This window comes from Neodiprion virginianus, chromosome 1 (assembly GCF_021901495.1).
Source record: "Neodiprion virginianus isolate iyNeoVirg1 chromosome 1, iyNeoVirg1.1, whole genome shotgun sequence".
NCBI lineage: Eukaryota > Metazoa > Arthropoda > Insecta > Hymenoptera > Diprionidae > Neodiprion > Neodiprion virginianus.
In genome coordinates, this window is record NC_060877.1 from 21,913,738 (window position 1) to 22,056,578 (window position 142,841).

The 142,841-nt window shown below is 38.3% G+C and overlaps 14 protein-coding genes across 34 annotated transcripts in view; 9 read left to right on the plus strand and 5 right to left on the minus strand.

Moving 5' to 3' along the window:
* Positions 1-6,622, plus strand: part of LOC124304520 (homeobox protein Hmx) — a 15,053-nt gene extending 8,431 nt beyond the window's left edge. Inside the window, exons 2-3 of the mRNA XM_046762882.1 lie at positions 3,233-3,540; positions 5,292-6,622. Coding sequence (XP_046618838.1) covers positions 3,233-3,540; positions 5,292-6,013 — 1,030 coding nt within the window. The 3' untranslated portion in view covers positions 6,014-6,622. The remainder of the gene's footprint in view (positions 1-3,232; positions 3,541-5,291) is intronic.
* A 19,154-nt stretch (positions 6,623-25,776) lies between these two features.
* Positions 25,777-27,801, minus strand: LOC124298764 (peroxiredoxin-like). The gene is made up of 3 exons (XM_046751263.1): positions 27,423-27,801; positions 26,868-27,076; positions 25,777-26,662 (listed from the first exon to the last, which is right to left on the minus strand). The coding sequence occupies exons 1-3, from the start codon at positions 27,468-27,470 to the stop codon at positions 26,206-26,208; spliced, it is 714 nt and encodes a 237-aa protein (XP_046607219.1). The 5' UTR covers positions 27,471-27,801; the 3' UTR covers positions 25,777-26,205.
* Positions 27,802-28,084: 283 nt separating this feature from the next.
* Positions 28,085-30,624, plus strand: LOC124298638 (non-structural maintenance of chromosomes element 3 homolog). Of its 3 annotated transcripts, XM_046751044.1 has the most exons (7): positions 28,087-28,232; positions 28,813-28,857; positions 28,938-29,317; positions 29,412-29,580; positions 29,700-29,794; positions 30,031-30,162; positions 30,338-30,624. In XM_046751044.1, exons 3-7 carry the CDS (start codon positions 28,940-28,942, stop codon positions 30,431-30,433), a joined length of 870 nt encoding a protein of 289 aa, XP_046607000.1. In that variant the 5' UTR covers positions 28,087-28,232; positions 28,813-28,857; positions 28,938-28,939; the 3' UTR covers positions 30,434-30,624. The 3 variants fall into 3 exon arrangements, with proteins under 3 accessions (XP_046606907.1, XP_046607086.1, XP_046607000.1); XM_046750951.1 differs by lacking the exon at positions 28,813-28,857 and having other exon boundaries at positions 28,085-28,232; XM_046751130.1 differs by lacking the exon at positions 28,813-28,857 and having other exon boundaries at positions 28,085-28,232; positions 29,745-29,794.
* A 967-nt stretch (positions 30,625-31,591) lies between these two features.
* LOC124298010 (slowpoke-binding protein) lies at positions 31,592-45,945 on the plus strand. 14 transcript variants are annotated; one of them, XM_046750249.1, is made up of 10 exons: positions 31,592-31,842; positions 36,317-36,681; positions 42,220-42,392; positions 42,477-42,742; positions 43,304-43,598; positions 43,715-43,806; positions 43,966-44,091; positions 44,307-44,380; positions 44,660-44,713; positions 44,778-44,913. In XM_046750249.1, coding segments are annotated over exons 1-10 (1,479 nt in total). In that variant the 5' UTR covers positions 31,592-31,809; the 3' UTR covers positions 44,779-44,913. The 14 variants fall into 14 exon arrangements, with proteins under 14 accessions (XP_046606205.1, XP_046606384.1, XP_046606559.1 ...); XM_046750428.1 differs by having other exon boundaries at positions 44,663-44,713; XM_046750603.1 differs by having other exon boundaries at positions 31,593-31,842; positions 43,966-44,085; positions 44,663-44,713.
* LOC124298585 (chromatin assembly factor 1 p55 subunit) lies at positions 45,398-51,676 on the minus strand. The gene is made up of 5 exons (XM_046750812.1): positions 51,538-51,676; positions 48,070-48,568; positions 47,735-47,992; positions 46,746-47,073; positions 45,398-46,514 (listed from the first exon to the last, which is right to left on the minus strand). Exons 1-5 carry the CDS (start codon positions 51,554-51,556, stop codon positions 46,335-46,337), a joined length of 1,284 nt encoding a protein of 427 aa, XP_046606768.1. The 5' UTR covers positions 51,557-51,676; the 3' UTR covers positions 45,398-46,334.
* Positions 51,677-64,240: 12,564 nt separating this feature from the next.
* On the minus strand, positions 64,241-69,495 carry LOC124305068 (DNA repair and recombination protein RAD54-like). 2 transcript variants are annotated; one of them, XM_046764073.1, is made up of 11 exons: positions 69,360-69,495; positions 68,492-68,674; positions 68,149-68,339; positions 67,606-67,808; positions 67,341-67,524; positions 66,875-67,133; positions 66,423-66,684; positions 66,102-66,267; positions 65,604-66,009; positions 65,352-65,515; positions 64,241-65,221 (listed from the first exon to the last, which is right to left on the minus strand). In XM_046764073.1, exons 1-11 carry the CDS (start codon positions 69,360-69,362, stop codon positions 65,020-65,022), a joined length of 2,223 nt encoding a protein of 740 aa, XP_046620029.1. In that variant the 5' UTR covers positions 69,363-69,495; the 3' UTR covers positions 64,241-65,019. The 2 variants fall into 2 exon arrangements, with proteins under 2 accessions (XP_046620029.1, XP_046620038.1); XM_046764082.1 differs by lacking the exon at positions 69,360-69,495 and adding an exon at positions 68,969-68,991.
* A 4,157-nt stretch (positions 69,496-73,652) lies between these two features.
* On the plus strand, positions 73,653-74,777 carry LOC124310187 (E3 ubiquitin-protein ligase complex slx8-rfp subunit slx8). The gene is made up of 2 exons (XM_046773976.1): positions 73,653-74,037; positions 74,235-74,777. Exons 1-2 carry the CDS (start codon positions 73,860-73,862, stop codon positions 74,582-74,584), a joined length of 528 nt encoding a protein of 175 aa, XP_046629932.1. The 5' UTR covers positions 73,653-73,859; the 3' UTR covers positions 74,585-74,777.
* Positions 74,778-75,406: 629 nt separating this feature from the next.
* Positions 75,407-77,935, plus strand: LOC124305659 (uncharacterized). The gene is made up of 2 exons (XM_046765283.1): positions 75,407-75,953; positions 76,039-77,935. The coding sequence occupies exons 1-2, from the start codon at positions 75,638-75,640 to the stop codon at positions 76,668-76,670; spliced, it is 948 nt and encodes a 315-aa protein (XP_046621239.1). The 5' UTR covers positions 75,407-75,637; the 3' UTR covers positions 76,671-77,935.
* Positions 77,936-78,285: 350 nt separating this feature from the next.
* LOC124305682 (uncharacterized) lies at positions 78,286-80,492 on the plus strand. 2 transcript variants are annotated; one of them, XM_046765339.1, is made up of 2 exons: positions 78,286-78,559; positions 79,217-80,492. In XM_046765339.1, the coding sequence occupies exons 1-2, from the start codon at positions 78,497-78,499 to the stop codon at positions 80,336-80,338; spliced, it is 1,185 nt and encodes a 394-aa protein (XP_046621295.1). In that variant the 5' UTR covers positions 78,286-78,496; the 3' UTR covers positions 80,339-80,492. The 2 variants fall into 2 exon arrangements, with proteins under 2 accessions (XP_046621295.1, XP_046621287.1); XM_046765331.1 differs by having other exon boundaries at positions 78,288-78,559; positions 79,139-80,492.
* A 2,676-nt stretch (positions 80,493-83,168) lies between these two features.
* Positions 83,169-85,168, plus strand: LOC124304566 (uncharacterized). The gene is made up of 2 exons (XM_046763003.1): positions 83,169-83,235; positions 83,815-85,168. The coding sequence occupies exons 1-2, from the start codon at positions 83,173-83,175 to the stop codon at positions 85,012-85,014; spliced, it is 1,263 nt and encodes a 420-aa protein (XP_046618959.1). The 5' UTR covers positions 83,169-83,172; the 3' UTR covers positions 85,015-85,168.
* Positions 85,169-89,009: 3,841 nt separating this feature from the next.
* Positions 89,010-92,151, plus strand: LOC124298325 (bone morphogenetic protein receptor type-1B-like). Its single transcript, XM_046750181.1, has 4 exons — positions 89,010-89,261; positions 89,692-90,697; positions 91,279-91,603; positions 91,768-92,151. Exons 1-4 carry the CDS (start codon positions 89,219-89,221, stop codon positions 91,900-91,902), a joined length of 1,509 nt encoding a protein of 502 aa, XP_046606137.1. The 5' UTR covers positions 89,010-89,218; the 3' UTR covers positions 91,903-92,151.
* A 243-nt stretch (positions 92,152-92,394) lies between these two features.
* On the minus strand, positions 92,395-98,628 carry LOC124298333 (uncharacterized). Of its 2 annotated transcripts, none has more exons than XM_046750201.1 (5): positions 98,389-98,628; positions 96,495-96,833; positions 95,143-95,706; positions 93,954-94,278; positions 92,395-93,726 (listed from the first exon to the last, which is right to left on the minus strand). In XM_046750201.1, the coding sequence occupies exons 2-5, from the start codon at positions 96,693-96,695 to the stop codon at positions 93,602-93,604; spliced, it is 1,215 nt and encodes a 404-aa protein (XP_046606157.1). In that variant the 5' UTR covers positions 96,696-96,833; positions 98,389-98,628; the 3' UTR covers positions 92,395-93,601. The 2 variants fall into 2 exon arrangements, with proteins under 2 accessions (XP_046606157.1, XP_046606148.1); XM_046750192.1 differs by having other exon boundaries at positions 98,252-98,628.
* Positions 98,629-100,597: 1,969 nt separating this feature from the next.
* LOC124298307 (protocadherin Fat 3-like) lies at positions 100,598-109,328 on the minus strand. Of its 3 annotated transcripts, XM_046750151.1 has the most exons (18): positions 109,188-109,328; positions 107,797-108,050; positions 107,638-107,697; positions 107,238-107,552; positions 106,874-107,008; positions 106,595-106,691; positions 106,213-106,328; positions 105,969-106,137; positions 105,626-105,826; positions 105,226-105,555; positions 104,843-105,139; positions 104,312-104,661; positions 103,474-103,940; positions 103,198-103,392; positions 103,025-103,102; positions 102,443-102,490; positions 101,876-102,031; positions 100,598-100,850 (listed from the first exon to the last, which is right to left on the minus strand). In XM_046750151.1, the coding sequence occupies exons 1-18, from the start codon at positions 109,258-109,260 to the stop codon at positions 100,772-100,774; spliced, it is 3,420 nt and encodes a 1,139-aa protein (XP_046606107.1). In that variant the 5' UTR covers positions 109,261-109,328; the 3' UTR covers positions 100,598-100,771. The 3 variants fall into 3 exon arrangements, with proteins under 3 accessions (XP_046606107.1, XP_046606115.1, XP_046606125.1); XM_046750159.1 differs by lacking the exon at positions 101,876-102,031; XM_046750169.1 differs by lacking the exons at positions 101,876-102,031; positions 102,443-102,490.
* Positions 109,329-114,408: 5,080 nt separating this feature from the next.
* On the plus strand, positions 114,409-119,907 carry LOC124298497 (sperm-tail PG-rich repeat-containing protein 2-like). The gene is made up of 8 exons (XM_046750591.1): positions 114,409-114,559; positions 114,639-114,863; positions 114,996-115,112; positions 115,338-115,482; positions 115,548-115,786; positions 118,873-119,026; positions 119,431-119,552; positions 119,688-119,907. The coding sequence occupies exons 1-8, from the start codon at positions 114,431-114,433 to the stop codon at positions 119,880-119,882; spliced, it is 1,326 nt and encodes a 441-aa protein (XP_046606547.1). The 5' UTR covers positions 114,409-114,430; the 3' UTR covers positions 119,883-119,907.
* The last annotated feature ends 22,934 nt before the right edge of the window (positions 119,908-142,841 follow it).

Consider the following 142,841-nt stretch of genomic DNA (forward strand, 5'->3'; position numbering starts at 1 on the left):
TGAAACTCTGTGAGATAAAAACCAGAAATGAATCAAGCTTTTCTTAAATATCAATGTCGTGAATTGAGACTTTTACTCGACTAAAAAATGACATTTCCAAGATCTTGATCGTAGGTAAATCATGTATATAAGTGTAGAACGTTGATAATGTGGCACAATTTTGTCCTTTTAATACCCAAATCGAACTGTTTTCTTCCGTTCCATTCCGGATTTTTTTCCTGGAAGACCTCTTATACCATTATAGAATCGGAGCTCTAAATTGTCCTGTGATAATGTTAACGTTTGAATCTTAACAAATCTATATACCATTTCTTGATATCTTAACTAATACAAAACAATTTGAACCATTACTAGTTAATAATGTTATACACAGTTGGATCATGTGCAGTTAAGAATTTGGTACTAACTGTCGAGACTGAAACCATAAAAAAATTAGAACGTACTGATCTAATTCAAAATTGGTGAATTTTGAATTAGTTGACAGAACGTCATAATGGTATCGCTTATTGAGTCGAGAAAATAGTTGTCACTCGATAAAAAATAATAAAATTGATAGAGTCAAAAGATGCAAAAGTTGAACAATGTTCTTAATGTAAACATTAGTAAATCTCATTATACTTGTAATGTATCACGAAACAGACATTGTACGTGACTTATATTAGTTTCTCTATACTAGCATAGCGTATAACCTTCAGCGAAGTAGATCCTTCCAGCCTCCCTAAATTAGACAATGCAGAAACGAGCTCCCGGCCCTTCACCTCCACCCAAAACCCACGAAAATGATACACAACTTCGTAAAAACAGACCCAAAAGCAATAGGAAGAATAAATATCTAATCCAATGTTTCGCATCGACTTGTAAAGTTATGAAATCTAAACATTTTCCTTCGTATGACCAACCTTTTTTCCAAGTTGTCCAAATAGCAGGGTAATAATCAAATATAACGGCCACCTATAATGGCTTTGGAGAAGAAGCTGAAAGAGTGTAATATTTGTTAACAACTGGGCAAGCTATGAGGACGGTTGTGGTAACGTATCTATGTGTGCAGGTACCTACCTTATATCGATCGTGAATGGCCCGCCCACCTTGGGAGCTATCAGGGCCAGCTTTGCTAATGTGCAAAGAGGTAATTGCCTGCAGGGGTGCCAACTCTCCCGAGACCCTTTGTGCGCAGGGTCTACACGAATGAATTTCAGAATTACAAATGATAAAATACGCGTTATTAAACCTGCACCCGCGAACCTACGCCAATCGATGTGCTTGCGGCTGTAACATGTTACATGCACGGAGACAGAGCTCGCAATCGCTAGGACTTTGCAATTATCGTCGTATGAGGAAAGCATCTATTATACTTCGGATTTACGTATACCTAACAAACGCCGACATTCCTTACGACTCGATTTTCAAACTGCAACCTTTGAAGTGTCCCCGCGGGGGATGGAGTCTGCAAAAACGGAAGTATTAATCCGAGCTTTTTCCCCGCCAACGGCATAAGCCGCCCCCCGAATTCGAAACTCGGCTAAGAGGTTGAGAGAGGGAGTATTATGAGCCTGACCAAACCTGCGTCTCCAATTTCCCTCTTGAGACTCGCACTCCAGAATCCGAGTTTCAAAGAACCCAGTTTTCGCATGGCGAAGCTGCCGAAACGAGGACGCAACGGCCATTTGAACGATTAAAGAAACTTTATGTAATACGCGCAAGGCAAACGACCTGGCTACCCTAATGGACATGATTGAATTAATTACTTACCCTTCTGTGCTCGGCGTACAAAAGTTTCCAAATTGTACGGTGTAGACTCCGAGTTTATATACGTACCTACATACCTGTGCAAAACGGTCGAAATCATCACCCCGCATCGTTTGCTCTTTGATGTCTTTCGTTATAACTCCGCGATTCCTCAGGCGTGAAATTAGACGCCGTCTACCGCCCAAAATGGCCGCCGCTACAGACGGTTGGCAACTCTGAATTCGGAATGAGACGCGAAAAAGACAAGACAGCTCTCGCCTGCGTAGCTGCTGACACCTAAATTGGAACCCATAGACGTGCAGAAGCTAAGCATGTCGCTTTCAGAATTTTTTGTCACCCGACGTGAGGGTCCTAGAAACCCAGGCATATTTCATACGCCAACCACAATAGACTCCCGAAATGTTACAAAATAAGAAAACTTGACTTTCAACAAACACCAATGAATTTATCGTTGTGATTACGAATTCATTTTACAGCCATTTAGGATGGATGCGTACTGCAGTGATCTATGTTTTAAAATTTAATGTCTAGTTGAGCAATTAACATGGTAAACCGATTGAGAACTTGGACTAAACTTCCGATAGTCCTTTCGTAATGACACTTGGGCATCGCGTCGCTTAATATTTTATTTCAGTTTTACCATTCAACTTTAGTTATAGCTAGTACCTTAAAAAAGATAATACTGCAAAGCTGCAGAATGTGATGAAAAAGTCCAATCGAGTTAACTGACGGAAAATAAGTATTATGTTTTGTTTCTTCCCTCCTTTTGTTTCCTCATTGATTGTTGTGTCTTTTTTGTCTGTTCTTTTCCATCTTTTCTAATAACCAAGTTCCTTCCTTAGAAAATCCGCTCTGATCCGGTTACCGTCACCATTCTCGAAACGCTGCCAATTTAAGGCTTTTATAAACCAATTAGCAGCTCGTTGATAGGTTTTCAAATAGTAATTCGGAAGCATTCAAAAAATCTGTGACTAGGATTAAAAAATTCACATCATGATGCATTGATAATCGAAACAACACTCAAGTAGTTCTGTCGAAACTAAACACGCCGTTCCAAGTACACCTTGACGTAATTTAAGGCCACCAACAAAGACCCTATACACTCAACAATTCTCATCCAATATGTAAGGTATTTTGTCTGGGTGGTAAATATCTCTAATACCTATAATCCGAAATTTACCATACCTGTGTACTTTTGCTCTGGGTATAAACCAGTCTAAAAGATCGGATAGAATTTTCTGTCTTCTCAGACGTCGTCGCGCTCTGTTAGAAGCAATAAATCAGGATGTGATACATTACACTTCCATATTTCAATTGTGCTCTTACCTCCTTGAGTAAACCCTTCTCGCGGAACCGAAACTTGAATACGCATCTCCGATTAGAGAAAAGTTGTGAGCAGCTGGATCAGCGCTGGTTGCCTGAAATACAAGCATCGTGGAAATAATTGGCATCAAGGCTTGCTATAATTAAACCGTTATCGTTTCAGACTGGGGATAATGTCTTCGTTGATAGCTGGCCGCTACCCCGTTGGAATCGGGAGTATTTTCTTCCCGTCGCCTCTCCAGCACCTCCATCAGCATCAGCATCACCCACGTTTAACCACGACGGGAACAAACGTGACTAGTAGTGGCCAGGAAGCCGCGGATGCTGAAAACATTCAAAGAATGCTACCCGCCAGCGGGGGTTGGCCTTTTCACTGGAGACCAAGCCACACGCTACAAACCCTCAACCACCACTCATCGAACGATGGAAATTCCCATCGGCAAAGTCCTTCGGCGACCTTTTTGCAGAGAGGTGAGCCCCTCCAAATACGCAGTCTCGATTAGATTTATCGCACCCCGACATCACCACGCCTCGCTGAGGAACGACCTCCGATATTTCAGAGCTGCACGCGGAGCTTTTATCGCACTTCGTGAGCCCCAAACCTGAGGACTGTTGGAAGCTAGTGAATAAATATTTGCAGTCGAGTTGACAAACCGCTTCTGGGTTTAGAAGGAAATTGAAGTAACGGTAGTCGTCGCATGTTGAAAGTTGACGGCGAAAGTAACTGCAAGGGACAATCAGCCAACCGGGCACTCGAGGATGACCCCTACCATTCCCCGAAGCTATGGCTTCCATGGCTTCCGCAGTGACAAGCCAGCGCCGATCGACTTAGCTATCAATCGCTTACCTATATACCCGCGTGTATACCGTACCCCGTTGTCTACTTAAGTTGAGAACAAGTTACCCCGAGCCCTGTTGTTTGCTCTCATCGGCCATGCCACTTTATTCAAGGGACTCGGACTCCGCACTACGACATCGAGCATACTTGCGTCACAATTGGCCGTTACGCCGCTCGCGGTTTTACCTGCGCCTGTGTGTGAAACTTTAGACGTGTACACTGAAACGTGTTACGTATCGATTCTGAGACTCGCTTATTGTTAACTATGCAACTGGGTACCCAGACCGAGTAGTCTCGAACTTCTAAGCTTGTATTCATTTCTTTATTCTGCAAAGTTTTTTTGCATTTCCCGAAAGAGACCTCAACCCGATAGTTTCTTCTTACGATTAGATTTTGGTTAGATCCTGTTTCTTTACTTTTCTCTCTGAATATCTACTGAAATATCCGTAATATGAACAATTTTGACATATCGGTAGTGTTTGAGCTAATTTTTCGATAACATGAATTGTGAACTACCTTAACATACATCCTTTCAAGTTCGCATCCTTTACATTAATTTTATGGTTCGTAATTCTTATTCGATTTTAATCTTACGCATCATTTGTACAACGGGATCACTGATTGAAAAAATAATTTCTGTGTACATGTCAATGATTTCATCAAGACCTCGCAAAAAGATACCCCATTCCTTAAATTTATACACGGTGTATTTCGAATTTTCAATTTTGAAATATGATGAAACTGCGAAGTGATTATTCATTTCCTACGCACACAAATTTGTTTTCAAACATAATAGTGGAAGAGTTTGAGAAAATTTACAATCTTGATTTCATCGACATAAACAGCAACTGTTGTAAATCGTATAGAAATCACATCGACAATATGCGTATTCTATCTTTGGTGTACATTCAAAATCCCATATAAATCGTCAGGAGCTGATAATTAAACTAAAACCAAAACAAATAATATAAAGATTTTCTAGAAGAATCAAATATTTCTCTGACTAGTAATTAATTTTATGTTTGTACAATTCAACAGTTTCCACGAGATCTCGAGAGACAGGATCGTTAAATCTCAACGGCTTTACAACGCCATGCCTCGATACTTTGTCAACTACACGTCGAGTTAATTTGAAATAACTAGTAGCACATAATGAAAGGAAACTGTCGACAATTCCAGTTAATTATATAAAATAATATATTTTTTAACCAAAACAACGCGCAAGCCTTTGAGATTAAATACTGTTGGCTCGAATCGTTTTATACCATTTTATACCGATTTGACACTTTACACATGGTAGGGTCCCAACTTGAGAGACATTTACTGATCTCGCATATTGAACTTTCCCGCATTGTTTCATTATCTCGGATTTATTGGTTGACAGACGATGAGGAGGAAGACCACGGAGTGACCATGGCTCGAGAACGGAGTCCATCCTCTGGTGACGACGGTCATGACGATCCGGTTGACGGGGACGGCGATGGCGACGGTGACGGTGACGGTAATTCCACGTTACACTCGTCAGGTAGCGGTCAAATGGGGGTCGGCGTCGACGGGAGGGATTCCGGGAGTATGAAGAGGAAGAAAAAGACACGGACCGTTTTCTCCCGATCGCAAGTTTTTCAGCTGGAAAGTACCTTTGACATGAAACGCTACCTATCGTCCTCGGAAAGAGCCAGCCTAGCAGCGTCTCTACGTTTGACTGAAACGCAGGTGAAAATATGGTTCCAAAATCGAAGAAACAAGTGGAAAAGACAGCTTGCCGCTGAGCTCGAGGCTGCAAACATGGCGCACGCTGCACAGAGGCTCGTCCGCGTGCCAATTCTCTATCACGAAGCCTCCGCAAGCTCGTCCGTGGCTTCTTCGTCGTCGTCAGCACATCCGTCGGGACAACCATCCCTCTCCCACTCTGTGGCGGCTTCCTGCAACCCGCCGCATCCCCAAAATCAGGCCATATTCTATGCCCATCACCACCACCATCATCATCCTGCTCATGTTCAGCACGCTTTGCTGCCGCACCAGGTGCACCCCCAACCCCCACCGCCGCCACCGCCCCCGCCGAATCCTCATCCGCCACCACCGCCACCGCAACCCTCTACGCAATAATACCTTGAATATAGCAAGGAGAGATATTACGATGAAGCATCCTTTTCCTTATCCCCGTCCCGAAAAAGCGAGAGAGAAAGAAAGAACGGAAGAACGAACGAACGAGCAGGAATGAAAAAGAAAACACCATCCCCTCTCTGTAGGTATCACTTACTCACAAAAACGTTCATTGTCTATCGCATACAAAAATTACTATTAACGAATAAAAAAAAATCTAATATATCTATATTACATTGTAAATGCTACATATAACGGAGGCTTTTTATTCCTTACCGCATATTCATATGAGCAAAGATGCCCAGCGTGGATGATACACTCCATCTTTACCCTTATACATACCGGGTCTGTGGCGTGATCCACCCACGCTGGTACCTGAGCCCTGAAGTGAGATACGTATGCTATATGCATGTGAATTGCATACATCTAGATCGGAATGGAACTGCTCGCTATGAACACGAGGCCACGTGGGACTCGACTCTTGGTGACAATGCGATGCAGTCGGGACACGCGATGCACTTCAATCATCTCACTCGACCCTCTGATCTCTCAACCTTCCATTTAAGTATTGCTCTTGTCTTCTCAGCCTCTGCATATCACACTTTCGACACACATACAGGCGTGTGCGCGACGTAAACTGTGTGATCTCTGAACTCCACCACTCCATTCGTCTTCGCGGTTCATCTCTCACACCGTATGCGGAGTACATCTTTGCGCCGCCCTTTTCCTGGATGCTCACTCTCGACGAATGTGCGTATTATTGTTAGTGCTTTATTTTCGTACATATATATATATATATATATATACACATATATTTTTCTCTCCATCGCCTGCTCTTTTCCCTACTTTATATTACGTATGCCATACCGTATATTTTCTACGTGTATAAATCTGGGTATTCGTGACACCGAGTAAACCAACATCTCAACTTTGCACTCCCATTTTGAGCTGCTAGAAGTTTTAGTCACAAATTTCAAATTCCTTACTTGACTGGTTAAACACGTAAAGGTTGTCCCCTGTGACTGTGGAAACCGAAAATACACTTTCTTTTCCCAGCGCGTCTTTCGGGCTATTCTTTGTCGTTCAAGTTCATCATTTAACAAATGTTTATGAATCTCTCCACATTCTCCTAATATTCTACTTATAATTAGTTTGCTGAAGTATTTTTTCTTTTCGAATATTCAAACTGAATTACTTGGTTCAAAACCAACCCCATTCCCTAACCCTTTATACAAAGAGGCATTTATACGAACATCCGCGGAGATGCGATCTTGATAGAATATAACTTCTACCCATAATGTGACTACAAGTTCAAAATCATTATGTAGCATACAACATACAAGATCCTGTGGAAGGCTTGTTTTGGCCAAAAAAATGCGCACTGAAACGAAAGTCAATAAAATTGATCAACCGCATGTGAATTCGCTTTTCACATGCCGGTATAATAACGGCATCAGGGATTTAATGTGTTGGATGTTTACTGTTCGGTATATAAAAACGTGGGTGTATATCACCGAAGTCCCACGTGACGTTGCATGAATGGGCTGCAACCACTCCGCTGATGACATCTCAAGTCGGGTGAACAACAGGTGTTCTCCTGTTTTACTTCAGTCATCATCGATCGTTTCGCCCCTGCATTCCGTTTTTTTTTTTTCTACTTTATTTCCCTTATGCCTTTGCTATTAAAAAAAGATCTTGTCAAAGGGTGTCATTATGAAGATACTCTAACCGCGACTGTGTGATACCTACAGCCATCTTACGCTTGATGTCCTCTGTGAACTCGATGGCTAACGCCTATCTGTATTCATCATCTACACCGCATTTAAAAGAGATCTATTCACGTGCCAAAATATTTTGTGTACATGTATAAAGGAATTTCCTGATCAGATCGGTAGTGGATCGAATTTCAACACCAGTTTGATCAACTCCAATAAGCGTGACAAATTCAAAAAAGCTAATTATTTTTGTGCTCTACTCGGGTTGCAGGAGTTGTTGGTACTCGGAATCATAAATATCCCGTAACTTGAAACATCGTCATTGATCAATGCTGGCTCATTTCAAGATCGTATACACAGGCGGAGCCACAAGATACTATCATAGTCAAATCAGAGCTACAATTCGTATTGCAGCCAACAACAGTTACGTCTTGACTTGTATTGGTGATGAAGTTACATATTACGTCAAGTCATTTACGAGCGATTAAAAAATGCCCCCCCCCCCCCCCCATGGCGCAGAATTCAAACCTACGAGTTAAAAATCATATCTAAGTACATTTTTTGCTGGTCTTATCAAACGAATGCAGTGGTAGAAAAATCAATTTTAATAATTAAATATTCACGATCGGCTAAACATTTCCAATCTTTACGAGCTTCTAACAATCAAGTTGCGGAAATTTTTTTTCCATAGAACAAAGATTTCCTCATCGAAGAAGCTTTCACAAGACACTTTGTTCATGATTGTCGGTAGGCAATGGATGCACAGCGATGAAAAATCGAAACCAATTTTAAACCCAGCTTAAACGGCGAAGCCCGAAGCATCCAGTTTCAAGTTCTCGCCTTACGCTGTAGTAGAGCTGAAAAGCCTCTTCGTTGTCGCGTGTTACAATACACACACGTACGCAGACATGCGCATTGTTGAAACGCACGCACGAAAAATGTACTTCGTACATTTGTGGACTAGATGTATTCGCGTGCCCCGCCGAGGGGGTGAAGGGACGGGGGCAGTGCCCCGTTAAAAAGATTTAGTCGATTTGTAAGGGCGCGGCAGGTATTGAATTGACGACAGATTGAAAGTTTGTCGGTGTATTGTGCCGCGACACTCGGCGTCGAATTGCAGTCACCGCCTCCATGTTATTTTCTGCTTAACACCCCGCCCGGGGAAAAACCTACGGTACGAATGAGTGAATGCATCCAGTAATTTAACGCGCCTCCAACGAGGTAATGCCTCGCTGCGATTATTATAATAACAGACCCTGCCATAATACACCGTCTAAAAAATAGGTCCTACCTTAGTACGTACCAACCTTCACCGTATACCTATGTATATATATACATACATATATTACTATACGCCTATGGACATGTTTATCCGTATCCGTAGATACGAGCTGGTGTGACCACATGAACACACACACGCATACGTGCAGAGGAGCCGCTGTGAAACTCGACAGCTTCAACGGACTTCGCAGGGATATGCTTGCTGTATTGTAGATGCGCCTAAAGTTTATGAGGCGACTCACGGTACGGGACCATTGAGACGAGACGACCCTTACGACCCCAACAATTCGACCGCCCAACGAACGGTGCAACCAGAAACCATACATTCTTCTGATGCCCGCGTAGGGAACTCAGTTCTCTATTTCGCGGAGGAAATTACAAGGCATCGTGCTGTGCATCACTTTTCTTTTAGGCAGTACATCAGTACAGGTCAGAGTACCGTAGATCATATCTGTAATATGTATATTCATTAGGGTGGTCCTTGTTTAGGGTGTTGACGAATTTTTACCGCCCCATCACTGAAATCAATTTTTAATCATTTAAGAAGAGTCGCCAAATTTTTTCAGATTCTTACAGCAAGTCTGAGATAGCCCGCATTGTGATCGAAGTTTGTTATGGAAATGAGATGAGAAAAACTTTTTTTCGCACTATATATTTTATCGTGAAAGTAATAATGTTCCAAAAAATCTGTAACTGCGAGGTTTTAGTCGGCATTAGTGATAATATATGAAAAAAAAAAATACACATCATCGTACGAGGCAATCTAGACGAATTGCACTTTCTCTAAACAAAAAAAAAGTCAGGTTTCGAGGTTGTGCAATTCGTCTAGATTGCCTGGTACGATGGTGTGTATTTTTTCCCAGATAGTAGCACTAATTCTCACCAAAACCTCGCGGTTACAGATTATTTGGAACATTATTACTCTTGCAACAAAATATATACTGAGAAAAAGTTTTACCCATGTTAATTTCTATAAGAAACTTCGATCACAATGCGGACTATGTTAGATTCGATGTAAAAATCTGAAAAAATTAGACGGTTGTTTTCGAATTATTTGAAGCTGATTTGGGGGATGGTCTGGCAACAATTCGTGAACACCCTGAATAAGGAACACCCTAATATTCATGTACCTACTTGAAGTTTCGATCGATCAAGCTTGATTGAAAATCAGCCGAATAACAAATGAATAGCTCGATACCATATTTCGATATAATCTCACCACTTCGTGTCCTTGGATAACTGGAATAATCAGGTTTTTTATCAGTTTTCCAAAATTTTTATCGTCGACACTTAATGATTATTAGTGACCAGAAGAACTTCGGGTACGCGTGAATATTCAGATTTTATTTTGATTTCTCATTCCACGCACTTTTTTCTGGCCTCTCGTATAAAATAAACGAAAAGTATTACTGATTAATACGATACCTCTAGCTTTGCCTGCAAGAGACCAAAAAGCTTACTGGTTCTTTGAATCTGAATTAGAATTATGAAAATTCTTAATCGAAATTTATACTGTAAACATCCAGAGAATAAATTCTTTTTTCTTGACATACATACGTTCCAAGATCTCATAATATTAATACAACAATTGTGAAAAACTGCCCGAAAAAGTATGGGTATTTTATTAAAAACTTGGAGTTTGTCATATTTTGAAAAATGAATTAACTAAATGCCCTACTTTATTCATACGTTTATTCAGGGTTAATTACGAATTTTCTCGATCGATCCATAAACAAGAAACTATCAAAAACCAGCTTGTGAAATTGTGAAATTAAAATTTATTGTACCAGGTGATTTTGAAAAAGCACGAAAAGAGTGAACCTTTGAACGTAAACATTTTCCACATTCCAATTTTATTTTACCGTTCAGTTATTTATTTGCGCTACAATCGCCAGGAGAATCGATCATTTCAATCCAGCGCAATCGCAAAGCTTGAGTAACTTAGGTAGATGATTTTTCACCTTGCCGAAAGGATCTATTGACTTGGTACTTCAGTCGAGTATTCGTATGGTGGATAAAATGAATCAGCAATGTTCAAAATAGTCGACAAGAAACCGACCTTGTTAAATAGAAAACCAGTTAACAGAGAATTTTTAAACTTCAAGAGCACCCTAATTTCTCAATTCCACTGACAATACATATCTAGTGTGCACCCCAACCGCATGCGAGCCATAAGTACGTACGAGACAAGATCTCGCCACACGCTAGAAATTTGTTGAAACAATTTGGTCGGTAGAGAGCCCATGGGAAGTAAAGAACACCATTTGGTTTAGTCACGATTAAATTTCAGAGCCGGACGAGCGAGGGGTTTTCGGTGAAATAGTATATTATAGGATATTTACACGCAATGGAGAAAAAGTCACGGGGTTGAGATACGAAGAGAGAGTATAATCGTTGCGTTGGGTAAAATAAATACCTAATCAAATTATACCGAGTTAATTGTACCAGCTGGCGCCGTTTGTGCTTGGGTATAAAATGACTGTTCGTCTACTTGAACGCGGGTAAAAATAGGCGTCTCGACGCCGCAGATGACGCTGGGGCTGCTTAATTTATCGGAGTCGTTATCGGTGAACAGGATCGTGCCGATTATTACCTGCAAGTCGGTCCTCTTAATTAAATAATTACCTTAATGGAAAGCATCGTTGAATCTATCATGCACGGATGACAGAGCCACGCCCAGCAAATCCGCTCGTATTTCGAAGTGCGTATATACCGCACGAATCGTCAGGTTATAAGGGAAGCACCCAGGCACCAGGGACCAAAGCGGCAAGCACCGAGAACCATGCATCGCACGCTGTGGAGCCTAGGAATCGAGCATTTCTCTGACAAAGGGAACCATGGGGTAGCGAATCATCGGTAGATTAAAAAGAGGCTCCCTTTCGCTTGCTCTTTTGTATATTTTGCACCCCCCATATGCCCCATATATTCAACCACCCGCCGCAGCTATATCAACCCAACGATTGAGTGAGTGCCAACTTTAATCCGGCCATCACTCTCCGCTTGTGCCTGCCATGCACACTGTGGCTTTTCGGCTACGATCATGTCGATGACCACCGATAGCCAGTCCGAAAAGTTTGCAATAACTGATGCAGATATGCATTTGAATTTGTTCGCACTATTGGCTCCTGTGCTGATGACTAGGTAAGAATATTTGCCAAAATCTCAGATTCGAAATAATCGTTATCAGAGGATTAAAGATCAAGAGGGGAAAGTCAAAAGTATAGCATATAGTATACATGCGTAAGATAGGTATACAACGTGGAGTATACATATGTATAGAAAACCTTAAGTAAACACGAAAGTGAATTTCAAGGGAAATGTTATTAAGGTTTCAAGAAGATCAAGGCGAGGGTGAGGCTGGGGCTAAAGTCCGTTTAAGAGCTAATTCGCGTGATGAAAGGTAAATGGTCGTTGCATGGTTTTTACGTTGGAATTTTGTTAATTCTGAAACCTCGAGAATATCATCTCACGCTTGAGGTAATTGCGCCTCGAGGAAAATAATCGTGATAAAATTCGTGAGGTATAAAAAATGAGTCTTATTATATAACTCCAAAGGTGTAGTACGAAGAAATGTTTAAATTCGGTTTTTCCTCAATCTTAAACGCAGTTATTTCATGTTCGTTACCTAAATACCTATTTCATGTCAATTCCTATACTTCATTTTGGAAATAGTATGACATAATTTTTATCACAATACATTACTCTTGCCATTGTAAAGTTTGTTCATTTCAAACCCAACCCGTATAGCGTAGACCAAGTTAATACGGAATCGATCGTTATTAATCAGCCTCATTAAATTCAATATCCTCGAATGATGCACCGATGCCGTTAATTTTTCAGGTCATAGGCTACGTAGAACCGCGAGTAATTCCATACCCTAAACGCGCAAGCTTGTACAGAGCGCCATCACAGACTGATAAATGGAGGGTTTCAGGCATTCGCGCTTTGCCGTTGTATCGATACAAGCATCGCACATTACTCGGTGTGAGAAAAAGAATCTAGCACAGCCATCCAGAGGACGTAACTTCCAACTAACCGAGAACAAAGAGGAGAAAAAACGAGAACAACATCGCGGCACTCGATCAATTATTCAGGAGGACAGCAGCCCCTTCCCCCTTCACTGGGTTCACTTTTTCTCTAATTGAACGAGTTTGGGTGTTGCGAAATTATCCGTAATAGGTGCTCGGCCCTGTTTGCGCGAATTTGTCCCCCACATGCGCGTGCATGGCGTTTACACAGGCGTACGTACACATTCGCGTAACTGCGTATAATACAGATACATATCGGCACACGGTATGGTGGACGTGAGGTAAAAAGGGTGTTCGAGTTGGCTCATAGCTGTCAGATTAATTAACACAGTGCACGCCTGGGGGCTGCGAGAATGGCAAGGATTTGCGACTCCACAGTAATCCATATACTGTACAGCAATACCTGTGAATTTGATTTAGCCCACGTGGGATGTACACCTACGACATACGCATACCCTCTGGGTAACGCAACGCGAACCACCCTGCCTCGCTAAAAAGCGACAAATTATTCCTCACCAAAAGTTTCCCGTGCTCTTGAATTAGGCAGCTATCCCGAATTCTAAAATACAATTTGCAAGCTCCTTGCTACGAAGTCGGATCGGTTGAAAATTTTTCGATAACTTGCTTCAACGTGCGGTAAACAATCGCTTGATGCCTAGCAGATGGAATTTTATTTCTCATTTTCGTATGGAGACGACTTTTGTGGCAGCAATTTGGCAAGCTTTGACTTTGACTTGAACAGAAGCTGGGCGAACGGTGAAGATCCTCGAAGCATCAGGGGTCGTCGGTCTTTGCCTGATTTCTCGAATACCTTGACTTGACTTTTAACGTTCAAGCATGTGAAAAAGTACAATTGAAAAAGACGCGACTGAGTTTTCCCCGTAATTCACGCAACAAAGGAATATTAAAACGGAAAATGAAAGTCAGAGGATTATCCGAAGGTATGGAGACGCGTATTCTTATTCTTTCTTACATGTATTTTTAGGTACATAGACGTATTTACGTATGAAAATCTGCTCGTATCGGTGATCGCAAACAATGAATGAAAGAAAACCATCCACCCTCTTTTTGACATCTGCATACAATTTATTGTTAGTTGTTTCAAGAGAATGCTGTTTCTTTGTGTGCTCTTAAACATTACAGTTTCCTCGAGATGCATTTTACCATGAGTTGATGAAATCATTTACAAATCTAATTTATACATCACCATTCATTGGTTACAAGCCTTGTAATGGTCCAAATAGTAATAATGAGACAACGTAAATCTAATTAGGGGACCTTTTTACATCATGTTATGTAATCTGAAATCAATCGCTAAATGTTTTCTACTCAAGCTTTGTGTTAAATCAATGTTGACTAACAATAAGAGAATCGTCTGCCTTATCATTATTTCATCCATATTCTCAATTTTACCACAACTTTCCCTACTAGCCTATAACTTTTTACGAACACGTATAATACCAAAGTATCGATATTAATTTCAGAGTGATCATAGAGTGTAAAATATTTTACAGAATTTTAAGATTTTGTTTTGAAAGATTGCGGCTTACGTTGGGAGAACTAGCTCATCAGAATAAACTTCAGTTCAAAAACCTGTATGAAATCAAAGTATCGTGAATTCGTCCTAATACTGTAACATCGTCAATTCGAACCATTATATCAAATCCAGGTATACGAATTAATCTTGGATAAAGATCCGAGAACCCTGAAAATGAGGTTCTACATCAATGCTAAGATTCGCATCCTCTTTTACGCCAACTGAGTTAAGTTGACATAAATTCAGAAGCAAGTAGGGTTCAGCTCCCTCAGTGAGAGAAATTTCATTTGTTACAATCGTTAAAAGATTTTAGTCAAATCGGTATCGTTACAACAATTTTTTAAATATTGTTGGGATTAAAAGAAAACGAGGTACAAGTAACTATTTTGTACCTCATTACATTTTCTGGCAGTTGCAACGCAAAATCAGTTGGTTTTTTCGTTTTCTATACTTTTCTTAGTTAAATAAGGTTTTAACATCAATTTATTGTGGACAAACATCAAATTTTCAATACAATCACAAGAAAAAGAACAGAAACAAATACCAGATTTTCTTGTAACAGCTACAAAACTAATTTTTGTTTTGTAATCATCGTAAAAAAATGTCAATAATTAAGAACTGTGTAGTAACCGAAACTGAAAATTTCCCTCGGCGCTGCCACAGGTGTTGCTAAGAACAAATTGAAGAGAAAATAACATTTCAAGGTTCTGAATGGCTTTTGAAACTTTTGAAATGACTTGCGTATCGGGGACCATCTGAAACATTGATTTCCTCGACCCTTTCAGTCACGTAACTAAAAGGGTTAATTATTAATATCAAACAAGATTGATGAATATCCGCAAAATCCTATTGCATGCATCAAATACCTTATTGCCCAAACTGAACGGTAAACGAAATCTCGAAAAATGGGTTAGACCCCTCTTGACTGTGGCGGCATTCAGTGGGGGAAATAAATGGACTGCAAAACCCCGAAAGAGAAAGAGACAGAGAGAGAAAGAGAGAGAGAGAGAGAGAGAGAGAGAGAGAGAGAGAGAGAGAGAGAATTAAATAGCTGAGAGGAAGAGGGTAAGGGAGTAAGTAAGCGCGAGAGACGATCCTAGGCTACGGGCATGGAGGACCATGGGGAGTCGTAACTCGTAAGCGTGATTGATAGATACACGGGTAGATGCTGATGCCTGTGTAAGCCACGAAAAAGTACGAGATGGGGATGGAGGGTGTGACCCAGGCGACGTTTGGCCGAGCACCAGACTGACTCCTAATAGACTCGCGTCCTGCCCGTATAGACATATGAACTCCGCTCTAAACCCACTCCGCCTAAGCTGTGGGGGGTTCCCCTTGCAATCCCTGGCATGATAATTGACCGAAAATAACCCCTAGAGACAATTCGCGGACTCCCCCGACGCCCCTGCATCTGTTCGCCCATTCGTTTGTTCGCTTTACGTTCCCCCACCCCATCCCCTGGCCGCCCGAGGAAAGTCGTCATACGCCGCTTGCGTCCGCTGAGACCTCGTTTCCGAACCGCTGTCAATCGTTTCTAGTCAAAACAAGTGAACCGCGCAATCATTGAGTCATTATCGCCGCCACTCACTACAGCCTATAAATTTTACATACAACGGCGAGAGGAGACGTTTTAATTGAGAAGATTGCGCATGCGTGAGCTTCGTCGTCATTTCACGCAGGCTGACCACCTGAAGCTTCAACTGTCAACCACGGTTTATTGAGGTTGTGTAAGTGATGCGAATTGTTTTAGGTTAAGCACATCTCAAATACTTCACGTAGTAATTCGAAAAAGTTTGGCTAACTTTTATTGTTAATTTAGTGATGACTGACTGTTGGTGAACTGACTACTGCTAGAAATTAGAATCACACCAACTTCATTTCAATTCGCCACTTGACCGCGGTGGGGAGTTCGACATCTCGTACCTTATTTTGAGTAAGTTGGCAAAATGTTGCCGCGGTACGTTCTTCGTTACTCGGCCGTCTAACAATAAGTTTAGTATTTCTTCTCGGTAGACAAGAATTTATGAATAAAGCGAGAAAACATTAGACAATCGGTATACATATTAGGTGTAAGTAAACGGAATGCCGGTGATGTCATGTTTACCGTTAAAAACAATTATAGTGTATGTACGAAAGTTTTGTACAGGCTAATGAAGGTTTATTGAACCATAAGTTTAACAAAAACTCGTCAATTATTAATTACACAGTTGAAGTATCAACACATGTATAATTTTGCAAAATAAAACACTTATTACTGACAGTGAGTTTTCCTTGATAATAAGAATAGTGTATCTTTCAACACCGGCTTGGAAAGTTCGATTTTCAAAGCCTGTGAAAAGTGCGCAAAATGCCCCATGTCCGAACAGTGCGGGAAAACAACGTTGGCGCATGCGCATAATTGAAAGGCTATATTTTACACCCTAGGGCTTTCTTTGGCGCATCTGCACTTTCGAATAACTCGATTTTACGCACTATGTCATTGAGCGTAAATTATGTAACCTCGATTTTAAGCGCTGTCAGTGGCATGGCACTATAGAGCTTACAAATCAAACTCTCTTTCACAGGTATTGCAGAAAAATAGCGTATCTCATACGAGTGGATGAGCGATATCTGACTCGGTTGATTACCGAACTCCACACTCGTCAGAAATCGCCTACTTTTCGCACTTGTAACCCAATGGTGTTGGCCGTGTGTTATCATTTTAGTACACAATAAAGCTACATGATATATTTTTTACATGTTATAATAATAATTCATGTGTGCCACAGAGCCCTAACCGAACCTTTTGTGTTTCATTGAGCAAGGAGTCGAAATATTAACTCTACGTGCCATTTTCTCCATGCGTCAAATTACCGTAAGCCACTGTTCTATGCTGATACAACGCTGTGTGCCATTGTTCGCGCCTGGTGTGCTCTCTATAGCTTTCAAGGCCAAGCGCTATTTGATTAGTTTTTAATTATAGCACTCGCCGCGAGAGGGCAGGTCTGAAACCTTTTAATAACGACGAGCGCATACGATTAGATCAGATAAGTTTCGGCAGCGCGCGAGCCCGGACTGGTTCGTCATTAGTTCGCGGTCCATAATTCGCCACATCGTCCCTCGGATGATCCCTTCATTTGAGCCGCTCTCTATTAAGGTAATTCCTTTTATTTTGGCCTCTCTCTATTCTACTAAAATTAATAACTCTCCGACATTTCTAAACAAATAAAATTGTATAATATGAAACGGCGTAAAATCAACGTTTCCATTTCACCCTTTTCGTCCTTCAACAATAACCCGAATGAAAGGAATGGAAGTTAAATTAATCGCTGACCATGTTACATGTAATTTAATTAATGAATGAGGTTAAGGATTTTAGCGGAATGCCACGTAATTAAGGGCACCGCGGTGTCATTAATAACCGTAACCGTATACAAAACGATCGATGGAAGAGATAAAAGCGAGTGACTCTTACAAAGAGCATAAAAAATATAGCATATCCACGTAGCTGTTATTATACATCCACGCGTTACGTTTTACCGCACGAGTTTGAAATTTAAACTTTTCCAACCCCCCGACGATTCGTCGGGTCATCTTTAAACACAAATGTCGCGGCCCCATTAAATCAAACATATTTAACCATTTCGGGGCGCCGCGGGGATGCAAATGAACATATTATGCATATTGCATGACGACGGCCCAACGCTCCTCCTCTCTCCGCTCCGCTCATCTCTTCTTACCCCTGACCTCGTCGCCCTCCCGCGTTTGAGAATTACAGCCCCACAATGGCGTGTCGCGAATCTTCTCATCAATCTAATGACCTCTGTCCACTCGAACTCGCGTTTTACCACCCCTACGAAGAGGTGGAGAGGCTTTCTGCTCGACGGTGTGCTTGTCGTGTACACATACACGCATCGTGCAGATACGAATTTCCAGGTGTTTGTGACTTGCATGTATACGTGGACGTGGATTTGTACTCACATAAGAGATATAGATAAGTACTACAACACGATAGGATAGATAGTCACTCTCACTAATTTCTCTGACGAATAACTATTGGGTACACTTAACAACGAGTACGTGTGTAAGTACGAGCCAGACTCGCAGATCAAAGGAAGATAATAAATTATCCCTCTCCACAAACTTATCTCAATGTACGTAGCGTGAAACCTTCATCAAGAGTTTCTTGCTGTGGTTTCTATACAGACCTTATACCTATTTTCATTTTTGACCATTTTCAACATTTTTGTAACTGTTGTGAAATTTCACTGATAAATTTAGCATTTGTAAGCTATGGAAAATGTCCATTTCTCTAAAAGGTGGAAGGAGTCATTCGCATCTATCTTGATACAAAAGACATGAAATTTGGTAATGAAGTCACTTTTTTGACGCCACCTCCAAGTAATGGTAATATTACCCAAAAAATTGCAACAGTGTAATAACTGCAATGTGCAATGCGCGTAAATCATTAAGAGAAACTTATACATTCGATTCTCGTCCGAAATAGAAAACATTTTCAAGTTTTGTCAAACTTTGAAGTTTTTTCCTACCAGTCTTGCCTTGCATCGCAATAAATTCTGTTTGGATGGTAGCACTAATTGAGAATCAACGATATGGAACAAGTTTTTCAACCGACCCTTGATTCTTTTAGGCGGACTGAAATATAGCTGGATAGCTCAAAAGTTATGAAAATAATCATGCATGCGAAGTAAGATTCCAGGCGTGTAAACAGCAGCCAGATTATGTTTTGAACCCGTTAAAGATGTTACTTCATAATCTGTCAATATTAACATTTAGTCAAGTGTAGTTGTATATTTGAATCTAAGAAATTATTATTGCGTGACAAATTTGAACTAACTTTCAAGAAATCAATTTACCCGACATAGAATGTAAAGTGACAATCTGAATTGGTATTTGCAGCTTTTAACGTTAGTCTCCCAAAAACGTAGAAACCTTAAGAAATGACAATATTAGCACTCAATCTATGTAATCCTACTAAACATTGTCCCGAGAAGAATATCGGCAACATCTCGTCGCTCATCATTTCGTAAATTTAATGCACTACATTATCAGATTTTGATTGTGCATGCTGACAAGTGTTAATACCACGTACCACATAAGTGAAGTGCTGGGCTAAATTTGTGCAAGGTTGTTTAAACTAGCAAATAGAAAAGTAATAGAAACCACTACTAACGGCGCATTGACTGCGAAGGGGTGGCCTGCAATTACAGATTTTGAGGGACAGATGCTCGCCCGGCAGTCAGAAGATTAAAACAAGTAATCAAAGCTCCGGTACGTCCCGTTTCCCCCTTTTCCCCATCGTCGGGAATCCCCACTCTCGGCACGTCAGTCCCTCCTCGTAGATTATACGACGTCGTTTTCGCTGCTTTCCAGCTACCCCGGCGAAGGATGAACCACCTCGAGAATCGGTCGAGGACGCGCCGCCAACCCTCGGAGAGGGGAAACGGGAACTCGATCAGTCAGTGGCCTTATCGTCTAAGCAGCTATCGCCTGGCCAATAATTAGACGGTTACTTCAGTGGAGCACTAAATTTTACTGTAGAATATTTTTAACGAAAATTCTCAATTGATGTGGTATTTAAAATGGGTTGGTTGAGACGTCATACTATCAGGTGTAGAAACTACTTTCCTGCTCTTTGCTTCCTCGGTCTGGAAAACCATTTTAAATGAGAACATCTACCGATTTCTTTGTAATTTTCAAGTTGTCACATTTATCTTTTCAAAGCACTATATGAATTAATGGAGCGAGTAACATAAGCTTCATATGCACGATGGCCATTAGAAGTATACTCGGCATTGCAAAATACTGCATTTTCTGCGCGTACCAGCTAAAACAGATGGCCCCTAAATTCGGCGAAATGGTTCGCTCTGCTTTTCGTAAAAGTTCAGGGATCGACTCATACGAGTTGGAAAAAAAGCATTGTTTTTTAGCTGGAATAACATGAAAGGAATGCAATGCTAAATATGCTCGTCATCAGGGGCTATCATGCATACACCTGTTTTGGAGGTTACGTTACTCGCTGCTCACACAGTGTTTTGAAACCTATCCATCGGCATTTGAAAATCAGAAAAGGATCCGTTGGTTGTAATCCATAATGGTTTTCAAGATCGGCGAAAAAAAGGTAAACATTGATTCATACGTCTACATAATATATTGTCAAATAGCTATTGGAATGGTTAGGATCTGGATCTATAAGTATCACCGTTGCGGTGATCGAATTGTTATAGCTGATTGGATGAATCTGGGAGGAAGTAACCGTAGATACTCCTACTTTACTTTCGTGAATCTTGGGGTCGGGTGAACGTAGAACGCCTGAGAAAGTCGCATCTTCGCGACCCCACGTAAAAAGTCGAATAAGACGTGAAATAGCTGAGACGCGAGGGGGGCTACAAGGATAAGGATATAAGGATAAGATGAGCCGTTTATCCCTGGTGTCGCTTTTCCGTCCTCGCCTCATCCCCCGGCCATCAAACCAAGACTACCACCGGAGAACGAAAACCGCCTCTCTATTTAGCTCAAGCAAGCCGCCAACCCCATTTCAACTACCCTCGTTTTCTTCGATGTGTATACCTGTGTATCCGTATATAGGCTTTGTTTTTTAAGTTTATTATACGGATCTCGCGTTTAAGGTATGGCCCCAAACTGTCTACACATTCGTTCGTGTATATATAGGTAAGTGACAACGCCTGCAGGCAATGACTGGAAAGTCACATGTCGTATTGATCTTGTGGTTACAGAATCAACGCTGATAACTTTATGCACTTCGTGTATATCGCGAGGATAAAATTTATATCCATTTCTTGTGAAAATATGGAGCCAGAATTTGGAAAATTTCACAAAATGCAGGCTTCGCATTTCGACAGCGATGACGCGAAATGGTTTTAACGTTAAATTACGATCGGTCAATTTGCTAGAGCAGCAGTATATCTCTAGATCTATAAGGTCAAACTCGAGTACAGGAAACTGCTTGTATATTCTCGGCAAGCTTGGCGAAAGTATCGACGTGGGGCAATTTATTACGTAGCTTAAGGCGAAATTCCGTTCGACGTAAATCTCGAGAGCATTAAAAGCGCACCTTCTACCAACTAATTTGAAATAACGTTGGAGCCAATATCCTTCTTTTTTTCACGCTTACGTAGAATTGAAGACGACCCCACGTGGTATACATCTTACCCTAGGAATAACAACAATCATGTAAAATTATAATTAGTTTTCACATACAAAACTCCGTGAAACAAAACTCAATCTATTTAGTCTATGGACGAGTTTAAAATCGGTAATTTATGAAGTACGATGCTGACTTTGTGTTTCATAAGTGTTCGTGTAACAGTTACATTGTCACTCCAAAGACTCGGTATTATGTAAACTCGCACAAATTTCGATTTAAATAAATGAGTAAAAACTATCGTAATAAAATCTATAAGTGACGGAAAGTACTATTCGAAACGCAGATAGAAACAATTCAAGTTCATATTTAATATTTGAGAAAGGGACTTTCTATTTACGGGAACGGCTCAGAATATTATCAGGATAAACAGCAGATGGAATTTTCGAAGAAGCACATATAATAATAAGTTCCAGTAACGGTAAAGATAAACAGTTCGGAGTTGGCTGTAAATTTGCATCGGTGTAAAAAAAAAGCTTGGCGTATCTGAGCATCATCGCCCTTCGGACCACATAAAAGGTATGAAAGTAGCTGGGCGTATAAAAGATTGGGTCATTCGTTGTACTTTACGGGCAAGTAGTCCCTTATGTCGAAAATTTTGAAAATTTGTCTTTGTTAGTTTGAAGTTCTTGCGGCGTTCATCTCGCTCGAAGGGGAGATACTGTTCAGGATATACATCTCGGAAGTCGATGGATCAAATCTAAAATTATTACTGATGTTCATAAGTAATAAATTCTGTTCTACCTACGCAAAGTAAATCGCGAGATACGACCACCTTGCTCGCCCTGCGTGTCTCTCGGTTAAATAATCGACCCTGCATACACGCGTACGCGATGCCGACGTACGTGAAGAAATGGGCTAGCAAATGCTGCGAAGCCAAAAAATGCCAAGCATCAAAAATGAAGTCCTGCAAATGCCAAATCCTCGGAAGTACGTACGTATGTACATGTATCCAATCCATCCGTGCATTCATCTATCGTATCCATAGGACGACTCACAAACCCGTTGTCTTGTTGAAGCTGCTGCACAACGTCAGCCGAGAAAAGGACGAGACTGCAGTTCAAATAAATCTGGATAGAGACATTAAATTGAGACTGGGCGTTTAAACTCTTCGAATTTCTTCAGCTTTCGATGTCCTTGTAACTTATCAAGCGCTGTACAATCAAGATAATAAATGACGGTTAGATAATAAGTATACATAAGATGGTTTTGGATAACTGCAATTTTTTTTTCTTACTGAAACAAGGTCTAACCGTTATTTGTTACCAAATTGAAAATTCTCCCGCAGTATGGGATTTTTAACTCAAGTCTAAGACATGCCTCGTACCATATATGACTCTTTCCCATATGAATTTCGTGTGAAAAAATATAATCCTTCCATTTTTATTTACGCTTTTTTATAGGTATAATCCTGTAGGTAATTAATTTATCTTGAAAAATAGTTTTCTTTTACATTGGAGTTACCGGAAACTAGATATTAACAAAATCAAGTCACTTTTATCTTTTGTTGTTTGAAAATGGTGAACTGAAGCCGATTTAAATGTTATTTGACTAGGAGAAATTTACATGCTGTGATGCATGTCTTGCACTTGAACTGAAAATCCTAATATGCTTCGTAAGGTTTTTGTACGTTAAAAATTAACGTTCAGGCCTTGTTCCAGCAAAGTAAAAAATTTTTCCCCAATTTGAAAGAGTTGTATATACGGCCGGCAGGTAGCGTATATCATATAGACATGTTACATGTAATTACGAAGTGGAAAGAGTGCAGATAATCCAGTCCGGACTCCAGTGACTAAATCCTCTATCGCTCCCATCACCATTCACCACAAAGAATCAAATCAACCGGCGAGAGATTGCTCTCTATTCAACCCATACTTCCCCGCCCTCCATCCCCATCCCCTTGCCCCCCCTGCGCCTGATTGAACCAAACGGGTCGCCCACCCCGCATCCTTCCCCTCATCCCTGCCCCTTTTTCTTCCACCCCCGCAAACCCGCTAGGTGGTCCCAACACGGCGGAACCCCTAAGCTAAGCATGCGTACGTAGGTCTGTACACTCTGTATGGACCTGCAGACATCCCGGGGATTCCGGACGTAATGGGAAGTTAAGCGACTCAAATCTCTGCTAATATGCGGTTGGTTAATGGAGAGCGGCGATCGTTTGAAGTGTCAATTGGAGAAACGATGATCCGCCGACTTATCGAAGCAAGCTTCATTCGTTTTATATTATTTCAATTACAATTATAAAACATTAATGTTGACCATTGACCATAATGTGTTTGATGTTTAAAAATTGATCAGCACATTTCTCCGGAACCGTAAGACCTAGAGGTCTGAAACTTGTAGGATTTTTGCATCTTATCGTTAGTAGGTATACGCTACAAGATATTATAGTTTATACATGAAAATTTTAATTCTGGCTTAGAATCATGTCAATAATTGGTGAATATACCCATTTATACTTTTTGCATAGCAAATGAAAACTTCGAAGCGCCGGCGTTTCAAAATGATTTGTAAACAGTAACTTCCAGAATTTGGATTTCCGAATCGTCAGGACCGTTGACCGAACGGGAAATGAGTGTGCCCAAAGCATTGAATTGTGTCAGCCAATACATGCTTTAATAACTTCTTCATCTTCGAATAAATTCAATTCTTCAATTCTCCGATGTTATTTTCCGACTTTTTATATCCGTTAGATAACAATAACGGTTCATGCTGAGCCGCTTACTGGGAGAAGTTGACGCGCCTTCACGTTCAACAACCATTTCTTTTAATCCTAAATGAAAAAATACTCTCTATAACCTTTTTCTAGTGTTAACTTCAGAACATATTCTATGTAATAAAATGTAATCGGGAAACCAGGGGTCTTAAAAATGAATTTGAAACATTCAAATTTAGATAAAACAGAACCATTTTCGGGAAAAATTTTTTTTGCCGATTTTCGATACACTAGTTTTAAGATTATTGGCCAAACACATTTGGCAGTTCAATTTAAACCATACATGTTAGCAATAAACCGAAATATTTCCCGTGGAATCCATTGAATTTGCTAATTTCTATCGAACTTCATCGTTTCTTGTACGCAAATATTCGATCAACGCGATTCGAACCAATAAGAGTTGAGATCCGATTAGATAAAAGAATTTCTACATTGATTTTCAATAGGAAACTTACAATTAAACCCTTCTTTAACACTTTGCGGCACAGCGTCTCACATATGAGACACCTTTTTTGAATCGGTTATTCAAGATATACGTTCAATTTTTGAGATATCGCTGTCATTTCTTTGCATACTTGGACTTCTGAGACGTCAATGTTGATGGTTTAATAATATATAATATATATAAATTAACGAATTGTTGGAAACGCCTGTTTTTACAGACTAAATCTAATTGTGGAAAGGCTATGGGGACTATAAAAGTGGAACGCGGTATTCTAGGTTTTTTGGGGTTGCTAAAAACGAATCGGACGTTAAAATTACAAACTTCGAAATAGCGGATGTAATATGGAGGACTGAAAATGTAAAACTTGATCCAATTTGCTCGTTTTAGATCCACCGTTCGGAATTTTGTAAATTTCCCAGATCTAACCCCATTTTTTAAATCAGCGACCACGAGAAACCTCATATACCCAGTTTCAAAGAATTTGACTGAGGAAAAATGTATGCTTCAAAGATTTGAGGAGCTTAATAATGCCAGAAGTGAGAACATTGAATATCTGGTATGTGTAGATCTCTTAATATTTATAACTTAAATTCGAAAGACGATTACAAAACGACATACTTACGTGAAATTCAAATAACGGTTGATGAGGTCTAACTTACTTGTTATCAAACCACAAATAAAATAGGCGAATGTTGAGGATACAGCAAATTTTGTGGTAGGTACCTACATGATTAAAAAGTGTTCCGTGTTTTTTATCACGAAAGTATTATCTTGACTTAAACAGAAGCCGTGGAAGTCATTCAAAATTTGCCTAACTAATATCATCAACCTTGAAAACAGAAAAAAGGGAAATATGTTGACAAAAAAGAAGTACTGAAATGCTGTGCTATGCTTGTACTTTATTCATACTTCACAAGTGAGTATAAGAAAACCCAGAGCTCCGATTACCCAGCCATTAAAGTACCAAATGATATAGAAAAATAAATTGAAAATATTTTAAACATGGGGGTATCTCTTACATTTTATATCAATTACCATCATTCTCATTTCAATTTAATTTTTTATACATAAATATTGTTTCTTACAGTTCCAATGTCTCAGAAAACATATTGTGTGTAAATGCATCAGTTTTGCATTCTTACATGTTGCAAACAGTAATTTATCTGAAACGTAGGATCATCACTTACAACGAAAAAATTCTGTCCTTCGGGGAAAAATGGACAAAGAAAAAAACAACCGAAGCCACTACGCAGTATTTCTTGCCATATTAGTCTGTTTCTGTAGTCTGCGTAAGTATGACGGAGTTGATTAATTAACGGATTCAAAGTACTGCTTGCTGTCTTTAGGATTAGGCTTAATTGTTTTCGAATCCGGTTGCCAATTGGCAGGGCAAACTTCTCCGTGTTTTTCAACAAACTGAAATGCTTTTATTAACCGCAGTGTTTCATCAACACTTCTGCCAACAGGTAAATCATTTATACTCAGTTGACGCAATACGCCTTCTTTGTCGATGATGAAGAGTCCTCGCAGGGCAACCCCAGCATCTTCGATGAGAACGTTATATTTTGCTGAAATTTGCTTGCTGAAATCGCTCAACAACGGATAACGAAGTCCGCCGAGCCCCCCCTGCTTTCTAGGAGTATTAATCCAGGCCAAATGACTAAAGTGGGAGTCAGTTGACACGCCGATAACTTCTGTATTGAGCGCTTCAAATTCACTCATTCGGTCGCTGAACGCAACTATTTCCGTTGGGCAAACAAATGTGCTGAAACATTGTGGTCGTACTTTCAGGTAAAAGATATTCTGTCTATATGTAAATACAAATACCGCACAGCGCGATAAAACTAATTTCTAGAGAAACAATGTAACAAATATTTGCATTATGAAAATTAGTTGCCATTAATATCAGCTAAATGCTAGCAAAAATGCCAATACATTATCTTTCTACTTGTAAATTATAAACTACTTACAAGTCCAATGGGTAAAAAAACAAGACGACGTATTTTCCTCGATAATCCTCTAGTTTTATGTCCTTGAAGTCTCCATTGATTACTGCGGTGCCAGTAAATGATGGGGCTGGCTTCTGGATCTGAGGTCCCAACGCATTTAGCAGCCTGGGGCCAACAGTAAAGTTACGGATATTTGCGTTTACTGCGGATTGTGCCAGTCCTTGTTTTACCTGCCAGAGAAAACGTTAGTTTTGACGACACCTTTTAATCACTGATGACTTAGAATAAAATCATTAAACTATACAACAGTATAAATCTAGGTAATTGTTTTCAATTTAACAGCGACTAAAGGATGTTAATATTGTGCAAATTTGGGAATTTGCACAAATCCACATAACATTTCTCTGAAGTATGACCAACAATTACCAGAAATTAGTTAGCGGTAAGAAATTGAGGCTCCAAAATAAGATGGGACTCTCTAGATGCTTGAAGCAACAATAACGTTTGAAAATTAAAAAAATTTGAAACAAGTGTTAATAGTAGTACAATAAATAGTTGAGCCATTGTCCTTCTTACCAAGTGCTTAGCTTGAAGTGAAAGATTTCTGATTAGTCCAGACATCATGAGATTGTTCTTTGATTTACGCTAACGACGACGTCGATACCGCACGGCAGATTGAAAAGTAACGCATAGGCTGATTGACTAATTTCACTGATCGCACGACCGTCGAAATGAGTTAGCGGTTACCGAAGAGGTTATGTAACCAAATTCATACACATTTTAAGATCGGTCTTACTTCCTTAGGCTGACGTCCTATCCATACAGTAGAAAATGACTGAATTTCTTACAGGCTAGTCATAAATTTGCTCGTATGGTGAGCACGGCACCTCTCATACTTTTTTACATTCTTAACTTATAATCTGGTTTTGTTGCGTTTCATATTCTAATGCCGCGCCGGCCGAGTCATGGTTAGTAGAGGTGTGCCTTACCAGACGGACGGTACTCAATGAATATCACAATGTCACCAAAGAATTTATACTTTGTCGATAGGGAAGGAAACTAGGGTAGCCACTGTGTTATTTGTTATCGACATCCCAGCAGTGTTCACTATGCTACCGACGGTATTACGTAAATCAAAGATTCGACGTGTAAATACCGTGGTAAATACCTAAATCTGATTCTTCAAAAACTAAGCAAGTACATGCTTTTGGCGTCAACATAAGGTAGCGCTGCAGAAGCATCAGTGTTATTGTTTCCCAACATCATTACGACAAACCTGACATAGACAGCAGAACTTAAGGAATAAATCATTCCTCTACGTTTGGAATTGATCGTTATTAAGTGCTCACGACTTTTATATCCATTAAGTATTTCACGTTTATGAGGGTACGTAAAGAATTTTGCTTTTTGAAAATAATGCTCGCCCACTGTTCCCGAGTAATTCAGTGTTGATGTTCATAGTCCAAACAATTTATAACCTTACATTCGGGACGGTGATTTGCTGCAATGCCATAGGGCTGGATTTAATTTATTGCACAAAATAGTGAGACAGTAAATAACTTTACAATTTTGTTTGTCAATATGGAATTTATGTGGAGTAATGCCATAACTGTGGTCTGATTTACAAATCATTGTATTAAAGTTTGCAACGTCAACATTAGCTAAAAAATTTGAGGAAATGGAGCAAACAATTTATAATTAACATAAGTTTGATATTTGTGATTAAAAGTTATCAGTATTAAAATGTAATTATGCCTGCCTTCGTCTTGTGATTGAAGTCATCAAAATCTCACCCTACCTTTTATAAACTCTTATTCTATACATAAACTCAGTATTTCACACAAAGTATATTAACGTATACTATACAACTATTTTTCAACAATGCAGCTATTCTCAAAATGTTATTAAAAAATATGCAATGTTAATATAATGGTTGCTGATTCGTTTCCCCTTTTGCTCCGCACAGGCATTTGCGCCTTCTGGAGACATACCCTATCGGCGGGTGCTGGCAGTAATTATTATTATATTAAGCAGAATTTGGGTTAGTTCCTAGTTTATCTAATGTCGAATAAAAATATCAATACCTTTTAGCCATGTCTCAAAGAAACCATAATACACGCAGTACCGCACAAAGCACTCAGAGTTCTACTAGAAATACCTCATCAGTTAAACGATCTACTAGAAACGCCTCGCAAGCCAGTAAAACAAATACCAAAAACACTTCACCAACCAGCCAGAGAACCCAGCAAAATGATGACGATGAATACATGACACAGTCTCAAGCAACTCAAAGCAAAGATCTGACTGCTGAAGAAGAAAATCAGCTAGTTGGAAGCGTGATAAGATATTTATTAGCAGTTGACAGAACTAAGCATGTCATACAAAGACCACAATTGGTTAAAAATGTTTTTGGAACATATAATAAACATTATCGCAAGATTATGACCAAAGTTAAAGCCACTTTGACTCAAGTAAGAATGGAAAGAAAAATTCAACAAGTAATTCAATACAGAATTTAGGTATGTTTTGGTGAACATTTTTTTATTCTTGTTCTCATTTTTCTAGGTGTTTGGTTTTAATCTGGTAGAATTTGAAACTGGCAAATACATTTTGACAAATGCTATTACAATGAATCCTCCACATCTTTCGTGTCCGGAGAGCGAAAAACCCCGTCGAATTTTGCTGATTTTGGTTCTTGCTCATATTTTTATGTTGGATGGTATATGCAAGGAAGGTTTGTTTTTACTTGCTTGTTAACGTTACTTTCATTGAGCAATTTAATATAGTCAAATGTGGCTCAGTCTGTGTGATAATCATACGCGATCTGTGTATTTACTGTAATTGATGTTTCAGAATTGTTATGGGACTTTTTAAGAAAATTGACAATAATTCCTGGAGACGGTTTTAAGACTCAGATGTTTGGTGATGTACACAAAATAATCACTGTTGTAAGTATAAGTAATAAAAATAATGAAAAAAAATTTTATTCAACTTCTTATACCAATACCAAAGATTCATTTGAAAGGTGTATAATATGTTTATGCATATCCTCAGAAAGTTTTATCTTATTAGCGGTAATGATATACATTATCTCCATCTAAAGATTATAGTATTTTAAACATTTTTTCCGTCAACTAACTTTTATTCTTCTTCTTTATCTAATGTAAATATTATTTCTATTCAGGAATTTGTGAAACAACAGTATTTAAAAATGCCCAAGATAGGATCATCGGATCCACCTGCATATGAGTTTCATTGGGGTGTGCGTGCCGAGGAAGAGGTTTCGAAACGTCATTTGTTGGAATTCGTTTCGAAGGTAAATTTAAATACGCCAAAACACAAAAATATATCGATTTATTTCTAATATTTGTAAAAAGTCTAATGAAGCTTTATGAATATTTAATATTTATATAACATTAGAAATATTTATTCTAACATTAGACTACGTTTAGTAATGTGAAGATGATTTCATATTTAATTTCGATTTCTAGATGTATAACGATCGCCCGATCAAAAGCTGGCCTAAACAATTCAATGCCTTGAATGAGTCCGAATGCCAAAGCATAGAGAGTGAAGACGATAACTAAGGTGAACCTATTGCAAAGAGTTTAATAAACTGATATGAAAATTAGGAAATAATGAAGCACTGTACTATTTTTGTAACAAGACTTTTAACCGTGTCCGTCTAATTATTTCTGTATTTTATACTACATACATTCGTGTGCTAAATTTTATGTATTATGGACTTTTTTTTTATTAAACATCTATTGAAACTTTTTGTAACAATAATTTCATGCATCATTATATTCACAATCTTAAATATTGGGTAAAAGATTCAACATAGATGAAAATTATTATCGGCCAATGCATGTTTCCAATATAAAGTATTTCACTTTCAGAACTCAATCTCAGACAACAGAACATATTTAAAGTTTTTAGACGAATACATGCAGCTGATTCTAACACGTGAGAAAAAAGTGGTTGAGATACAATTCTAATACTTGTATGGAATACTTTGTGCCTTAAAATGTTCATCGCGAGACAGAAACAAAATTTGTGTTTTAGAGAACTTAACCACTCATATTTAACATTTTACAGCACGTTTTTTGGTGTATAAAGCAGTGTTGATTATTTTCTGAATATTTGAAAACTAGCTTTATAATTTACCATAAATAAATATCGGTTTGCGGCTGAAACGGATGAACACACTACGTATTCATTATATCTGCAAAAAAATATTTTCTCATTACTATATGCAATTATAATAGATTCGATGGTCTTGCATCGAAATATAGTAATAAAAAGTATGTACCACGTATACTTTTCATATAATGTTTTTTTTAGTAAAACGCTATTTTTGCTTACTCGTTATAATCAAACACTAATGATAGCAACAATATTTACAAAAGTTATAGATTTTAAAAGTTTAAACATTAAAATCGTTAAAGAATCTATCTTCTAGTATGATTCTCGTTATTTTTTAGTATTCTTTCTTTTTATATCATAGATTGGAGTTTCACAGCGAACGTCTTCTCTTAATTTCTCTTTTCTAACTTCTTTTAATTCACTTTCTATCAGTTCGAACTGGTTTTGTATGTACAGATACTATTTAAATAGATTAAAGTAGTGCAATTGCAAAAACAAAACACAAATTCTGAATTAAAAAAAAAAAAAAAATATGAAATATATATGTGACAGCAAAATGTAGAAAGCAGATATATATTCGGCATATTTTTTTAAAGGAGGATTTCGTTGCAGACCTGTGTTACTGAAGTAACAAACAAAAAAGCCTACCACATTTTATCGCATCCAAAGTTCTTGAATATCTAATACGCTGCTCTTTCGTAATACTTTGATACCGATGAGGATATTATTAAAAATTCCCAGCTACCTCACTAGAAGTCAATATCAAATCAAAAATCATCGCAAATTCCAATTTCCGTTGGATAGTTACAGGAATTAAATGAATCTGGGAATTCAGAAGGAGATTCTTATGGTACGTATTTCGAAATTTTTATGTATATTTATGAAAAAACTGTACTAATTTAATTTCAAACAGCATATAGGTACATTATATGAAAAAATACTTGATATATATTGAAACATTAGTGCATGCAATTGTTCATTTCATTAATCACCACAGAAATAATTATATTTGAAGTCCGATCAACACGGTGCTGAGAAAATGATCGAAAAACGCAAGAAATTAACAGCCGTTAGAGGTCCGAAAAATACTCGTCACCCCAATTGATGTTTCTTTTTTGGCAAAATCCTTTGTGCTTTTTCGTATCTCCGAAAAGAAAACAACGTGACTCGCAGAAGCCGTGGGATTAGGCATCCGTGCATGCAGGTGAGATTACCTACGGGACGAAGTTGTATGGTCAAATTTCACGCAGAGGTCATACGGAACGGGTACGACTAGGAGAGAAGTCTACGGCGACGCGGATGACCCAGTTATATTATTAATGCGTCGACTCCAATCTCCCGTCTCAACCGACGTACATTGTGCATACATATGCCGTGAATGATACATAACATTGAGTCTACGGTAGTCGTAGACATACTAACATGTGTACTTCTGTACTCGAATCGAAGTGCAAGCTCGCGACAGTAACAAAATGGGAGTGAAATAAGGTATTCTAGGTTTAATTCCGCAGGTAAGCTTGATGCACGAAAAAAATGTCTGTGCATTATTTGACTGCAGCACAAATTACTGTTACATACCCAAATTTGAAACCTAGAGTGGATTTATTACGTAATTCATGTGAACTACAAAGAAACTGACATGATTATCTGAAATTCTTATATTTTAATTTGAAATATGTCGTTTCTTCTTCAAGGTGACTTATTGTCCTTTGAATCCAGAATTTCAGAAGTAGATGAATAATGAATTCATTTTCGGTTCCAGAGATGTGTATCATGAACGTCATTCAGGTTCAAACAACACAAATCTGTAGCAGCTAATTGTGGCATAAATTTACGTAGGATTCTCCGCTTATTGTCAGAGTGATCAAAAAATCGAAAATTGTTTCGGTCGTAGAGCCGTAATCGCTATGAAAACCTGAGGAGTGTTATAAATTCGAAAAATGAAATATGAACGTAAACTGAACGGATATTCCATTTTGTTAGTACATACACGCTATTGAAAACTCAAAAATTACCCAGTGACGGCATTTTGCAACTACATATCATTATTTTCAAATCTGTTCGTGTATGATCTGCTTTGATATATTAAGTCTCTCCGAAGAGATCCGAAATTATAGGTATTTTTCTTCTCAAGTAGCTTTGGAACAAAAAACATGTTCTCTTTAAAGTACGTAAATGCATTTTTTTTAAAATTATTTCTCAAAAGGATATATTCAACACTGTTGAACCAAACTTGTATAATTTCGCGACAATCAAGCGGCAAGACATTCAAACTATTGAACTGCGGTAGAAACTGGAAAATTGCCTCAGGAAATTTTTTTTTTTTTTCATTCCTCCCTAAACATATACGGGAAAATTTGTCGATCAGTGCATGCGGCATGCTAAAACTTCTTCAGTTCAGCACTTTGTGGCAGCATAATTTCCTTTAAAACTATCATCATCATCACCACCTGCGACGATTCACCAAAGGTTTTCATGTAGATTTCAAAATAAGTTTGGTACAGTTTAAAAATCTTCACACAACTTTTCGAAAAAGTTATCGATAGGGATTCCAGAGCTTATTAACAATCCTATTCAAGAATACCAAATAATTACCCATCCGCGTAATGAAACTTGAAAAAATTAACAATTTCAACACTGGTACACGCAACTCTACACCGATCATACTCGTACGTGCATGTAAACGATTTGGGTGGAGTTAAAAAACCAGAATAGCTGATCGACAGACGGACCAAAATATCGAATTTGCAAAGACGCGAAAATCTAATTCGTAGAATTATCATAATGTAGAAAGTTCAAGTACAGAAAATTGAAAATACAGAAATGAGAAGCACAGAAAGACAAAATATAGAAAGTTTAAAACATGGAACGGCAGAATCTAAAATCTGTATACGGTTCTATATTATCGAAACGAATTCTGACGACTCTACATTTGACATTCTTTATTCTGACCTTTCTATTTTTTCACTATTCCATACCACGAGTTTCCATATCTCTAAATTACACTGAATAACATTTTCGCTTCTTGAAAAATTCGCTATCGCGGCCCTTCCAATTCTCGATCTACCTACATTTTAAACCCCACCCAGCTATTTTCTTTGTCTCTAAACCGCGTGAGGTCAAAGGTCTGCAGCCCCTCGCGTATTTAAGCCGCCAGCGTTACCTTACTTTCAGGCGGGATCGTATAGAAAGGACCTAACACGGCTTCGGAAAGTCCCTTAATCCCGACAAGGAGACAGCTAGCCGCTAGTCCGGTGCAGCCAAGCTGCTCACTGTTCCACTTTGCAATTGTCGTTTAACGAGCCTGCATGCTGCACCACTCGTAACCCATCTACTTGTCTCCGCAACGGACAGCTTTGAGCTTTTGGTTTGATTCAGATTGGTCCCGGATACCGCGCTGCGGGCCGCAACCACCGGCTGGTAACGCGCCGCCCGCATCCCCCATTCCACCCCCAGCCTCGCCCAGCTCTGCCCTCTGCCCCCGGGGCAGCGAGCCCCTCGCCGAGTGAATCTATGTCACAGTCAGTGCATCCCTCGCGCTCGCTCTGCAAGCTCTGCAAGCTCTGCAGGCTCTGCAAGCTTTGCAGTCCGCCGCCGCCGCCGCCGCCGCCGCCGCCCTCCCGGCCTTCCGCTCATTACTTCCGAGCATCTTGTCCCGCCAAGATTTGTCCTCGAGGGCTCCGAGTCGCGTCAGCGATGAAAGTTAACGCTAGTGCAGATAAATCACGAACCTGCACCTTTGCCGAGAATCGTTACTTTGCAAAGTAGAATTTTTTTCATCTCTCGTCAATCATTTCTACCATTTTTAGTAAACAAGTAAGTATAATATTCCTTTGGCGTGCGCTTTTGTTACAAATTTTATACTAATTATAAGTGTACGTAATGCTTGAATCATTTTTTCAACTTTGTAGTAATTCTTTTTTTTTTGTCAGTATGTATGAATATATTTTTATGTTATCTCACCCTTGCATGTAAATAATACAAGTTGAACAAGCGTGAAGGAATTTTTTTTCCAGCAGCAGGTATTTTCCAAGTAAGATCAGTCACGGATATTTTAAATTGGGAAACTCGACCTTCTTTATGCCTGTCAAATTCTTGCTATCTGCATCTGTGCTCGATACTTTTCCTACTAGTTTAGAAAATCTTGCGTTCCATTCACCAATTTTATAAATTCATAGCTGAACAATCGTTTCACACCGTGCGCGATTTCAGTGAAACTCAAAATGTATCGAAAACGTTTACTTGTAACCTTTCTTTATATTCATGTGAATCATTACTGTATACAAATATCAAATGAAGTCTCGAGGTATACCATAAAAATTCTCTGGATAGTTCTCGATATTTTATTCGATCACCCGAGTGCAGGGTAGCTAAAAAAAAAATTTAGCTCTTCAAAGTTTAAAGTTAAATGATATCAACTTATGTTGGTCAGTAGGAGAACGTGAAAAAATCGACTGTTAAATTATGGTTTGTGGAATTTCACGTATAGCTTTTTGATGATCAGATGTCATTCGGAAATCTCTTGACAAAATTGACATGATTGTACGGTCTAGATTCATAGCTGTGAATAATAGCTTTGACAAGACTGCGTACACGAAAAAAAACAGACAGTATCAGTAATGCTGATGATCAGCTGATTTTGTTATTCTCAATAGCTTTGACACGCATGAACGCGGTATTTAAATTGTAATTATGACCTCTCTTAGTGACATAATTATTTATTCCTTTATTTGTCGTTTATTTTGTCATTAAGTACCTATTTTTTATGATTCTATGTTTAACGTTCGTACCTCAACGCAGCGAAATATTTCGCTCAACGCTTGAAAAAATCTTCATAGTTACAATTTATACATCCTAGTACGGTTTTTAATTATCATCTTTATGAGGAAATTACATGTCGGTGCATGTTGTTCTGTTATTGCGGATATTTTTATGGTCCAGCCTAGGTGGTATCCCAGATAACAATTAGGGAAAAAGATGTATCAGGGACATCGAAAAATTTATGTTTTTGTAAATGACTTTTTAAACTGAAAGTCATTCGAACTAAATTACAGATTACATAAACTCAAACATTTCTATTGCTCTATAACTTGTAATATTTTTGAGACATTGGTCTTTCTTTATACGATTTTTGGTTTACGATTAATTGTTGCCTGAGATTCGGTTTAGGCTTAACGATATAATACCATTGATTATAATTGCTCCTGAGCAAAAAGAGCTAAGTGCAGATACTCAAGTATCGTTCTTTGGTCGAGTGCAACACAATATGCTTTACTTATTGTTAATACTACGCTTTGCAAAGATATATTTTTCCGATGTCACAGACTTGGGACCAAATTCGCCGGGTGAAAATGTTCAACTTATATCAAAATATGAACCGGCGAGAAGAGGGTGAAAATCGTCGTGAACCGGATATGACCGGACACGATCGTTTCTGTCAAGTGCGGCCAAAGTCACGGCGTAAACGACGGCAAGTAACTCGACGGGCCCAAAGTGCAATCGAATTGGACACTGAGGCTATGCTCTCTGCCAGAGGAGTTCTTGATCGGCGTGGACGAAGCGCAAGCATCGAGGACGACGAGAGTGAAGAAGAAAAAGGCTACCAGCTGACTAACAAAATTGATAGTCTTGCCAAGATTTTATTCAACCGAGTTACAGCAGCGCGTAACAGAGAACAGAATGACATTAGGTAAGTCATTTTTTACTATTCATTCATTCGCACTTGTTGTTGATCGATTTGTTTCTTTACACCGTTTCAAGTATTTCATAAGCTCGAGAGAAACGAAAGAGAGCTAGAAAAATCAAGCATTGTAATATGCGATGGAGAAATTTTATGCTATAAATTTTGTCTTGATTTATCGAACATGTTCACGAATTTTAATTGCAGTACTTAAATATTTAAAAGACGCGAGAAGCTCGCCCTTTATCGTGTTAAATCAAAAATCGATGGGACTACTCGATGGCACTAAAATTTATAAGGAAAGTATTGCTCAAGTGAGACTTCAAAGAAGTTCAAATTTGGATTGAAATGAACTAGAGATATAAAAAAATGAAAAAAACAATTTTCACAAAAAATACAGTAGTAGGGAAAAAGTGTGTTGAAAATATCTACTCTGCGATAAGCAATGATCATTGACAACAGATTGCATATAGCAAATATAGTGCTTGTTGCAGTCTGAAGAATATACCTAATTTACAATAAGATTCATTGCAAACATATAATTCTAATTTTTATCAGTTTAATACGTGCTGAAGAGTTTAAAACAATTAAATAATTATGTTAGTTTGATTTTACGCTAATACCTATATAAATGAGATAAGCCTATAATAATGTCACGTATGAACATGTAAAATAATTCATTTCGTCGAATTACAAATATAATTTGAGGAAACGAGGCACGACGGACTTCGTAAAAAATTTTGACAAAGTTTTTTTTTAATATCGAGATATTATTAGACGTTTGTTTAATATGTATTGAGTTAGAGTATGCAACATTCTTTTGAGATAAAAGAAATTGTTTTAAACATTTTTTAAGAATAATATTTTAAATAAAGGCCTTTTGCTCCGAAATAGACATTTTTCTTGTCATACATATTGGTAGATAACACAGCTCTACAAAATAAATACTTTTTTTTGTTGCTCTGATTTTTTCTGTGAATCCTGGTATTTGAGAACGTAAAACTTACGAATATAATTATGATTATATTATATTGGCTCTGGTTTTTATGTTATTGTAGTATTGTATTCGAGATGACTCAATGTTTAAAGGCGAATTTCTCTTGAACGGTTAAAGTTCTATATCAGTAGTTTCTTATAGAGCGTGAAATTTCCTATAAGAATCTGTTAATACAGATAGTTTATTAGATGTACGTTTAGATGGTTTATATGTCAGACGTTTATGAGATATATTTTTTCCTAAATTTTTTTACCTGTTATTTAAATGGAAAATGGAAAAAAATCAATATTATAAGCTCGTATTTGGCTGAGATATTCTATATAAGATGCTCTACCGAAAGTTTGATGCGTGTTTGAGAGAAATTTTTTAATTTTTTTTTTTTCGGTACACCCCAATACCCCCCTTTCGAAGAAACTTGTTGTGCCCTCTTTTTCATGGCGAGAACAACAAAGTATTATATTTCTTATATTTTTTATACTTCTGCCCGAATAAAGTAAGCATAACTAAGGTTATTGATAGTATTTTTTTGATAAACTTTAGATATTAAAAAAAAGAAATCGAATTTTTCACCTAAACATTGCTTTTTTGAGTCATATATGAAAATGTCGATAAAATAAATAACTAGAGCCAATTTCGAAAAACTACGCTTACTCCTAAGGTCGTTGACATCGAATCTTTCTAAGACGACTCAAATATCAAGAGCAACAAAACCACTGTTGGCCAGTGTAATTAATCAATGATTTTTTTAGTACAGGTAGAGTTAAAGGATGCGGAGTTATTTAAGATGAAAAAATGATTGTAAAATTTTTGGCGAGGCTCCGTCGTGCCCTAGAAATTATTATTATTTTTTATTTTAATCATGGCAAAATGATAATGAATTTGTTCGAGATAGGTCAAAACGGTTTTTACCCGGTGCTCAAAACCCAGGAAAAAAAATTTAGGTCTTCCCTAAACAGGAAATCTTCCAATTATACTACCAATGAAAACGCTGTATCCAATCCATGTGTACCGGTCGCCAAAATTGGTGCTGAAAGGTGAAGTGAGCAAAGTATCACCAGCACTGTACAATATGTCCTAATTTGTGAGTTATGGTTAATCGTAATTACTGACATCCGTCGAATTACAGCTTGAGTATCGCCAACTGTAACCGCAAGAACCTAAACTGAACGACAAACAAACTGTACATGTATATCGTATCACAGTGCGGGTGAAGTGAACGTGAAAACCAGACGTATTATGTACGAAAAGACGAATTTACGCATCGATCATTTTTTAATCGTGTATTGATCTATCGCAGTTATAAGAGTTCGGAGTAGTTATTTAAACTCAAGGGATTCGTGATACAAATTCACGCCACAAATTTACTCGAGAACAAAGCGAGTATACATTTTCTTTTTTTTTTTTTTTTTTTTTTTACATGAATGCAATTAGGCCCAGAACCAGACGACCGCAAAGGTACAATAAATCCGAGTTTACAATTCACATTTAATTGCTAAATCTGATGTTATTTGCAAACATTTGAGTACCCTTTTAAAAGCCTTTGAAATAATTTTTATTCTAACGACGTCACGTTTCATCGCCACGGTGCTCGAGACAATAATTTCAAAGAGCAAATTTGCGTAATTATTTTTACTTGGCTTTGAGAATACGTTTCCTGAAGTGAATTCAATGTTCCGACTCTGAGGAATAAAAGAAAATTACGTATTTCGGTATGATTTTCTGGCATGCCTTTGAATATGTCTCTTCAGTTTGGTAAAAATACGTACATGGGAAAGAAACTTGCGTAATATTTACCGTCGAATGTCGTTATTCCTGCTAAGAATAAGGTGGTTAACCAGATTGCAATAATATTATTATGACTGTTGTTTGTTTTTATTGGATGAAACCTTTGCAGTCGTCCGGAATTGTGGCATAATAACAATGACAATGACGATAATCTTCGGGCAACGAAACGTAATCCTTGCTTCTCGCGGTTGGTCCGGTGTTGGTCTCCGCGTTCCACATCTCCTGATCATCATTTAATTAGGCGAAATGTATGCGGTTTACACATGCGTACGAATTATTCAGGTCAAATCAGGTACGAATTACGCAACACATATACACGTTCCACATACACCTCAAGTGCAATACGTTACAATTCGACCCGCAATCAATAACACAGGTCAACACGAATTTTGACTTTGATAAGAGGGCATGAAATTTCGATAGATTTATCGATAGTTAGACGAAAAAAATATATATGCCCTGAATACGTTTGCGTTTGTATTCAGGAGAATGGTTGAACAGTGTTTTAGAAAATCCATAGTTAAAACTTTCTATTTATTGATAACTCGAAACAAATATATTTTTATGTAATTTTTGTCAACTTTTACTATCATATCAAATTACAAAATAGTGGAAAAAAGTTTAAAAGTGAACCCTCTTACTTTTTCTTTCATGTTCATAAGTACTTTCTCTCACTAACTCCCAAATGTAGTCCCCTGTCATATTTTCGTTGTATTGGCCCTGATAACGTTGTTCGAACTTCATTATATGTTGATGAAAACGTTCTCCTTGTTTTTCTGAGTACGCCTCCGTGTTGCTTTCAAATTTATCTAAATGAGCATGCAGCATATGTACTCTTAGAGACACTCTGCAACCCATGGTTTTAAAGTATTTTAACATGTTTTCAACTAGCTGTTGGTAATTTTTAACTTTGTTGTTCCCTAAAAATCCAGAGACGACCGCTTTAAAACTATTCAAACTTGTTTTTTCGCGGTATTTTTAATTATACCAGAAATATTTAATATTTCTACGATAACTCGAAAAAATTTATTATTATCAAAACTGTTACAAAGGCAAATTTTATATGGAATATGGGTACTTTTCCTTTATTTTGGAGCACAATGAATAGAAAAATCATGAATTAAATTTCAGGACAGAGAGAAAAAAAATTTGCTGCATAGTTGTGTAATCGACTAACAATAAGATAAATCTTTATAATTACGAATCTCGCGTCTAAGTATGATGGTATATTTCTTTGGTCTATATTTGCATACATTAATATTCCGTGTAACAAGCAGACGAGTAAATGGTTACAGATTGGAACTCCTGTATATGTATTTAATTGGATAAATTCTGATGTGGATTATAACGCAAAAATCTGCTCAACTTAAAAATTTTTCTTTTCATACGTACCCGAAAACTTTTCGTCCTGCTATTATCGCCATGCAAGGTCATAAAATTAGTCTAAATTTCTAAATACAGAAATTAAGTTCTTTCGCTCCTTGACAGTCGTTTTGTTTTTTAGTTCTGTTATTTATTTGTCATTAAAAATAAATAAATTATACAAGACTCTGTTTGACAAACAATCACGACGATGCTCTGTGGTCGGACGAAGGAGATGTTGACACTCCGAATTTTCCATTACCATCCAAAAGAAATGATGTATGAAAATAAGAGTATACATTTTTGTTATTGATTTTAACATGGTATACCTATAAATGTTATCGCGAAATGTATATACATAGGTACAACATATTTTATGCCTTCATGCATCTATCGTTCAATTAAAAAATACAATCAAGACTCGAAACAAAACCTTCAAATTCAAGATCCTTCGTTGTAGCTGCTAAAGTCAGGTACCTATGTTAAAACCGGTCCCTTTATAGTTGACGATAAATGGGACCACCTTGATAAAAATTTGGGAAGAGTCATGAATTCCATTTAAGAATTCTCCAGTAATGTTATTTGCAATAATGATAGTGAACATTCTTCCTATTATCGAAATAAATCTGAGGAAATTCGAATAACACAAACTAATACGAGATATCAACGATTTGAAAAAAGTTTTTATTCTCGATTCAACGATAATGTTCACTTTTTTGACCTGACAAATGGGAGAAAAGTAGCATAAAGTTCTCTCACATACCTTTTCCCTCATCTACGCGGAAAAAGTAGCACTATTATTAGTATTGTGAACTTTCAATAATATTCTAGTTTTCAGACCAATAAAATGATTACACTTACACGTAAAAGGTAAAATCACAAGAGTTTTTTATACAAAAATACTTTTATTCGTTTTTTTTTTTCATTAGTTACAATAATTTTTTATCGAAAAATTTCAGCGAAGTTTCCAAATTCAATTGTGGGAATATCGATTGATTATTTACTATTGCGATTTCGTAAAATCCACATTAAAATCCATTTATTCATGCGTCAAATGACAATGCATTGGAGTGTTTTTGTTCAAAATTGCGTTTAGAATGGGGCTGTTGAGCTCTTTTTCGCGTATCTGATCAGCAAGCAAAATGAACACAAAAACGTTAGCATCGGATCGAAAGTACCAAATTTCAGTTATTTTGAACGTTGCAATTACGAAGTCTTGTCTGAAATGATTGACATTTAATTATTTTCTGATACTGGCATGTTCTCAAATTCATTTCTCTTCCAAAGAAGTACGATTCTGCAGCGACAAGACTTTTTAATTTCGGCAGGTACATAGTTGGAATGTCCGTGTTTGAAATTTTTTTTTTTTTTTTTTTATAACGCATCCCATTCACGTGTCATAGAAACGGACGGCATCAGTACACTGCTCTGGATTGCTACGGACCATCCGCTTGTGAGGATGTCGGCGAATGTATGGAGATGGAGAAAAGATCTAGGATTCAAGCACTAACGATTTGCCAATCTCATCTTAAAGGATCAACACGGTACAGTCTGACAAAACAACTAAACAACGTTGGTAAGTTGCAAAGAGTTCCGAGATTCATCACTAATTATACCCGATGTTACATGCAATGCGTACTATTTTCAAATTCAACGACAGGATCTCGCGTCGACAAACATTGGTTTGCGGTGAGAGATACAACGCTGAAAGCCGACAGGCTCTTAACGCTTGCACCGTTGAGCAGAAATTGCCCAATAAACATCTGTTCGTCCATACGAGAGACGCTGAATCATTTATTTCTTGCATTGCAACACCCATATATTTGCCCTGTGCTTGATCTCGACTTCAAGGAATTCAAAGGGCAGAATTATGTGATTCTTGTGCAACCCATCAATCAAGGAAGTTTGAAGGACCTCATATATGGGGTACGGCTCTTATCACTATATTTACTTTATTTATGACCATAATTTGGGTTACCGTGTGAAGTCACCAAAATCTACAATATATTGTGTCCAAAGTGACGGTAGAATATTCAATTTGCTAACGAACGGTAGATTTACACGTGCTTAAAAAAAGCGGTACTGTTTTTTACTGGAAAAGTTTGGACCTCTGAATTATTGTAACGTATCAATTTCTGCTGACAACCTGACACTAATTTTACCACAAAAACTTCGTGCACATTTAAAAGTAACAGCCCGATGGGTGAAAATATCCCGTTTATAAAACTAGTTTCATATAATTCTTCATTTTATTTTAAAAGCGTTTACCAAGAAACTTCGAAGTGACATTTTATTAGGAACGCTCTAAATAAACAATTTGACCTTCTTATTGTTAGTCATTCATAACTTCCCAAAACTTAATACTGGACTAAACAAAACACACGATACACGTTACAAAGGTTGGGCAAATAATACAGATTTTCTAAACACTTGGATAAGCATTTTGAAAGATTGTACGAATATGAAGCAAAAAAAACTCTTCCACAGATCGAAAGGAATTGTTGGAATGAAGATTGGAGTCAAAAATACGTGACTCGTGGCAAGGGTCTACCGCTACCACAGGTGCAGCGATTAGGTCGTCAAATTTTAGAAGCATTGTTATTTCTGAAAGAGCGTGGCTTCCCAACGGTGACACACTTACATTCTGGCAATGTGATTGTTCAAAACGGAGTCGCTCGTTTAGCAGGTTTAGAAAATACTCTGCTCGGTTTCACAAGCCGTATCTATCCCGTTGTCACTTCCCGATCGTCGCACTTAAACTTTATCGACACGATATGTTTCGGTAAGGAGTCTGCTAATTTTATCGAATCTTCCTGCTCTACCAGAACTCATCCATCCCAAATGACATCAATTTAAAATTTACAGTATCTGAATAAAATTCTCATCTTTTATTTTCAGGTCATGTGTTATTCGAGATGTGCGCAGGGTATGAATTGTGTTCATTTAAACCAACAGAAACGCAACTGTCCGATATCAACAAGTACCCTCAGGTTTGTTGATTACTCGATATTAATTGTTCTTTAAATTATTGACTATATTGCGGTAAAAGTTTTCGCGACGATTTCCTACGATAAAATATAAATCGATTCATCATTCATGTTAGTTATTTATAGTGACATTTGAGTAATCTCAATTTCTCATTCATCCAGATTCTTGAAATTTTGGAGCTTATATTTGAACAGCCAGATGCTCGCTATCCCAGCGTGGAGGAGCTGCTGTTACATGATTTATTCCGCAATATTGATCTTCGCGAAATGCGAAGTGCGCCGGTAACGGTAAAAATTTTCTGTAAAATAATTTATAAACAAAGAGATATCTATAACTGTAACATGGATGTGGGGCCACAATTCGGTAAATTTTTCAGCCTATGATCTTAAAAAATTTCTGGAGATTCAGGTTATAAAAGATCTAATTAGAAGTCTAAAAAAGACTTGCAAAATGATTTAGAATATACCTAGCGGAATACAGTCTCAACCTATACTTGTTACAGATGTTCCGTCCAACTTTATCACCTCCCGTGGTTAACTTACTAGATGGAATTAAACGAAAACATATCAACAAGAGGTAACCTGGCTATTTTCAAAATGTAACCGTTGTACTAATTTTTATCGCGATTTACAGTTAGTAGTTACTTCCTGCCTAAGTTTTGCTTATTCAGACCACGATGAGCAGAAATACAAGTTTTGTAGGTAAACACTTCAATTCAAGCGAATGAATATTTAAGTTGAAAAATAGAAGAAACTAATTGTGGTGTGAATAAATGCGAATTTATTTTTAATTGTAGTCAATTTTGGAATGCTGAGTATTGATTTTTGAATTATTTTAATTCCATTTGCATGCTAGCAGACACAGATCTCATTCCGCAGGCGATGTGCCAGCCGCGAGAAGAATCTACTGGTAATGTGTGAATATTCACATGCTAATCTCAAATGCTATCAGTACAATTTGATTTGCCCTACAGACTGGAGAGTATTGATAGTGAGGACGTTGTATCGCTTGACAATCCTGCACCAGAACATAGAGAAGAAATTGAGGAGTCTTCACTTCTTGCTGAGATATACGACGAGCTTTCGACTACAACTATTTAAAATCCAGACCAGGAGCGATTTAATTGAGTAAATTTTTTTATTTTTTTTTGTATTTATCAGGGTTTATTTTAATTTTATCGCGTTAAACAATGTTTCTTTATTGCGTTTGAAAAAACAACCATTGTAGATTTTTGTTAGTCACTTATACGATACTGTATACCTACGTATACCTCGTAAATATAAACAGAAAATGAATCAACACTCCAATCAACTTTTCACTGTTTTACTATCAAAAACAATAATTAACGCTGAGAAACTACTCGTACGAGTATGCTCATGCAAACGAACTTTGAACTAATGATATTCCTGAGATACTAAAGACTATGATAAGAATAAATCAAACACCTAATACAAATATAATATAATCGCGGTATTAGAATAGATGAAACACAAAATAATTACGTTATTATTTCATTTTAAATTTTCTAGATGAAAAATTTAAACTTCCCGCCAACGGTTAGGTACATTATGATGAATTATCAATAATCATAAATCATGTAATCAAAGTTTTTAATCAACACAATAACATAACTCATTACACATTTTTTGTTGCCAGGATACCTTGTAAAACTTTGACAACAGACAAACAGTAGATCTGATATAAAAAACAGTTCAATTCAGATTCTGATCCAGATGACATGACACTGGTACATATAATAGATTGTGAGTTTTGTCAAATTATTTATGTTTATTCATTAATTAATATCTTAGAAGAATATTTTCACTCGTAGAAAAAGTAATAATGTCAATTCGCTCAGTGATAATATTTATAATTAAGTAAGAGATGACCCATTGAACACACAATTTGCATGAAGTGATTATTCTTACTATCTTTGTATCCATCCGGATTTATCGATAACCAACAATTTCAATTTTTTGACTTACATATGTTGTGGACACACATAGAAATTCTTGTTATTCCATAACTGTTGAAAATTACATTTTAGTATGCTCCTAAAACTCTCTGCTCTATGTCGAAAAAAAAACGTGAGAAATTTGGGTATATGTATTACAATATTACAAAGAGATTTTTAGGTATATGAAGACAATTTAACGATCAACATAAATGAACTTCAGCAAGAGAAATTTTCATCTCACTAATGACATACTAATAAACTCTCTGTATGTGCCCGAAATAAAATGATTGTTAACTGCAGTCAGCCTCATGTGTCCAAGGGATCAACTTGCGTGATCAACAGAACGCTGTACAAAAGTAAAGATAAACGTGGAATAACCTGACTTTAACAAGGATATCTACAAATACCCTGCTTGTTCAGCTCAAAGTGATTTTTCCGAAATCTCGTAAGTAACGTTCAACCAAATGATAAACACCTTATGCAATAAAACTTATGAAATATGACGATGAACCATTATTATTTGGTACAAGAAGATTAGGTATAAACCATTAGTAATAAATTACTTGCAACAAATTATGACGCTCCACCCTCAAGCTCACTTGCAGGCGTATCTGGTTCTTCGTCATTGTAAATGTTCTCAGCCATTTGCCAAACTTGCATTATGTTGTCTTCTGACACAGAACAAATAACCCATGGCTCATTGGGGTTCCAAGAGAAGTCACTTATTTTGGCTGTATGTCCACCATGAATGAACTAAAACAAAAATATTACGTGATTTTCCAATGGTAATAAAAAAAAATTACTTTTTACAAATCCAAGTTTCTACATCTGTTGTTCACTCTCTCTAACCACAAAATACAATAAGGAAATAAAAACAATGAAAGTGATTTTTCTTTTACCAGTGTTATAATAGTACCTAACATACAGAACAACAACGAAACGAGTCAAAATCGGCTGCAAACTGTAGAATTCAGTGAATATTACCAGTAATTCGGGTGGTCCATCTTCGGCATCTTCAGTGGACTGTTCTTCTCCGATCTTACTCAGATCCCAAACATGTAAGCGTCTGTCGGTTCCGCTGCTAGCCAAAATTGTCTCATTGTGCGGTGACCATTGTACTTGGAAAATTTCGTCTTTATGGGACTCGAATGAGTGAAGCTTCAACTTCAAATTTCTCAGATCCCACAGAGCTACCGTCTTGTCAGCACTGCCTGTGGCTAATATAAATTCCGAGTAAGGGTTGAAACTCAGACAGTTTACTTCTGCTGTATGAGCATCCACAGTATGGCTCGGCTTACTTGTGTTATTACATCTGTCCGCAAGCATAAAAACACATTAGAAAAACTCTGGTTATTCAATATATTATTTGAACCAGTTCAGTGTTAGTGAAATGTTTGTAATAGCTAATAATCAGAAAGAAATAAGTGGTAATTAGTAATATTTGTAATTGAAAATTGTCTCAGTAACTGTTTTAAAAAAATCAGTGGTCCAAATAGCTTTAACAATAATAATAATAATTATTTTTTAATCACAATTATATTTGCAATCGATGGGAGGAAGTAAGGAGTATAGCAGGGATTTGTGGCAGTTGTAGTAGAAACACCCGCATTTGCACAAGGGACAAGGGAAACTGCCGAAAAGCTTGTTCAGGTGTAGCTGGACCCAAGTCCAAACCATCGACCAGTAATCCGGCGCCTGAACGGCGTGAGCATCTTCCATTTTTGCAAATTGCCGTTCAGGACCGAATTGACAAGCCAGGGATTTGAACCAGTCTTCCTGCTCCGCAGCCATGAGTGCTAGCACCTGAGCTACTATGGTCGGTGGGTAACTTTATAGAACGCCGGTATATACTCGAATTACCATGCTAGTAAATTGAAAAATAATTTGCTTACATATTCAAGTGGCCTAAAGCCTTTTGTATGAGAAATTAATTAAAGAATGAAAAAAGTCGGATTCGTAACACAGCATTATACCTTGTATCCCAAATCATAAGTTTTTGGTCATCAGCTACTGATCCAAACAAGGACTCGTGCAGCAAATGCCAAGCGACATCTTCCACCACAGCTGTGTGACCAGTGAATATAGTCTTGGCATCGATTACTCTATGCTCTTTAGGTGTTGCATTGATGTCCCACAAGCATATAGTGTGATCGTCAGATGCGCTCAACAAGTAGCCGTTCAGGTTTGGATTCCACGACAAGCCGTATCCTTCTTTTTGATGTCCACGCAACCTACGAAAGTGTGATGCATATAATATTGTTATGCAAGGAATTTGACAATGAACGTAATAATTATTTATATTTTTTACCTGAGATCTGGATGGCATTCACCGTTTGGATCGGGTTTGCTGGGATGCTTGGTATAGTCAAATACTAGTACGTCACTGGAGGGAGTTTTTGTAGCAATGACGCATGGATTTTGCGGCATGTAACGTGCCCTGTTGACTTCACCTTCGTGATTGATTTTTATCTCGATTTCAATTTTTCCACTGACAGATCCAAATCCTCCAAACTCTCCCTTCTCATTGTCGTAATGAGAAGCATCGAACTGTGCATCCTCATTGGGTAACTGTACGCTGGCAATTAGCAAGTGGTTTTGTTCATCGGAAGTATGAGTACCCAAAATAAGACGGTGCACAGAATAATCTTTCCCTTCTGGTCTTGTAACATCAGGCAACCATTGAGCTGTAAGGGAGGGCCACTCCAGGGCATGAGTCATTACAAGATCGTACAGAAAGGGAGTATTTTTCTTCCATATTTTGTACTCTTCATTGATGACACGTTCCTCAACCGCATCGTCAAATGTTTCTGAAAAATATTCCTTCATTCGTCAAATGATCGCATAACCAATATGAGGAAATTAATTTTTTATTGTCAACACGAATGACTCGCAAGAAGACTACACGTTCATATTATGCAATTTTTCCATTGATGATACAAGTTTTGAGCAAATATTTTCTCTGGAGTAAATTTAGCACTACAGATGGTGTAAACATGTCACTGTTCACAACCAAGTTGTCCAGCAACCAAATAAAATTAATTCCTATTCGAAACTCAATGCCGATTGCCGTCGCGGAATCCTTATTTTGTAACCTGTGACCATTACTCTACATCCTACATGTCACCGATAATGTTTATTTGGCGAAATAAGCATCAGGCATGATTGTGTAACAACAGGTAGATTTCTTGCTCATTGACTGCAGTTTGTATTTGAAGTGCATGAAAGTAAGTTTTCCAGTTTAATCTATGCAATATTTACATTTTTTAAACATTGTCGGAACATGACTGCTGAAAATTTGCAAAAACAAATAACTACCCAAAAAAACTTCTATTCTGTATGAATTTAACACCTTTTAATAATCAATAAACATGGATAGAAAAACTTGTTTGCAATGATTACAAAATAACGAAATGGAACACTCTGATATTTTTTGGCAAGATATAAATGTAACTACACATCATACCATGGATAGCGTCCGGTGTTGGACAACTGTACAAAGTCTTAGTAAATGCAACATTTGAAATTCTTTTTTGTAATACCTGTACCAAAAGCGCTCTTTTATGAACCATCCACAGGTACTTGAAGGAGTCTTTTAGACACCAGTGCCAGAAAACTTTCTCAAATCGCTAGCGGCCAATAGAGTTGCAGGCAAGTGTTCTTGTACCGCTAGCAGTTTAAAAAAAAAATTTGTCTCCTGCTCAGGTTTAAAAGACTTCTTTAATGTGGGTGGACAGTGCATAAAAAAAAACCAGGATTTTCGTTGCAGATGTAATAAAAAAGTAGCATTGGATACACGATCAAAAGGTGGCGATGTTGAGCTCGTGCTATGCCTTTGCACTCGCTGTGCGGTATTGCTACCTTTACATTCTTGTATCAAAAAATACTGCTAGATTTCCTATGCTTTATCTGAATTTTTCAAGTTTCGACATCAAATCAACAGGTTTCAATAAATCAAACCTGATCAAATATTATGAACAATTCTTCCAACTAATTCTTTAGCCTCATAGTGACATTATTGTAAATCACATTATAATGTTGAGCAAGAGAATAAACACAATAAAACTTTATTTAGACGTTTTTTAAACAGTATGAAAATTATGATCTATAAGTGAGAATAATGTTAAAATGAAAATCCATGATTTCTTATTTAATGCGTTTTACTTGAATTTATGATTTTAAATGGCTTCGGAGTTGGCGTTTTATCATATTATTTACAGTAAACTGAACCAATACCATTGAATAAATATAGGATGCGAGACAAGTAATAAACTTTATGCAGTAATTATTCATTGTAAATTGGTTGCATACATAGTACGGAAAGCTTTAACAATTATACTGATGATGTTTATTTGAAAATCTAGGTGATTGTCAATTCAATGTAATTGTTGTTGATATAGAGAAATGCTGCTAGGGACCAGAATAAATAACACATAAGTGCAAAAGACATATACAAAAATGATATAATGTATAACTGAAATGTTTCAGAATAGTATGTATGCAAAACTACTGGACCAGAAAAAATTGAAAGTATAATGAAAAATAATGCACATGTGTAAAATATAAAATAATGTTTTCCCACGTTAAGGAATTATTTTTAATTGCTTTACATGTATTTTGTCTGTGTTATAAACCATTTTTCATGTTAATTGATCTTCTCAAGAATATTATAAACGAAATATACATCCATTTCATCTTAGTTTAAATGAGTGTATGTAAGACTTTTAGGATCAGCCCTTTCCCTACTTTCTATTTTCAAATCCGCATGAGCATTTCCAATGTTTCCAATGTTTAATATAATAAACTACAAACTACAGGTTTGAATGCAAATTTGTAATTCTCTCAATTCGAAAAAATATATATATTTCCAGCTTTTCCTAACTTTTCTTGTGGCAAATAGAATTCTATGGGGTTCTAATGCTCAGTTCTCTCTAGCAACTAGACGCCAAGGACTAGTAACGAGTATATTTATCACAGTTACCGAGCAAAGGGTTTTAAACGTGTAATTTCATTTCAATATAATGACTTTGAAATTTTTAAAGGTTTCCTCACTATTACAACATTCCCAGACCATATGACTATGATCATGTTTCGTTGGGTGAGGCTGCATCTTCGGAAACTCGATTAAAGATTGTTCAGTATCTATAAACATGAAGCAATTGCCTTTTCTAAAGTGGATGTAATGTATGAATTTGTATAGGGTACTTGTTGCATTGGGTTACATTAAAATAATTCAGTAGTTTACTTCATGTTTCAGATCAGCTGATAACCTCATCCATTCAAACAGAAGATGCGAACAATGAAAAATGAGCAAATAGAATTCATAATGGCTCGAACTCAGTGCTATTATCAAATCGCTCAAAGTTGGCAAAAAAATGTACGTAGGCTCAAAAATATTATCTTATACTGTTATATTGCAGTAAAAAATTACCGGCCTCTACAAATAACTAGTCGAAGAGGGACTCGAACGTTGCGCTCGACTTTGTGCAAAAGTAGATGCTGTGTATGTTCTGAAATATTTGAGAGATGCGTAGAATCGCGATTGCCTAGGAGCTGCGAAATTATAATCTTGCAAATCCGCGGTGTATGTAATACAGGAATAAATTTATTACGCGAGCTGTGAATGCGATTCGGAATGTGAAGCGCGTAAGTTAGTGAAAATACAAGTCTTTCACAAGGAATTTGGGATGTATCAATAACAACTTTAAATTGCTTAAATGCGTAGAGATAGAAGAAATAATGCTTGATTGTGGCTTAAAGTATCGCTCAGCACGCTCACCTCCGTCTTTGTCTCCCATTTGTGTTTGGTTTGAAATAGATATTCTGTACAACCAGCTAGATTTAGGCTACCTCCAAACACTGCGCCCGCCAAAAAGACGCGAATGCTCCGAAACCGGGAACCGTCAAAGGCCTCAGCCATACATCGTTGAGGACATAGATGATGTACTCACTATAAATTAGAAGCACCTCTAGAGTGTTAGATAAAACGACAAATTTCATAGTGTTTTCTGCTGGCTGCTGTGACGTTGAACAGCACTCCACGAAATTTCTTGAATGCTATACACTAGAAACTATCGTATAGGGGCTCTATTCTCGAGTTGAAGACCCTAGATATCGTATGCGAGATGTATGAGGGCAGCCCCGTGACACTCACCACTGCTCGTATACTAAAAAATTGTACGCGTCTTGTCCCCGTTTTTTAATTCCTCTACGTGGCGCTAGTAGACTCCTGGTAGACTTCTGACACGCTTGCTGCCCTCGCTGACCGCGCGCAAGCTCGTCAGGTAACTACTAGCGCCACTAGTGGTGGAACTTGGCGGCAGAATCGAGGGACATTTTGCGAACCACTTTTAGCAGCATGTGTCAGGGGGCTGTCTGAGGATGTATTCCGACCTCCGTGAAGTTGGCCCCCCGAAGTTGTTATTTTTAAATCTAATTAATGCAATTCGTTTGAGAATCGTTTGAGAGGGTTTGAGGGTACAGAAAAATCGTTTGAGAGTTAATAGTTTTTCCGGAAAATTGATTTTAATTTTGGGTGTGAAGTTGGTGCATTAATTAGATTTAAAAATAATAACTTCGGGGGGCCAACTTCACGGAGGTATATCAATTAAAATATTAACTATCTAACAGTTTTTTTCTACTCTCAAATCCTCTCAAACGATTCTCAAACGATTAAAAAAAAAATTAAACGTCTAAGTCTATTTTTTGAGGAGATAGAAAATATGGGGGCCAACTTCACACCCAAAATTAAAATCAATTTTCCGGAAAAACTATTAACTCTCAAACGATTTTTCTTTACTCTCAAACCCTCTCAAACGATTCTCAAACGAATTGCATTAATTAGATTTAAAAAGAGCGATAAGGAACTTCGTTCCAATAACAACTTCGGGGGGCCAACTTCACGGAGGTTTCCTTTACTCTAGTCTCCATGGTCTGAAATGTCCATAGACTTATAAAGTCTATAGAAATATCGAATTCGATATTATGTAGCTGTATTCGTGAGCTTCCGTTAGGTAATCGTGTACAATAATTATCGTCCACTGTTTATCGACTGCGTAAGACCGTGCAATACTGCAAATCGTATACGACAAAAAACCGATAATTTGAATTATCTTTTGTTTCGAATATAAAAGTTGTAATATGGTTGTTATTAAATAAATAATTAAACGAGGTTGTATATTTCATCTCATTCCATTTATTCATAATCAAATTACAAATGTACCATTAAAATCAGAAGTTTGTTTATCGGCAATAATATTATTTCTGAAGTTACGAAGTAAGTAGCTTATAATTCAGTTATAAATAATTTCAACCTTACATTGGTATCGCATTATAACATTCCAGACTGCAAACCAATAATTGTACCCACTGGACATTTATTTTTGATCGTATTTATTGTAGGTTGAAGCTAATATAATGGATCTGTCGGACGCTTCACGCTTCCTTGCGATGCGTTGTTGGAAAGAACCGAAGAATAAACGAAGAATCGTTGACTAAAGTATATAAAGACAGTTGCCTTTAATGGGCTTTGGTGTGACAACCGAAAATCGCCGCGCGCTTGCGCTTCTTGAGATGTTCCAACGGTAGAGTTAAGAACTTATTGCAGAACATCAGAGAGTTACCGATTGCGACATGATACTGGGTGCATTCACATTCCGAGTAAGGGGCCATTCATTAATTACGTAAAGGTCCCGAGGGGCAGGGAGGGTTAAAAAAATCTCTACATGTCCATATCTTAGGGGAGGGGATAAAACTTATTCTTACGTAATATTTTATATGTCGGAATTAATCATCAGAAATCTACTTCCATTTCGATGCCGACTGGCCTTTTTTCCTTCTATAATATACAATTGGATTTACACCTTATTTTAAAAATTTTTAGTGCTTATTAAAATTTTAAATTCTGAAATGTGTTCATTTTTATCCATTTTCAATCTTGTAAATAAAAATTATAACACATTCTTCCCGTTTATTGATATTATTTTGATTATTCTGAAAAACTAGATAGAATCTTACGTAAGACGGGGGGGGGGGGGGGGGGGGGAGTTCGAGAAATCTTATGTGCCCTTACATGAGGGTAGGGGGGGTCAAACATTGCCAAAATCGTCCTTACGTAATTAATGAATAACCCCTAACACAGTCTTCGCAATAGTGAGGCCAAGCCAGTACTTGGCCGGTGCGTACTTACCGATTTGTCGGCATAACAAGAAATTGATAGTGAGAATAAATTTCTTCCAAATTTCGTAGCAAAACAATGATTCAATTAAAGTATAGGTACCCGAGAGAAGAATTTATACATAGATCGTGAATAATAATAGATCAGATGTACTAATGATGCAGATACCAAGGAGTATTATGCGGTTCACGTACGATATCAATATATATGATCTATTTACGATTAATACGTGATGCATACCACAAATTTTATAATTTTCCAGGTGACAAACTAGATTATCTACAATAATACCCCTATAATATGAAAAAAGAAGAATTATTCATTTCGATATGGGATTCTATTCGATACGCGCTCGATGTATTCCATAACATTAGTATTCATAATTATTCCAACAACTTCATTTGCTCTCTCGATCTTGAATTTTCGTAGGCATAGAATCGAAACGCTGATTTAGCTAGTCGCAAGTGAAGTATCTACGTTGGGTAGAGAAGCAGAATTGTTTTTCGAAGTGTTCGTATGGCAGAAAATTCAGAGTAACTGTAATACATCACGGATACGCTAATTTTGATCGAGATGAAATGGATGCTCCGTATATAAGACAGTATTTAATGCAGTGTAGTGATTTGAAGACCTATAAAGGTGATAGGGAGAGAAAGAACGGATCTTCTTAAAACTTCGAGTGTATTTTAACTAACATTTGAAATGTACGAGCAAAATTTTTTATCATCCAACTATCGCAGAACATCAGCGTTATTAGCTGACCCGTTAACTGAAGAATGTATCTTTTGTCAACGGCTAACTATCGAAGGGCCTGGCCGCCTGAGTCTGGAATCGGCAGAAAGGATAAAGTGCGTATTTCTTGTACAAAACGTGAAAACTAAAATCATTATACATCATATCATATCATCATACATCACACATCATACATCATACATCATACATCATACATCATCATACATAGTATTAAAGGTCGAAACCAAAGTTTGGATGTCGGATGTTCAGAAAGTGACGTCACCAATCGAAAATCAGCTAGCCGAATTCCTCAGTCTGGAAACAACCGCGCAGTAGAGCGGACGGATGAGAGTCGCGCTCCGCAAATTTCGAGTACCGAGTTCTCAACCTCTCGGGTCCCGCGCTTCGGGTCCGCTACGTATTTCGAGTACCGGGTTCTCAACCTCCCGGATCCCGCGCTTCGGGTCCGCTACGCGGTGAAACTCGACTTCCAGGATAAGCGCTCCGTGGTTCCTGGTTCATGTTTACAATAAATTATTTCAATTCGTTTTTCGCGCAAGCCCAAATTCAGTAGCTGTCACTGCGCTAATAAAATTTCTCGACTTCCAGGATAAGCGCTCCGTGGTTCCTGGTTCACGTTTACAATAAATTATTTCAATTCGTTTTTCGCGCAACCCCAAATTCAGTAGCTGTCACTGCGCTAATAAAATTTCTCGACTTCCAGGATAAGCGCTCCGTGGTTCCTGGTTCACGTTTACAATAAATTATTTCAATTCGTTTTTCGCGCAACCCCCAATTCAGTAGCTGCATTGCGCTAATAAAATTTCTCGACTTCCAGGATAAGCGCTCCGTGGTTCCTGGTTCATGTTTCAATAAATTATTTCAATTCGTTTTTCGCGCAACCCCAAATTCAGTAGCTGTCACTGCGCTAATAAAATTTCTCGACTTCCAGGATAAGCGCTCCGTGGTTCCTGGTTCACGTTTACAATAAATTATTTCAATTCGTTTTTCGCGCAAGCCCAAATTCAGTAGCTGTCACTGCGCTAATAAAATTTCTCGACTTCCAGGATAAGCGCTCCGTGGTTCCTGGTTCACGTTTACAATAAATTATTTCAATTCGTTTTTCGCGCAACCCCAAATTCAGTAGCTGTCACTGCGCTAATAAAATTTCTCGACTTCCAGGATAAGCGCTCCGTGGTTCCTGGTTCACGTTTACAATAAATTATTTCAATTCGTTTTTCGCGCAAGCCCAAATTCAGTAGCTGTCACTGCGCTAATAAAATTTCTCGACTTCCAGGATAAGCGCTCCGTGGTTCCTGGTTCATGTTTACAATAAATTATTTCAATTCGTTTTTCGCGCAACCCCAAATCCTGTAGCTGTCAGTCCGCTAATAAAATTTCTCGACTTCCAGGATAAGCGCTCCGTGGTTCCTGGTTCACGTTTACAATAAATTATTTCAATTCGTTTTTCGCGCAACCCCAAATTCGGTAGCTGTCAGTCCGCTAATAAAATTTCTCGACTTCCAGGATAAGCGCTCCGTGGTTCCTGGTTCATGTTTCAATAAATTATTTCAATTCGTTTTTCGCGCAACCCCAAATTCAGTAGCTGTCACTGCGCTAATAAAATTTCTCGACTTCCAGGATAAGCGCTCCGTGGTTCCTGGTTCACGTTTACAATAAATTATTTCAATTCGTTTTTCGCGCAAGCCCAAATTCAGTAGCTGTCACTGCGCTAATAAAATTTCTCGACTTCCAGGATAAGCGCTCCGTGGTTCCTGGTTCACGTTTACAATAAATTATTTCAATTCGTTTTTCGCGCAACCCCAAATTCAGTAGCTGCATTGCGCTAATAAAATTTCTCGACTTCCAGGATAAGCGCTCCGCGGTTCCTGGTTCACGTTTACAATAAATTATTTCAATTCGTTTTTCGCGCAACCCCCAATTCAGTAGCTGCATTGCGCTAATAAAATTTCTCGACTTCCAGGATAAGCGCTCCGTGGTTCCTGGTTCATGTTTACAATAAATTATTTCAATTCGTTTTTCGCGCAAGCCCAAATTCAGTAGCTGTCACTGCGCTAATAAAATTTCTCGACTTCCAGGATAAGCGCTCCGTGGTTCCTGGTTCACGTTTACAATAAATTATTTCAATTCGTTTTTCGCGCAACCCCAAATTCAGTAGCTGCATTGCGCTAATAAAATTTCTCGACTTCCAGGATAAGCGCTCCGTGGTTCCTGGTTCATGTTTACAATAAATTATTTCAATTCGTTTTTCGCGCAACCCCAAATTCGGTAGCTGTCAGTCCGCTAATAAAATTTCTCGACTTCCAGGATAAGCGCTCCGTGGTTCCTGGTTCATGTTTACAATAAATTATTTCAATTCGTTTTTCGCGCAACCCCAAATCCTGTAGCTGTCAGTCCGCTAATAAAATTTCTCGACTTCCAGGATAAGCGCTCCGTGGTTCCTGGTTCATGTTTACAATAAATTATTTCAATTCGTTTTTCGCGCAACCCCAAATCCTGTAGCTGTCAGTCCGCTAATAAAATTTCTATAATTTTATAATCTTCTCATAATCTTTTTGGTAAAATATATCGATAAAAAAATTATATTAAACCTTACGCGGTATTTTTGATTTGTTCTCATGCTGAAAATATTTATTAGCATTCGAGGTATAACTCGAGGTGGTTGGCGGTTTTCGTTGGAGGTAGTTAGGGGTGGTTGCGGGTAATCTCGGTGATTCAGGAGGAGGGGGCCGAGGATTTGTGCTCGGTGAGTCAAACACTTTCATAATATTTCATGGCAATTGTAATTTGAAATATTTTATCTGAAATATTTCAAACTTCTCACGTTTACATTGAATTATTTCAATTCATCTTTCGTGCGAGCACATATTTAGTAGCTGTGAATAATCTTATACAATTTATCATATTATTAATTGATTATTTAATCAATTACTCAATTATATTAATCCTTACACAATATTTTCGATGTGTTCTTATACTGAAAATATTTATTACTATTCAAGGTATAACCTGAGGTGGTTGAAGGTGGTCGGAGGTGGACGAGGAGGAGGACGAGGAGGACGAGGATTTGTGCTGGGTGAGTAAAACACTTTTATAATATTTGATGGCAATTGTAATTATATTTCATCTGAAATATTACAAACTTGTCACGTTTACAATAAATTATTTCAATTCATTTTTCGTGCAAGCACATATTCAGTAGCTATGAATAATCTTATACAATTTATTATATTATTAAATTATCAATTAATATTCTTATGATATTTAATGGCAATTGTAATTATATTTCATCTGAAATATTACAAACTTGTCACGTTTACAATAAATCATTTCAATTCATTTTTCGTGCAAGCACATATTCAGTAGCTATGAATAATCTTGTACAATTTATTATATTATTAATTAATTGAATAATTACATTAATCCTTACACAATATTTTTGATGTGTTCCTATACTAAAAATATTCATTACTATTCCAGGTATTACCCGCGGTGGTCGGAGGTGGACGAGGAGGAGGACGAGATGGACGAGGAGGAGGACGAGATGGACGAGGAGGAGGACCAGGTGGACGAGGAGGAGGACGAGGTGGACGAGGAGGAGGCGGGGTGGGTCGTGGGAGAGGACCTCTCCTCTCCTCAGAGGAGGGGAGGGGGGGGGGGGGGCAGGGAAGGGGGTGAGGTGGGCGGAGAGGGGGAAGGGACGGGACGGGAAGGGAAGGGAAGGGGCGGGAAGGGAAGGGGAGGGGGGGAGGGGGCCGGAGGGGGCGGGAGGGTGGGCGGGCGGGCGGGGGGGAGGAGCGAGGGAGGGAGGGTGGGCGGACGCGAGAGGGCGGGGGGGGTACTGCTCTATTAACTCTAACAGGCTCGAATCGACATCCATCCTCCACTCTCTCCCTCCCTCCCTCCCGCCCGCCCTCCCTCCCTCCCACCCACCCGCCCACCCGCCCCGCCCCTTCCCTTCCCACCCCTCCCCACCTCCCTCCCCTCCCCGCCTCCCAACCCCCTCCCCGCCCCTCCCCGTCCCCCTCCCCGCCCACCACTCCCCCTTCCCTGCCCCCCCCCCCCCCTCCCCCCCTCTGAGGAGAGGAGAGGTCCTCTCCCACGACCCACCCCGCCTCCTCCTCGTCCACCTCGTCCTCCTCCTCGTCCACCTGGTCCTCCTCCTCATCCATCTCGTCCTCCTCCTCGTCCACCTCCGACCACCTCGGGTAATACCTGGAATAGTAATGAATATTTTTAGTATAGGAACACATCAAAAATATTGTGTAAGGATAAATGTAATTAATCAATTAATTTATAATATAATAAATTGTACAAGATTATTCATAGCTACTGAATATGTGCTTGCACGAAAAATGAATTGAAATAAGTTATTGTAAACGTGACAAGTTTGTAATATTTCAGATGAAATATAATTACAATTGCCATTAAATATTATAAGAATATTGATTAATTGATTAATAATATAATAAATTGTATAAGATTATTCATAGCTACTGAATATGTGCTTGCACGAAAAATGAATTAAAATAATTTATTGTAAACGTGACAAGTTTGTAATATTTCAGATGAAATATAATTACAATTGCCATTAAATATTATAAGAATATTAATTAATTGATTAATAATATAATAAATTGTATAAGATTATTCATAGCTACTGAATATGTGCTTGCACGAAAAATGAATTAAAATAATTTATTGTAAACGTGACAAGTTTGTAATATTTCAGATGAAATATAATTACAATTGCCATCAAATATTATAAAAGTGTTTTACTCACCCAGCACAAATCCTCGTCCTCCTCGTCCTCCTCCTCGTCCACCTCCGACCACCTTCAACCACCTCAGACTATACCTCGAACACTAATAAATATTTTCAGCGTGAGAACAAATCAAAAATAATGTGTAAGGTTTGATATAATTTTTTTATCGACATATTTTACCAAAAAGATTATGAGAGGATTGTAAAGTTATAGAAATTTTATTAGCGCACCGACAGCTACTGAATTTGGGGTTGCGCGAAAAACGAATTGAAATAATTTATTGTAAAGATGAACCAGGAACCACGGAGCGCTTATCCTGGATGTCGAGAAATTTTATTAGCGCAGTGACAGCTACTGAATTTGGGGTTGCGCGAAAAACGAATTGAAATAATTTATTGTAAACGTGAACCAGGAACCACGGAGCGCTTATCCTGGAAGTCCAGAAATTTTATTAGCGCAGTGACAGCTACTGAATTTGGGCTTGCGCGAAAAACGAATTGAAATAATTTATTGTAAACGTGAACCAGGAACCACGGAGCGCTTATCCTGGAAGTCGAGAAATTTTATTAGCGCAGTGACAGCTACTGAATTTGGGGTTGCGCGAAAAACGAATTGAAATAATTTATCGTAAACATGAACCAGGAACCACGGAGCGCTTATCCTGGAAGTCGAGAAATTTTATTAGCGCAATGCAGCTACTGAATTTGGGGTTGCGCGAAAAACGAATTGAAATAATTTATTGTAAACGTGAACCAGGAACCACGGAGCGCTTATCCTGGAAGTCGAGAAATTTTATTAGCGCAGTGACAGCTACTGAATTTGGGCTTGCGCGAAAAACGAATTGAAATAATTTATTGTAAACGTGAACCAGGAACCACGGAGCGCTTATCCTGGAAGTCGAGAAATTTTATTAGCGCAGTGACAGCTACTGAATTTGGGCTTGCGCGAAAAACGAATTGAAATAATTTATCGTAAACGTGAACCAGGAACCACGGAGCGCTTATCCTGGAAGTCGAGAAATTTTATTAGCGCAGTGACAGCTACTGAATTTGGGCTTGCGCGAAAAACGAATTGAAATAATTTATTGTAAACGTGAACCAGGAACCACGGAGCGCTTATCCTGGAAGTCGAGAAATTTTATTAGCGCAATGCAGCTACTGAATTTGGGGTTGCGCGAAAAACGAATTGAAATAATTTATTGTAAACGTGAACCAGGAACCACGGAGCGCTTATCCTGGAAGTCGAGAAATTTTATTAGCGCAGTGACAGCTACTGAATTTGGGCTTGCGCGAAAAACGAATTGAAATAATTTATTGTAAACGTGAACCAGGAACCACGGAGCGCTTATCCTGGAAGTCGAGAAATTTTATTAGCGCAGTGACAGCTACTGAATTTGGGGTTGCGCAAAAAACGAATTGAAATAATTTATTGTAAACATGAACCAGGAACCACGGAGCGCTTATCCTGGAAGTCGAGTTTCACCGCGTAGCGGACCCGAAGCGCGGGATCCGGGAGGTTGAGAACCCGGTACTCGAAATACGTAGCGGACCCGAAGCGCGGGACCCGAGAGGTTGAGAACTCGGTACTCGAAATTTGCGGAGCGCGACTCTCATCCGTCCGCTCTACTGCGCGGTTGTTTCCAGACTGAGGAATTCGGCTAGCTGATTTTCGATTGGTGACGTCACTTTCTGAACATCCGACATCCAAACTTTGGTTTCGACCTTTAATACTATGTATGATGATGTATGATGTATGATGTATGATGTATGATGTGTGATGTATGATGATATGATATGATGTATAATGATTTTAGTTTTCACGTTTTGTACAAGAAATACGCACTTTATCCTTTCTGCCGATTCCAGACTCAGGCGGCCAGGCCCTTCGATAGTTAGCCGTTGACAAAAGATACATTCTTCAGTTAACGGGTCAGCTAATAACGCTGATGTTCTGCGATAGTTGGATGATAAAAAATTTTGCTCGTACCTTTCAAATGTTTGTTAAAATACACTCGAAGTTTTAAGAAGATCCGTTCTTTCTCTCCCTATCACCTTTATAGGTCTTCAAATCACTACACTGCATTAAATACTGTCTTATATACGGAGCATCCATTTCATCTCGATCAAAATTAGCGTATCCGTGATGTATTACAGTTACTCTGAATTTTCTGCCATACGAACACTTCGAAAAACAATTCTGCTTCTCTACCCAACGTAGATACTTCACTTGCGACTAGCTAAATCAGCGTTTCGATTCTATGCCTACGAAAATTCAAGATCGAGAGAGCAAATGAAGTTGTTGGAATAATTATGAATACTAATGTTATGGAATACATCGAGCGCGTATCGAATAGAATCCCATATCGAAATGAATAATTCTTCTTTTTTCATATTATAGGGGTATTATTGTAGATAATCTAGTTTGTCACCTGGAAAATTATAAAATTTGTGGTATGCATCACGTATTAATCGTAAATAGATCATATATATTGATATCGTACGTGAACCGCATAATACTCCTTGGTATCTGCATCATTAGTACATCTGATCTATTATTATTCACGATCTATGTATAAATTCTTCTCTCGGGTACCTATACTTTAATTGAATCATTGTTTTGCTACGAAATTTGGAAGAAATTTATTCTCACTATCAATTTCTTGTTATGCCGACAAATCGGTAAGTACGCACCGGCCAAGTACTGGCTTGGCCTCACTATTGCGAAGACTGTGTTACTCGGAAGGTGAATGTAGCCAGCATCATTTCGGAATCGGTAACTCTGTGATGCTCTGTAATAAGTTCTCATCTCCACCATTGGTAGATCTCAGGGAGCGCAAGCGCTTGTCACACCAAAGCCGATTGGGGCAACCGTCTTAATATTCTTCAGTCAACGTAGGAGGTGTTTGGAGGTGCATGGAGGTGATCGGTGCAGGTTGAGGAAGACGTGGTCACCGAAGATGACGGCGGTGCGGAGGAGCAGGAGGGAGACGAGGCTGTCGAGGTCAGGGGGAGTTCACTCTTTACCCCCACTCTAAGCAATTTTGGCAGGCTGCAGGAGTAGGGCGCGACAAGTTACGAAAACAAAATTCTACTAGAAGTGAATATTTTAGAGTGGTAGAACTGCTAATAATAATAATGTGCACATGTGCAGCCGGAAAATAATATTCCGCCATTCTTGTATCCTATGTTAGAAGACCGTGGTCTGCGATTACATAATCACATTACTCGGTAGAGGGCGCTCTTAACATCCTAAGTAATGCTGACATGTTACTATACTCTAGCAAGAAATAACTATAGAAATATAGTAACTGCGAATTTTTCAATATTGTGTTGGTACAGTATAGTCCTGCAGCCTGCCAAAATTCGGTCCCATCTAAAAGCATTGAGTGAACTCCCCCTGGTCGAGGTGGACGGCGGTGCTCGGCGGTAGTTGGCGTGATCGGCGGTGGACGCGGCGGTCTTTGGTGGCGGTTGGCGGACGGCGTTGTTAGGCGTCTTCTCAGGGGAATGATCGAGCTGATCGACATTTCTAAGTCGCGGTCGACAAGTAGTTTTAAGTACTTTGTACCGACTTAACCTCAAGCTTCCATACCGACACTACTTTGGCCGCTACGAATGTCGGTGCGAGCCCGATAGGTAGAGTCGATAGACTAGAACCCTCTTACGCACCCAGGCCCACCTGGGCACATGTGCCCGTCGAAAACTGGTCACAAAAATTTACCCAGGGGTATTCGTCTTTATATTCTTCAGTCAACGACAACAATAACATGCCCTGAGCAATTCCCATCACTTACCTGTACAAAGCACTAGTGAAATCGTAAGCCAGCGGATCAATTTGAAAATTGTTATGATAATGTTTTGTCACATAAGTAATTTTCAGAGCATATTATCAGTGGGATAAATTAATAGAATGCCAAATTTTGGAAGTCATCAAACAGTATTCGAAATTCGTATAAAGACGTTGTCGAGTTAATAAAAATTCGGGAATACGAGGCATCGCCAAAATCGAATTTGATTTGCATTGAAGCTGAGACTCCCTATGCTCAAAACTGATTATTCGTCATTTGCAACATCAGTGCAAACAATGATAGTGGACCATCTTTAAATAACAATAATTGACATGTACTTCATTTTGTTGTATTTTATTAATTTTTCCACTGTAGTCTCTCAAAATCTAATAAAAAAGTCCTGTTCCGCGTGAACAAATGAAAAAGAAGATTTTAATAGCAACAGGTAAAAAAGATTATAATAACAATAGTATACGCATGAAGTTGGCGGTGGGGTAAGATGCCGAAAACAAAAAGCATCTAGAAAACAAAACTTCCTATTTTCATAACAAGATGTGCGCTGAGAAGTCGAACGTGGAGTATTTTCAAATAAACTCATTTAATAATAAAGTTGCTGTTGCTATGAAGTTAGTGTCAAGTGATTGACAGCTGTCATCGGCTGTTTATGACAGTCTTTGACAAATATCTTTATAGTTATCTGTTTCTGACTCACAAAAAATAAATATGCAAATGAGAATTATTAAGATGATTCCCGACGGGAATTGTCGTTTTCGCGCGCTGGCGTATTGTGTACGCGGCACTCAAGATCGACACGCAGAGGTGAAACAGAGTATCGTTTCAAATACAGTTGATAATTGGTCTACATTTTCGGGTTTTATTACAGGTAATGACTCAAACGGTGCCGTGATTATGTCACCTGGTCACAAATCACACATGAATAAAAATGGAATTTACGGGGGAGAAGCAGAATTAGCTGCAGCTGCGGACATTTTTAAGACCTGTAATCGTGTATCGCGGAGAACAAATTAATCCACACCAAATCGGATCCCAAGATGAAAGACAATTCTCGCCACTCTTCACCGGCGACGGAGACAGTGGACACAACCAGTACAAATCAGCATAAATGAATTCACCTGTCTAATAGACAATGTATAAGGAAATAGTGAGGCGCAAAGCGCGCAGGGGCGAAGCCCTTAGTATACAATAAAAATGTACATATAAATTAATTGAAACATGAAAGCTATCCATTTGTATAACTAAGAACTTATACGACATTTTATGAAACAGTTTATTTAATTTTTAATACTATTCTCATTCTTTGTTGTCACGGAATGACGATTTTACTATAAAAATCATTTCGGAGAATTATTCACACCTGAGCTCAACATTATTCTAAACTTATATTATAATACATCACAATTACTTTTGTTATCGAATATCAAAGAATACGAAACATTTCTACAAACTGAACTTCGAATCATTATTAGTATTATTATTATTATTATTATTATCTTTCGCTGAGTGAAAACTGTTTATAAACGAAAAAAAGTATTTTATAAAACAAATTGATGTTTTCGTGACCGCCTTTAGGGATCTGTTTTATGCCATTACAAAATCGATGAATGGAAAAAATAAGAGACAGGAATGACAGACATCATATTAACGAATTTAACAGGAACTAGTTGCAACTAGAAACAAAGCTGATTGCAATTATTTTCGTACTCGTCTTAAAGTACGCTTCAATTATCAAAATGACGTTCTACTATAGTCTGTATACATTTCATTCTTCGGCTTTAACGAGTTCGTGTGACCGATGATGGAATACAAAGGATATGCCACTAGCCCAGCACTGCCGAAGTGGCAGATCGGGTAAATGACGAGGATTGTTGGCATGTCTCCAATCCGACAAGTCAGAATTGCAGTCTGTTCCTTCGGGTGGGCCGCGAACCTCCACTCCATTTACGCACCTCTTGCACTTGAATCTATATAAACAATAAAAATGAATATAAATCATAATCTCGTGTCAACAGTGCTTGTCTTTATACTTTGGGATTATAAGAAATCGAGCATGGTCAATGATAATGTTGATAATGGTGAAAGTTTAATACGAACTTTGAATGGGTATCAGATGTGGTGTTTTCTTCCAACGTGAATAGATCGCGCAAGTCGCTTAAAGTAAAGTGCCTCGCCACATCATCTTCTTGGTCAACTACAGTCGAACTTAATGCTTTCTTGTGGGCCTGTCTTTGGAATATCTTTTCTTCTATTGTACCAGTCTGAAAATTCAAATATTGTATTTGTTTGCAAATAATTAAGACTAAAAAGGCTAATATTCCATCAGTGTGAGAATGTATTATTATTTACACAAAGCAAGCGATAAATGAAGCAAGGCTTTTTTTGTCCGTCTCTCCAAACTCTGGCCATAGCTTGGTCATCGTTGGCGGGATTCCAGTCAGGATCAAACATAACTAGTCGGTTTGCGCCAATCAAATTAAGCCCACATCCGCCTGCCTTAGAACTCAGCATGAATATAAAATCGCCGCTGTTTGGATCATTGAAACTATCTACGACTTTGGATCTCTTTTTTATAGTCATCGATCCATCAAGCCTAACATAACGATATGTACGCTTTCGACATAACTTTTCAAATAAGTCCAAGGTCTGTGTATAATTTGATACCAACACAACCTTATCCGTTGTAGTTGACTTTACCAAAGCCAGTAAACAATCCAAGACCATCAATTTACCAGACAGCTCTGGCAAGACATCTCTGAAAGTTAAATAAAAATGGTAATGCACAAGCATACAAGATAGCCGCAAGTAATAATTAACAAACATTTTACAAAACACTACTGTATTTACTTTAAACTATAGTTTGGAGGTAGAAGTTCTGCAGCATTTTCGAATCCTTCAGACTTTTCCAGAATTTTTTCGTACACCAGATCAGGATGATTACAAAGTTTTTTGAGTAGTGTAATAGCGGACAATGCTGAAAGACTACCTTTCTTGCCAGTGCCAAATTCATCACCTAAGTAATAAAATTTTGATAGTAAAGAGACTTAGAAAAAAGAAACAATATTATTCAGTGCAATTAGCACGGAACAGGTTGCTGAACAATTAAACAAACATAAAACATACAGAAGTGGCTGACAGCAGATATAATGATTTGCACCTTCTACTTGCCTTGCATAGATTTTCTGATACTGTCGCTTTTGATGAAATTTTGATACAACTGAGTTTGCAATTTGTTAAGTTTAACGCAAATGACCATTTCATGTTTCACAGGTAAATACTTTGACAATAGCGCACTTGTACGTCTTATCAAGCATTTGTTTACTATTGTTACCAGCTCTTGAAGACATTCTTGCGCTCTTTGGCGCTCCGAGTCAGTTGCTCCAGCATCTTGACCTTTCAGGATCGGGATTTCAAATTTCCGACGGAATTCCTAAATAAAAATTCATGTAACCTAGTAAAGAAATAACATTTTTCGCCAAGTCTATTGGGTCTTCAATTCATACTCATTATAAGAAATATATTATGCCTGTGCTAAGTTTTAACAAATTAGCTCTTGAGTTTACCAACTGAAAGTAAAACTGACGTGTTTGATGTGAAGATAGTAAAATGTATCAGTGTACCTGGGCAGTTCCAAGAAGTCCTTGATTCACAAAATGAACCAGTGAGAAGTACTCGAGTAGGTCATTTTGAATGGGTGTTCCACTGAGTAATACACGTCTTTTTGCTTTTAAACCCATAAGTGCCTGATAAGTTTGATTTTCACTGTTTTTCAAACGATGACCTTCATCACACAATACTAAACCAACGTCATCCTGATGTAAAACGTGAGCGTGCAAACGAAACGTTTCATAGCTGATTATCAAAATTGGGTTTGCACATCTGTATAGAATGAGTTCTAATTTTTATTTTAGATATTCATAAAAAAAAATTTGTCACAAGTTTCGAAGTAGTTCTTTGACCAATCATAAAATTAAAATGTGTTAGCATTGAGTGAAGGACAAAAATACTTTTAACAATTACAATACGAACTTGATTTAATAATTTGAGGGCGTTTTTTAAATAAAAGAAAAGTTTGTATAAGCATACCTACGTCCATAGGTCTTCATAAATCCTTTTAATTTGTTGTCAATGTCTGTTTTACTCCCACCATCAATGGCCAAAGGATTCACTCGTCTGCCAAGCCACTTATGTATTTCGTTATACCAATTTTTTACTAGAGAACTAGGCGCCACTATCACAGCTTTTTCAATAAGTGGTTTAGCTTCTGGTCCTTCAAAAATATAAATACTTTGTGCAGTTCATGGTGCTTACATGTACCAAAGTGGTAATTTTCTAACTGATATTGTTATACCTTGTTTCAGCAAAGTCCACAACAATGTAATACACTGCAGGGTCTTACCAAGACCCATTTCATCAGCCATTATACAGCCATAAGCATTTTCGATCCGTTTCCCGGTTACACACTCATACATAAATTTAACACCTTCTCTTTGATGAGGTCGCAATATATTACACAGAGCTGGATCAACTACTACGTGAACAAGTTGTTTGGTCCTGCATGGCAAAACAGAAAATTAACTACGTTTTATTAATTCAACTCGAATATGGTAGTTATTTCCAAGAAGTATGTGTATGGAGTAGTATACTAACAATCATCCATATAAAAATAAAACAAAGTATGTTCAAATGAACTCACACATTGATTTGCTTGTCACGCTAATCACTGACTTGATGTAATACATCAACTAGTATTTGTTTAGATGGTCCAAAGATATGACAATATAACTTCAGTTTTAAAAACCAGACATAATTTGAATTAAACAATACTTCTCAACCTGAGTTATTTAATAAATGTACCAATTGAGGTGGTATAAATGCAAAACAAATTGCATACGTGTCTAGTTTCAGTTTGTCGTGTTCAGATAATTCAGGTGGTGTGTAAACAACCAATGCATTAGCCTCATCAGGATCGTGGAGCGGTGTTCGAGGTCCCAACATACGCATACCAAGAGATCTGTTAGAGAGTTGATAACCAGGAATTGGAATTTTAAACGGCCGGTTCAATAACTTTCGTATTCTCTCCTCCTGTAAATACAAATATATTTGGTCCGTCGCTTTTAACACAAGCATTATAAATTCCATGCAACAATCATAATTTTGATTAAGATAACTTCAATGTGGGAAAATTTATAGATTGAAATAGATTTCATTCTAAAACTTAGATGAATTTAGCTTACATGTTCCGATAATGATTCTGGAGTAACGGCAATTGACAGTTGTACGAGTGGCTTACGTGAGATTTTAATTTCTTTCAACTCGGTCTTCAACCGTTTCTCTCTTTGTGGTATGGTGGAGCGTGGCTGGAGAGGAGAAAACTCGCCAGGTCGTTTGCCTTTTTGGCTTGGAGCGCTTGATCTCATCTTTAATATAAATCCTACATTTAATTCACTATATCTTTGAACATAGTGATAGAGAATAACTCAATCATACAAGATACTAATTATTTGCAAATAGAAAATGGTAAACATAAATTGCATGATTGTTGAATGTCTGGAGTCACAGGTACAAAATAAGCTAATCCATATTATATAATCATAGAAATTTTGGCATTGACATCTTCAACTAGGAAAAAAATGTTCACAACTTTCCACTTTATACACCTAACACATCACATTTGAATTTTGTTCAATCTTGTTGAGAAAGCGACAGCATACCCACAACAAAATTTTCAGAGCTTATAGAACATACTCGTGAGTATTCTATGAGTTTCTTCTAATGTATAAAAAAGAATTTTATTTTTCATTTCATTTCTTTCACGAGAAGTTGAAAACAGCCTAGACTTGATGAGATTTTTTTCTAACAACCTGTGAGAATTGGCAATTTATTTTTGACCTTATACACTTGCATCTGTCGATTATATGTAACCAGAGTTGTGAACATGCAGACAAATTTTTACATTCATAAACTTTAATTTGGAAATGTTCAAAGATTAACATGAAAAAAATTGAGGTTAGATTTTTGGAAAGCAAATTATCGTATGTTTACCAAAGTGAAAAACCGTCTTTCCTCTGAAAAACTTATTATAAGATTATTGCTGTCACTCACCATTTTTCTTGATTTTTTATGTCACTCGAGCATTGTAAAGTACCAATCAGAAATACGATTACAATTATAGGACAGCCACAATTCGAATATGTATTTATAATTGAAATTCTACAGATTGGCGCGACCATAAACACAAGATTATGAACATCAACCACGGTCTTACATACAGGTCTGGTAACTCCGGCACTTTTGAGTGGTAGGGGGTGTCACCGTTAGTGAGGCACACGGTTTAGTTTCCTATCTATCCGCTAGGGGCGCCATTGGCCCGGGGTACGATAGATATAGATATATACCGATAGTTTTGAGACAGTTTGACACACACTTTACACCGAGTTATGAACTGTCATAAACTTTTATGAGCAGGTAATCTTACCGGTAATACCGATGTCGTGTATACAAGTCTGGGCATGGTCGTGTATACAGGTCTGGGCACTCCGTCCAAAAACCTGTGCCTCTAACTGAGGCCGATATTTCCACATTTCGCCACGTCGCTAGTGACGGAGGGGCATGCGCGCACTACAGCCCCGCTAATCACACACGTGCCGCCGAGGTTGCAGCGCTCCGCACTTTTGCGGCTAATGTCGGAAACATGTGTCTCAGATAGAGGCACACTGTGGGGTATACGAAATATATGGGAGTGCCCAGACCTGTATACACGACCGTGAACCCGAGCGAGAGCACGAGATCTTATTGTTAGAGGTTATACGAACGATAGCGACGCGAGGCTGTCGTCGTGGTTTCTCAGCTTCTCCTGTCGACTGCTTCGCCGGCTATGGGTACATAAAATACGAGTAGAAAGGAAACAAAAGTCGAAAAAATAAAGTTAACCACGGTGCATGCATCAATGGACATTACTTTACGTACTACGGCCTTTATCAAAAGATACTCATAGTTATAATCTACTGTTATTCCGCATCAAAGGAAGTTGAAGCATGTATAGTTAGACCTTGCACCGTTACACATTCATTTCATTTTGAAAAGTGAGCATTGACTATATTATTGTTACGTTTCCGAAAGGTGGAGTTGAAAATGTTGAAGAGGTTGTTCGAAAAGAGATACGTGATTTGTAGCTACCTACAATAAAAAGAGTACCGAAAACGGTAATCGAAGATAGTGTAGCAAGAAGATAACTCGAGAATTTCCTTGCGCGTATTTATAATTAAACATGCAGATCACTGTGCCACAAACCATAATCATCCTTATCATATGAAAATATTTTTTTGGAATATTTAGCGTTACAAGTGCGCATCATAGATTTTTATTATTGTTAAGTGAAAGGCGTGTTAGCCCAAAAAGTACAGACACGCGGCTTTAGGCGTTGATATACGTGTCAAAAAAAGTAGATGATTGGTTGCAAAATCTGCCAAAAGCATAAAGACGAAGTGCTATATACATAACCTTAGGCCGAATATGAAATATGTTATATTAGATAGTTATTATTGTACGTCGTAATGGGGTTTATAAGCTCTGGCCTGCATGCACGTGCAATGGCCCACTACGGGAAGCGATACCTACAGTATAACATTATATTGTTATTATCTGATGTAACCATTATTGAAATAAATCAATGAACAAATTGATTCTTTCGTATTTTCTCCGTATCTTCCGAGCTGTTTGTGTTACGATCTCTGATCTCCTTTTTTTTGGTATGCTCGGGGTTTAATTGGTGGGTCATTAGAATCGATTTGAAGGAAAATGTTTTATACCCCAAGATGAAAGAAATAATAATAACAATAATAACAACAACAACAGCAACAACAACAACAATAATAATAATAATAATCCTCTAATAATCACAATTATATTTGCAATCGATGGGAGGAAGTAAGGAGTATAGCAGGGATTTCCGGTAGTGTAGTAGAAACACCCGCATTTGCACGAGAGACAAGGGAAACTGCCGAAAAGCTTGTTCAGGTCTAGCCGGACGACGAAGTAATACTAGCCGGACCCGAATCCAAAGCACTTACCAGCAATGCGGCACCTGAACGGCGTGACCCGTGCTACATTTTTGCAAGTTGCCGTGCAGGACCGAATTAACGGACAGAGGATTTGAACTCGAGTCTCCTCCCGCCCCGCAGTCACGAATGCTAACCACTGAACCATGGAGCCTAGTGAACTCTAATATAACTGGAAGGCTTGATGCGGTGGTGGGGGTTCAGCCGAGAGAGATAGCTCAAATGTACTTAAATGTACCAGCCTATCTCTTTCTATTGGGTATACTGCGCATGCGTTGCACCGTCGAAGCAAAAATGTTATCCCACCGCGATATCTTTAATCCTACTAAACCACATTGAACTCTAATGGGTGCTTTTCCCTCTTACTTCGTGCTTTCCATTTACTGACTCAAATCGACTTTTATTTTTCCTAATTTTATTATTACGAAATCTCGATACAATATATCAATATCATATGAAAAAAAAACAGTAAACTTTCACTAAACGTAAAATAATGCAAGAGTGGTGCTAACACCTGAACCACTACGGTCGGTAAAAAAGGCAAATGCTTTGGATTTTTCTTGATAGTTTTGACGATTTTAAATAATGCTGTAATCAATACTTTGATGCACTACATCGACGTAATTTTATGAGAGGAATTGATTCCGTACAGATCGATTACGTTCGGAGCAACCGATCAAAACTTACTGCCGAAAAATGAAAGATCTTCGTAAATTCTCTGGTGTTGGTTCTATGCTCTTTTTCATGTTTTTTCTGCGTTCCTGGGAGTCTAATTAGTCCGGACATGGTTCTACAAATCGGTTTTGGAACAAAAAGTGTTTTGCACGAAAAAAATAGTGAAACTTTGGATTTTCGATGGTAGATATCACATTTATCAAAAATATCGTCTCAAGAAAGACAGCGAACAATTGACGAAATAGATTAAATAGCTTTGACTCAACATGATTCCACCATGTTGGAAATCGCTAAAACCAAAAATTTTACGTATAATATATTATAATTAAGGGCAATATAGGACTGTGTCTAAAGGAATGAATGAGTTCTTCGTGCGTAACGAGCAAATGCCGAGTCAAAGAAATCTTACAGCAAAGAATAATATGTGAAGAACAGCATATATTTTAAATCAAAGTTTTGTTTAAAACACAAGTTTATTACAGTATGTAAATTCTATGTGGCTTCATGGTACTGATCCTTGTGTCAAACTATATGCTGAAAATTACGGTTTGTTCATATATGCCTATTTGAAGCCTACAGGATTTGTTGGGGACCGAACGCCCTTTAGCAGGTTGATGACATACTGCACGTAACAAAATGTAATAACAATGATGACAATCCTTGAGAATTTGATAATCTGATGCTGAATAACTTTTTGTAGTTGTAAAATAACTTTCGAGTTTTACTATAATATATTTTTTTTTTTTCATGACAATACATTCGTTATTCATTTTATATCGTTTTCTAGAGTATTTATTTATCTTTTTATTTATTCACTCGTTTTTATTTATGAGATAAAAGAAATTCGAAAGATAATGTAATATTATTTAGACATATATTATTATTTTGTTATGCATTTTTATATTATTAATTGATATTTTATGATTTACTTCGAAAAATATTCTTGACAGTAGAGTTGTCTTTTTAATCGTAGACAGAAAAGAGTATGCGTACTCTCACTCGGTAGCTGCTTCCTCTATTGGATAGAGTAATATGTTCAATGCTTCTCTGTTGCACTTCGCTTGCTTACTCAAATATTCAAACTTTAAAACGTGTCAACCGCGAGTCTGGATCAATTTTGCTGAGTCAACTTAATACTACCGTGTTCGCAATAAAATTATCTTTATTTTGATATATATTTCAATGAGGTAATAGATGAGTGTAAATTGATAATTCCAACTGAGCTGTTTATAATTGTCAAACCGGTGTTGTATGCATGTATTATATTTGATAGAAAATATCTTTCATTATTTAAACGGATGAGTGAAGGTCGATTTTAGTGAGAATCTTAGATTACTATAAACGATAATCAAGGAACAAGTGAAGAGCTAGTTTTATTAATTTCTGTATCGAATTCTACGTAACAAAGTTCGCTTCTACACGTATCTTCTTTCAAAGTATCCCGTTTTGTCCTCATGGAAGGATATCTGCAACAGTTTTCAGTATAAAATAACCTACATAATAACAATAAGGTTTTCTAGAAAGATAATACAAAAACGAACCCATTCGTGATGGATAATATTACCACTCAATTTACATGCGTCAAATTTGGACTCCAGGGAATTCGTCAGTACGGGAGAATTGAACGCAGCCAATTTTCACAGCCGCTCGTGTGTACATATAACGTGTCATGCGACTTTGAAGCGTCAGAACAATCGCAATACTAGAACAGTTAACTTTGACAAGTCAAGTTACAGTGTCAAGTGTAAATTTTGTCTCAAATTAAACTTATGGTATTTTTGCACTTCAATGAATATCTGTGTCTGATATAATTAATTATCAGAGTTGTCGGATACCTGAAATATCTGCAAGGGGCAAATCGCGATCAAGTATGAGCCAAACTACGAGAAGACAAGAGAGAAGAGTAATTAATTTTGTCAACGAACAATCGGACAATTTCAGAAGAATGTCAGAACTTTTACAGAACATTTCTGCGGATATTGAGCTCCTCCAGAACGATACCGGTTCTAAATCAGCGAGTAGCGCAGATGAATTCGTGTGCTTACAAGGTATATCGATAATTATTCACTCAACTGATCTATAAATCACAAATATTATTGCACTGAGACATAAAAATTATTTAAGAGTAGTAATCTAGGTCTTAAACGTGGTTTGGTTTTGTTAGAATCTGTAACTTTGAGTTAGCCTAATATTGTCGGCATAAATGTGATGAATAATATAATTTTTTCGATTTTTTCTTTTAAAGATTTGTGCTCTTCTCCTGACTTCTTGGAAGAGCAGCGAGCAATACTGCGAGATTTCGAAATGGCAAAGCCTAGAACTGCGGAAAAGAATGGAAGTCCACAATCAGAGCGTCGAGAAAATCACGGATGTTCACGTCGTAGCAGCATTGGAGTGAAACTCAGCTGTCCTGTCTGTCTCGAGAACTTGTCGTCCGTGAAATGCTGCAACATAAAAATGGTGACAGAGTGCGGACATATATTTTGCAAGTGTTGTATCGAGGATATATGCGCGAGTGATGAGGCAAAAGGGCTGGAACCTTTGTGCCCCGTTTGTCGTGAAGAAATTGGCGATCTGCGGAAAATTTATTTTTAAACGCGGACAAGTGTATAACTTATAATCTTGTGGCATTTTAAACAGATTAAAATTTTTGTGTCACACTGTAAAACAATAAGGAACTTTGTAGTTTTATTATTATTGTATTAGACACATAAATCTCACTTCATTCCGTACACATACAAATAAGATATAACGTGTACCAATCAAACTAGTGAAATAAAGAATAATTTTTTATTGTTACACTCTTAATCCACATGCCTCGTGGACCCCCTCCTTCATTATCAGAATACATTACAGATATCAGAAACTAGGTGAGCATTTCCAGTTTCTAGCTTACCGCACAATTAATTAAATTTGTCTGTTCTTCGCTTATTGATACTTGCGATTGAAATAATTTATTTATATTGTTATGAGACACAAAACGCGAGAACTTTGAAGAACTGAACTGCTCGATAGAAAAAAAAGAATACCTACCAGTGTTTTTGACGCACTTATTCAATCTTTAGTAAATATTTAAAGTATCCCTGTAACGCACGCGTGCATGGCAGGCGGCTTACCTAGATTACTGTTCAGATTACTTTGTTTTATAATGAAGGAAGAACAAGGATAAACCATGCCAGCGGTTGAAGAAAATAAAACAAAATTGCATGATATAAAGAAAATGTATGAAACAATTTAGAATGTACCTAATATACAATAGCAGAGGATATTGGGGATGTGACGATATGTGAGTTACATGTATATAATTAGCTACGTATCAACATGTAAATTCGCAGCGCGAAACCATAACGTTATTATTCGCAGGCACACTTGACAGATCTCAAGTTTTCGTTAAGTTAATGTATGTACACATCAGTATAATATCTCTACAAGCCTGATTTCTGTAAGGAACGTTTGTCAGTTTGCTTTCCGTTGATCGCACAGTCAGACGTTAACTTCTTTCACCGATTATTAAACGATTATTAATACGACTGATTACAGTATCTGATAATTATCATCGAAACGTGCAACAATTATTTAATTTTGACGAGATCGTGATAGTAAATTTTGTCGTCAATAGTAACTCAACATCTACATAAATTCAAAAAAATGACCGGGCTGTTCTCCGGCATCATCGGCAGTCTTGTAGGATCCGGAATCCAGGCTGCAGTCGGTGGGATTCCGATACCGGAAGATGCATCGAAGGCCTTAGACGTGCTACGTGTTGGCGGATTGCCGATACCCCCTGCAAATTGGTTTTCGACAAATGCAACATCGTCGAACAAACAAAACCCACAGCTGCACGATTGCGACAAAATTGAACATCACATCGCCGGAGCCTTGCAGGTCATTGGTCAGGGGATGCAGGTTGCTAAGGTTCTGGGAGACGTTCTTAGTCCTCGAAGTGAAGCTGCACAAGCCAAAGGTCACTATAATTGCAACATATTATAAAATGTCTAGTTTGTGAGAATTCATTTTTCATAGTTTAATTGCATTCGTTTGATCCATAGCTTGGACTCCTCGTGATGACCTGCTTCGAGCCAATCCATCGTTCCACACATCGGCACATGTTAATCACCATTTGCTAGGGCCGGCAGTCAAACTGCCAAAAAAAGATTGTGGGTGTCAATGTCTGCGGGCTTGTGTTAATACGCCGTCAACATCAGGCCTTCGCACTTCTTCTACCACTAAGCTGAGAGAGAACGTTTGTTTTCCTCCAAAGCCAACGGATAACAAGAGAACGAGGAAGATAGAGAACTTTGGTAATTCATTGTCTCATTGCCAGAAAAATCCGGACATTTATAGCGCGGAAAGAGAGAATATTCGTCAAACAGCGAATAGGAATGGAAGTAAGCGTTTGGCGACAGCCGGTAAAATGTTGCCGAAAGGCCAACTCGAAAGGCAAACAAGGTCGACTCTTACCAAACAGTCTCAGTTACCTAATTCGCAAAAAAAGACGACCAATATTCAACACAAGACTAGCGAGTCAGGTGTTAAGAAATGTTTGTATTGTCAAGTTCAGATTAAGAAAATAAACAAATCGGGGTTGATGCCCTGCGGACATGCGTTTTGCCAGAGATGCTTGACGAGTCAAAGACCTCTGAAATGTCCAAAATGTGACCTCAAATACGAAGTAATTTAATCCTCAAAGTTGAAAATATTTACTGGATCGTTGTTTAATTTGAATTACCAAATTTAATTTTTATTTGCTCATGAAAATGATAGTAGAAATTTATGTATAATAGAGTTCATCAAACGAGGTTTACTATTGTAGTGTTTTAATATGCGACCGGGTACCTTTTTAACATTTCTGTGACTTACTTCATGCCGTCAGGTTACACGGCATGATTAGTAAATGACAGAGTGATATGAGAGATTTAAATTTTGATTTACATATTAGGTACACGTAGATTAATGCAACTTTAATTAGCAGAATGCATATTTCTAAAATATTTAACATATGAAATACGATGTAATATAATTGAATATCACTAGACTAATCTGGGTACTAAATTCGATAACAGATTTCAGGCCTCTGCATGTTCAAAATGCGACCTGAAATATGAAGCAGTTTAAACCTCAAAATTTAAAATATTTATTGGATCTTTGTTCAGTTTGAATTACCGAATTTAATTTTTACTTATAAATGTTAATGAAAGCATGTTATAATTTTATTTGTTTTTGCGCAGCGATTTGTCAAATGTTTATTTGTGTAACTTTTGTATTGTCGCTGTATTGATTTAATTACTCATAAAAATGACAGTAGAAATTTATGTATAATATAGTCTATCAAACGAGGTTTACCATTGTGGTGTTTTAATGTGTGACCGGAAACGTTTATATCATGTTTGCGAATTACCTCATGCAGTCAGGTTAAACGGCATGATCAGTAAATGTCAGGCTGAAATTAAAGATTAGAATATTGGATTACATATTAAGTACATCTAGATCAATACACCACTCATTATCAGTATATATATTTCTAAAAATTTTAACCTATGAAATACGGCGTAATATAATTAAATATCACCAGACTACTCTAGGTACTAAATTCAATAATAGTTGTGTAACGGATCGTGATTTTTAGATAAGACTAAATTTTTCTTTGAATACGTATAACTTACGACAGAAGAATTTGTTATTAGTATTAAGTTATGATAAATTATAACCAACATTTTTTTAAACTTACGACATCCACGTACATGTCCTTGATATTTATAATAACAATATCCATTGTTGTTGATAACAAAATGATTTGTACTGATATATGCTTAAAAAAGACTATCATGTGTCTTTTCTGTATATTCCTTTATTTTTAATACCTACTGGATCTAAATTGTTTTTATTATCACACAAATATCTCTTAGATTACATAGATTGTATTTCTTATACATTTTATTTATTCAACAATATTATATGTATTCCATCTTTGAAGTCAATATCAACCGTGATCTTTGTTTTTATTTAAAGTATGAACTTACCCTAAAACTTACCTTAAAAAACAGACCAATATACCCAATTTTTCAAATGGAATGAAAATCCGAAAATCAATGACGCGAGTAGACTAAGTTATACGAAATAAAATAGGATAATTTAAACATTCAATCATTCATAAGATGTACCAAATATTCGGAAAGTTGATAGCGGAATATTAAACTAGATTTTGAAATAGGTGCTCAACTGACTACCGTTGTCTCAAACAGCGATACCGGGAACGGTTCTCCGTTCAACGAGAGAACAGCCTAAGAATTGAGCGAAAATTCGTCCGTTCGGTCAGGTCTCCGCCCACAGAATGGTCATCTATCCCCTCCACACCGGAATCGGATCCGACGTTCAACCAGGAGCGGCAGCGGAGCCCCGGCATTTGAAACGTAACGGTTACTGTTAATAGTCCAGAGTTAAGCTCAAACGATAGTTATTTAAAAAGTGATTCGTATTAGAAATAAAAAGTGATTAGTGATAGATAGAATGGCAGAAGCTCGATACGAAGAAAGACCGTTATCTCCCGTGAAGAAAAATAAAAACGGTCAGGTAAATACAGATAAACAAAGAGTAGTATTTCACTACATACTGTTTGCTACCGTTTAATTTCATTATTTACTCTGTTTCGGCAAAGTAGCTATGCATAAGTTTAAACAAGAGTATTTCGCCTTCATCACGTTCTCATTTCACTCGCTGTTTGAAATCATCCTCACGTATGTACTCACTCTCGCGTGCATTATTTACCTGTTCGTTTCTACCTCAAATCTAGCCGCTTTCCCGTGTTGCGACTCAAAACAAATCAGCGCTGTATCTTATGTCCTATTATCTACTGTTGCAAAATCATATCTGTGTATCATCTATGTGTATTCTCACCTCGTAACACCTCAGTTGTCGTTCTGTTCACTCGCGGTATATATCGTATTACTTTCGTATCCTCATCAAACAATAAAGTATCCTCTATTGATAGTTGAACAGAATATATTTTTAATTATAATCCCGCTTCCTCGCTACAGTCAGTCATCAATAATCCGCGGGTCCCACGTCAACAATCCAATCTCTATTGTCATCTCTACATACATACTCTTTACTATCATTTAATGCTTTTGTTTTTCGTTGTTATGGTTTCAGCTAATCCATGAAAATCAGAAAGTTATTCTAATGAATATTTACAAAACATTAAGCCAAGACTATCCATACATGTCGCACGAACAGAAGATACAGAAACTAAGCCGAATGACGGGATTCGGAAGAACTAGCACCAAGCAGATTGTATTAGACTACATCAGCACTGGTCGAGTGTTAAAATCAAATTTCAAAGAACATCCCCGTGGGATAGAAGATAAGACCAACGAGTGCGATAAAAGTGCGATCCGGCGAATGATTCATGATTTCTATCGAAATAACGAAGTGCCAACAGTGGATAAAGTTCTAGACGCCGTGAATGACGACAAAGACCTTCAGGAATTCAAGCAGCCGAGCTTCTGCAAGTTATTGCAGAAATTGAATTTTTATAGTATCAAACGACGTGGCATTAGCGTCCTGATAGAGAAAGAAGACCTCATCGTGTGGCGAAGAAACTATCTAAGAACAATTACACAGTACCGGATGGAGGGTCGGTCGATTTATTATCTGGACGAAATGTTGGTCAAAGTAGGTGATGTTCAAAACAAGTTTTCGTTTAACGATACAACAAGCGTAATTCTTCAACATATCGGCAATGCAGCGGGTTTTGTACCTGGTGCGCTATCATGCACCGAATCGAAGAAATATCCAGATGACTACCACGGCGAATTGTACGAACATACGTTCCTGAATTGGTTTAAACGTGTTTTACCGTTGCTTGACGAAAACTGTGTGATTGTTATGGACAATGATCCACCGCATTGCATAAAACAAGAGTTGCTACCAGACACTTTGTGGACGAAAGGAGCCATCATAGGGTGGTTACAAAGTAAAGGGGCAGTAGTAGACTATACAATGGCGAAGGCTGAACTCCTGCATATCGTCAAACTCGGAAAGCAAAAATTCAATAGATACGCGATTGAAGAACTGGCAAATAAAGCTAATAAAACTGTGCTCAGACTTCCGCCGTATCACTGTGAGCTCAATCCGATCGAAATGGCATGGTCGATGATGAAAGTATACGTAAAAACCGTTGATACCTCCGTCATATTTAAAGACATGAAGGCATTTCTCGAACACGGAGTTGCTCAAATAACGGCCCAACACTGGAACAATTTTGTTAAACACGCAATAAATGAAGAAAACAAATTATGGGAGATAGACGACATCGCAGACAGAGTCCATGATAAAATTCCACTGTTCTGAACTAACGTGAACGCTGAAACAGATTTCTGGACCGAAGGTAGCGATTAATACCATGCATTACTTGCCAATGTTTTCCTTCTTTGGTGTAATTATTTGTACATATTATTTATCCTGTAAATGACCTCAAAATTTGAATACTAATAAACAAATTTTATATAACATTACAAGCATTAAGATTGCGTATTATATTGTGCTCAAATTATTCCATCTATCTTATTTCCTACGTAAAAATAATGCACGAGGCCCAAACTGCACGTATACGTTACTGGGGAGCGCGCTACGCATTGCCCGCTCTCTATCTCCACTTCACCCACCGATGAGCGAAGTAAGTCTATTCTCTCGTTGGACGGGAGTCATTTGATTCAAAAGTAAAAATATGAACAGTGCTTTTATTTAATAACGTAAGTATAACGCGTACTCAATTTCATCGGTAGAAACCCTTCACTCGTGCTTCAACACATCAGTTTTATCCTTTTCTACTGCGATAATTGACGTCAAATATTTCTTGTAATATGTTTCATTCTTCGGTTAAGTGAGTTTATTTTACGGCATGCTTGATTTGCCATTGCTTTTTGCATTTGCCATTCGTGTTGAAGCCGGTATTTTCATTCCGATTATCACTTAAATATGGACTTAACATAATTAAATACTTATCTTAGGAATATATTTGATAATTTGACACTTCAACAGCGTTATTTAGTGAAGATCGCTTGTATCATTAAATTATTTGACGGTTTGCTGTGCATAATATACCGTGCATTCGTGAGAAAAATGTGCACCTTCTGCGCGTGCGTTAAGCCGTTCGAATTTTATTGGCTGACAGTTACCACCTGATTGTGCAGCCGAGGCAATACCAATCGCAACTGTCAGAAAATGTCCCTAGAAGCCCACCGTTACCTGTGGGCAACTGCTGTCGGTGTTGTTTTACGAAAAACAGTTGGTCGATGCACAGCTAATCCGAATTAAAATAAATGAGACACACGTTAATCATGTCAATCGAATCGTAGGATTCCTTTGACGGTCAATTTATTACTGTAATCCGGAAATCATTATTAACAAAATACTTTACCAAAACTTCGCGCCTCCCTTGCGAACTCGGAAGAGGTTATATTCGGACATAATTAGGCTCCTAGCGACATTTTAACCTGCTACTGACCTGGGTTTGCCCTGCCTCATGGACTCATTAAGCAGTGTAACAGAACTGATTAGTTGCCCCATCTCAGGGTTGTCATACGTACGATAACTATAGTACATGTACGATATACCTATTTACCGTCCGTACGATACACGATTATCGTACTAATTTGTACGATAATTGTACCATATTATTTATGTGAGATTGTCCGATATTTTTTTTTGCTCCTTAGTCGATACGTCAGAACGTCACGCCGGAGCGTCAAGCTTAGGCCCAAACATCGAGGAAAATGAATAAGTACAGCGTAGCAATTTTATTTTCAAAAATTTCATCCTCTATTATTCTGTCTTTTTACCAGCAGTCGGTATTCCGCTTAACCTCCTCGTCAGGACTGTCAGGAGTAAGAATCGATTTATCAACTCAATGCTTTGCTCCTAACAGAAAGGTGTATACCATAATTTAGTACGATAATTTATAATAATAGACGATAATTAGGACGATAATTTTTTTTACCATCGTACGATAAGTATACGATAAATTTATGCAGCCTGGTACGATATTTTCGCAACGGCCATCTGGCAACCCTGCCCCATCTACTTCGAAGCATTGACTACCAAGCGTGAGCGCATGGTTACTCGATGTGGGCACATATTTTGCACCGTGTGCTTGGCAGTTTCTTTGCAAAAGCATGGTGCTGTCTCAAATGATAGACTGCTGAAAAAATATCCAAATGTCTTCGTGTTTATTTGTAATATTACTTAAGAAGCATGAGGATGAAATAGCTGGAAGTCAACCTCTGCCATCCAAAAGCTAATTTAAATTTAATATCATTGTATAGTCCTAACATAATTTTCTAAAAATTACATAATTTAGCTGTTCTCTTTTTCATTTCTGCCGTGTGTAATGCAGTGATTATTATTGTTATCGTCATATTATTATCATTTTTGCTATTATTATTCTTACCATTTTATCAATTCGTCAATAAGAAGAATAATTTGAGGTAAAACTCACAATTATTAATATGATTTAACAAACACGGACTAACATTTTGCGAGATCCGTTGTGAGCCAAATCAGCTTGTCCATAATTTCATATCTTACTACTGTATTCTCTAATTTTCAAAGCTCACGTGAAGTGAAAATTCATGATGCAAAATGGTTTCTTTTAGATTTCATCGTCTTCAATACCAAAAACTTTGGCTGATCAGTCAAGGACAGTATTGTAAAGTCACAGTAGATCTTGTGTAATAAATTATTCTGTTATTTTAATGAAAGTTACTGAATTATAAATGAAGAGTTCACAGTACAAATATAACAAAAAATACACAAACCGCATGTACGAATCTGTTCTTACTTTTAATGATGAAATCATGTCCGTTGCAGTTGTTCTTATTTCCTTCCTTGATTGCTTTTTTACATGTTCCAAACTGACAGTAAATATGGATCAATACACCATATAACTTTTGATAATATAAATTTCAAAAATTGTAAATTCGTCCGTTCGGTCAGGTCTCCGCCCACAGAATGGTCATCTATCCCCTCCACACCGGAATCGGATCCGACGTTCAACCAGGAGCGGCAGCGGAGCCCCGTCATTTGAAACGTAACGGTTACTGTTAATAGTCCAGAGTTAAGCTCAAACGATAGTTATTTAAAAAGTGATTCGTATTAGAAATAAAAAGTGATTAGCGATAGATAGAATGGCAGAAGCTCGATACGAAGAAAGACCGTTATCTCCCGTGAAGAAAAATAAAAACGGTCAGGTAAATACAGATAAACAAAGAGTAGTATTTCACTACATACTGTTTGCTACCGTTTAATTTCATTATCTACTCTGTTTCGGCAAAGTAGCTATGCATAAGTTTAAACAAGAGTATTTCGCCTTCATCACGTTCTCATTTCACTCGCTGTTTGAAATCATCCTCACGTATGTACTCACTCTCGCGTGCATTATTTACCTGTTCGTTTCTACCTCAAATCTAGCCGCTTTCCCGTGTTGCGACTCAAAACAAATCAGCGCTGTATCTTATGTCCTATTATCTACTGTTGCAAAATCATGTCTGTGTATCATCTATGTGTATTCTTACCTCGTAACACCTCAGTTGTCGTTCTGTTCACTCGCGGTATATATCGTATTACTTTCGTATCCTCATCAAACAATAAAGTATCCTCTATTGATAGTTGAACAGAATATATTTTTAATTATAATCCCGCTTCCTCGCTACAGTCAGTCATCAATAATCCGCGGGTCCCACGTCAACAATCCAATCTCTATTGTCATCTCTACATACATACTCTTTACTATCATTTAATGCTTTTGTTTTTCGTTGTTATGGTTTCAGCTAATCCATGAAAATCAGAAAGTTATTCTAATGAACATTTACAAAACATTAAGCCAAGACTATCCATACATGTCGCACGAACAGAAGATAAAGAAACTAAGCCGAATGACGGGATTCGGAACAACTAGCACCAAGCAGATTGTAGTACAGTACATCAGAACTGGTCGAGTGTTAAAATCGAATTTCAAAAAACGTGCCAATTGGACAGAAGATAAGACCAACGAGTTCGATAAAAATGCGATACGGCGAATAATTCATGATTTCTATCGAAATAACGAAGTGCCAACAGTGGATAAAGTTCTAGACGCCGTGAATGACGACAAAGACCTTCAGGAATTCAATCAGCCGAGCTTCTGCAAGTTATTGCAGAAATTGAATTTTTATAGTACCAAACGACGTGGCAGTAGCGTCCTGATAGAGAAAGAAGACCTCATCGTGTGGCGAAGAAACTATCTAAGAACAATTACACAGTACCGGATGGAGGGTCGGTCGATTTATTATCTGGACGAAATGTTGGTCAAAGTAGGTGATGTTCAAAACAAGTTTTCGTTTAACGATACAACAAGCGTAATTCTTCAACATATCGGCAATGCAGCGGGTTTTGTACCTGGTGCGCTATCATGCACCGAATCGAAGAAATATCCAGATGACTACCACGGCGAATTGTACGAACATACGTTCCTGAATTGGTTTAAACGTGTTTTACCGTTGCTTGACGAAAACTGTGTGATTGTTATGGACAATGCTCCACCGCATTGCATAAAACAAGAGTTGCTACCAGACACTTTGTGGACGAAAGGAGCCATCATAGGGTGGTTACAAAGTAAAGGGGCAGTAGTAGACTATACAATGGCGAAGGCTGAACTCCTGCATATCGTCGAACTCGAAAAGAAAAAATTCAATAGATACGTGATTGAAGAACTGGCAAATAAAGCTAATAAAACTGTGCTCAGACTTCCGCCGTATCACTGTGAGCTCAATCCGATCGAAATGGCATGGTCGATGATGAAAGTATACGTAAAAACCGTTGATACCTCCGTCATATTTAAAGACATGAAGGCATTTCTCGAACACGGAGTTGCTCAAATAACGGCCCAACACTGGAACAATTTTGTTAAACACGCAATAAATGAAGAAAACAAATTATGGGAGATAGACGACATCGCAGACAGAGTCCATGATAAAATTCCACTGTTCTGAACTAACGTGAACGCTGAAACAGATTTCTGGACCGAAGGTAGCGATTAATACCATGCATTACTTGCCAATGTTTTCCTTCTTTGGTGTAATTATTTGTACATATTATTTATCCTGTAAATGACCTCAAAATTTGAATACTAATAAACAAATTTTATATAACATTACAAGCATTAAGATTGCGTATTATATTGTGCTCAAATTATTCCATCTATCTTATTTCCTACGTAAAAATAATGCACGAGGCCCAAACTGCACGTATACGTTACTGGGGAGCGCGCTACGCATTGCCCGCTCTCTATCTCCACTTCACCCACCGATGAGCGAAGTAAGTCTATTCTCTCGTTGGACGGGAGTCATTTGATTCAAAAGTAAAAATATGAACAGTGCTTTTATTTAATAACGTAAGTATAACGCGTACTCAATTTCATCGGTAGAAACCCTTCACTCGTGCTTCAACACATCAGTTTTATCCTTTTCTACTGCGATAATTGACGTCAAATATTTCTTGTAATATGTTTCATTCTTCGGTTAAGTGAGTTTATTTTACGGCATGCTTGATTTGCCATTGCTTTTTGCATTTGCCATTCGTGTTGAAGCCGGTATTTTCATTCCGATTATCACTTAAATATGGACTTAACATAATTAAATACTTATCTTAGGAATATATTTGATAATTTGACACTTCAACAGCGTTATTTAGTGAAGATCGCTTGTATCATTAAATTATTTGACGGTTTGCTGTGCATAATATACCGTGCATTCGTGAGAAAAATGCGCACCTTATGCGCGTGCGTTAAGCCGTTCGAATTTTATTGGCTGACAGTTACCACCTGATTGTGCAGCCGAGGCAATACCAATCGCAACTGTCAGAAAATGTCCCTAGAAGCCCACCGTTACCTGTGGGCAACTGCTGTCGGTGTTGTTTTACGAAAAACAGTTGGTCGATGCACAGCTAATCCGAATTAAAATAAATGAGACACACGTTAATCATGTCAATCGAATCGTAGGATTCCTTTGACGGTCAATTTATTACTGTAATCCGGAAATCATTATTAACAAAATACTTTACCAAAACTTCGCGCCTCCCTTGCGAACTCGGAAGAGGTTATATTCGGACATAATTAGGCTCCTAGCGACATTTTAACCTGCTACTGACCTGGGTTTGCCCTGCCTCATGGACTCATTAAGCAGTGTAACAGAACTGATTAGTTGCCCCATCTCAGGGTTGTCATACGTACGATAACTATAGTACATGTACGATATACCTATTTACCGTCCGTACGATACACGATTATCCTACTAATTTGTACGATAATTGTACCATATTATGTGAGATTGTCCGATATTTTTTTTTGCTCCTTAGTCGATACGTCAGAACGTCACGCCGGAGCGTCAAGCTTAGGCCCAAACATCGAGGAAAATGAATAAGTACAGCGTAGCAATTTTATTTTCGAAAATTTCATCCTCTATTATGCTGTCTTTTTACCAGCAGTCGGTATTCCGCTTAACCTCCTCGTCAGGACTGTCAGGAGTAAGAATCGATTTATCAACTCAATGCTTTTCTCCTAACAGAAAGGTGTATACCATAATTTAGTACGATAATTTATAATAATAGACGATAATTAGGACGATAATTTTTTTTACCATCGTACGATAAGTATACGATAAATTTATGCAGCCTGGTACAATATTTTCGCAACGGCCATCTGGCAACCCTGCCCCATCTACTTCGAAGCATTGACTACCAAGCGTGAGCGCATGGTTACTCGATGTGGGCACATATTTTGCACCGTGTGCTTGGCAGTTTCTTTGCAAAAGCATGGTGCTGTCTCAAATGATAGTCTGCTGAAAAAATATCCAAATGTCTTCGTGTTTATTTGTAATATTACTTAAGAAGCATGAGGATGAAATAGCTGGAAGTCAACCTCTGCCATCCAAAAGCTAATTTAAATTTAATATCATTGTATAGTCCTAACATAATTTTCTAAAAATTACATAATTTAGCTGTTCTCTTTTTCATTTCTGCCGTGTGTAATGCAGTGATTATTATTATCATCATATTATTATCATTTTTGCTATTATTATTTTTACCATTTTATCAATTCATGAATAAGAAGAATAATTTGAGGTAAAACTCACAATTATTAATATGATTTAACAAACACGGACTAACATTTTGCGAGATCCGTTGTGAGCCAAATCAGCTTGTCCATAATTTCATATCTTACTACTGTATTCTCTAATTTTCAGAGCTCACGTGAAGTGAAAATTCGTGATACAAAATGGTTTCTTTTAGATTTCATCGTCTTCAATACCAAAAACTTTGGCTGATCAGTCAAGGACAGTATTGTAAAGTCACAGTAGATCTTGTGTAATAAATTATTCTGTTATTTTAATGAAAGTTACTGAATTATAAATGAAGAGTTCACAGCACAAATATAACAAAAAATACACAAACCGCATGTATGAATCTGTTCTTACTTTTAATGATGAAATCATGTCCGTTGCAGTTGTTCTTATTCCCTTCCTTGATTGCTTTTTTACATGTTCCAAACTGACAGTAAATATGGATCAATACACCATATAACTTTTGATAATATAAATTTCAAAAATTGTATTTGACACAAAAATTGCTCAAACATGCCTGTTTGCCAAGTGCGCTTCATTAAACGCAAGCTAACAATCACAAAGAAATGAGTAAAACATCGCTATCGGCGTAATCAGTGAGTAAAATTGTTATTGTTAATTAGAATATGTGTCTGGTGAGGCACAATTTTTAAAATTAAAAAAACAACAAACCTTAGTGGAGTCATTTAATTCGTTACAATTGCTTTATTCATTTGGTTATAAAATCAAAGTTAATAATACACTTCCCGCAAAAATTAAGGGAACAACAAAATTTTCGCAATTTTTTGGTGATTTTCAACAGGCTGTATTTCAGTGAAAAATGGTCGTGCAAGAAATAAAAAAACAAAACTTTTAAAGCTTGAAGACTCTAGTTTTTGAATTTTTTGGTTAAAAATTTTTCGAAGCACTATTAGCCATGCAATCCTTGGATAAAGCACGAAGAAAAAATTTTCAAAATTTTTTACATTTTTTTTTTCGCTCTACGGGCATGGAAAAATTTTTCCGAGCTAAACCAATGCATAGGTCGCATAGCCTGTTTATTCAGCTTCAAGATGCTTTTTTTTAAACCTCGATACGACCATTTGTCTTCGAGATATCGAATTTTGAATGCCAAAGGATCCTTTTTCACTCAACTGCCGATATCTCTGGAACTACTGGTCGCACAGCGAGCCGAAGGGCAGTTTCTTTTTCTGCAGAAAATTTCCTACAAAAATCTGTCAAGGTTGATGTCAAAAAAAATTTTTTTCCACCTGTAGCGTTAACGTGAAAAAAGAGCAAAAAAATGCCATTTTGCCTTTTTTTGGATAATTGACTGTATCTTCGTCAATATTGGGGGGAAAGCTTAGGTTAGAAGAAAATTTGACAGCCTAATGTACCCCAAAGGTCCCCCTAAGTCGGTAGATCGATCGGTTCAGCGGTTTTCCTGGACCGATTGATTGAAATTTTGAATTGATGAAAATTTTTCCATGCCCGTAGAGCGAAAAAAAAAATGTAATAAATTTTGAAAATTTTTTCTTCGTGCTTTATCCAAGGATTGCATGGCTAATAGTGCTTCGAAAAATTTTTAACTAAAAAATTCAAAAACTAGAGTCTTCAAGCTTTAAAAGCTTTGTTTTTTTATTTCTTGCACGACCATTTTTCACTGAAATACAGCCTGTTGAAAATCACCAAAAAATTGCGAAAATTTTGTTGTTCCCTTAATTTTTGCGAGAAGTATATAAGAACTGGGACTTGAAGGTAAGCAAGCGTCTTTGAATTCTTTAAAGAGATGTTGTCTCGGGATGCGTAAATTCACGTTAGCAAGGTTTAGAAAATTACAGGCTTATTTTCAAGAACCTCATCGTTCCGTGACCCCTATTAAGGAATCCTCGTAGTAGCCTGCAAAAATAATCGTTTCCAGTTAAGAGCCCATCGTTGCACCCTAATCGTAATTAGTCCCCACTTCTGGCAGTACCCCGACTTCAACACATAAACACTTCGTGCTCACCTACCACTGACCTGAACCGTTCTAACGACCCAACGTCTCACTGTCTCTCGAGGATTTGGTCTGTTCGGACGTTTTCGTAAGGAATATAAGATGTGGATTGTATTTGTGGTGGTTATTGCTACAACAACAAGTGGTAATTATATAAAAAATTCATTCCGAGTTTAGCTCGACTTTGTCACAATTTCTTTAAAAGTGATGAATACGTTGATAAATTTCGATTATAAATCTAACAAGTTCATTCTCATAACAAACGTGCCGAATACGTTTGATTTTGATCTGTATAATGTAAACACTATTCATGTTGTAGATACTGCGATGGTTGTCGCATAACAGTTACAAAATTCAATTATCTGAGTTGAAAGGGTCCGTAAATTTTGACGGTCTTCAACTGCCAGTCATACGGCAAATCGCTATTAACTTGTGGATGAAATGTCAGAATATTTTACCGAATATTGTCCGTTTAACGTTTGATTCTCTGTTTCATACAGTTCGATACTCACTGATGTCACATAAGCGTAGGTGATTTTTGAAAATTTTGCAAAACTCGAAAAATTGTATTTCAGTAGTGGGAATCACTTGTTATTGCGAAAGCTACTGCCCCGATGGCAGAGAGAACGGGACTTGCGAAGAGCAGGCCGGGGGTTACTGCTTCAGCGCGGTCGAGGACGTCTGGGACCCAAAAATAAAAGAATACATTCCTGAGTGGTCATTCGGGTGTCTCCCCCCCGTTGAGCAGAGCCTGATGCAGTGCAAAGGAGATCTAGCGCCACTTTTGAATCAGAGGAGTATAACGTGCTGCAATGACAGGGACTTGTGCAACAAGATGTCCCTTCCGGTATACAAGCCGTGGACCTCAAGGCAACCCGATTCCTTTCCCTCAGCAGATACGATCGTCACAATCGCGGCTTCAGCCTCGGCGTCGATAATCCTGATGATCGTTATCGTCGCCGGCTTCATCGTCTTGCAGCGTCTCCGTAAATCGAAACGCCGAAGGTCCATCATACAGAAGTCATTTCGAAGCAATCTGGAGGAACTCATAGACAAAAGCAGCGGGTCAGGATCCGGTCTTCCCTTACTGGTCCAGAGGACGATAGCTAGGCAGCTGTCGTTATCCAGATGCGTTGGAAAAGGAAGATACGGCGAGGTCTGGCTTGCTACTTGGCGAGGCGAGAGAGTCGCCGTCAAAGTATTTTTCACTCTGGAGGAAGCCTCCTGGTTTCGGGAGACCGAGATCTATCAGACGGTCCTCATGAGACACGAGAACATCCTCGGATTCATCGCGGCCGATATCAAGGGCACCGGGACATGGACTCAGATGCTGTTGATTACCGATTACCACGAACGGGGTTCACTCCATGATTACTTGCAGACCACGGTTCTCGACCACTCGGCCCTGCTGACTATCTGCTTCTCAATTGCCTCCGGGATGTCCCATCTTCACATGGAAATTTTTGGTACTAGAGGAAAGCCGGCCATTGCACATCGCGACGTCAAGAGCAGGAACATCCTCGTCAAGTCGAACGGAGAGTGTGTTCTTGCTGACTTTGGAATGGCCGTACGATTTATGAGGTGAGTAACCGTCGATTACCTCGGTTAAAAAATTAGAAATTTGGTTTAGTGCCTGGGTTACGAATGTTAGCTTGCTGATGTTTCACGTACAGAAAAAAGATAGGGTATCCAGACTTTGCCTGAAATTTGTTTTTGTGATCTGAACGCAGATATTACGTTGATACGTAAAGGTAACTTATTGTTAGTTGATTGCCGTGAAACGAAAAGCAAGTCAAGAAAAAGAAAAATACTGTACACTTTCAACTATCAACATAAGATGGCTGATTTCCAGGCAATTTGTCAAAATAGACCGCAAGGAATATGTGACATGCACTTTTATAGACGGTAATTTTGTACGGCTTAAACCTGTTTTACAGTGAATAAATGGCTTCCTAGGAAACGATCGCGAGCAGCCCGTTTAATTTTGCTTTTATTGGTGAAGATTGCTCTTTTGAAAACAAAAACAAGTTTTTTTGTAGAATGATAATAACGTTCATCAGTTTTGAGGCGAAAGAAACGATGTAAGGTGTTCATTACATTTTCAATCGGGGAAAATCTTGGTGAATACCGATAAATGTGCCTTTTGTTTTCAATTCCCATAGCGATAAGGGCACCGTCGAAATTCCGCCGAACACCAGAGTTGGTACAAAGAGGTACATGGCTCCTGAGATTCTCGAGGAACGTGTAAGCACGAATTTGTTCGAGTCGTTCAAAATGGCTGATATGTACTCCGTCGGTTTGGTTTTCTGGGAAGTCTGCAGACGATGTGGCACTCCTGAAGATGTCTCTTCTTCCCAATCGGCAGAAGCGTATGCTCTGCCGTATCACGATGTTGTACCCGGAGATCCTTCCTTCGAAGACATGAGGCTTGCGATATGCGTGAAAAAATTGCGCCCACAAATACCATCGAGATGGAAAAGTGATTCGGTATGTATTACTGTAGACTATGTATTTAGAATAAAAATAATGCTCACTTCTGATGTTCTTACGCTTGATCAATTGTCTACCAGCATAAATGGATCTGAAACTGAAAGAGGATTATCTGGATTACATATAAAACATATATCAAACACATCGATTTTTTCTCACAGATTTTGGCACCCCTCAGCAAGGTTATGGCTGAATGTTGGCACGAAAATCCGGCTGTAAGGCTGACGGCGCTCAGAGTTAAAAAAACTCTTGCAATGCTGCGTAGCAATATCATGATTAAAGACGATTTAGTTTAAGACCTTAGTAAAATATCGAATTTTTGATATTATTATCTCTTGTTGCATAGAACTCTTGTTAAATTATATATATTTTCATATCACCAAGCTCAAATTTTATGATTCCAACTGAGATGAACAATTTTCAGTACAAAGAGTGTCAAGAAATTCGTTTCACGTTATTCTTCATTGTTCAGTACCACAAAACTGTGTTGTGTGCGAGTAGAATTTATGATTAGCTTATGGAGAAAATATATCGATCAAAGTAAACGATTGCTCGAAAAAGATAGGACTTGTAAAAAGAAACATTTTTTGACGAGATCAATACGTCTTTTGTAACTATTGATTTGATATAAATTAGAGCTCGGTACAGTAATTGAAGTACTGAATTTCAGAAAATTTATACATATTATACAATAATAACTGTCAATAAATTACTATTAATTATTACACATCGACATATATATATATATATATATATATATATATATATGTATGTATACACACAATATATTTGAATGTAATATAAGTCGTAGTTTTATTAATACTTATAGTTATATACAAACATTACATATAATTAATTGACTGGAATATAGAAAATGGTGAAAATACACAACGTTTCTTGCGAATTGAAGCCTTTCTGTGGAAAAGTGTTCCTTTAAAAATTTAGTTGCCAAAAACGGTAAAGTTCAAAGGCTGTCTGCATTTGCAGTATCTACCACAGAAATTGTTCAACGAACCAAGAATCTTTCGTCATCCTAGTCTAGTTACATCACGTTAAAATGGCACTGTCGTTATTGGACGGAGTACTTGGTAATTTAATAACTCATGAGATGGTTTAGTTCATTATCAATTAGCAAATGCAGTTCTGCGCTAATTTCCTTAGAGCTTGACCTACACTTTAGAATAGTTACGCCTTAATTGGATCGAAATCAGTTATTGCTGCTCCAATTATTGTACAGTATGAACTATGTGCAGTTTTAGAATTGAAGGATAATATAAGTTAACATGGTTAACATTATTTTTTTAAATATGGTAATAGACGAATAAAAAACGGTTTGGACACCATAAATGAGAAATACCTTTACATATAGGTTTCAAAAACGATATTACCTTGTGCAGTGAATGTATAATATTAGTTTATAAATAAAATAAAGCGCAGTCAAATTTGTGGTATAATAAATATGTACAAATGTATAAAATAGCGAATAATGTAATAAATCGATTGCTTCACGAATAAATACTTGCGTACGCATTTTCTCATATTGAAATGAAAAAATTCTTACACAAATGTCTAATTGAGTCTATTACACCAATTGAATCATATTAAAATAATTGTACTTCTCTTATAACGTAGGGCTAAGCAAAATTTGCCTACACAGTTTTTCAAATTTCATGCTTAGCGTATCTCACGACGTAAAACCTTTGATAATACTTTATGACAGACGTAATTGCTTGATTTTACGGAGAGGCGTGTAGAATTAATAAAATAGTATAATTAGTTATTGTATAGCGGACCGAAGCGAGTAAATTTTCACAACACATTGACCGATAGTATATTCACAGTTTCGACGATAAAGAATGTTATGTATGATACAAGTATAAAAATTGCGATGTAGTTACCACAGAGACACGAGTATTAAAATAGGCGAAATGAATCGAACTTCAATTGTAGATACACAATACTGTGTGTATTGTGAAGAACTTTGCATTAGTTTTATCACTCGAATGGTTGCCATTTGGTGATTTGCTGGCCAGGTTTAGCCAACGCTTGTTTCCACTGTTCACCATAGGTTCCTCCTCCATCCGGTCCTATCACGAAATGTCCAATTGCGGTTTTCTTACCTGTGATAAAGAGTCAAATGGATGTTGAATTGTTTTTGTAAAGATTAGTTTGTACAATCAGAGTATGGAAATAAAGAGAAAACAATCGATTTCGTTAAAAGTTTTGACAAGCATTTCAGTTCAGTTTAACTATATCTATAAATAAACGTTCTTCACCTTATACAATTGAATTTTGGGGCGGAACAAAACTATTTCAACAGGTTGGATCCTAAGAAAAGATTCATTACCCATTTTATTTTTGGAGACAAATTTCACCACAAAACTGACATCGCCCTGGGGATTCTTTGCGATAACCCTTGCATTGTCAGGTGAAAAGCTGGTCGAGATAGTCGGCGTGAATCTATCGCTTTTCCAAAAATGCGTGACTATGCCGTTGTCAACTACGGACATCTTTATATACAGTTGTCCCTTCAGAGCCTCGTGTTCGTGCATCGTATGTAAGGAGCATCTCAGCTTGCTCAATGACAATACCAAGTTGCCTCCACTTTCTCCGTCCTTGTCCCCCTTCTCCTGGCATAATGATATCTCCACCTGGCCTTTCTTGCTCTCCCGCTGTAAGAAATCAAATTTTTATTGTTGTTGAAATTGTTTGAGTTTGAAAGGAATAGAATTCATGACATGTTTTAATTACGTATATTAACCTATTCACCAACTTGCAACCAGCTTTTTAACGCACAAATTCTTATCTTCGGAACCGCAATTCGGATATGTTGAAGTGTACACTAACAATAAGATATGTAATACTTTCGATTTTCACGCCCTTAGGCCTTATCCTTTTTGGGAAACATTTGGTTCATATATTTTAGGAACCTCGAAATTTTTTAATATATTTACGAAAACGACTGAAAAAACTATGTGAAGAAATTTTGGATTGTATTTTGAAATTTTTAGAGTGGGTCGAAAATGGGATCATATTCACGGTGAATTGTTACAAATATTCTAGAGATCTCGACTTTTCTGAACATATTCCATGCCTCTGGAATATTTAATTATGATCCAGTTTTCATCTGATTATAAAAACTTCAGGATAAACTACAAAATGTCTACTTTTTAATACAAACGAATAAAAACGATTTATTTCTTGGGCCTTTGCATGTAGACAACTGACGATGTGAAAAAGTACTTTTTTTTGGGGTGAAGTCCTGAAGATCTACCTAAAAATGGATGTCGTATTTATCAAAAAAAAAAAAATAGTATTTTTGTCGACGTCAGGAAGTGCTAAAAGTTCGGAAACAAAGGTCCAATTAAAAAACATGATAAATTTGTTCAACGTATTCCTGTAAACGATGAGCTCTAAAAATTGGAGAATTTTCGCTTCTTCGTGTGCATTGTAACACATCCAAATTGTATCGAAATCGAAAATTGCACCATGATCAGCTGGCCGAAAATTGGTGGATTAGTCGATAGATTGATCACCCTTTCATCGGCTCCGGAGATTCCGCTGCTGATCGGTTTCAGTGGCCACCAAGTTTCTCCGGTGGAAACGTCGCTCGCATGCTTTGGTTTGGCGGGTTTTGTAACGAAGACTCCTGGGTCCAATTTAACAGTAGCGGCTCCTAGGGTTCGTCTCTTATCGAAGATTCGGTCCCTGGCGCTCCTCTGAGGTACGCTTGTCTTTTCCTTATCACTTTGTTTGCCAAAGAATTGGGTCAGCACATTGGCCTTGGATGAATCCGAGGTCGAGGCCATACTCTTGAAGGCGGAACTATCCTTCTTTCCTTTCTTGGAAGATTCACCCTTGGCTTTGTCATTCTCCGATTCCTTTTTTTCGGTGGCTATCAGTGGCTTGTCCTCTAGAACAGCGTAGACTGTGGCCACGACGAATTTCGACCCACTGATTTCCTCTTCGGTTACTTTAGTCTTCCCGAATTTTGATTTCGTTTCTTTCGTCAGCGGAAAGGTGAACTCCTCGTTCCAACTCGGCCAGGACTCGTTCTTTGGGGTTGTTTCGAACTTTTCCTTCCCTGGCAGAAGTTTCACCTGAGTGATTAACGGGATTGTTAAAATGACTCCGATCACAACGAGTCTAAGCCCATTTCTTGAGCATTAAAACACTCTGCGTGCGGGTAATTATACTTATATCGATTACGTGTAACTCTCGAGTACCACTAGCCTATCCCTTTTTGATTATGAACTGTAACCATGTCAACGTTGGGTCGATAAATACTTGTGCTTGCAACCAGAATAGCCACTTCAAGTTTGCTTAATCACCTATTTAGGTAGCAATACTTGCAATATTTGAAAAATTACTCCCACGTATCTCGCTTATCGCATTTTAAGTGAACAAAAAATAAATACATATGTATGTTAGGGTATTTCACATTTAACAAATGCTTGCATTTAGTCTAAAAGGAAACCTCTAAGAAATTGAGCACTGTAGATCCAGTTTTAGGGTGTACGAAAACGATTTTTAGGATCACAAAAAATCTCATAATTAAATATACAAAAATTTTTTTTAACCTTTCTATATTAACACTTCTCTGTAGTAATGCCCTCTAGGTAATCTTTTTGGGCCATAATGCATTTTTTGGTAAAATATAAAAGAAATAATACATGTTAAGGGGGTGCTAATTTCGATTCTTCACTTTTTTTTAGAAAAATTGATTTTGTACTCCCCAAACCTGGAGCTACAGTGCTCAATCTTTTGGAGGCTTTTTTTAGACCGGAAGAAAGCATGCGCCTATCGAAAAATTGAAAATTTTTTAAATATCAAATACCCGGATGTACATATGTCGATAAAGGAAAAGTTCAACATACAAAGTTCTCACCTTAACAACATAACTGTTCACTCTGGTAAAGCCAAAGTTCTGAGGTAAGTGTCTTGCGCCTATAACAGTCACGTATAAAGCCTTCGCCGCCGGGGAATGGACAATTTTTATTCCCACTTCCGGTTCTAGATTGGTCGTTCGATTCAGCGAGCTGCTCTTCAAGCCACTGTCAATGAAGGATTTAATCCGAGCTATAGCCATTTTGATAACTCGTTGTTGACTTTGATTTTGAACAATCGTCACTGCTGCTCAGCGTAGATCAATAAATTACATCGTCACTATACGACGATGCGAATCATACCTTCACTGCATCAAGAAATCCCTTTGAGAAATGTGAATCTAAAAGAAAATTTATCAGTGTAACCATAAGGCAGTGTAGATTTCCGCAAGCTTTCACAACGAAATGGATTTCCATAGTCACATTTGCCCATTTACGTGTCGAGTTGTACGTATGTAATGTTGTACAATTTTGTCGTTGAGTGTTGTAATTGCATAAGAGCGTTAAGTGCTTCGTTAAGATTCAATGAATAATTGCTAATTTGGTCACGTACGTAGGCCAGGACCATATCGGCGCACGAATTACCGACTCTTATCTTGGCAAAACGTCAAAGTTTGTTATCCGTTACAGCATTTTACCGCAAAAGGAATAAACCACACAGTGATAAAGATCTGTCAAAATTCTAAAGCAACGGAAACATGCGGTCTCGGCACAATATTATTGGAACAAACGCTTGACTTCGATAAGAGGTGTCCAGCAAAGTTTATGGGTTGTATTTTAACGAGCCAAAAAACGGCTGGACAAATCATCGTGCGAGCACATCTGTTTAAACTATAGTTGCGCAATACCTAAAAGACGCTTTACCGATTCGAAGTCTTTTATTTAGCTTTTATTCTATAGCACATTCCGCCGAGTTTCAGACTCCTGTCATCTCACTTGAATCTGTTGCATTAGAAAGAGTAGCGATCAATCCGGTTTTGCAGTATGATCAGTGGTTACCGAGTCGAAAGATCACACCTGACATTCTTTTATTTAGTATTTGGTCAGCGGACCTTTGGTCAGAAGAGTGTAAAGTAAAACTGATCGATTGTATCGGATCCGAAGTATCGAATTAAACAGATCGAGTAGTCATTGTAACACTGACACTGAAGATGGTTTGTTTTTAAAATATTCGTGTTGGAGCAGAGACATATTTCCCTATACTGCGCAGAATCGAGAATTATTTATACATGGTCGCACGTGTTTGTATCGAGCAAATAGAAGTATAATAAGACTTTGGCATAGCAGCACGTATTCCGGATAATAGTATCAATATCAGAATGAGGTAACGCATTTCAGCCGAATAGATTTTGCGGTTATAAAACTCTCACAGTTCTATTCGTAAGACGCGGGTGCAAAACCTGTCAATTTGTAAGGTAGTTCCAATCATAGGAATTAGAAATTTTTCATTGCCATTTCTACACTGCTGAATATAAGAAAAAAAAAAGTGAAATAGTCGGCGAGTATATTCAACTTCATGCATGTATTCTTAAAGTGCCTAGTGAGTTAGGCAAGTAATTACATCATGATGTAGAAACTAATTATCTACGACACACCCAATTAATTCTCCATACGACGTCTAATAGCTCGTGATCCTTCGGCAACTTAGGTGCAGAAAACCTGCACGTAACACTGACGGTATCATAAATATAACAAAGTAAATTAACCGCGCTGTTTCACACTTGAATGTTATCTCCGTAAGAATTCAAATTCCAATCACCTGTAGATGGAAAAGCGACTGTAGTCCGTGCCTAAAGATAACGACTCGAAGCGTAGATTGTTATCAACACGAAAGACATCGAAGCGGCGATATTCTTATTATACGTTTACAAAACATGTTTTAAACTTTTCCGTTACCGTATATTCGGCGCGTTTTCAAAACAAGATTTGATATTATTTCCTTCTTTCGTATTTCACATAATTTCACAGTAATTTTCGTCACTAGCCGGAGACACGTAACAACAATCACTAAGTTTTCAGCCGGGATTAGAGCAATTGACTCGTTGTTGCCGCTACGATCACGGGCAAGGTATGCAATGCGTTTGGAACGTGGGCAGAACTTATAACGAATGACGGCTGCCACACATTGCCGACGATCTGCGCGCGCGCACTGGAGCCCAGACTGAACAGCTTCGCCTTACAGCTTGTTTTCAGTTGAGCACGATGTCATGTACCGGGTGACCTTAATTGTTTGGAACGAAATGAAAGCGTGGTCTGTGCTGCGTGCTTGTGAGAAAAAAATGTCGTTAAATCATTCTATGACTTACCATTTCACAAGTTGTATAGAAAAAAAATTCTGTTTTCAACAATGTTCTCGACTGATTCCTCTCACATAATAAAGTGTTTTGAACTGATTTGCGTTACATGATCCGAGTCTCGCTTCCGGTTCCTGTACGCGGTTGGTCAATCGTATTTTCAAGGACGGCAATCTGTTGTTAGGTGGGCCAAAAACCTGTCAGTCTACAATTATTACAGATAATTGGATGGGTATGGCACATTTTGTGGTGCAGAGCTAAGAGTAGTTCATCTACTGTGTATTAAAATTGTGTGAAATTAATTTGACGGAGTTTCGTTAACTTATCAAATTATACGCCGTGTAAAGAATTTGCTGTACACCATAACTTCATCGATATACATACGATTAATTAATTATTCATATTGGTATAATTGTGATCATAGTTGTCATAGATATGGTTCTGTGATCTTGAGTATGAATGCATTAATACACTCAACATTATTAACTTTATACTTGATAAAGCCGAAGATCCTCGCCATTGAGCATTCCATAGTGATCGTCGTTCGCTCATCGTTTAGAATACGTGATTACTTTTGTTTTATGCTTCCGATATCGATTGCATTCTTCATAAATTGTGCGCATGTCATTATTATAATTATAAATAAACTTTTGCTATCGCACCATATTGTACGTACAATACCAAATCATTTCTCAGATTCTTATACTTCGTGCAGATTGCACTATTTTATTTCTGGTCACGTGGACAGGCCACCCGACTCTTCTACGAGCCCCTCGAACAGCAGCTGCTTCAAAAAATTTTGAAACGTGTAACAAAGGCTGTATTTCGGATGCTGTGCCCCTGAGGTGTTTTTGTTCAAGGCACTGCTTCTCGTGGTGTGTAAAAATTTCATTCCTCCTACCGAATATTATACGTCACGAGGCTGGAGCAAATTTCGGGCGCATCGCTCCAGTTAATTAACTGACCGCGTCGTTCAAGCGTCGTTATTGGAGTAAAAAACATATCAACGTGTAATCGACGGATGTAAGACTCCCGCAGGAAAAAAGGGCAAGGTCAACTAACACCATCTTAAGCTCTTCTAGACTTCGGTGTGAAACATATTCCCAACGGCCCGAGTTCTGACGTTTTAGAATAGGCCGTTGAAAATCACACATTTAATTTCACCAAAAATGTGATAATTCTTCTTCCCGAAGTCTCATACTTTGACATTGAAAGTTTTTTTATTTTATTGAAGCAGGGAAAATAATGTGATGATTCGTGACCGAATTTGATTGACACCTGGAAGCATACATCGCTGTCCATCAAACTTGCAAAAACGGCGCGTTCCGGCAGATCGTATCCACGTGGAGACATGTGAAGGACAATGCAATCTGTGAAGATTAAAATTGACGGCACATGGGGATGAGGCATGCCGTGTAACGCGGTATCACCCTTGCATATGTTGAGCTTTCGAAGGTGGAACCTAACCAACTTCTCATAAGGTGTAGAGTAGTTTTTCATTCAATCAACATCCAGGAATGCAGAGCACTCATACTGCATTGACAATGAATTGAAAGAGTTGATTTAAATGCGTCGTAATGTAATCGTCTTGCATTCTATGAACACTGCCGATTCTATTGCGTTCGAGGCAGTTGCTAAGCCGCTAATGCAGAAGTAAGCTATGAGTGATAATTAGTACCTGGCAGATTCCCCATCGCAATAAAGCCGTACTTCAGATTATGCTGACACTTTGGTGTGTGCAGTCGATACTTCCCGATTAGGCATGAAATCCTTAATTAACTTTATAGAAATGGAAGAAATGAATATAGTAATAGTCATAATACAATGTTTTTGATAGCGTATCTATAACTATAACGTTAATTATGAGTATATTACAAGTATTCGAATGTATAGACTAGGTGATAAAATTATCATATCTATTCTTATATACTAACTTAACGCATCAAAATGATTTTGATTATGCATAATATCTTTGGGGTAGTCAATCAAAGTCTGGCAACTTCGATTTCTTCAACGGTGCTGCTGAATGCCACTGATTTTCTTTTCGTAAGATTAGGTGAGGTACTGAAATGTGAGGTATAAAAAATAAATGAGTAACTGGAATAATTCAAAATGCCGTAACGAAATGTACCTGAAATTTCGATCGCTCACGCTTGAACAAAATCTTCAACAATCACCAATACCGAGTTCCAATAATCAACAAATCAGTTACCAGCTTTAAGTACATCATTTCATGCTTACCAGGTTTCAGCGACCTATACAGAACTGCTTACTGAAACTCAGTATCAGTGACAATTTGAGCTTTCGATCGAAACTTCAGATACATATAACGTAGACGTCATTGGTTCTTGATAAATAACATAAAAGAAAGAATATGGAAACAGTTAGTATATGAAAAACAAGGATTGTACTGTGTTGTTCCTTATTTAGTAAATTAGAAGTACGATTGTGGTTACTTGAATATTTTCGAAGAATCGAAGGTTTGTGTTGATTTACATCGCGGAAACATTGCATGTTCGCTGTGTAATGTTGAACAAGTTTTTAAAGTCAACTATATTATTCTATTCTTGATAAAAAATTGCACTAAAATATGAGTACCCGACTGAACTGCAAGTTTATTTGCCTTGAGTATAAAAAATTCGTATATTTAGCGGATGGACTTGTACTGAACATATCAGTTAATACCGTTAATTGAATATTAATTTGCAGTAGTTAATATAAGTGTCAGAATAAAATCTTTGGTTTTGTCCTATTCCAAGCAAAGTTTAGCTAAACAAATAATCATATGTACAAAACTAAGCAAATTGAGGTGAGTGAAACTATGGACGAAGATTATGAGAGTATTATAAGAATTTCTGTAATCATCAGTTGTGTTGATTTGTATGAAACCTTATTTCTATTTGGCTGAATAATACCATGATAGAAACAAACGCTACCCCCAGCCACCGAGATTGTCTGCGACACTTGTTATAAAAACAGCGAAACGGACGAAGAACATTTTTAGGCAAATGAATGATGTGGAACAAACATTGATGAAAACCATTTGACGTTTGCGAGACATACTTCATTTCAATAGTATTTCAACTTACTCTTGTCTACTCTCGTTTCGTGTTACGATTGTAATATCGCCGTCATTACTTCCTTTCAGAGTACTGAATGAGCAGTTATTTTCGAAGAATAATTTGTCTGGTTTTGTCGTTTGATTCAAAACCCATTCAGCATTCGTTGAGTCTGTAGACTCCGATCTTCGTCAGGAATTGAAACGAATAGTTATTAAGAGAACAGTTGTTCCGTATTGTAAGACTTTAATCAAATTCAAATATACGATCTTGTGTATAACATTTGATATGAACAAATTATTTGAAGCAACAAAAAAGGATCTGCTTCCCGTGTTTGCGAAATATATCTTGAAATATAAGCGTTGATTACGATTTTTTTTTCAAAATCAATATTTTAATAGAAAATCAAGTTACTTTTGAACTCTGCAAGGCTGTTCCACAAATATTTCAACTCTAAGAACTATTTTTGATTAATAATAGAAAACAGTTTGATACTTGGAACGATTTTTGAACATTCTTGAAGAATTGTAAGCTTTTGTAACCAACAAATACAAGCGGAACATAAAATAAACATGTACATATTAGGGTTTTGCTTACACATGATCCTGTGACTCGCTCAAGGTTACTGATTTCACGTAGTAACTTCTACAAGAATACGAAACAATATGTAATCAGATTACAGGCAATGTTTTCTAGCTTCATCTAGGACTAACTACTGCATCGGCTTATGTAGACTCTAGATTTCACAGTAAGGTACAATCTGCTTATATAACTGATTGATAGTAATTACTGTGATTATGTATATGAGCGCGCGTAATAATTCCCACGCTTAGCCTTGACTACTTGTACGAACACGAGTTTAATATATTTTTTTTTAATTGTAAAAGAATCACTCACAAAATAACGCGAAAACTAATTTCGCATACTTTCTAAAAATATACAACAGTCGATGCATCTTTTCTAAAAATACTTAGAAACATAAATTGCAAAATAACGATGGATCACTTTGTTCACCAATTATTATCAGTCAAGAATAGTAACAACGGTTTACTACAAAGCTCAATTTTCTAGGATTACACGTATAATTGTAAGGTTTTGTTTCTAGTGATAACTACCGTTGAGGCCATACTGCACGTATTCATTTGAAAAATGCAGGAAAAACAATACTCAGTAACTTACCCGTTACTTTGGTTTGATTGACGATTCTCAAAGTTCTTGTACGAGACATCGGATTCCACTGACGTGGATTTGTTGGGTCTAAAAACGTGATGAATGTATTCACAATGAGTAAAAGCAGCTTCGATTCGAAGTTAGCTGATGTTTTTAGCTGTGGTTGTAAATTCAAAACATACCTGCAGAACAAGAAGTATACAACACCAGCGGTAATTATGAGTAATAACAAAAGCACTGATAGTACAATGATCGCCGCCCAATAACCGCGAGTATCGAATTCTGCCAACATGCCGGATTCCGAACTGTCAGCTAGAATGGATTCCAATGTCACCAAGTCGCTGATTCCCCAAGTGAAGTTAGTACTTTCGACGGTTCTGTAAAAGTAGAAGAAATGTCTAAGTATGTGAACAACGTTATGCAATCGGCATATAGTCAAATACGATCGCGATGCATACGAGACTAGAATTTCGCTGGCCACAGGCTCGGTGATATTCAGTCCGTAGAGGACAAGTCGAAGAAGGGTATTGGTATCGGTTGCTCTTTTTGTCCAGCTGGAGAGTGACTTTGAGGAGGTGAAATTTGCAGCATCGCTTTCGGATATTACAGCCGAAGTGAGCGCTCGAACCCAATATCCTGTACTCGTGCTCAGCTCCTCTACGATGTAATCAACATCTTCTAAAAGGCCACCGCTGATGAATAGAACAGCTACATTGCTACTCGCGAGTGTTCTAACTGTCAGATCTGTTGATGTTTCGAAGGTGCCGTCGGTCGCGGTGACCGTGAATTGGTAACCGTCTTCGGTGTAGACTCCCTGCTGTATGTAGAGTGTTCCATCCGTGTTGTGGATGTAGAATACATCGTCGGAACCACTTCCTAGAGTGTACGTAACCATTGCATTATCATCAATGTCGGCGTCAGTTGCCTGAAATACGGATATTATAGAATAATTAAGAAATTTCTCATTAAAAGAATAATTATTAAAGATTGTTTGTGAATGACAGTCAAATGCTGATTTTCGATTACAGATCTGTTTTCTCAATATGATTGTCAGTGTGCTTGAAAAGTGATCAAGTTCAACTGGATGTCAAAAGGTGTTATGGCCAGTTAGCTTCACCGATGGGAAGAAGTGTGATCTTTTCTGCAGTAGAATTCTTATTAAATAAGTAACTATTTAGAAGCCATACTAACATCCTACCTTCTCTTAATATCTTGGAATGCGTGCACAATGAAAAAATTAGACCATTGAAAGCTAGACGGGGTAATGTCAAGAAAACGTTGACCACTCAGACTTACCCCAAGTTGATAGACGTAGGGAACGAGAATAAGTTGCGCCAGCTCGTATCCAGGGAACCCTATGTAGGTTGGTGTGTTTGAATTCCAAACAGGAGCATTGTCGTTTATGTCTGTGATAATGACAACCAAAATAGTTCTGGTGCGCTCATATGCGATGTTCTCGGTTAAGACTTCATATTCCGTGTCTCGTTTTGATCTGGTAGTCGTCGTGTTGTTCGTAGCATCTGTATCGTTCGGACAGCTCGCATCGATGATCACACGAACTTGAGCCACTGTCATGTTACTGAAGTATGAAGCCTCTCTGTCAATGGCGACCGTGTTGAGGTAGTTGCCGGTAATAGTAAATAAGTCTGGAACGGGAGATTGTCAGAGTATTTGGTAGGAAATGCCAAAAGGTATACCCATGTTAATAGAGGTCAACATCGTTTTTTTTTTAATGCAAGATTCATTAGTAATGATAAAACATATAACCGAGTGAAAGTTCACGACATAGAGTGAATCGTAATAAAAATTATATGATTGAAGTATTACCTTGGCTAGGTGTTTGTGAATAAATAGTATAGTTGCACCCATTATCATCGAGTGGGAGTATATTTTCATGGGCTGACTCTTCTTCAAGTTCGATAATCTGGAGAGCATAACCAAATACGATGTCACCACTGCACTCGGTTAGCGTGCTGATTACAAGAATTACGGTTGCCGATGTACTTAGGCTCAAATCATCGATAGTCGCTAAAATTTGGAATGTGTAAACTCCCGGGCTGATTGCCGCTGTAACTTCTAATGCAGCAGTGTCGCTGTCTATGATGACCCTGGAGGAAAGATCGTCTGCAATATAAAAGTTCTGTTAATGATTCACGAGTGTGATTGCAAAAGTTGTTTGGAAGTGGTCTGCAAAGTTGAGAAGATGTTACCATCGTTAATAGACACAGAATACACAATGGTTCCTTCAGCATTAGTGGCCACTGCTGTTTGCGTCATAAGAACCCCAGTGAAGGTAGAGTCCTTGTCAAATCTGTAGCTACTACTCGAGAAACTCAAGCCAGGAGTAACAGTCGTGGTTGTCGTAACCGTAGTACCATCTTCGGTAGACAAAGTTGTGGTTTCATTTTCCGGTGATAGGGTTGTGGTTAAGCTATCAGTTGCTTCTGTGTTAGTTGTAGCCGAGTAGGATGTAGTCACCGTTGATTCAGTGCAGTCACATTCTTGGGTAACAGTTACAACCGGGCATTCGGTCGTTTCGACTGAAAACCGCAAATGGAATGATACCATCCCGATGTTAACGTAACGATGTTCGGTATGTTCTTTCATTACCTGTAGTCGCGGCCGTTGCAACACTTTCCGTAGTATCAGTTACGCCATCACCGGTACTGGTCGTTGTTGAATTTTCACTTCCGTCAGTAGTCATCGTATAGGTGTTTTCGTATGCAGACGTAACTGTCGTGGAAAAATCGCAGACACATTCGTCCGTGGTGATCGTCGGGCATTCAGTGATTGTGGTAGTTGCTGTCGTTGCTGAATAAAGTAGGAATTTACTGCGTAACCTCATCGTTCATTATGTTCTCAAAAAATCGGTAGTACTATCATCATATAGGTATGAGACACGGATATTTTCAAATGACAATAAAATTCATCTGTGAGTAATTGAAATTCTTACATTCTGTTTCACTTGTCACTGCTGAAATAGTTGCTGTGGATCCCACCGTTGAAGTGACAATGGTCGTACTTTCTCCTGTTGTAGTTGAACTGCATTCCGTAGAAACAATTCCGGGTAAAGCAATGTGCAAAATGGTTATTCCCGTATCTGTGGCGCCAGTTCTTACTGCCTGGAAATATATATGTTTTAAATTTCAAATAAGTGAGACTTTTTAACTTACGGAATAACGTTACTCTATACTCACAGTTAGAGTTAGGATGACGTAGTATTCAGCAAGAAATTCATCAGTCACATTCTGCAGAGTTATGCTAATGGTGGTGTAGTCTTCACTAACGGTGATCAGGAAATTGTCTTCGTAACCTGCGATTGTACGCTGTATTAGCTTTATCAGATTGCTATCTTCAACTGGTGACGTTGATGTTAATTTATTCATGGCGTTAATCAAATTATCGGTCCCGCAATGCGCATAGCATGTTTCAGAGTAATGAGTATGACGAATCCACATTGAGTGCTGGATCCCGATGTGTTTATGATCCAGATTCGATAAGGTCGGAGACTTTCTTTCTTCATTTGGAAGATAACTTATCCATAATCTACATGGTTAATTTTTTTTTGATTCAACTTACTCCCTATATTGTCAACGATTGTGAATGACGTTGTATTACTGGCTCCTTGACTCAAGGTGATGTCGCCTTGATTGAAGACCACCGTTGTGCCATTTGCCTGAAAATTTTAAGATAAGTAACGATTGGAAGTACACGTGAACAAATAATGCGATTCAATTGATCAACGGTTGAGAAAAAACCTCAGAATCTTTGATCAAAATAATATTTTGAGTGTGAATGTAATAGCGTGAGTGCAATAGTGAACGAGAACATGAATGAATAATCCGGTGTTTCCAGTACCTCTTCGAAAGTGAGACCGGAGAGATCCGAGATGTAAATCGGATACGTGAATATTGGACTAGAGGGAGTACTGTTTTCTTCATCCACGCTGATAGTAATGTTCGTTTCAGAAGTCAAAGCAGGTGTACCGGTATCCTGCAATGAATCGAATTCATGTAAAACACGTCGAGCTGTTTGAGTGCGCCACATGTGAACAATCCAAATTAAAATATTAACAAGTATAAGTCTTTTCCATCTGATACTAAACGGAATCGAGGAGCAGCGTGCATTCCTTGGCCTGGGAAATTTCGATCGCTGCAATGTTTCTCATTCTTGCGTAACATAACAAAGGGTTAATGGATGCTAGATTTTTTTAGTGGATTACCGTTGCGTAAATCTTGAAAGTTACATCTTCTTCGATATTTAGAAGAGCCGTAGTCAATAGCTGAGCATAATGTAGTTTGGTATCTGATGTATCTTGAGATAACCACGATGCAGAAAACCCATTAGCATTGGGATCAGAAGAGTTTAAAGTGAAACTGATATTCGTATTCGTGAGATCGATGTCCTTAGCAGAAATTGTACCGAATAGTTGTACAGAGAATCCTGATGGGAAAGGCATTGGAAGCTCGTAAGTATAAGGAGCATCCTGGAACTCGGGATAGTTGTTGTTTGTGTCCGTTATCGGTTGATAGATTTCCTGACGGCAATTCGAGAAGAGATGTGTTAATGAGTTTCAAAGTGTGCCGTTGATAGAAAATCGGATACCGCATCATCAGACTTACTAGTGATCGGGTGTTGACTGAACATACGAATGTTATAGTGACGAGCATCGTCGTTGTGGACTAAAACATTGAGAATAAATAAAAAAGATTGGCAAGACGGACGGATATGAATTATATTGTAATGCTATGTTGTTCTCAAATTTGAGGATTGACTGCTACCTCGAGCTCTTCGTATTGTGAAAAGTAGTCGGTCAGGGTTACGATGAATTGTCCGTCTTCCAGAACCGGCTGCATGTAGAAGTACCCACTGTCACTATCAGCCACAATAGTGCTAATACTTGTAATCGAAGAAGCCGTCATATTAAGCAGAACCGTTCCTGATTCAGACGTGTCATCTATAGCGTCCAGAACGAATCCAAAACTCCAATACGTATCCGACAGTTCCGTTCCATTTTCATATGACAGCGCACAAGCTGAAATAGTATCGGGTGATCGTCTCAATAACTTTTATGAGTATGAAAGATTTAAATCACATAACGAAAACAGACTGAATTATTTTTCAAGTGTGCTTTCGTGAGCACATGACGCGTTAGTTTATAATTAAGTGTGACTTCATCTGGTCGAAACGCGTAGGGATAAATTATCGACGAATCGTCGTATCAGCAATTTTCAAGCATGCATATCCATTTAAACGGATTAACAAAAATAAAAGTATACCCTAAAAGGCTTTATTTCGATTTAAATTTCACAAGACTTATATGTCTCACATTTGAATTCCTTATATTTATTAATCGATGAAAATATCTAACTCTCTCGCATGAAGAGCTTTTAAAATTCCAACTTTGATTTAATCTACGACTGTGATTAAAATTTGTTCCGTATGAGATAAGTGAAACTGTGGTAATTATAGGAAGTATTTAGGGTGTTACATGTGGTAACCCACATGAATTTCGTTTTTCAGAATTTGCCGGCATCAGAGGGTACTGACTCAGGTGCGTGAGAAAAAAAATTGTAGACGATAACAATGAATCTAAATTTTACTCATACTTCCGTTATGAGTTTATTAAATCTTATCTAATCATTTGTTAACTTGATAAGCAACTGTATTCTGAAACTGCTGAAAATAAACTCGTGATTTAAAATATGATGTCGAGTTGTATTTTTTCCGATTTACGAAGTAGAGTTCGTTGCGAGTAAGTTTGGATAATCCGTATAATCGGTATACACGTTCATTAATAGGTGTAATATTTTATCCGACACTGTAGCTTGCTTTGTCGTCAGGATTGACAGTCCGAAGGTCTAATCCGTTGACGTGACCCCTCGATATACATATTTACATCACAAAATATTGTAGGCTACGGATATAACTAGTAAGGAACAAGTAGATGAAGAACTGTCTCGTTCTACTTATTGTTAGTTGCTTGGTTGCATCCTTTTATATCCTCACGTTATACTCCACCAAGAGTTTCAGACAGGGATGCAACAAAATGCACCGTAATTTGATAGAACTGATAATAATTCTTATAAAAATTCCTCCCCACTGTAAGACTGATTACACGAAGTATAGTTGACTACGATTAACAAAATTGCACAACACATATTTTGCTTACTGGCCTGTCCATTAGCCGCGTAGATGAAACTGGCACATATCGCAATGACGGATATCCGATGAAGGATACTCATCGCGCTTCTTTGACATAAAACTGTCACTATAGTATTGTAAGAAAACCGTCGTCGTCGGTTTGCTTTGTCGAAGTGTAACGATTAGACTGATACACTGAGAGCTGACCACAAACAGCCATCTCCGTATCTAAGCATCGATAGTGATAAGGTCTTTGTCACGGGCGATAAAAATTAGACTCGATAATCGGTAGAGTAACATTGACTCTGTGTGTATACATATATAGACTAATTTTTACACCGCCTAATGTTGTCCCGGATTTAATTTTATTAAGTGCTTTTCCATCTCACTTTAATGGGTGGGTAATAACAGATATGCTTATCCTGTCTATGTACGATACTTTGAAGGTATCAAGATTCTAATTTTCGTGTTTCAGTTTCCAATTTTTTGTCAATTTTATTCGGATTATTAATGAGACGATTATAACGAATAAAAATGAACTTTCGTTATGAAGTAAATTGATTTTGAACTATATGTAATTTTTTCATTCGCGACATAGTCCTACCTTTTTTGAATTTTCTTAACTTTTATATTGCTGCTTCGAGACTACGTTGTACGTTGAACTTTTCGACGTTCAAAAATGTTAATTGACAGACACACGAAAGAAATATTTTCGACAAAATAATTTGTTGTCTCCTTTCTACCTTTCTCTTTAATACCAATTGCTTTCGGTTTTCCTTGTTATCAAATTTCATTTCACCATGTTTTTCGAGTTTTGCATTTTTGTTCTCATTTCCAAATACTCGATCATCTTTATTTTTACGTAATAAATTCTTCAACATAATTTGCAATATATAATAATTCGTATTTCACAACGTAACGGTATCGGCGATTTTGCAAATTTACAACCTCCCATTCTCATGATATCTTTATCCAAACTATATTGAACATTGAAGGGACGAAAGCTATTTATCATAGACATATAGAAACCATTCGTTAATGCTTTTTTTGTTGAAAGGATTCAAAAAATGAGGTAACTTTTATTTTTCACCCTACCATTACGTCACGCAATACAACCACACTGCACCGAAGACAGCGACTGCGGTTTCAAATACTGTGATAGATTTAACCGTCGAATCAGCAGAGTTGTGAGTGATTACGAGATTACTTCGCCAAATTTTAGTGGATTAGCCGTTATCTTCGTGCACTATCTCTTCACTAAATTAATAATAGAATACCAATAAAACGGACGTGAATTAATTATCATAAATGAAGGCAAACCATATGTTCGCCTGGAATTTATCTGACGTTGATTAACTCACCTTCACGGTATTAGAGATCCAGTTTCGTTTTGCAGCTCAAACAATATTCAATTTAGTATTTTCACACTTCAAAGTTGAAATGTGCATTCTTAGAGGTGCAGCTTCGTTGGACAGCTGAAAGATATTCTACCAACAGATTACACCGAATACTGACAGAACGACCGACAGCTCTGCCAATACAACCAACGATCACGTTTTTACAATGCTTCAAAAACGACATTGGTACTTTATCTCACGATCACGGTACGAGCCAATCACTGTGGCTTTTAAGGTGCTTCAACAATTACACTCTGACATCAAGTTTTGAGGATTCATGACTTTTTTATAAAAGGGATCATTCGTTTAACTAAAAATTCGATTATCGTGTTGTGATTCCATTATCCAACAATGTAAAGGGCCAAAATATTATTGTATGGTTTTTTGGATACAGTCAGCTAGTCGTAAAATTCTTACTAAGCATCGCCTCATCGGTGAGGAGATTAGGAGTAAGGATTATTGTACAGAAAGCTTATCTCGTAGACTGTCAAGCCCACATAGATCATCCTCGTTCTAAGTTAACTTAGCCCAATCTGTATAATATTCGGGTTCTTGATATGAACTTAACGGTGTCTTCGTTTTTCTGCTGTCTGAATGATAATTTGTCAAATTGTGAAGAAGGTTATTCAGACTTTTATCTACCGACATGAATGATGTATTTAAAGATGGGGAATTGATCTGCCAGAATTGTGGATAATCAATGTGATGTATAATACATGTCAAATGTTCGGTATCTACTTTCTTTGTTATACAGCGATAAGTCGATTTACAATACGTGTAGACGAATTTTGTGGTATGGTTATACTCTTGGGCTCTTCAAATTGCAGCCTGAGATTGCATGTTGGAGCTAGTCTGCGAGACCGTAATAAACCGTTAATATAAGCAAGGGGCCAAAAAGGATACGCCATGCAAGGCGTTAGCTAATCGTAAGACACGGACGTTCTATCGAATATCTCATGCGTTTTAACATAATGTATTTTAATTGAAGGATATCACGTACAACTGTTTGCACTGCAAAATATGTTACAGATAACCACTGGAATATACTATCGGAGAATAAATTTATTTCCAACAGATAGATTAATTTCTAATGGATATCTTTTGCATCTGCAGTCAATAACGGATATTAATCACGCATGTGATTGATGCGATGATTCGCTATTTCATGGTTGTTCACGCGTAGAATCAGTTAGAAGTTCACTTTCGGGTTTGTACACGTGTAGAATATTGGGACAATTTATATATATCGCCGTGACGCTACAGACGTATTGTTACAATAAGATGCATTAAATCATCGAGTGCTAATTGTAAGTGAGAAGAATATAATCGATCGCGGGCTAATCCACGTTGTCAGCACTTGCTTGAGACTTCAAACTGAATTTATTATTGCAGAATGTTATGATACGGCCGCGAGGCTTTGAATGTAGTTAAACGCAGTCTTTGTTTGGAATAATCAATGAGGAGAAGTGAATATGTTACAAAATTATACGTGAAGCTCTTTGCGAAGCTCATCGTTTCATCTTCAGCTTTAATATTCAAACTAAATAATTCACAGTATTACAAACTCAGATGACTGGTTAATTAATAAAGCCCCACTTTCAGTAGACTGGAATTTCAGGTGGAGTATGAGTTGATAATTCTTGATTGAAGTTCGGTGCAAGTTAACTAACACACGGTGATCCGTCTCGATATTTCTCGGGACGTTTAAATGTGCTGAACAACAATAGAGTATTGCCCGATTTGCATCGATAGCTTTAATAAATGATGTTTAGTACTTAGAATAATGTGTAATGTATATCAGAAAAAAATGATTTCCGGAAACGCAAAGTTTCGTGAAGGGCGGATCGGAGTGCTCAATTCGTATTTTACACTTCATTTATCTTTAGTAAAATGAAATCGGTTCAAACTTTGAGAAATAATGGTATTGGCAGTTGTGTTTGCGGATTTGCTCAAAAAAAGTTCGAAAATTGATGTAAAGATACGAACAACATCCGACTCAAGTGTTAGTAGCGTATTGCAACCTTAAGATCTTATTGGACGGATATTCCCAACCAAAAGTGAGCTGCGGTGAGAATATTGAACACTTTGCGATGAGATAACAATCTGAAAAAAATCAATCATAACCCAGTTGATAAGATAATTCGATTTGAATAATAACAATGCCAAAAAGTTGTTAAATAATTGTTTAAACAAAAATTTGTTTAAAAAATCTCTAGTGTAATTTTTTTTATTTAATATAAAATGAATTCATTGATTTTTCTGAATGATTATGCATTTTTTTGGAATTTTCGGGGATTGTGTTCAATATTCTCACCGAGATTCAATTTTGGTTGGGAATATTCGTCCAATAACACGTTAAAGCAGGTGAGATTTTGTTGTATGTTCAGTGTTTTCATCAATTATTCGCACTTTATAGAGCCAACCTACAAGCACAATCATAAGCTTTATCACAAGCAAAAGTTTTAAGAGATTTCAACTCCCAAAAAGAGTAAGAATTGTAAGATACTATTTAACATATTTTACGAATGTCTGACATGTTCTGGATAAAAATCATCACATATTTTTTCAGTGATCAACTGACTCGCCGAGTCAAACGTTTCAGTGAAATCCAGCGCTACTTCGTTACACGACTTTCAGTGTAGACTTCAATTATTGCACTGATTTTTAAAATAACAATTTGAGATTGTAGGTTATGTGACTAGGTTTGACTCTGCAGTTTAAATTTTACTGAAATGGCTTTCAACAGAAGTGCAAGATTCCTGAGTTCTGTAGGACAAACGCCCCCCGTTGTTGGACCAGGAACCTATGAGCCTCTTGAGCTTTTCAAAAAATCGAGAGACCCAGGTACGCGCAAATTACGAAATTCGGTCCGAACATTGAAACCAGAGTCTGTGTTTCTGTGGTTGTCGGATCTAAAAATCATCCGTAGTTTCGATTTCAAGGCTTTTGTTTAGTCGTAGAAATGATCAATCCATGCAATCTATAAAAAGTTTTCAGAACAGGTCACCTGATTCTTCACAGAAGGCATCTATGCGTTTCTGTCAAGTGCAACGAGAAATACGTTATCTGTGACCAAAGACGCAATTTGCTTCCCTGGGCCAGGAGCTTATAACGTAAAAGAATTTCAGAAGCATGTACCAGTACGTTGATCAAATTCTAAATTCTCCTGAATCTTGCGTCAAGAGAAAAATATTCATTGAGTCAAATAAATCAGTACCTGCTCCGTTACAAACAAGATATTTGTGATACTGATTCACGTAGATTCAGCTAGAGCAAATAAGCTGAGGTCGATTTCAGCATGTATTTCTAGGTTGCTCTACCTTGTATTTATTCTTGTAAAATGAATATTCGATAGGTCAGGAGATGGTTGCCGGTTTGTCCGATTCGATGACATATTTATCTCAGTGTGCATCGTCATTAACTTTCAGATTATTCCCGTCGCAATTAAATCATCCGATAATATCGCAATATCTCGTTTATTTGATACAATCTAATCCTGCTTGGACACAGAACAGTTTATCAATTCGAATCTTCGGCACATGAAAGGAAATTTACTTGTAAAATTTGCTTTGGATGACAACAAAAAGTATTTGCCATGCTTACTTTAGGGTGGTTGTAGTATCGACTTTACCGACAGTCGGTCGAAGGATCAAGCTCAGTATGGCCCTGGGCCTGGCAACTATAGACTGCCGGATGATGTGTTCAAACGATCGCCTCCCAAGCAGCGGACTCACCCAGGAACATGGCGGGGTGCTCCTGGAGCGGTAAATACCAATTTCAGTTATCTTGGGACGGTAAAAAAGGAGCCTGTACTAGTTTTTCAGTGTTCTTTCGCTGGTTTAAGCTGTACTTGGGACCACCACCACGATCAATCATGGCAAGTGCAGTGTCTGTACCAACGCATCGAGACGCGAACGGATACGATGTAAACAACTTTGGTTGTTTGGTGAAAAATTTACCGGATGAAAACGAGCCTTCGCTCTTTTACGACATTCCCAGAGAGGTGCGCGACTGAGATTTATGGTCGACAGTATGTCGTATTAATGATGAATGAATCTTAAGTAAAATACTGTTTGTTTTAGGAAGCTAATTTGACCACCCGGACATACAAGGGAAACTTTTGGAGCCGTATGACCGGTAGGGATGATAACTCCAGACTCTCTTGTGGTGCGGGACCTGGAACATACGATTTGCAGAAACCTGAAAACCCTGGAAAACTACTGGCGGAAAAGCTGAGGGAGTCGAGGAGGAAGACTTGCAAACAAACGCGATACATCGAAGCTGTGTTCACGAAAAACTTGCGGGAGGTCAAAGATTGGTTTCACTTCTGGTTTAGAATTGTTATCTCATCATTCTGTGATCGATTTCCGGGTTATCAGACATCGTATATCCTTAGATTGGCAACTTACCGACTCACCTTCATCCATCTTGAACCGTAGGGCCACCCAGCACCCAATGCATACGCCATCCCGAAAAGCCCGTTCGATACTCAAGAAATCTCCTGCGAGTGCCAAGAGTACATTTTTAAGCCACCTCCGTTTGGACAAGGCGCCAAGGTTTGCCCAAGTCAAGTTGCTGAAACATAAATTTTCCCTTTAAGCGGGTTGGTTTTTAAAAACCGGAGGTGTTTTGCGAAAGAGAATATGTTCATGGTGGAGTCTTGTCGCAATAAATCACTACCACTCTTGGAATAATCACCAATTGTCATTCTTCTGGTATCACGTATCCTCTGGTCGTACACCTAAAACAATTTCTTGAATTACTTATCGTTGCATTTGCAGAGGTTCGTGAACGTCACCGACGAGAATCCAGCCCCTGGTTCGTACAATCCAATGAAAAGAAAATGCTGTCCTGGTTCGATAATATCCGCGCCATTTGGATCCCTGGCATCGCGTTTCAAGTCAGCTGACGGCACGTTATCGCCAGGTAAAAGTCGTGTTTCTTTAGCGATTCTCTAGCTCTTGAAATAAATTTTCATTCATGTTTATCAGGGCCAGGAGAATATTTTCCACCAAACGATGGTCTGGCTTATGAAGCGTGCAAAAAGTGCCGGAGAAACTACGTCAAGTTGGGTTTCAACTCGTCGGTTAGCAGGACCTCAGCTCTCGTCGGTTCGGATGGTCCCGGACCGGACAAGTACCCAACGGATATGGACAGAAAAGTAACTCCAAAGTCGGTACATCACTCGGTATTCAAGTCAACCACGAAACGGTTCAAGTATACACAAAAAGTCAGTAAAACAGGTGGAGTCTAGTACATATTAAATTACTTTGAATAACTTGCCATGCTGGGATTGGTTTTCCACGGAGTGTGTATCGCCAGTAAGTAAGCGGTGGGTGATAAATTTGTGGAAGAGACCGAGGTTATCGACTCTCGGTAGCTTGTCAGAACTCGCGAGAAAATGGAAAGAAGTTCTTGGGCAGCGAAGCCAGGTGTCTGGTAGTCTTTGAAACGGAAGCGCAAATGAAAAACAGGTGCATAATTACTATGTCACGAGTAGCTCTCGAGGCGCCCCTAATTACACGAGTCAAAGAGAGTGTAATTAACCGAAGTTTTGGACAGTCCAACTGAGCGAGGGTGCTTAACGTGTACCATCTGAAACCTCTTTATAAGCTACGTATAATTACAATTTAATTGCTGGGTATGGAGGTAGAACTGAATGGTTTGCGAATTTTATAATATGTCTTAGCATGTACACGAATTGATGTTGTCGGAAATAATTCTGCGGCTACACGGCAAAGGCTTGTAACTTGGAACCGGTTAGTTTGGGATATTTCCGGAGTTATGCCCTTGAAAATAATTTTGCAGCTTTAATTGGTCAAAGACGATTTACAATGTTTTGGCAATAATGCGACAATTTACTTGAAGTGTGATTTTATAAAAATTTTACAACTTCTTGGGATGAAGAAATTCTTGATTTTCACTATCCTGAAATGCTTGTATTGACATTACACGTTTTTGCAAGTTGATTTTAAATTTTGTACTCATGTCGATTCTTTGACATATTCTTGAATGGCTTGCAAATTAAAACCAAGCATAGCCAACTTCACTATTTCAAAGACAAAAAAGTTGAATTCACGTTAATCTCCTTCGTCAATTTCGAACATCATGCGTTATGTTTAGATTCTTAGACGCCACTTTCAAAAATTGAAAAAATGTTACCATGTTTCGCAATTACAAACCTTGTATTATGGGCTGATTGAATAGTAATGTGGAACCAAGTTCCTTGGTCCCTTGCAATTGGTCTTATGGTTGGATTGTACTGGTTTTCATATCCGGAGTTGGTTTCGTATAGAGCGTGTGCGTAATTCTTGCAATCGCAACGCAATTCCGCGAATCTTCGAGTTTCACTAAGGATTAATAATTATAACCGTAACATGGAGGGAGACCATCAATATTCGACTAATTAGGGTCAGTCTAGTGGTAATAAGTCAGGCGATGCATCTATCTGAGGTAGCCGATACCGGGATGCAATTTCGCCGTTAATTGAGAGGGCGCCGCACCGGCTTTCCCTCCATTCGATCGTCCGGACGGTGTCCATGGGCTATCGCTGGGCTAGCCTGCCCATATAAATGTTCCAACTAAACCTGCCGATAAGCGCTAATCGATAAACCGGCTATTCCACTATAATTGTGTCTTGTTAAATTAACGGTGTCGCATTTCTTCGCTGTCTGGATCAGGGCGCGGTATTCGAACATCCGTACATATATACACGTCCACCTGATACATCTTAAACAAGGAGAAGCTTCCTCTGCACTTTTTCTAACGGTGACATCTGGGTTTGTCAGAATTTTGAACGATTTATTCCAATGCCAATTTTTATGTTTTTTATTTCTTCGTTTCGATTTTTATAGCCATGCTGTAGTGTTTTCAGGTACTCAACACTCATATTTTCTAAATAATACCAGATCATCGATGTTGTTAAAAAGTAAAGATTTCACAGTTGGATCTTGGGTCTAGGAGAGAAAAAATTCTTTGAGATGTTTAAAAAATATTTTTGAACTCGTATATTTGATCGAGTATTTGTAGGTACTCACCTGCAGTATACTGGTTGCTATACGCAATGCAGAGAGAAATATCTCGCCCATCGGCTGCAGGAATCGTGCGAATCACGTGCGAATGTAGGGAGGCAGAGAAAAACAGAGGTGGAGCGAATGGAATATAGGGTAGTGAAAGAGAGAGAGAGAGATAGAGATAGACGAGTAGCAAGGGAGACATCGACACAGAGAATTGGCTCGAATTTCCGGATCGGTGAACTGGAAGTGATTTCTCTGCACGCGTACCTATATTGACGTGAAACTCACACTAGAATATGGAAATGACCTTAGCGCGTAGAACAGTATATATACCCACACATGCTGAACCGAAAACGCACAGAATGTCATTTCCGGGACTTTGAGTTATGAGCGTCGCGGTTGTCCGCGTTCGATTAACCGCCAAATGGAAGGCGGTGAACAATCGTGCCCACTTTTCGTCGGTTCGCATTAATTGTCTGCGATTCTTGCGTGAGCGCGAATATTTCGTTGGTTGAAACATTTTTCCCTCACGAGAGTATATCTAAAAACTTGGCTGACATTTGCACAGCTCTAAAATATTTAATGGAAAAGAGAATTGCTAAGTGCCAATTATTTGAAATAATAATTACATAGGTTTGCCTTAATTGCCTGCGATTCTTGCGTGAGCGTGAATATTTCGTTGGTTGAAACATTTTTTGTTCACGAGAATATATTTAAAAACTTGCTGGCCGATATTTGCGCCGCTCCGAAATATTTAATGGAGAAGAGAGTTGCTAAGTGCCAATTTTTAATAATAAAAATTAGGTTATCCTATGAAAGTGTTACCTCATATGTCACATCGCTGATATAATTGATCTGTGAAAGGGGATATTCATATTTCCAGCAATTGGCACTTAGCCTCTTTCACATTTTCACTCTTTACTAGACCATCGTCGTTCATTTCCCAGCTTGAAAATGGAAAGAAAACGTTCATATAATTCAAGATTATGAGACAAGTAACAATGTTCCAAAATTCCAAGATTCTTTGTTCACTTGTTCCCTCAGCCGAACATTCATTTTTTTCAGAAGTATATGATCACATTTAAAAATATTTATCTTCAAGCTTTGACTATTTAGTATATTGCCCAAGACGTAGAGATGCTGTCGTGTTAAGTCAATCGACTGTTTCCAGGTTGTTATTTGCAGAAAATAAAAAAAAAAAATTGAAAAACTCATGATTACAATAGTATTGCAAGGAATAATTTTAATTTGGGTACTAATTAGAATTGTTAAATATCTTAAATATGTTTTTAATGAACAGGAGTCAGTGGCACCAAATGCTTACGATGTAGCAACGGCGTACAATGCGTGTCACAAGCCTTGCGAATTTCTGAAATGTCCTGATGATGCGCCATTTAATTCGAAGCAAATTCGTATGCCGGATGTACCGAACTGGATGGACATAAACGTCCCTGGTAAGAAACTTATCTACGCATATAAGAAAAAAAAATAGATGGTGAATCTGGTTGTTCTTAATAAGCCAGCACAACTTCTGGACTCGTTCAGATGCGAATTTTTCATTTATAGTGAGAACCCAACGTTTCATCTTTGGGATATTATAATAACTTGCCTTATTCTCCTTTCTTCTTTGAGGAAGAAGGAGTAAGAGGTTGAAATTTATAATACGTTCAGCGTAAATTTCATGCGAATACTGTTATATGACGAATATGAAAAAAGTGTGGTTGATAATAATCAAATATTGTATGGAATCTAACATCTATACTCACGCGATGGAGGGTGATTCCCTTTGACTGACGTAGCTTTTACGATCTCGTATCGAGATATCGAGCAAATTTTAACCGTATGTATCGAGTAATAGGTCCGGGTTTGACCAACATGAGGGGAGACATATCCAAGAATGTGAAGGGTGGTTCGATTGCCCACGGGCGAAGATTCAGGAAGGCGGTTACGGAAACGGGTCCAGGACCACAGGATTACTGTGTAAGTCAAAATTCGTAAAGTTCCACCGCTGTCTTCCTTATCCTATTTCAATCAGCGCGCATTAAATTCTAGTTATGATAAATATGCGCATCACACGTGTCGCCCACACATGTCAACCACATTTTCTGTGTTTAGCTTCATCCGTATTCGGCGTCTTCAATTCTGCAGAGACACTTTAACGTCACTCTTGGTAAGCCAAAAGTGCTGAAGGATTTACAACCACCCGAAATCCCCTGGGTACGTCGACTGAGGACGAAAAAAATTCTCCGTTCATTCAGCAAAGCCGTTGCAGAGAAGAACCACGCATTCTGCAACTCGCACAGACATTAGTGCCTCCTTTTTTTTACACATACGATTTGATCATTTCTTTTTTTACATTTTTCTTTCGCCGAAGTGCTTTTTTTAACAATGACATTACGAAATATTTGTATAATTCAATTGTTGATAAAATAAATCAATTTACAACTACACTTTGATTTTGAATCGATTGCAGACATAGAATTATACTGTCACGCTTGATCAAAATTTGATGCATTGCCAGATGATCCAGATGCCAGAAGTTTTGAAAAACTCGAACTCTCAGATAGAGTGAAAAGAGAAAAAAATTGCCTAACGAGTACAGCCCCGAATTTCTTACTTTATGGCTGCAGTAAAGGCCCCCCTCCCGAGTGGGGCAATTTAATTAACAAAAAACGCACCAGGGAACGAGACAGTGTGGGACAAGGAACGGCTGATAACGTCAGTCAGGAGCTACTCAATATGGGGTGTGATTCACCCCGTGATAGCGCGTACGGGCGCGATCCCCCCCCTGCGGGTGAAGATGCCCATTGTGCCTCTTCAAGAAAGAAGGCACTCGATCAATACTGGACAAAAGTTGAAGTATCTGCCACTTACCCTAGCCCGCAACCCGATTCATACTGAAATCAAAATCGGTGTCCTTTGTATAGCACTTTAAACTAGGGTTGTCACAGGCTTGAAGCTGCGTCACTGGTCGGTGCTGAAATGCATATTGAATATCAAGGACAGGTGAGTGTTGAACAAAACATCCAATTAACCGAAAACGTTTTTCAGTATTTCTCAACCAGACGATTGTGTACTCGATATACGATGTAACGTAAATTTGTTCAGGCGAGAGAGAGGGCGTCATTATTGAAAGGTTGAAGGATTAAACAGAAAAGCTCGTTGGAGACCCAGCGGCCCTTATACTTGTTACACATATTAGAAGGGGGACTAGTCCACAGGATAAAGAGGATTAACCCTACTGCCGTGATTTCACCCTGACACCGCAAAATATAATAGATTCCTGGTAAGTCTAATAACAATATATCGATGGTCATAACGAGCGAGAACAGGCAAGCTTTAGACAGTTGGCGGTAATTGGGTTAAACAGCTAATATGGTATTGCACCACTCTACTTTGGATATCAGTTTTTATCGACATCGTGCTGCTCCTTGATTCGGAGGAATCAAGGTCATCGAAATGATCTGAGAGGTCAATAAATCATTGCGACCAGCAATCTCGCAGGGAATCCCCCGATGAGCATCGTACATTCTCTTGTATTCCAGACCATTGTAAGTATACCGCAGCGGCAGACGGATGATTGCTGTAATTACTTCCTCAAAGCATCAATGTCGATCAGTGTTTATAAATTTGCACTTATCAACATTCGTGATCGTGGTTGAAAAGAAGAACGGAGTATTAGTTATTGAACAAATTCCAAATATATTCCATACCCGTATCATAACTATTGCAGAGAATACCAGTAGATGATTTATCGGTATTGATTTGTGTTTAAAGTTCAGCATCTGTCTTCTACAAGTATGGATGACTCCTGCATTCGTGCGCCTTATTGCACAAGGTTAGCCCGCCATAGGATTAAATGCAGTTCAAGCACGAGAGTGCAGCCGAGCATGAAACCACAAGCCAGATCATGGGGACGTTAACGTCGTAGAAATTTCATATCACTCATCCGTAGTAGTAATGAATCGTGCAATGATTTCATATACGTCGTATCTGCGTTCTGCTTCGTATCTTCCTTGGTTCCGCTGGTCTCCCTGGCGTTCAGCAGTCTTACAACAGGCCCTGAACCTCCAGATAGGTTTCTCCACGTCGGAGATTGCCATATTGCTTGGCATTGCAATATAACCAGACGAGATTTACATTCCTTACCAGAAACGTTGCACGTGCTGCTGAGAGTTGGGCTATTATATTTGAGTCCCACTCGACAGACGTCACTAAACTTAATAACTTGCGACGTGATGGACGCATGGTATTTGTGGCAAACAGCACATAGTCAATTGCCTCTCCTATTCTTGGAACTGTGAGGTTACAGGCATTAATTGTCCACTGGCAGCAGAGATCTCTGCGAGTCTTGCGAACTCATTCTGACCTCGGGAATGGCAACTGACCAATAGTTAGTCTGCAGTTGCTTTTGCACTTGGAAAAATAACGGTGGGCAATAACTTTCGTCGAGGTACTCTCGACTCTTGCAGGCGTATTTCAAACTCGTTGCACACTGTCCTCCTCTCGTGAAGTAAGAACTGTCTCACGCAGAGACTTCTAGGTACAAGTCGATAGTAGGCGTGGATATCGTCGGGGTAGATAATAGTCAAGAAATTTCGTTACTACGTGAAAAGAGAACATAATGCTGATCAGCTTTAATATGTTTTCAGAGAGTGTTGAGCATGGTCTCATTATTATCGGAATAGAATAATTAGTTCGTTCATGCGTGACAAATTATACATTATCACTCCGTCATTGTTTGCGATTATTCAAATGTTCGAATTGGTCTCTCTATCACGTGCCGTCGTGCCAAAATTAGACTAATTAAACGTGTCTGTATATGTATATGCGCGAGTGTTAATTATTCGTAGCGCGAGGCGCTTGCTTATGGTCAAACACGCGATTTAACCTATCGGAGGTTATTCGACCGGTATTATTCCTAATTATCTAATTTGTCATTGGGAATAGTTGGATGGGTCTATATTTGGTATATAGAAAAATACAGCGCACACGACGATTGGCTTTAATTATAAACCAGAGCATCGAATACGTGCCTGTGGAGCGTCGGCGGGCCGTAACAACGATAAATACACAGTCCAGTGAACCCAATTAAAGTAAATTAATTCTTCGAACTTTATTTATTAGACCAAAATATGAGCCGGTTCTTTATCTGCTCCGTTCGACTTATGTGATTCGTTATCTCTTATTTTAATCAGCTCTCAATCTATGAAAGAATCTATCTCGCATTCTTCACTGTCGATTTATTATTATCGTCACTGCCATAGTTACATTCTAGCGCAGGATGCTATAATCTAAGATTCACAATGGAGGACTTGACGGAGCTGTAAGATGGATAAATCATAACTTACTCACCCCTAACGAAAAACTGTTTATCCTTGCGCAAAGTCATGAAACTAATGTTCATGAATTGTCGTGTTCAAGTGATAACCAAGATGTGATATGATGACAGTATACAGAAAATATGTGTTCATGTATTAGCGATAATGTGTTTTCATGGTGAAACGGAGATGTTCGTTCCCATGTACATACATCGTTCCACATCCTTTCCTTAATTGCTCTAAACGCAGTCGTAAGTGAATTCTCATTCCTGGACACGTTCCTATGGGAGTTTTGACCCGGAGTTGCGTACGTTCGCATACCAGATTAAGTAGGGTAGTAAATTAGTTACGTTACTTTAGCTATGTTTCGGTTCTTTTGTACGGTAGGGCGATTCGATGAATTTTAGGTTGGTATTGTCGTCTCTCTGGAAAAAAGTAATTGAATGCTCTGTAATTTTATTAAGCAGATTGATAAATTAGCGCAATTAACTCGATGACGATTTTTCTGAGCTTCAGTTTGTATAGAGCCTTATTTGAAAGTATCGTCAATTTTGAGACTCAGCTTGCATTTTTCTGCAATTATGGCGAATTAGGAATTTACTTTACGTGGATTCTTCAAGTTGCTAATTTCAAATTCAAGGTTGAACGTTGAATACTGACCGAATTGGAAATGACAAGTTCAATAACGACTACATTATTTTTTAGTTTCAGTATCAGGGACCCGAAGGCCCTCAGAATAAAATTGTCACTTGTGTCAAGTTCGCACAGTTCAACGTAGAAAGCTATTAAAAACACTCGGTTTGCAATTAGTTTAAATCCTGAACATGATTTTTTTTTACTCTTCGTTAATTACACAGCTCACTATGTCAAAGACAATGTTATGACTACTAAACTGTTGTACATGAATTAGTTTTCTATAGTGAATCCCATGTCATTCATTTAGTTTACATTATTACAAACCTAGATCATAAAATAGATTTAAAAAAAAAAAAACGACAGAAACATTAAATCGAGATAACATTGTCTATAAGTAATACATCGTGTTTCAAGGGATTAAGATTGTGAATTGTAACCCTAACATGTTTCTGAATACCAAGATCGAATATGGTGACAGTAAGTGCTATCCGGCATTTTTTCTTCCTATACAGAATCTTGGGCAGTCAGTGACAGATGTACCGAGCGGGTTTATTGAGTTGTTGTAATAGTTAATTGTCTCTGATACTGAGTTAGTGGCAGAGAACTATTGTTGATATAGCGGATAATGTGAAGAGGTGATCTACGCCCCGAAGAAGTTGCAACGACAGACGTCTGGTATGGTATTCGTTCGTAAAAAAGCAAACTGCAGGCTGTGCACTGCAGCTAGTTGGTTGGGTGGTTGGCTGGCTGGCTGGCTGGCCGACTGGCTTACAATATACCCACGTAGGTATGACCGACGCAGGGTTGGTTATAACCAATAACCCACAATTTGCATACTGATTATACCTGCGAGGGCAAGCCTCGCGTACCTGTGATGCGCCTTGGCATTAGTAAGATCACTGTGAGGTCAGGTACCCTGTTGTACGTACGTGGCCAGTGAATATTTAGTTACCACAGATCGATGGAGCATGAAAAAAATAGTCTGACTTCTTTGTTCGGAAAGTGATTCAAAATTGTGAGTATTTAATCAGAGAACGCAGATTTTCTCTCAAGACCAAAAAGGATCGCGTGTAAAATGATTTGTTTTCGATTATATCCAAGAGACTGGGATGAGTCTCGAAGAGGGATCAAAGTTTGAAAACTGTCGCAAAAAGTGCTGCAAAACCGAGACCGGTTCTTTTGGTTTCATCTTTTTTCTGAACTCCGATTGGCAATCATTGCTCATTTGATTCGAGGCCGTAGCTGCTTCCTGAGTTCATTCCAGAGACAAGACACTGAAACTGCTGACACCAACAGTTTGAAATAACTACGCGCTTTTTTTCATTCAAGGTATCGTTATTGAAATGGTTTCACGAGGAGTATAAGACAGAATGTATGTAATTAGTCTTTGATTATCGTTAATACTTGCTGTATCGACGTATGAGGTACATCTCATGTAGGCGCCCTGAACCATGTCACCACCGCGTCGCGTCTAATTTGGAGGTTGGTGGAGGCGCTGATGCATGCACGGAGCAATTCCTCAGATTCCTGAGTAGCCTGGAATGTCTCTTTGATGCGGCTGACATCTGCGGTACAAGGGACAGGAGATACGCGAACCCGGGATGCCAGCGAAGTTTGAGTCTTTGCGGCTGGCTGATGTCTGTCTCGTTCAAGCATCGCCTTTGCGCGTCTCTTCCTCGGTGTCGTCAGAACTAATAAAAAGCGACGTCATTCTGAAGGTGATACTACACTATATCTTACTTCCCAGGACTCGCGTATGGCTTCCCGTTTCCTATTACAATACTCGCTATTTCACGAGTGCGAAACAACCCGACTTGAAATCGAATTGCCTCAACTAGAAGGAAGCTTGTTCCTATTCATGCGCTGCGGACATGAATGTGATCGACATTATAAGTAGCGTGGAGGTGCATTGATTTTTGTACGTGATCTATGCGTTCTGCTTATAACAGTGCTGAGTAGTTGAATTACCCAATTCCTGATCATTCAAAGTTTCGAGTACTCAAGATGTATCAAAGCATAAAATGCAGACTTCGAACCATACAACCATTGATTCGATCAGGAATTGGTACACGATGAGTTCAAACAACTGTCTTCGGTGATAATGAAGAGGACAAAGTGAAGAAGTCAGTAGCCACAGATCTTCATCTGCTGGTGGAAAGTTTGAACAAATATTTGGATATAGTATACTTTTAGAAACATGGGCGTGAATGAATGTGAAAACAAATGTTCATCAGGGGGTCGAATCGGTCTTCGATTGTATGAGTTTTTGCCGAAGAGATTTGTTCCCCGGTTTGTCGTTTATATTTCGCAGGATCGCGATAGCGGTAGCGGGGTATCCAGAACGCGAATTGCACGACGTGGGGCCAAGGGGCCGAGGGTATCAATCAGAGATGGGTACATGGAAGGGGCGGCCCCTGCAGTTCGGCTCGTATAGTACGCGATGTCCTACGCACGGCATTGTCTGCCTTGGACAGAGAGACAGACGGATGGAACTAGCGCCGGTTTGTTCTCCTGTACGTACCATGCGTCGACTTTTAACGGGGTTCCGAAACGCGGTACAAATTGAAAATGGTCCTCTCTCCCTCTCTCTCTCTCTCTCTCCCTCTCTTTCTCTCTTCTCTTGCTCTGCAGTCTCCTCGATTCACCTAGCAGCGATAACACTCCGTGTTTCACCGGCGTTAACTAACCATGAGAACAACTCCTTTCCGATGGTCAAAGAGCCCGGTGAAGAGAGAGGATCAGTAGGGGGTAAAATTCCTGCTCGGGCAGACGGTTCTCAGACTTTTGGAAAGACAGGGATGGGGGTACGATAGGAATGTTTCTGATTGAGAAATACCTCTTTCCATCCGAAGGGGCTTTCGGTACTCGCTTTGTTCGCAATTCAAACATGTCTGCCAGAGTGCAGTATCGCGGTGAAGGTTCGACTGAAATTCGACGGTTAAAGACCCGAACAATGTACCGGAGCTCAGAAAACGCCCCAGGTTTATCATTTCAAGTTTACCAGCGAGAAATACATCCCTTCCGCTTTTGTTCCGGGACCAGTTTAAGTGCTCTGGCGTTATCTGGTTATTTTCACAGTTCTATTGTAACGAGTAAATTGCCGAGAATCAACGAAATTACTCCAACATCTCGATAATGCCTTCATTGCACCCCAAGAACTCGGTGGAGTTTAGTTTTTTGGCACCAAAAGGCGCTTCCGGATCCCTCAGGATCAATCCCCCTCCCCGCGATTAGGGACAAAAACAGATATACCTCAAGTAGCTCTGCACTCGCAGTAAAAGGGTTGCTGAGGACGTAATCTGCCATTGAACATAATTGGTACCACAACCTTATCGCGATTTGCGCCTCCCCCGTCATCCAGGCTGCATGGGAAAGGTCGCAGTTTATTCAGAGAGAAGTTGCGGCATATCTGTAGATTCGTCGCGTTAAGAGACCCCGATTTACTTGACCCTGCAGCGCCATTGTCCCTGACTTGCAAACTCTCCGCGTTTCATGCTAGGCAAGACAGCGTGTCAAGCACGTCATAAGTCCTTCAGGGGCACGAAAAGCGAGAGAAAAGCGTAACGAAATCGCAGCGGAACCGGGAGTCGGACGTACTTTCGGCTCTTTCAGAGCTAGGGAGAGTAACGACAAAGTAACCGGAAGTTCTTTCTTGCGTGGTAATGTTAGGGCGTCGAGAAGCCGCAGCGATGAGGACAGCATCCCGGTACATTCGTGGAGAAACAAAGCGCGGCGCACTTACTTTTCATTTTTTATTCCTCGCTTCTTTTTCTTTTTCCATAGGTACATAAAAAACCCTGAGAATCTCCGGGTTTCTTGAGAAGAAGTTGAGAGGAGCTGTAGCCGCCGCTTCGCGGTCATTCCGATACGGTCGAAATGGCCGCGGTGATTCCGCAACCGCTCGAATACTGTCGCTTCTTCTCACCGAATAACCGTCCGATGCTTACGGAACTTGACTCTTCACAAGCGCACATCGTTATGAGAGATGATGCCAGCTGGTGACACCGATTGGTTTATTCCTCGAGCGCGAATAGAGTTGTACGCAAGGAGTTTGACAGTTTTGTTGACGTCGGTAGCCATGCGCATGAACATGCACAAGAACATCGTAAGCAGCAGCATCGGTGACGCGCGGCACTCGGCAAAACTATCTATGTGTGTATATGATCTCCTATATATACGTAGATACGTGTATACGTATGTGCATTTATATACATACTCAACGGTGACTTTTATGAGGCAATGAAACTGTCGCTGCTGTCGCGAGGTTATCAAACCTCGTAAACTCCCGCTTTACAGGCACGAGACAACCAGAACCCACGTGTGGACTATCCGCATAAAAGTTAACGCGTTGATATAACAGATTTGTCTGAATCGTCGATTGGATTTCGGCCAGTCCCGACCAGCGCTCGAATCCGGTTGCATAGCTTTGTGCACATTGTGCGTAAACGACACTTAATACTGTCAGCTCGATCTGTGTTCCATTGCAGTCTTGCAGACAATGGATAAAGACCATCCTTGGTCTTGTCGTCTTACTTTGCAGCATTGAGATATCGTGTAGCAATGACTAGTCACTGTAGTTTGGTTTAGGATTTTTCAGTTTAAGATGGTTGTGGCTGCTGAATATTTCTCGATTTGTCCATTTGTCTTTTATTACTTTAGAAACAAAAAACACAGTTGAGCACTGAATAAAAGTGAGTATTTCAATCGTGGCTAGAAAATGTAGTAAACCTGACGATTTTGCTCGCCCGACGTCATACTCATTTGCGCTACGTGTCGATGTACGGATAAAATCATAGTCAGACTTTGTCTAGTTGGAAAAAAAATACACTCGAATTAATAAACCACCCGATATTGGTTATATCAGACAATTTGTTCCGCACGATTTGCAGTCATTCGAAGAATATTTGCACACAATTATAACAAACTCCATTTCATTTTAGTTTTCTAGAAACTGCATAGAACTAAAATATGTCTCTGGGTGCGAAGTTACTAGAATCCATCAGGTACTAGGTATAATATTTATAAGAAAAAATGTTCATACCAGAGCCGCTTGTGAAGTACAATTGATTAGATATACGAAGAATCGTGGAAAAATGCAGAACATATTCTAGACAAGGAAAATAACTTGAAAAACATTGCCTGGAGGGACGAACACAAGACGAGGGATTGCAATTTTTCCAGTTGAGACACCAAGGCGAGCGCATGGATCCTGAGTAAAAATCGGTGCTCGTGAGTCATTCGCGACCTTGGATATCCCCTCGACGACCAGCCGAGAAAGAGTCGTCTCGAGCCACGATATGGGGGAATGTATACATGTAGCCGAGATCCCATAACTCTTGTCCCATTGAATTCAATGCCGCAACTATTTCTTAACGTCATCCTGCAGCTCCTGCTCCTGCAGGATCGTTTGCAGAGAGGGGCTTGCGAAGGAATCTTCCTTCCCTCTCTGGAGCGACAGCGGAGATCCAGACGTTTGCGAGGAAGTTAATGAATCGTGCCGGGAATCGTACGCCGGTGTAAGTATCGTATGGTATATCCGATCCTGGGGGTGGTGACTCGACAAAAGTCACGTCGTAAACTCTCCTTCGGCCATTGCACTTCGAGATCCTGTTCTCGAATAAGAATTGCACCAATAATAATGACGCTCTGACCCACTGCCGATGCATACGTATATTGGCTTTCCTTTCAACTTTCGGTATTTTATTTGTCGCGGAAGGTTCTTCAAGTCTCGGATTCTTTTTCATAGAAGTACGGTAATAATGAAAATAATAGGTTAAGGAATCCATTAAATTCGTGAAATTGGATCTCAGGCTTGCAAATTGAACTCGCAAGTCATTGAAATGGTTTTGTAAGCGGAAAATACGTTTGATGTGAGAACTGATTATTCATTTTTACTGTGAGAAAAGGCAGGGATAATTTGAACTGATGTAAGCGATACACTTTAAGCCTAGATACACAATCGATCGAAAAGAGAGTTAGATCAATTATTCTTCACTGATTTCATTTGTTCGTTCATAAAAACTTTGATTAAATGTTTGTGGTGGCACGCAATTACAGCCAACATAAATGGATTCAACTAGAATTCAGATACTGCCACAAGAATTCATGTTTACGTGCATTCCAATTTTCAAGGTAAATTAAATTCTTCTGTTTCCCATTTTGGCTGGGAGCTTAATCGACGTACCGAATCTTTTCGTCAAAAAGTTTCGTTTACATCGACGCCAAGTACCATGGGAAAAAGTTTGCTAGCTTGAGTTAATGGGCCAACCGAGTAAAGTAACTTTTTTCTTCACCTTCTTATACTTGTTACTAACTGAACATCGAGCATTAATAAATTAAATTTCAGGCAGGTTAGTACGGAGAATGGACGAGATTTACAGAGCAGAAAGAAGGCTCGTTCTCAGTAATGTTTATTCGGGCCCTGACGATGAGTTCGTTAACGCGAATAGCCGTGCGAGCTGGAGTAACGTAACGGTTTAAATATAAATCTCTACTCGTTAACGTTGCATATAGACGATAGTTCAACTAGACAGGAACCGATCAGACCTTCGGTTCGAAAATTTTAATCGGCAACGACCGGTCTACTGTATTTACGATCAATCAGTGAGCCCTGCGTAACTGTTCACCCCGATTGCATGCTCTTTAATTACCAAATATTACTGATTGACAGTGTCGTGTGTGTGCAGAGAGGTTTTAGTCTTGCAATGGTTGCACCACTCTGAAAATAGGGGGAATAAAAACAAACGAAAAACCCAACCGATGCGAAACCGGAGGAAACAGCTTTGTGGTATAAATAATGGCTTTAGCTTTCTTTCCGTGCAAGTTTCTCTTTGATTTTTCTTCACAGTATTACTCATATAAAAATGATGACGGTAATGCAATTGCAGCCGGTTTAGGAGGAATTATATTGGACAAATTGTATATATATATATATGACGAAAAAATAATAAAAAAGTTTATTGTGATATTTGCCATTAGCTGGAGTGGAAGTTGCGAATTTATTGCCGATCTTATCCTTCGGGGATGAGACAGAGAAACGTATAAAAGGACTGTCTTACATTCATTTCGACATGAGTCACGAAGCTGACCCCAACTGCAGACCAAAAACCAGCCCTGCAAATTCTTCTGATATGTTATAGGCTGCGTATACATGTAGACCTGGTATGAAGCAAGATGTCAGCTCCGAGAACCTCTTTGTACAACGTTAATTGCTTTCCCGAACTCGAGGCTACAAATGCAGGCGTTCAAGACGTGTACCTACAATTAACCGCATTCGAAAGCAATATACGTCGGGATTTTAATGAGCAATTTGCGAACGGTTTGCTAGTGACAACTGATCGCAAAATAAGTGAACAAAGAAAAAAAAAAAAGAAAAAAAAATCAGAAAGATCGAAGGATATTTTGGGCACTAGAAGTCGAATGTTGCTGTAACTTTGTCTCGCGACTGACATAAAATGTTTAACTTTTGGTTGAGAGTCAGTTGTGCATTTAATCGACGATTTTAAATCTTCGAGATCATTTGGCATCGATTATAGCGATGAAGGCTTCGCACAGTTCTGATCGATGCAAATTTAATTTAGAAAGGCTGATTGATTTTTATTAAGTAATTTGTGCGATACCATTTGAAACGGACGTGACCAGAACAAAGTAGAGACAATTGAAGGCATCCCGGCTGTCCGGGAGCATATATAATACATGACGGCTGTCAATCTCAATGAAAAGAATGTCAAGTGCCTAACCTCCCGAAATCCCTAAATGGAGCCACGTCGGTATTAGGCGGGAACCTGAGCCTGGAGAGTAGCGTTGGCCACTAACAATAAGCTAAAAATAATCGATGCGTCGATTAATCGAGTCCAAGAGAAAAAATAAAAAATGAAACACGAATCGATTGAATCGTTAAAAATTAATTGATTGTTTCGTATTTTTTTAAGCCGATGTGTACACGAACCCAAAATTACGTAAATTTCGGTATGTCGTTTTCATAACGGAAAAGTTTTTTGATAATTTATAGTTTCATTTAAAATATTTCTCAATTTCAAGGGAAAATATTCATTTGTCTGTCACTTATTACATCAAATAGGTATTTAGTAAGTAAGACAATGATAATAATTCATACTTTAATCACATGAATTGATATTGCATTGCGTCGTTCATGAGAGTAAAAAACAATAACCGATTGTGAGGAAAATTAATGAAATCGGTCGTTCGATCGATTTTAAAAAGTAATCGATTGTATTCGATTACATTCGATTAAACGGGAAAAAATAATCGATTTGATTGAAAATTTATTACTTTTGGTTATTCTTACTGTAGAGCGTCGCAGAGCCACGGACAATTTTTTCGGATCATCGCAAGTAGGGACAAAAAAAGAAAAAAGAAGAAACAGGAATATTAGGGACGAAAGGTGTGGCGAAAATTACGAAGACATTAATTATCTTAATTAGAAGCCACCGTGGGCACGTAATTGTAAACACGCTTTGCCGTCCCGCGTGACCTTTGGCCTCCCCAACATCCGCTGAAACGCTCCTACGGGACTCTCGAGGATGTCAGGGGTTATGGGATCGGGCCGTTACACGTTACCGCTCATGCAGGAGCGGAATGTGTAAAAATAAACTGAAGAGAGGTTAGAACGTGCGTCGAAATGCGCGGGAAATGAAAAGCAGAGGCACACATGCGGTAATTGCGGAAGGGCGCCTGCGATTCCTTTTTTTTTTTTTTATTTCGCTTTTTACTTTCCCTTTTTTTCGCCGGCCTTTCGTACCGTTCCGTGAAACTTTTAAGGAACTTGGCGCACTGACACGCGATTTCTAGGTTCTTTCGCACTACATCATAAATATATATGTATTTATATATATATACCTATGTTATGATGCGTGCCGTGTGGAGCGTGAGAAAAGCGGCATCAGCGCCACTGTTTTTCTTCGAATTACTGTCAACGGCCGAAGAACTCGAATGCGGTACTTTTTTTTTTTTCTTGTTCCATTTTTTCCCTTTGTTCGCGTAAAATGTCACATTAAATATGGAACACTAGTTCAGCCCTGCGCTCCTGGATTTTAATATTTTATCGTCGTTACATGCGCTGCGAGATCGGTTGCGTGTCGTTCCGTCGATAAAGACGGTTTCTACCCGCTGAAGAACGCAGCTTCTTGTCCGCGTTCGATAAGCCTCGAATTATTGACAGCGCTGATCGCTATTGTAACCGGATACAATTAATCGGACGACGGACGACTGGAACCGGCCTTACATTAACGAGTCGGGTCTCCGTCATAAGTTGTAACCAGAGGAGCGACTCTCTCGTGTGGGCGAGGTGAGAGCCAGAGAGGCGACGATCCTTGGCCGTGAATTTCCCTCGAAGCATATCATTCATGACGATTTACGTAATTATTATATTACGGTAACAAAATATCCACGGAAAGTTGCGTTGACCTGCCGACGCCTATGCAATCCTCATTTGGTCAGATTTATAACCGGATTTATTGCTAGCCGTAATCGTTGAGGATTTTTTCTGACCCTTGCTTGGGTGAGATTCTTAAATCTTGGCTCAACCGACTGAGACGAATTATGTTGGTACGGCGAAACGCGTGGAGATCCAATTTTCTCTGCTGACTGAATAAATAATGCCGACGACAATGAGATTCGTTCGTTTAGTCGGGAGATAAAATTATTCCATGCCATATTATGCAGTAGTTTTCTTGGTTTAAAATAAAATTTTCCACAATGTACTTAATATCTTTACACGAATCTGTTATATTCAAAGTATGCTTTACTTTAACTGATTATAATGCTTGATTGAATTAAGTAAATAAAATAAGGTTGCCTGATTATACATTCTTTTAACTGCTAACTGGATATTCTTTAACCCTTACGCTGCACACCGGGGTCGACACGACCCCACGGTATGTTCACCGTCCTCTTACACTCTTGTTTTTCACATGTTTTATGATTTCTTTTTTCATATTCAAAATTTAATTTTGCTTAAAATAACTAATTTGCCTTGAAACGAAATAATTCAAGAGTATTCGAGAATTTTTTCAAGTTATTAGAATCGATACCTTCGTTTCTATGCAGTGATATTTGATGTGGGGTCTCCAGCGACCCCGATGTGATACCAGTGTTATACACAGGAGGTGCATCGCATGGGTTAAACTGGGAAAGAACAAAGTTCTTAGAAAACTTAATTATTACCCAAACGTGGCTTCACCGAATCAGATAAAGGCATCGATGTAAAAAATGTATCGTGTATTTTCAATTTGTAATTGCGATTTATTTAAGTAAAAGTTAAACAAATACACGTGTTTCCGAGAATTAGAAGTGAATAATCATAGATTTCTGTTGCAATTTGTCTGTTAGTGTGGAACGGAATGATAATAACGAAAGGAACGTGTGAAACTGACATTTCTTCGTAGACTCCAAAAAAGCTAATTCACTACAATCGAATTAAATCGAATAGTCTTGATAACTGATATCAAACAGTTAAAAAATTTAAACTGTTACAAAAAACAATAGCAAAATAAAAATTCTATATTAAATATCGTCGCTTTACCACAAAAAGGAAAAAAAGGACAACCGATGAGCCGGTTCATTTCGCCGCTTCAAAAGTGGCACTAGTCTTGTAAAATTTTCAAAAAATTCACTCAGTCCCCAGCGTCCACTTTGTGTAATTTTGTCCACGCGGTAGATAGCCGTGAGTTTAATTTCTATCGTTGAAAATCCCGGGTCATCCGCTCTCGGCACTGGATTTGGCCACACGGTTGCCCTTCGCGGTAGATTGGTTCTCTTATCGGAGTGTGTGGGCATTTAAAATGCAGATTAGGACGGACAGGGTGAACGGGACGAAAACGGGAAAGGGGTACGAAACTGGAAGGCGTAACGAACGAACGAACGAACGAACGACGAGCGTAAGCGCGAACGCAAGTGTTTTATCGAGGCGGCTTCCGCTCTCCAGTGGCTAGCGATTTTAGCCCGTAGATAAAACCACCCCGAGCTTAACTGTCTGCTAATTTATTGATCCTTGATTTATATGACATGTGGGCCCCGCCGCAGGGCACCGAAGCCATACTCACCGTCCCGTTTTAATTGCAGGAAGGGTTTGACGGATTTTACAATGTCTATTGCGTGCGGTAGTTATTTTCCTGCATGGGTATACCTACCGATCCTTATCGATACAAGATCTCTATCGACAAGCCGGTCTCTATTCCTAATCCCCGATCCCTTGCATATGTATTTCGTTAGTAGTTCAAGGACCGTGGCAGTGACGTCATTTGTATTATTTTTTTTTTCGTTTTCGAAATCACGACGCAAACGCCCAACGAAGTCGGGTTTTTTGAATTTTGGGATACGGATATTCATTACCACGAAACTGCCAAGTACGATTTCAAATTTAATTAGTATTTGTGGTATGAATAAGAAAGTTAAGAAAAAGATTTGATGTAACAAAGGTCTGGTTTCAATTTCACTTCTGAAAGAAGCGCAACTCCTTACCAATTATCCATGTATTTTTCTGTAGAATGCATAATTATTTTTTTTATCCTTTCCCAACTGATGCGAGTTTTCAGCTTCATTTTCTCTATGATTATAGAGAATCTCTACTTCTACAACTACAACATTTCCTTTCTCAATGAATCGTAGTTGTGTGTACTAGGTTTTTGTTTTTACAATACAGCCAACGAATTTTGAATTACGCAATAGACTTACCCTCGACAAATTGTACGCGTGCATTATTGACGCGTTTCCCCAAGGTACACCTATACAAGTGTAGGAGAACAGAGCGGCAATAACTTATTCCCGCAAGCTACGATCGATCGATTTCGTTTGGTTATGAAGTTCAAGAAAGTTTCGGTGGACTTGGCAGAGGGGGATCTAAATTATCAAGTGATCGGGCGAAACCTCAACTCCGAAGTTGGGGTGTACCGAGATGGTTGTGAGGGAGCCCTGGATCCGCCAACTATTAAATTAAGGAAGCCTCGGCGAAGCTAGGGGTTCGATATCGCACGTTTACAAGATACTGTTCGTGTGTTTGCATCGACGTGCTCTCTTCGCTTGCACAAACACCTTACGCGTATTTCACGTCATTGCGGAATCACACATCCCTAATTGCGATGGGATTATTATCGTCGACGATCGATTCGAAGAGAAGATTACGCCCATATTATATCCGCGAATTGGATTATCTATCACCCAGCGATTCCAACTTTCGAGATTATCATCCCTGTCTAATGGACCTGCGTAAACGGAACACCAGTTTGAGACTCTATCTGCGCTGTTTTATCTCACCTGATAAACTAGAAATCAGTCCCGGATTTTAATCATTATGACTCTCTTTCCTACTTCACAGAAGTAATTAAATATTGGTATGATTGTGTACAACGTACATGAAGTTTTGAAAAGCAACATTATTGTACGGTTCTATCATTGACGTTTCATACTGTTATCTTCATTATTGGAATATTCCTTGAAATTGATTAGTCTTGTCTACCGAAGTTAAACTTCTTTTCCTGCATTTGAAGGTAATGTTAGTTTATAGTTGTAGTGCATGTTGATTCTTCCAAGTCACTGAAGAATGAAAATTTCGTTTAACTCAAATACGGATATTCATATTAACAATAAATCATTATATAGACACAATATCTACTTGTTTCATTTGAAATTTCAATACGTTGTCGGGTTAAATCAGCAGCTTGGATTCAACGCTGCAGCACAAGGTTTGTTTATCAATATACGTACGTGCGATCTATAAATGTGCACGTGTTGTACAAGATAGCGGACACTAGATATTCGCTGGAAAATCGCACCAGCTACAATTTCTATTTGGTAATCAGATGTGTTAATCATCCTCTGAAGTCATGAATCAATATTAGGATTTACCACTATGCGATTATGCAAAGCGCCCTTCAATGGGGCTTGGTTTCACTGGTTTTACCCAAACCCGCACAACGTCCGGGAGAACAACGACGATAACAACAACAATGGGATGACGGGAACGAGAGAGAGAGAGAGAGAGAGAGAGCCAGAGAGACAGAGATAGAGCGCCACGGTCACGGTTCTCGTAAATTAAAGGACAATTGACCCGAGGTCACTTCCCATTATTCCTGCAGAATCGCGGCGCCGTTTCAACGATATTTCACCGATTGAATAGATTCGCGCAGGCGCGGTGCATCTGCCTTTTTATGTTTAGATAATACAAATGACGTACAAAAATTCATCAATTCCAAACTAGGGCAGTATTTTTTATCGTTTTTTGCTGGAATAAGGTATAGGTGCTAGTTTTTTTTTAATAAAAACATGCTTATTCCAGTTTATTCCCAGAATGTTTCAAAACAATCGTCCATTTTTATGGATATAATTAGGTGGAGAGTTAAATTATATTAAAAATTGATAATAATTTTTTTTTTCACGTTGGATAAACCAAAAATCATCCATTGCCAAATCAGGACCAATTGTTCCTCGTATCCCAAATAGTGAACTGAACGAGACCTTTCAAGGTCTATGAAAACAGAGGTATGTTATTATTTATATTAGAACTATGCCACTTCGACTGTTAATCTCGTAAAACACGATTAATTTGAAGAATTCTTTGATGAAACTGGAATAAATTATTTGAATGGGAACATATTTGACTTGAGTTAAACAATTTATATTTCGGCAGGATCTTATTCTGGTTCGGCGAATAACGTTTACATCATGTTTCAACAGAAAATAAATATCGCCCCAACCTAAAACGTTACAATAGATGTAAGTTATAGATTTTCACGAGCACTGACAATTGTAAAGCAAGTATGAAACAATTTTTATACCGTCTTTCAACGTCCAAGTGTTTTATGCGATTTGGACCACTTTTCAACAAATTTAATCGCTTCGACAAAGCTTCACGTACGAGAAAATGTAAAATCCATATTCCGTATAAAGGAAATAACATTGCTTGTTTGAACGATGCCAATTTTTAAAAAAACACACACAAAACAAAAGAAACGAATTTCTAACTATAGTTTCAATGCGAAATATGTAGCAAAAAATTCAGACAGTGCGTAAGTGCAAACAAATTACAATATTTATAACTGTGTGAACCCGGTTCAGAATACAAGGATTGAGCGCAAAAAGTAAAACAGACTGCAGAATTGAGCGATCTGCAGATGTGAACTGATACAACAGCATTTTTGGTTTACCGTGCAAATTGCAAATCTGCGGAAGAGAGATTGCGTCACGTCACGTCGCGGTATCGTCAGCTTTTGAAATATCGGGGTCTGGTCAGCCTGCAGGAGGGATATGTGACCAGGCCGTAAATATCACAATTGCAAACGGATTACACCGAATGTTGAATAGAAAAAAAGTAAACAAATAAAAAAACAAAGGAACAATAAAAACGAAAACCGAGCAGGAAAAACAGAGAGAGAGAGAGAGAGAGAGAGAGAGAGAGAGAGAGAGAGAGAGAGAGAGAGGCGGTGAAAAATTGGCACGGCGAGGAAACCGATAGAAAAAAAAGTAACTCGAAAACGGGGTGAACGTTAAGCGCCGTTCAATCTCTCGGCGGACCGCGAGACTTTATCGCATCAATCCTCGGTATTGTAATTTGCAAAAACGGACATGCAAACGGGAGTGAAAGGTCACGGTGGCCCAATGTAGGTAGTACGTATGTACATATGGGGTATTTCACGTCGATTCGACTAGATTTTGGCCCTAGGATTTGATGCACTATTTTTTATATAATTGTTCCAAATTTAAAAAGCATTACGGATTTTTTTCAGATTTTTCAAACCCCCCTGACGCCCCCAGAGCTCTACAAATGATAATATTTTGAGAGTCATAGCGACATTTTCGAAAATCATGAAAAAAATTTCGTTAATTGTGCAGCCAAAATCAAAAATATCCCAATCAAAATCTAAGCGGGCAGGTAAAACGGTAATTTTTTTATAAATTTTTTGATCAATTAATAATTTTAATTTCTACTTTTTTTCCAATATTCAGCGTTCAATGTAGCAATTATATTCCACGTCAACTCGTCTTGGGTCTCACCCTTGACTTCTCTGATTTAATTCACGATTTTTGTAAGGATTGTTTTCACCCTCAATGACATTCGACTTATTTATTTTTTTTGAATTCTTTGGAATCGATTTGAATTATCTACAATTGTTGACAACCAACACATTGATCGACACAATTTGAAGAACTGAAATAATTGTTAAAAATGATGTGTAATAGGTTTATAAAAATTTTCAAACCTTGAGCCTGAATTCCCTTTTCGTTTTTGCCAAGCTGTTATTCGTTAAAAAGAAATTCAAATTACAATGAAAAGTCAGTCCAATCCAGTTCAAGAGCTTGAAATTTTTTGTATGTATATAAGACAGGATTTTTCAAAATTAATCCAAATTTGGAAATTGTGTCGACCCGTATGTTAGTTTCTAAAAATTGTAGATAACTAAAATCGATTCAGACAGTTTCGAAAAAAATCCCGAGTACTTTCGCGATTCAAAACATTCGTATGAAAAATCGCTGATCGAATCCGAAAACTTGAGGGTCAGACCCAGGTTTAGTTGGCACGGAATGCCCCATACCCAGTGAACGAAATCACTTCACTGTGAAATATGGTGTCCCATTCCGATGGGGCTTCACGGAGAGAGGGACTCTTAATACGAGCGTGTTCATCAACGCTTATGGAAGCGTGTAGAACAGTGCGAGATGCTCCTATCCAGGGTCTCGTTTGCGTCCCGAGGAACAATTGGAGCTCTCATATTATACACAGAGTTATTCGCGGTGTTCTGCTCGTGCTGAATCGTAGTAGAAGGTCCGTACATCATAGCGGTGCCCTGCCATCCCTTCGCATGGAACAGAAAATGTATCGCACGTGACAGAGCGCAAACAAAGGGTCGACATATCCTCGGCCCTCTTTTCGACCCCTGCTTTCCGGGCCGGGCCCGAAACTCCGTTACGGCAACCATCGACCCTCTCACATTAGCACGACAAATACCCGCTCCTGCTATCAAAGGATTACGTTGATCTGTGATCCTCTTTGTACGCGCACCTACCTACGCCTTGTCGCATTTCACACGATCCGTTGTCTCGCAGACGGGATCTGACTGCAGTCCGAAACCCGGGAGATGCACTTGCAAGCTCCTTAAGAGGATGCTACACGTTCATCTTTACCGACCGAGTGAAATTTCACTCGTTTTGAATACCATTAAGGCTTACATGAAAAAATACTGAAGAACTTTTTTATTCGAGTAAGAATGAGACCGGATCATGTATTTCTAGGATACGTGGTAATTAGATCACAGGAATACACTTCTCGGCATTACTGACGCGTAAAATAAAACCCTTTTTGGATATTCTTATTTGACATTGCATGTAGAATTGCGTTGACTACGGCATATTTTCACATTGGTGTAACTGAACAAACAGATTTAGTGTTGCGGTGATCAGAAGATGTAGCACTGACAATTAAAATGAATCTAAATGGTTATTTTCGTCAGATTGTTTTGTAATTTCAGCAAAATTGCAGCCGTACTATCCATTCGAATAGAAGTTTTTAGAGTACCTGACATAAAATATGAAATTTTTTTCTCCGTGTACCCTCGACGCTATATGCTTGACGATAAAATTTCGTTTTTGACGAACCGTAAGATCCAACGATAAAAAAAATTCGGACGGTATTTTCTCACCTTTTTCTGGTCGGATGTGCCCAGCGAGAGATGTCTAGACTATCAGAAAGTCAAGGAGCTGGGCCAGAGGTCAGGTTTAGTCAGCAGATAAAGTAGATTGCCAGGATTCGCTTGCGTCGCAGAAACTTCAAGTTCACAGAAAGAAACTAAGAAAAATTTAGCAGTTTTGCAATCGAGAAAGAAAAGACTTGTTAAAAAGTTTCCAAAACTAGAAATGCCAGTTGAATTCTCCGAGTTTCTTTTCCTCTTTCTGCTCCTTGTTTGCTCGGCTCCTTCCGACAAGACCCACGTCGTCTTAGATAACGTTTTTCTTTTCTCCCATTTTTTTATCTAGTGTTTTCTAATCGCGGAACGTATCGCAAGACTTTTGTCCATCCACTCACTACGACTTCGTTCACGATTGGTCAAGGTAGAAGAGATTCGAGAAACTTTGCTCATCGATTCCAATGCCACTTTCTCAGATTGTCAGTATGATTTTGGGATTTATGTTGTATTTAAATATATCACCGAATTCTTTCGCAATTCCAACTTTTATACATTATTTATTATCCAGCATTTCGCAAGTCTTATTTTAACCGAACAATTTACCGATGGCATCGATAACAACGCTTTTTATGGTTCAGTTGAACTGATTTCCATGCTGTAATAACTTTTCACTCGGTATCTGCGGCTGGTTTGACGTTCTGGTACTAGCCTGGCAGAATCCCATATGCCGAAGCGACGTTTACATTGATTACACCATAAATCGAATCTTAGGCAACCGCACGCTCGCGAATAGGGATTATATGAAATTCCTACGTAACATACCACGATTCGATATATCTTGTTTGCTTCTGTGCTTTGCGTCACTGCAGGCTGCAGCTGATTGTGAAAACTCGATGCAGTTTCCCTCACAATCAGTCGCAGATCACGTGTAGAGAAAGAATAGAGGATTGTTAAAATCGGTTCACTCGGGATGGGGAGGCTGGTTGATTGAAAACCGATACTTTATATTAATATTATTACGAGGTAATCGTACATGGCGTATTTATCAAATTATCATGTTCGTAAGTTACGAATATCTCTTACAGATACGAAGAAAGAAAGTACTGGAATTACAAACAAATTTTTATACATATATCGATGTCTGTTTTCCAACTGCTTTGAAATGATTGAAAATCTAGATTGTTCGTTCGACTTCAATTTGCGACGGTTCATTTTATTCAGATAAATATAATTTCTACAAATTCACTGGAAACCTTTTTTACATCACGTTGACAGCGTTGAATATCTATTTCTGCAACATTGCACCCAATATTGAGTATTATCAACATTTGGCAGTATTGAATGGATAATTGTTGATAGAAAAGAAAAATTTGTTTCGCAGTCGGTGATCTTGCATAAGTCAGTCTGCCGAATAAAATGAACCATCGCGGAGGGAAATCGAAGAAATGTAGAAGATTGTCAACAATTTTTAAGTGATTCGAAATGAAACACGCTTCTGTTTATAATTCCATAAAATTTTAACTCTGCATTTCAGAAGAGATTTTTGCACCTTGTAAATCTAACAATTCGACCAATTATACCTAATGTACGACTATTTCGTAATGAAATGAATAAAAAGGTATAGATTTTTCACCAAAAAAAATGCCACAAGCTCTGTTAGTTTCAACAAGCTAGTATTTTTGGTTCGGAACCATACATTATAAGCTTCAAGTAACGCAACGATGAATTTGTTGCGTAGTTATTGGTTTCGGGGAGGATGGAAATTGTGGGGTGAGTCAGGTCTGGCTCCTCAAAACGCGATGCCGTGCTTTTGACGTGTTCACGATACGAGTTGGCTCTGCGCAACACAGCTTTACGCCACAAATATCACGCCGCACGTATCAAATAGTTGCATTAACCTGCGTACGGCTTCTGGGAGTTTGCGAAACTCGGGTTCGGGGTTTCCCACCCCTCGGTTAAGGGTGTTGTAATTGTTTGATCGACTGGCTTGCCGATAGGGCAACGCGCACATTGCCAGCAGCCGACTACTCCACCTTGCCTCAACGCATGTTGTACGTCTTATGTCTAGATCTGAGTTCAGCTCCGTTCTATTATGCTCAAACGAGACATAATTAATTGCTTTCCAGCATACTAAGGGGCTAATTAATTTCGGAAGGAGCGAAAAATTGGGTGACGTGGGACGAGCGTCACGTGTCTCACAGGCTACGAGATGTGTTTTACGGAGGATTAATATCTAATTTTATACACTGACTGATTGTGACAGAAATTTATAGTTCTGGTAACTTGTAAACTCAGTCGTTATGATAGATTTAATTTTATTACTATAACCATAACCAAAGAATATAATTTTGGGTACCTATGTTCAGAAAAAAATGTCATTGTAATGACCAAAATTTTGTGTTAGTAACGAAATTTCAGGGTTTATATGTATATATCCGAGTAAACGTTATTTTCGCACGATCAAAAAGTTTAGTTGATTTTATAGTCCGCAGAAAACAAAATGTTTTAATTAATGTTTAAGAAAAGGTTTGGCATCACATTCCGAGAGATTCTGTTCATAGATCGTAGATCGTTTTGTAAGGATTGAAAATGATTGTTTAATTATTGTTACTGAAAAAAAAAAATTTGTTTGTTTATAATTTTTGCTACATGAATCTAGTACCACATCCAACAAT

Bases quoted from the DNA above. Each gene is read 5' to 3' on its own strand.
- LOC124298764 (XM_046751263.1), bottom strand. From the start codon at position 27,470: ATGATGTCTGGACTAATCAGAAATCTTTCACTTCAAGCTAAGCACTTG. The intron at 27,077-27,422 runs GTAAGAAGGACA...TTTCTCTGGCAG, and splicing joins CACTTCAAGCTAAGCACTTG to GTAAAACAAGGACTGGCACA. The intron at 26,663-26,867 runs GTAAGTAGTTTA...ACAATGTTTCAG, and splicing joins TTTTTTTACCCATTGGACTT to CACATTTGTTTGCCCAACGG.
- LOC124298638 (XM_046750951.1), top strand. From the start codon at position 28,940: ATGTCTCAAAGAAACCATAATACACGCAGTACCGCACAAAGCACTCAG. The intron at 29,581-29,699 runs GTTTGTTTTTAC...TTGATGTTTCAG, and splicing joins GGATGGTATATGCAAGGAAG to AATTGTTATGGGACTTTTTA. The intron at 30,163-30,337 runs GTAAATTTAAAT...TTCGATTTCTAG, and splicing joins TGTTGGAATTCGTTTCGAAG to ATGTATAACGATCGCCCGAT.
- LOC124298010 (XM_046749577.1), top strand. From the start codon at position 31,810: ATGAATCTGGGAATTCAGAAGGAGATTCTTATG. The intron at 31,843-36,316 runs GTACGTATTTCG...CCGATGTCACAG, and splicing joins TTCAGAAGGAGATTCTTATG to ACTTGGGACCAAATTCGCCG. The intron at 44,092-44,306 runs GTAAAAATTTTC...TACTTGTTACAG, and splicing joins TGCGAAGTGCGCCGGTAACG to ATGTTCCGTCCAACTTTATC.
- LOC124298585 (XM_046750812.1), bottom strand. The intron at 47,074-47,734 runs GTATAATGCTGT...GCTTGCGGACAG, and splicing joins CTTATGATTTGGGATACAAG to ATGTAATAACACAAGTAAGC. The intron at 46,515-46,745 runs GTAATATTCACT...TTTTTGTTTTAG, and splicing joins ATGGACCACCCGAATTACTG to TTCATTCATGGTGGACATAC.
- LOC124305068 (XM_046764073.1), bottom strand. The intron at 67,809-68,148 runs GTATGCAATTTG...TTTGCCATGCAG, and splicing joins GACAAACTGAAACTAGACAC to GACCAAACAACTTGTTCACG. The intron at 66,268-66,422 runs GCAAGTAGAAGG...TTTATTACTTAG, and splicing joins TATCAGAAAATCTATGCAAG to GTGATGAATTTGGCACTGGC.
- LOC124310187 (XM_046773976.1), top strand. From the start codon at position 73,860: ATGAGCCAAACTACGAGAAGACAAGAGAGAAGAGTAATTAATTTTGTC. The intron at 74,038-74,234 runs GTATATCGATAA...TTTCTTTTAAAG, and splicing joins TGAATTCGTGTGCTTACAAG to ATTTGTGCTCTTCTCCTGAC.
- LOC124305659 (XM_046765283.1), top strand. From the start codon at position 75,638: ATGACCGGGCTGTTCTCCGGCATCATCGGCAGTCTTGTAGGATCCGGA. The intron at 75,954-76,038 runs GTCACTATAATT...TTTGATCCATAG, and splicing joins TGAAGCTGCACAAGCCAAAG to CTTGGACTCCTCGTGATGAC.
- LOC124305682 (XM_046765331.1), top strand. From the start codon at position 78,497: ATGGCAGAAGCTCGATACGAAGAAAGACCGTTATCTCCCGTGAAGAAA. The intron at 78,560-79,138 runs GTAAATACAGAT...TTATGGTTTCAG, and splicing joins AGAAAAATAAAAACGGTCAG to CTAATCCATGAAAATCAGAA.
- LOC124304566 (XM_046763003.1), top strand. From the start codon at position 83,173: ATGGCAGAAGCTCGATACGAAGAAAGACCGTTATCTCCCGTGAAGAAA. The intron at 83,236-83,814 runs GTAAATACAGAT...TTATGGTTTCAG, and splicing joins AGAAAAATAAAAACGGTCAG to CTAATCCATGAAAATCAGAA.
- LOC124298325 (XM_046750181.1), top strand. From the start codon at position 89,219: ATGTGGATTGTATTTGTGGTGGTTATTGCTACAACAACAAGTG. The intron at 89,262-89,691 runs GTAATTATATAA...ATTGTATTTCAG, and splicing joins TATTGCTACAACAACAAGTG to TAGTGGGAATCACTTGTTAT. The intron at 90,698-91,278 runs GTGAGTAACCGT...CAATTCCCATAG, and splicing joins ATGGCCGTACGATTTATGAG to CGATAAGGGCACCGTCGAAA.
- LOC124298333 (XM_046750201.1), bottom strand. From the start codon at position 96,695: ATGGCTATAGCTCGGATTAAATCCTTCATTGACAGTGGCTTGAAGAGC. The intron at 95,707-96,494 runs GTGAGAACTTTG...TTAATCACTCAG, and splicing joins TGAACAGTTATGTTGTTAAG to GTGAAACTTCTGCCAGGGAA. The intron at 93,727-93,953 runs GTAATGAATCTT...TCTTTATCACAG, and splicing joins TGTCTCCAAAAATAAAATGG to GTAAGAAAACCGCAATTGGA.
- LOC124298307 (XM_046750151.1), bottom strand. From the start codon at position 109,260: ATGAGTATCCTTCATCGGATATCCGTCATTGCGATATGTGCCAGTTTC. The intron at 107,009-107,237 runs GTAATCCACTAA...GATTCATTGCAG, and splicing joins CTTTCAAGATTTACGCAACG to GATACCGGTACACCTGCTTT. The intron at 103,393-103,473 runs GTATGCATCGCG...CTACTTTTACAG, and splicing joins GCCAGCGAAATTCTAGTCTC to AACCGTCGAAAGTACTAACT.
- LOC124298497 (XM_046750591.1), top strand. From the start codon at position 114,431: ATGGCAAGTGCAGTGTCTGTACCAACGCATCGAGACGCGAACGGATAC. The intron at 115,787-118,872 runs GTCAGTAAAACA...TTTAATGAACAG, and splicing joins GGTTCAAGTATACACAAAAA to GAGTCAGTGGCACCAAATGC. The intron at 119,553-119,687 runs GTAAGTCAAAAT...TTCTGTGTTTAG, and splicing joins CAGGACCACAGGATTACTGT to CTTCATCCGTATTCGGCGTC.